The following is a 126,795-nucleotide window of genomic DNA, read 5'->3' as shown; positions in this document are numbered from 1 at the left end:
TGTCTCCTGAACAAATGAGCTTCTCCTGGCAGGAGACAGCTCCACTGCGCCTGAGGGACAATGCTGATCAATGCAGGCCATGGAATGGGAAGGAATCTTTCATTTGTCAAAGGCCCAAATGCTGAAGACTCAGATCCTCAGAGGCATTTAAACCCCCCTAATGTCCATTGATTTCAATGGAGCTTAAATACCTCTACAGATCTCGGCCTTAGTGGCTTGAAGATAAAGACTGAGACCTTCCATGAAACATGATATTCTAAGCGAAGGTTGAAATGCTTTGTTTAGATAAGGTTAGATTTGTTCACCTTTGTTTAAAGAAGGCATCTTTGTACCATTTTGACTCTTATGTTGCATGGTGCATTGTGGGTGTGGCACATTGTGGCAGTGTGTGATGGTATCCACGTGGTGGTGTGTTATGTGATTTCTTAAGAGTGTGTGGTGGTTGGATGTTGCATGTGATGGTGTGTATATTATGTGGGGGAGTGATGCATTGGAGTTGTATGTTGTTTATGTGCTGGGTGGGGTGTGAATGATGTGTGGTAAAGGATTGTGTTGGGCATGTGGATGTGACTGTGGATGTGATGTGGGGGTGCTATGATACAATTTAAAAGTCAAAAAGATAAAGTCAAAATGAAACATTTTAATAATTTTCTCTCAGAAATATTCAGGAAATCTATACTTCCTACAGAATGTTTTGATTTTGTGGAATCAGCATTTTCTGATGGAAAAATATTCCAATAGGAAAAAATGCAACTATTTGTCCTGGTTCTCTTTCTAAAAGATACGCTTTAGGTCAACCAAAACTGTGGGCTTGATGTAGGAATTCCTGTGTGAAATGTGTGTTATTCAGGAGGTCAGATGAGCTGATCATAATGGTCCCTCCTAAGCTGTGAAAGTCAAATATGAATCCCTGATGTGAGATAACATAGCCAGATCCACCCACTTCCAACAATCCAGGGAACCTTACAACACCCCTCCACCAAAATAGTCAGACAACTGTAGCAGTGTCACTAATGAAAGAGCAAGCAAATGGCAGAAGTCTGCAGGAGATTAAAACAGCCCTACTGGGTTTTGGTTACAGTATGATCACGTCCACTCCCTGAAGGTAATAGAAAGGGGATGTACTGGAAGCAAAAACATACAGAGGTAATTAAGCATCCTGGCTGATTTCTACAATATCTAGCAACTGACCCAGGACCGGATTAACTTTTTGTGGGCCCGGCCCCAAACATATTTGTGGGCCCCCTGGGGAATGAAGAGGCCAGGGGCAAGAGCACAGCTGGCAGGGTGGATTTGATTTAAATCACGAGTCAGAAAGACTCAATTTAATCATGGTTTTCCACATAAAAGTGTATTCTTGTTGTTTGTTATAACCTTAATACATATTCTTCACAACTCAGAGATAGATGTAGGTTTCATTTTTAGAAGGTACACAGTATACATTTTTAAACTGTGATTTATTTTGAAAACTTTTCAGATTAGTTTTACAGCTATATCACAAAATGAATGAGTGTTTGGTTATTTCGTTTCCCAAAGGTAACTGAAGCAGATATTTATGAAGTTATTAGGAGGTGAACTATCTCCAATTCAACAGGTTAATCATTAATATCTGGAGGATTTTCTTGCCAGGCTGTATTAGGAGGAGAACATTACCAGACAGATATTTAAATTGTTTTATTTAACTAAAACAACAACGTTAAGTACGTATTCTGGATATTTTTCTTCAACAAGAAACAGAATTGTTTAACAAAAAAGCATATGTCCCTCACTTCTCACCTTTTTCTCCAGACTTCTTTTCCTTGTCCAGATCTATTCCACCCCCAACAATCTTCTATTCATTGAACTTTTTGAAACTTTTCACTTTTAAAGACAGGTAAGGGGTTGACCCTGTGTACACAAATTTGCAGAGGGACAATAGGGTTGAGGTCTGTTATTTCTCACCTCTATATATTATTTATTTATTTAAAACATTTTTGCTGTAAATAAGCATGTTACCTCTGGAGACACAAATCCACAGTCTGAGAACTGCAAAACTCAGCATCTCTGATGGTATCTTCTAGACTGAGCACTGAGTCCGATTGAGTAGATAGAAAAATTAACCTAAATAATCTATACAGAAGCCTGTGGAACCCCACAAGATTGGATCCCTAATCCATGAACTATTAGAACTCATTTACAAAACTTTTCTTAAACATTACATGAATATATTGTGTCATACAATAGAATTAAAATTTATAATCCCAATTCCATGATGAGTTATAATGTACCTTAATTAAAACTATCTTTAGCTATCTTTTCCTCAAAAATCCAATTAAAATAAAAAAAAATCTGATTATTTGATTTTTTTTTAAAAGAAGTCATTGATTTTTATCCACCCTGACAGTTGGGCAGGGTAGGGGGAGGATTGGTCCCCAGCTGGAGCGAGGCAGGGACCAGGGGCAAGATGAGCACAGCGGGGCATGTGGGGAGGATTAGTCCCTGTTGACTGGAGCAAGGCAGGGGCTGAGGGCAAAATCACAGTGGGGTGGGAGCTAGGATTGGTCCTTGGAGCAAGAGAGGGGCTGGGGGTAAACTGCAAGGGCAGCAGGGCAAACAGGATCCCCCCCACCCCTGCTCACAGAGAGTGATCTTTGGCCCTGGTTCTAGCCCATTCTCTTTATCTCGCTCTGCAGCGAACTGAGGGTGGGGGTGCACTGAGCACAGGGCTGGGTGTGAAGGAGCAGGCTGGGGGTTGGGGTGCAGGGTCTGAACAGGAGCTAGAATGAGGGAGGGGGCTGAGGGTTGGGGCAGGAGGTTGGGGTGTGGAGCACTTACCTGGGGCAGCTCCCATTTGGTGGGAGGGGTGCAGGTGGGTATGTGGGGGAAGGGTACAGGAGCTCCAGTTTGGTGCTCAGCATGTGGGTGGGGATGTGTGGGGGGTGCAGGAGTCAGGACTGGGGACTGGGTGTGTGTGAGGGGGGTGCAGGAGTCAGGGCAGGGTATGTGTGGGGGGGTACAGGAGTCAGGGCAGGGGGATGGGGTGTGGGCTGGGGTTGTGGGGGTGCTCCCAGCCCCCTGTGCTGAGCAGCTCATGGCAGGGGGCTGGAGGGGGTATGTCCCAATTCTACCCCCTTCCCCAAGGCCCCGTTTCTGCCTCTTCTCCGCTTCCTCCCCCTCCCTGGCTCTGGCAAAGAGCTGATCGGCGGCAGGGAGAGGGACGGAAGTAGCGAGCTGGGGGAAGAGGCTGGGAAGGGGGGAGCTTGGTTGCTGGCAGAGCCTGCCATGCAGGAGAGAGCAGGGGGCGGAGAACAGTGGCTGGCCGGGGCCCCTTCGGAGCATGGACCCGGCGCCCTGGCACCAGTGGCGACATTGCTAAATTTGCTACTGAACTGAACGATCTAGGTACTCGTACGGCCCCGTCATTGTAATATCTCAGCCTCTCCCAGACATTCATCAATTTACCTCACATCATCCCGGTGAGTTACATAAGTGTCATTGTCCCCAGTGTACAGGTGGGGAGCTGAGGCACAGAGTGGTTAATAATGTAGCCACAGATAATGCTTTGGGATAACCCAGGCCAGTCAGGGATTCAGACAACATCTGCCTTGCAATGCTGGCTGCCTTAAATGCGATGTTGCTGTGGCTCACTACTGGCTGAGACCATTAATGCCTTGCTATGGAAGAGCACAGAGCCATCCTCACTCAAATGATCCGTTGTTAGGCCCATGCCCAAGAAGCCATGACGTGAAGCTCTCATTGCCCTGCTTTTACTCTCCATGTTCTGGGTAATTTCATTGAGCAAATTGTGGAGAAGCTACTCTGATGTCACCTGAGGTCTCCTGCTGTACCTGAGTTATTTTAGTCAGGAGAAATCCTGGGCATGGGATGGAAACTGCTCTGATTTCATGAGTTGATGATCTCCTAGCCGTGCTGGCTCTCTTAGATCTGCCATCAACTTTTGACATTCTTGACTCTGATTTTGTGGCTTTGCCTGCATGTCATAGCTGGGGTGCAGGGTACTGCCCTAAAATGACTCCATTCCTTCCTTCCACAGAGATCCCTGAGGGTCAAGGAAGACAGGGCAAGGAGAAACGTTAAAGTTTTCAGTTTTGTTGTTTTTTGTCAAAAATTTGAATTTCAACATAACAAAAAGGGGAAAAAATGTCCAACAAAGGTTCATCACACTCTGCCCCTGTTCTTCTCCCAGCTCTGGTGCTATGTAACTGCCCATCGACCCTGCAGGAGATCTTTTGTGCCCTTCTGCTAGGCTCTGTTCTGTAACCGCTCATGTCCAGAGTCTCTTTGGCCTCTGGGGAATAGCGTGATGCAGGAGATGTCTTGGACCGTGGCACTATCAGGATGTTTCTTTTCCATCTCACATGAATGCCGCAGTCCCATACTCTAGCATTTTTTGTGGTCTTAGCTGAGAGCCAGCTGGCTCAGAATGGTGATACTGGTAGCTCAGGGAAATGCCTGAAAAATGTGAGGTGATGCTGTTATCTCCCATCATTGAAGTGGTTTCCCAATCTGTCAGTGAGGTTTTCAATGTGCGTGACTTCTAAGTCCCCCACTGCTCCTCAACCCCACCAGTTCCCAGTGCCTGATGCCCGGTTCCTTTTGTGTTTTGATACATGAGTTGAATGATTTGTCAGTGAAGTGGACTCATTACAGGTATCCATGGCTCTGTGATCTTCTCACTGCATGACCTTCATGTGTTTTACATTGGCATATAGCAGACCTTCTTTTCACTGACTTAATTCTCTTGGTCAGAGGCAGTATACCCACAGGTCTCTGTTGTTTGTATTGGCTTCTTCTTTACAGCAGTGTGCAATTCCAGGCCTTACCCTATGATCCCCTCTGTTGTCTGGGTCCTGGATAAATACAGGACTCTCCCTCTTTCCCTTTGTGACTGCTCAGATGCTCCTGCCACACACCTCCCAATAACCGGGTCATAAATACTACGAGCTACCCAAGAAGAAAACTAAATTCTCGAGATGTAAACAATCTGGCCAGCAATCTTCCTTATCCCAGCCATCCACCTAAAAACACCAATTTTATTGTGATGGTTGAGGTGCTGGCAAACCACTCCCAACAACTGAGCATCACTATTCACCCACTTGGCCACCATCTGGCAGTGTTCTGCTGCACCTGGGAATGCCTAACATCGTACCGATGGGTCCTAGAGTTTGTTTGTTTGTTTGCCATGGGTACTCTATCCATTTGACCTCCCCCCGGTCCAACATCCTTCCCCATCACTGTTCGCGGACCCTTCTTACAAGAGTGTACTATGACAAGAGGTAGACTGTCTCCTCCAGCGAGGAGCCATAGAACTGGTACCTCAACATCTTCGAGGAAGGACGATTGCCTCCTCAGCGTTCGGTCTCTCCGAGCAGCTCACTGAGTCACCAAAACCGCTATGTGACTGTTTAGAGAGCGGGGCGTGCAGATCAATGCCCAGAAATCAACCCTTATTCCTGTGTAATGACTGGTGGAAAGACCCAGCCACCATTTGCAAAGAGATCCCCTTTGTGCAAAAACCTCCGTCATTGCTCCTCATTTCCGACACATCACTCATAGGATGGAAAGCACATCTGAACCACCTCACAACACAAAGAAAAGGGTAACCCATGGGGATATCCCTCCACATCAATCTCCTTGAGCTAATGGCAGTCAGGAATGCGTGCGCCTACTTCCTCCATCTGATCAAAGGATCACACAGAAAAGTCCTAACAGACAATGTTTTCTGCATGTTCTACATCAATTGACAAAGGGGAGCCTGGTCTCCCTCCCTCTGCGCGGAAGTGATGAGACCATGAAATTGGTGTATCTCCCAGGACATTACACTGTCAGCAGCCTACCTCCCGTCTACATAGAACTCGATGGCGGACAGTCTCAGTTGCAAATTCCCACATAACCACGAGTGAGAACTAGACGCAGTAGTACTTCATGATCTACTCAGGCAGTGGGGGACACCAACCACACACGGGGGGGAGGGATAGCTCCGTGGTTTGAGCATTGGGCTGCTAAACCCAGGGTTGTGAGTTCAATCCTGGAGGGGGCCATTTAGGGATCTGGGGCAAAAAAAAAAATTGGGCATTGTACCTGCTTTGAGCAGGGGGTTGGACTAGATGATCTCCTGAGGTCCCTCCAACTCTCATATTCTATGATTCTATGAAACCTGTTCACAACATACCGGAACAAGAAATGTCCATGCTACAGTTCCAGAGCGGAGATAGGAACACTCCCTTGGCAATGCTCTCCTCCTCCTTTGTGATGGTGCCCCCCATAAGGCTTTATGGAAATATGCTTATGCATATATATGACATAACTGGAATATGTTCCATGGTACATATGCCTTGTAACATATCTATGTAAAGGTTATGATCTATGTTAGGATATAGATATTCAGGTCTGTCTGTAAAGGCCTATACGCTAAGAATTTAGGTGTATTCTTATCACTTGGCTAGTTATAGAGATATAAAAGAAAGAATCAAAATCACTGTCTGCCAGTGTAAGGGCCTTCTCTTAACTGTGACAGTGTGAGGCCCTGTTCTTAGGCTAAGGCCTTTGGCTAAGCAACAGGCAGCCATAAACTGGGAAGCAACCAGTCACAGCCTCACATTCCAAACTAGTCACATTGAAAGAAGGTGCTATTGGGCTGTTAGGAATACAATCCTGTCCTGATAGTGCCTATCACCTCAAGAGAAAGGGAAATGCCTAGAAAATGTAAAAGGAAACTTAGTTTGATAGCATCCTGTCTGGCAAGAACTCACTTATCAATAGCTGGGATGTGAAATCCTCACTTCTGTATTGTTTTGTCATTATAGTTCCCACTTTGCTATTGTTTGTCTGTATAATCTCTGTCTGGTTCTGTGATTGTTTCTGTCTGCTGTATAATTAATTTTGTTGGGTGTAAACTAATTAAGGTGGTGGGATATAATTGTTACATAATTATGTTGCAATATGTTAGGATTGGTTAGTTAAATTTCAGGGAAATGATTGGTTAAGGTATAGGTAAGCAGAATTCAAGTTTTACTGTATAGTCTGCAGTCAATCAGGAAGTGAGATGGTGGGTGTTGGTATGGGTGTGCGGGTGGGGAGATGGGAACAGGGAATGGGGGTAAGGAAATTGGAATCATGTTTTGCTAAAGGGGGAGATGGGAACAGGGAATGGGGGTAAGGAAATTGGAATCATGTTGGTTAAGGACAGGAATGAGAACAAGGACACAGGTGTAAGGCTCTGTGGTGTCAGAGCTGGGAAGAGGGACACTAAGGAAGGAAACAGGAATCATGCTTGCTGGAAGTTCACCCCAATAAACATCAAATTGTTTGCACCTTTGGACTTTGGGTATTGTTGTTCCCTGAAGGACCAGGGAAGTAAGTGGGTAAAGAAATAAGCCCCCTAACAATCTACTGAATCTATTAATCCTATTTGTATGCATGTATCATTTTTGTATTCGAAGTTATGAATATTGGCCGTGTACGGGCTTGATTTCTAAATAACCTTAGTAGAGCTTTTGGTCAGTTCCTGGAGAAACGAATTGTCAAAATTATGTGCCCAATCAAGAAGCACTTAAGGAACAATGCATCTTGGAATGCTCCAATCCACATAAGAAGTCTTCCTGGAGACACTCAAGATACCATTTGGGCAAGTGCTTCTGCCTGTAAAAACTGTGAGTCATGCATGGGCATGTGACTTCCCCACGTGACTCCAGAACTCCATCTTGGAGCTGGATTTTGCATAGGAGAGAGGAGGGGGTCTCCACCCACAAGACAAAGTCTATTTAAGCCTTTGGGAGACCCCTCCATTTTGTCTTCAGCTGGCTAAAGAGAGAGCCTCTCCACCCCCAAGAAAGAAACTGGAACAAAGGACAATAACCACAGGGGGTATGAGTGATTGCTGGACCTGGACTAGAAAGAGATTAGTCTGTAAAAGGAACCTTACTGGAACTGGTGAGATTTTATCAGTATTCAGTTTTTATTACTGTACTAGACCCAGACTGGCATGTTTTATTTTATTTTGCTTGGTAATTCACTATGTTCTGTCTGTTACTACTTGGAACCACTTAAATCCTACCTTCTGTAGTTAATAAAATCACTTTTTACTTATTAATTAACCCACAGTATGTATTAATACTTGGGGGGGGGGGGCAAACAGCTGTGCATATCTCTCTATCAGTGTTATAGAGTACAAACAATTTATGAGTTTACCCTGTAATAGCTTTACACAGGGTAAAATAGATTTATTTAGGGTTTGGACCCCACTGGGAGTTGGGCATCTGAGTGTCAAGGACAGGAACACTTCTGTAAGCTGGTGTCAGTTAAGCCTACAGCTGTTAGGGGACGTGGTTCAGACCTGGGTCTGGGTTTGCAGCAGGCTAGCGGGTCTGGCTCAAACCAGGCAGGGTGCTGGAGTCCTAAGCTGACAGGACAGGAAAGCAGGGGCAGAAGTAGTCTTGGCACATCAGGTGGGAGCTCCCAGGGGAGTTCTGTGATCCAACCCGTCACAAGGAACACTCCCTAGGCAATGCTCTCCTCCTCCTTTGGGATGGGGACCTCCTTTACAGTATCCTTTCCTTTCCCCTGATATCAAAGATCCCACTGAAAATAAAAAAAAACAGAGCACACATCATTCTGATTGGTCCTACGTGGTTCAGACAGACCTAGTATCCTTACCTCTCACAGAGGACAATGTGCCCACCATTCCCTCTCCCACTCACTCAACGTCTTGTCCACCTAGAAACTGTAACAGACTTTCACCATCTAGTAGAGGGGTACTCAAATGTAAAATTGCAGAACTACTAACTGTGGTTTCTAACCTCATTTAAATATGCTTCTGCACCGAATGACTGGTGGATAGCTAATATGATGCCCATTTTTTAAAATGGCAACAGAGGTGATCCCGGCAATTACAGTCCGGTAAGCCTGATTTCAGTACCACACAAACTGGTTGAAACTATAGTAAAGAACAGAATTGTAACACATATAGATGAACATAATTTGTTGGGGAAGAGTCAGCATGGTTTTTGTAAAGGGAAATTGTGCCTCACCAATCTACTAGAATTCTTTGAGGGGGTTAACAAGCAGGTGGACAAGGGGGAATTTTCCACTGAATGCATCCGATGAAGTGAGCTGTAGCTCACGAAAGCTTATGCTCAAATAAATTTGTTAGTCTCTAAGGTGCCACAAGTACTCCTTTTCTTTTTGAGAATACAGACTAACACAGCTGCTATTCTGAAACTAGTGGATATAGTGTACTTATATTTTCAGAAAGCCATTGACAAGGTCCCTCACCAAAGGCTCGTAAGCTAAGTAAGCTGTCATGGGATAAGAGGGAAGGTACTTTCATGGATTGATAACTGGTTAAAAGATAGGAAACAAAGGGTAGGAATAGATGGCCAGTTTTCAGAATGAAGGGAGGTAAATAGTGCTGTCCTCCATGGGTCAGTACTGGGACCAGTCCTGTTCAAAATATTCAGAAATGAACTGGAAAAAGGGGTAAACAGTGAGGTGGCAAAATTTGCAGATAATACAAAACTACTTAAGATTGTTAAGTCCAAAGCAGACTGCGAAGAGCTACAAAGGGATCTCACAAAACTGGATGACTTAAAAACAAAATGCAGATGAAATTCAATGTTGATAAATGCAAAGTAATGCACATTGGAAAACATAATCCCAACAATACAAATAAAATGATGGGGTCTAAATGGCTGTTACCACTCAAGAAAGAGATCTTGGAGTCATTGTGGATAGTTCTCTGAAAAATACCCACTCAACATGCAGCAATAGTCAAAAAAGTGAACAGGATGTTGGGATTCAATAAGAAAGGGATAGATAATAAGAAAGAAATATCATCTTGACTCTATATAAATCCATGATATGCCTGCATCTTGAATACTGCATGCAGATGTGTTCGCCCCATTTCAAAAAAGATATATTGGAATTGGAAAAAGTTCAGAAAAGGGCAGCAAAAATTATTAGGGTTATGGAACAACTTCCGTATGAGGAGAAATTACTAAGATTGGGACTTTTCAGCTTGGAAAAGAGATGACTAAGGGAGGATATGATAGAGGGCTATAAAATCATGACTTGTGTGGAGAAAGTAAATAAGAAAGTGTTATTTACTCCTACTGATAACACAAGAGCGAGGTATCACCAAATGAAATTAACTGGCAGCAGGTTTAAAGCAAACAAAAGAAAATATTTCTTCACACAACACACAGTCAACCTGTGGAACTCTTTGCCAGAGGATGTTGTGAAGGCCAAGACTACAACAGAGTTCAAAAAAGAACTAGATACATTCATGGTGGATAGGTCCATTAATGGCTATTATCCAGGATGGGCAGGGATGGTACCCCAATCCTTTGTTTGCCAGAAGCTGTGAATAGGGTCACCTGACAGGGTGGGTAAGCACTGGAATAAAATAATTTTTCTGGAATAAATTATTTTTTGGAATTAATAACTGGAATAAATTAATTTTTCCTTAATGTCCAACCTAAACCTCCCTTGCTGCAATTTAAGCCCATTGCTTCTTGTCCTATCCTCAGAGGTTAAGAAGAACAATGTTTCTCCCTCCTCCTTGTAACAACCTTTTCTCGACTTGAAAACTATCATGTCCCCTCTCAGTCTTCTCTTTTCCAGACTAAACAAACCCAATTTTTTCAATCTTCCCTCAGATCATGTTTTCTAGACCTTTCATCATTTTTGTTGCTCTTCTCTGGACTTTCTCCAATTTGTCTACATCTTTCCTGAAATGTGGAGCCCAGAATTGGACACAGTATTCCAGTTGAGGCTTAATCAGTGTGGAGTAGAGTGGAAGAATTACTTCTCATGTCTTTCTTACAACACTCCTGCTAATACATCCCAGAATGATGTTTGCTTTTTTTGCAACAGTGTTACACTGTTGACTCATATTTAGCTTGTGGTCCACTATGACGCCCAGATCCCTTTCCATAGTACTCCTTCCTAAGCAGTCATTTCCCATGTTGTATGTGTGCAAAGGATTATTCCCTCCTAAGTGGAGTACTTTGCATTTGTCATTATTGAATGTCATCCTATTTACTTCAGACCATTTCTCCACTTTGTCGAGATCATTTTGAATTATAATCCTCTCCTCCAAAGCACTTGCAACCCCTTCCAGGTTGGTATCATCCAAAAAATTAATAAGTGTACTCTCTATGCTATTATCTAAATAATTGATAAAGATATTGAGCAGAAACCGACCCAGAACTGATCCCTGTGGGACCCCACTCGTTATGCCCTTCCAGCATGACTGTGAACCAATGATAACTACTATCTGGGAATGGTTTTCCAACAAGTTATGCACCTACCTTATAGTAGCTGCATCTAGGTTGCATTTCACTAGATTGTTTATGAGAAGGTCATGCTAGACAGTATCAAAAGCTTTACTAAAGTCAAGATATACCACATCTACCATTTCCCCCCTATTCACAAGGCTTGCTACTCTGTCACAGAAAGCAATCAGGTTGGTTTAATAAGTTTTATTCTTGACAAATGCATACTGACTGTTACTTATCAACTTACTGTCTTCTAGATGTTTTCAAACTGATTGATTAATTATTTCCTCTATTATCTTTCCGGGTACAGAAGTTAAGGTGACTGATCTGTAATTCCACAGGTTGTCCTTTTTTCCTTTTCATAGATTGGCACTTTATTTGCCCTTTTCCAGTCTTCTGGAATGTCTCCTGTCTTCCACATATTTTGGAAGATAATCGCTAATGGCTCAGATATCTCCTCAGTCAGCCCCTTGAGTAGTATAGGACGCATGTCATCAGGCCCTGGTTACTTGAAAGACATCTCATATGTCTAAGTAATTTTTAACTTGTTCTTTCCCTATTTTAGCCTCTGATCCTACCTCATTTTCACTGCCATTCACTATGTTAGATGTCCAATCACCACCAACCTTGATGAAAACCGAAACAAAGAAGTCATTAAGCACTTCTGCCATTGCCACTTTTTCTGAGATTGTTTTTTCCCCCTCATTGAGTAATGGGCCTACCCTGTCCTTGGTCATCTTCTTGCTTCTAATGTATTTGCAGTATGTTTTCTTGTTACCCTTTATGTCTCTAGCAGGTTTGATCTCATTTTTGTGCCTTGGCCTTTCTAATTTTGTCCCTACATACTTCTGTTATTTGGTTACATTCATCCTTTGTAATTTGACCTAATTTCTACTTTTTGTAGGACTCTTTTTTGATTTTTAGATCATTCAAAATGTGCTGGTTAAGTCATGGTGGGCTCTTGCCTTACTTCCTATCCTTCCTACGCAGTGGGATAGTTTGCTCTTGGGCCCTTACTAACGTCTCTTTGAAATACTGCCAACTGTCTTCAGTTGTTTTCCCCTTAGATATGTTTCCCATGGTATCTTCCCTACCAACTCCCTGAGTTTGCTAAAGTCTGGCCTTCTTGAAATCCATTGTCTTTATTTTGCTGTTCTCCCACCTACCATTCCTTAGAATCATGAACTCTACCATTTCATGATCACTTTCACCCAAGCTGCCTTCCACATTCAAATTCTCAGCCAGGTCCTCCCTATTTGTCAAAAGCAAATTTAGAACAGCCTCTCCCCTAGTAGTTTTCTCCACCTTCTGAAATAAAGAATTGTCTCCAATACATTGCAAGAACTTGTTGGATAATCTGTGCTCTGCTGGGTTTTTTTCCCAACATGTCTGAGGTGTTGAAGTCCCCATCACCACCAAGTCCTGCGCTTTGGGTGATTTTGTTCGTTGTTTAAAAAATGCCTCATCAACCTCTTCTTCCATTTTTAATGTATAAAGCAGCAGCTCCTGCCTTTTTCCCCTCTCTGTCCTTCCTGAGCCAGCTGTACCCTTCCACACCAATATTCCAGCCATGCGTGTCATAGTTGTGTTACTTTACTAGCAATTCGAGTTCTTCCTGCCTATTCCTCATAATGCTCACAATAGTATGCAGGCATCTGAGATACTGATTTGATTCCCCCCCCCCGCCCCCCGAGTTCTGTCTTGTGTCTCCCTTATCCCTGCTATAACAGCCCAAGTTTCCTCTAAATTCCGACTGTTCCCCCAGGTGTCCTTGTTTTTGACTTATCTGTGAGTTTTGGTCACCTCCCCTCTTTGAACCTAATTTAAAGCCCTCCTCACTAGGTTAGCCTGTCTGTATTCAAATATGCTCTTCCCCTCCCTCGATAGGTGGACCCCATCTCTGCTTAGCAGTCCTCCTTCCTGGAACAGCGTCCTGTTGTCAAGGAAGCCGAAGCCCTCCTGGCGACACCATCCTCGCAGCCAGGCATTCACCTCCAGGATGTATTTGTCTCTGCCTGGGGCTCTCCCCTTGACCAGAAATGTTGAAGAGAACACCACCTGCACTCCCAACTCCTTCACCCTTACTCCCAGAGCCCTGTAGTCACTTCTGATATGCTGAGAGTCATATCATTAGTGCTCACATGGATGAGTAGCATGGGGTCGTAGTCAGAGGGCTGGATGATCCTCAACAATCCCTCCATAGCAACTTGGATATGGGCCCCTGGCAGGCAGCATTCCTTCCGGGATGCCATGTCAGGGCGACAGATGGGTGCTGCTGTCCCCCTCAGAAGAGAATCACCAACCACCACTACCCTACATTTCCTCCTGGGAGTGGTGGCTGTGATCCTCCCAGCCTTGGGGGTACATGGCTTCTGCTCCTCCACCTTTGGGGGTGATTCCTCATCGCTCGTTGCCAGGGCAGCATATTGGTTTTCCATCAGCATGGTGGGTGGGTTGGGAGTAGGGGTGGAGCACTGCCTGCTGGCAGAAGTAATCAGCAGCCAGTGTCCTCCCTGTGACTGAGTCATATCCTTGTCCCCCGGTGGTGTGACAGCAGTCCTCTGTATCTGGATAGCTTCCTCAGCCGTGGATGTTTCCATGTGAATACTCTCAAGGAAATCCTCGTGGGCTCGGATGCTCCTCAGCCTAGCCGTCTCCTCTTGCAGCTCTCCCACCTGCTTCCTGAGAGATTGCACCAGCAGGCACCTTTCACACTGGATGGTCTTTCCAGCCTGGCTTTCTGTGAGTGGGAAATGCAGGCCACAGTCTCTGCAAATCCACCCCAGGATCTGGATAGAAGCTCCCATGGTTAGGTTGTCTGTCTGGATACAGGCGCAGGTGGAGGAGATAGGAGCAGCATTGGAACTGGTGATACGGCCCTTCCTAACCATAACGATGACATTACATCTCCCTCCCACTAACTCCCTCTCAAACTCCCCTGTTTGCAGTCCCCTATTCACGACCAAGTTTGCAATAGGATCCCTCTGGATACTATTCATACACACTCCACAAGGTTTATCTTCTCATCTCTCTCCTTCTTCAAGAATGTCCCTATCTTAGAGATCTGTAGAGTGGCAACAATTGGTCAAATCCACACCTTCGAAGAACTCCATGCGATCGCTGGAGTGTCTGCCTCGGATGCCATTTTTGGCTTCACAATACTATCGTCTGTAACTGACCCGACTCCGAAGTTTCAGCCCCCGACATGGGTACTGCTTGGGAGTCACCTACAGTGAAACACTCATAGGGAGACTATTGAAAGAAGAAGACGAAGTTACTCACCTTGTGCAGTAACAATGTCTCTTTGAGACGTGTGTCCATGTAACAGGACGCACGCCGTGCCCCTCCGGTTCAGCTCTTCTTCCCATCTTCTTAGAGACTCAGGGACACTTCAGGCTGGTGCAACACCCGTGCTCTTTATTTGTGATCACATCCCCATCACCAGTTTCCAACTATATACAGGGTTTTACAACAGCTTGCCCTACCACAGGCCTGGCCAGCAACAGACTAGGAGACTCCCACCTCCCTCTGAGCCTGAGCCGGAGCCTGAGCCTCCTGGTCTCCACCTCCCTTCTGCTCTCGCTTCCTCCCATCCTTATAGCTCCAGCTAATCATAGAATCATAGAATATCAGGGTTGGAAGAGACCTCGGGAGGCCATCTAGTCCAACCCCCTGCTCAAAGCAGGACCAATCCCCAATTAAATCATCCTAGCCAGGGCTTTGTCAAGCCTGACCTTAAAAACTTTTAAGGAAGGAGATTCCACCACCTCCCTAGGTAACGCATTCCAATGTTTCACCACCCTCCTAGTGAAAAAGTTTTTCCTAATATCCAACCTAAACTTCCCCCACTGCAACTTGAGACCATTACTCCTTGTTCTGTCATCTGCTATCTGTCCTTGTTCAGAACTCCTTATTCTGTCATGAGGCTGGCAGGTGTGGTCAGTTCCCAGGCAAGCATCAGGCTATCTACCCAGCCCCAATCCAATTTCCCTCATTAGGGCTGGAGTGGCAGGAGTTGATTAAGGCCTCTCTAGTAGCACCCTGCCACACACCGCCCTCCTTAAGGAACTAATGGGGGGGTTAGCCCTCCTGGGAGGCTGCTCCAGGGAGTCCCGCTGCCGCCCACTGGGTGGTCCCTAGGGTCCTCCAAGCAGGGTTAGCCCATCCCCAGGGCACAAAAGGTGCACTGGATCAGGGGGCAGTCCTCCCCATAGGTCTACTGCTACCCACAGGTCCTCACACCTGTCGCAGCCTCGCGGTCACCCTCCCTGCTGCTCCCCCTTTTTGGTCGGCAGGGGAGCCGTATGCTTCTGTACCTCACTCCGGCTGCCTGAGGCCACAGGTGCAGTTACCCGGCCCAGGAGGGTCTGGTTCTCCCTGCCTGGAGGCTCCACCTTCAGGCATTCCTTGGGGCCCTGCCTCCTCTTGGCCTTGGGTCCCTTCCCCTGGGGTTCTATAACGGGACACTCCTTCAGTCCCTCGCCCTCTACTTCTCTCCCGTCTTCACTCTAGCTCTGTTGTCTAGGGTCTTTCTCTCTTGTCCTCTGGGGACCTGGGTCCTCCCCATCCCTGGGGCCACTCGGCAAAGTGGTCTCCCCTCCCGTATCAGGGTCTCCTTCTTTCTTCCTTCTTCCTGGGGGCCCCCTCCCACAGCCTCCTTTCCACTTTGGGATGGGCCCAATCTGTCCCCAGTAACATGGGGTACGGCAACCCCTCTACCACCCCCACCAGTTGCCAGGCAAGCCAGCCACCAACCTCCAGGGGCACCTGGGCCACAGGGCAGGGCCTCCAATCCCCATGGATGCACTTGATTGTCATTCTCACCCCAGGGATAAACCACTGGGGCTTCACAAGCTCTCGCTGAATGAGGGAGCGGGCAAAGGCCAAGTCCCTCTGGGGCTTCCTCCCCACCCGCATGGGGATGGTGGCTAGTCCCTGTCCCTGCTTCCTCCCTCCACCATTCATCTAATTGCAAATCTTGGCTAGCCCACACTCCATTTCTGGGCAATCTCTGCATTTGTATCCTGGCCGCCCACGTCACCAGCAGACCAAGTGTCCCGGGTGACTGTGGCTCCCTTGTTCTCCTCCTTTCTTTTCTCCATGCTTCTCCCAGTGGGGAGGGGGGTTCTCAGGGATTCTTTCTCCAGTCCAGGTCACGGCCTGTCTGGCCCTCCTTTCGGGGAATGTCTGCCTCTGCGTATTCCTCAGTGAATTTGACAGCGGCCTCTACCGTATTTGGCTGGTGCCACCAGACCCAGACTCGCATGTTTTCCAGGAGGCCCTGCACAAATTGTTCCAGGATCACCCTGTCCATAATTTCTCCCACCGCCTGGGTGTCCGGCCTCAACCACCGAGTGGCCCAGTCCATGAGTTTCTGGGCAAAATCTCATTGCCACAAGGCTCCTGTTCACTGGGCCACCCAAAACGTCTGTCTGTATTTTTCCATGGACATTCCCATCCGGTCTAGGACAGCCACCTTCACCATGTCTTAATCTTTGGCCTGTTCATCACTTAAGGCCATGTAGGCAGCCTGCGCCTCACCAGCCAGATAGGCGGCCAGTCTTAGGGCCCAGGTTGGCTTGTCCCATCTGGCGCCCATTGCCACCTGCTCAAATGTACACAGGAAGGCATCTGATAGAGTCCCAAGCCTGGTGCACGGCTGACATCACCTCCCGGGGGACTCATCCATCAGTGCAGGAGCTGCTGCTGCACACTGGCCTGCTCCCTGATGAAGTCCTGGAGGGTTTTCTGTTGTTCAGCCTGCCAGACAAGTAAGGCCAGCTGCTCTGCCTGGTGGGACTGCTGGAAGACCTGCAGGGTTTTCTGAAGCTCCTCTTGCTGTTTAGCTAGTCACTGCATGGTTCACTCCATCCTTGGATCCCGGACAAACCTCCATGTGTCACAGGCGCATGCTGTGCCCCTCCAGTTCAGCCCTTCTCTCCCTCTTCTCAGAGACGCAGGCAGGGCTGTCCTTAGGCTTATGCACCATACGCAGCTGAGTAGGGCACCCGAAAATTTGGGGCACCCTTCGATCTTAGTGTCCACCCTTCCACCTCTTCCTATGGCTGTTCTGACCCTTCCTGCAGTATCCTACAGCCAGCTGCTGCATCCTGGCGAGTCTTCCTCAGGAGGGGATCTAGTACTTAAAGGTGAAAAAGTCTTCCAGCCTGCCAGACCTATTAACGCAATATTGAAACTGTTAAAGAGCCATTCAAGTGGTAATGAAGCCATTTAACAGGCATTTGCCAACCCCCAGGTATATACTGTCAGTTTCTGAATTTACTGACAAAAACAGCTGTGCATTACTGTAATATTTACTCAGAACATGTTAGTCTACAGGACCTTAGTTTAAAAGTTGCTTTAAAAATATTTTATTAGTGTGTTGCTGAAGATGAGAAAACCACATCTATATAAAAAAAAAAACCTTGCATAGATTTTTAGATGCACAGTCTGAGTATACATCTTTAGGCTTAAATGCTTGGATCTTCAGACACAGAGTTTTTAATATAAATTCTTCAAAAGACCACCCTTATCTAAAATATACACTTTAATTGTAATGACTGTAGTACAAAAAACCTGCTTCCCAAGTCTTCCTGTCCTTTCTGTCCATCCCTTCTCCCTTCAGCCCCCTGTTGAAGAGAGCCCTTAAAGGGACAAGACCCCTTTCCTGCCAGATAGCTGAACAACCAAGTTTCCCTTTCTTTACTTCTGATTATTTGATGAACTAGTTTTAAGAGAACCCTCTAGCAAAATCAGTACCTTAGTAAGATATAAAATCCTTTGTTATGCCTAAAATCTTTGGAAACATATTTTTTAAAGTTGGTGACATTTTATAAAGATGTCTATGGTTATGGAGATCACACAAAGTAAATTAGTGTTCCCTTTTTCTAAAAGCAATGAACATTGTTATGAACACACTAAACCTCTCTGACTGAATAATTTAAAACAATATCTTTGTTTCAGTGAGTTAAATATGTAGCAATATGGAATGGTTACTGTATGAAGGCTTAGGAGTACATTTAAATGATAAAATCAGCTTTGAAATACTGATTAAGAAAATGTAAAACAGAGAAGAGCTGCATCACGTATTCCATAATATTTAATACTGTATTCAGCAGGGCAGCTAACTTGCTCTTACTATACAGTTTTTGCAGATAAATCTCTGACAAACTGCAGGGTATATAAAAAAAACCCAGGACTGGCATTTTTTTACTCCCAAATTTAGTGCTTTTTATTAGGTACCTTCTGCATGTCCAGGCTTCACCTTCTGGCATGCAGTGGCAAACTTGCTCCTTTTTTTTTTTTTTTTTTTGAAAGAAATTGCAGAAGGTGGTTTTTTTTTTTCCAAACATCATTTGCATCATTTAGGTTCAGGGATTTGGCTGGAAGGAGGTGAGCAGGGAGGGAGAGGGAAGAGAGGCGGGAGACAGTGGGGAGAGGGTGAGGCCTGGCTGGAATGGGGGGGGCAGGGCCTCGAGCAGAGCAGGGGTGGAGTATTGGTGGGGCCACAGGCAGAAGAGGTGGGCTGGGGAGCTAACCTCCCCAAGTGGCAGCTTCACTCACTGCCCATGACAGCAGGAAAGAGCGGGTTGGCTCCCACACACCCAGCGCGCACTGTAGTCTCCTTAGGCAGGGACCGTATTCACAGAGCCGAATGCATCAGCATTCTGCAGGAGGGAGAGGGTATGGGGGTCTCTGTGAGTAACAGTGACTCTCTGCTGCTTTGAGGCGGGCCAAGTGGCTTGGTATCCTTTGCTGCCTCGTTCCTCCCCACCATGGGCTGTGAGCCCAGGCTGCCGTTGGGCATAGGGACACCAGTTTAATAATACTGCATAGGGCCCCATAAATCCTAAGGACGGCCGTGAATTCAGGGACACTTCAGGCTGGTGCAACACCCATGCTCTTTATTTGTGATCATGTCCCCACCACCCCTTTCCAACTATATACAGACTTTTTACAACAGCTTGGCCCATCACAGACCTGGCCAGCAACAGACTAGGAGACTCCCACTTCAGTCTGAGGCTGATCTTCCCCCTCCTGGTCTCGACCATTTGGCTCTCACTTCCCCCCAGCCTTATAGCTCTTGATAACGAGGCTGGCAGGTGTGGTCAGTTACCAGGTAAGCATCAAGCTATCTACCCAGCCCCAATCCATTAACCCTGATTTGGCCTGGAGTGGCAGGAGCTGATTAAGGCCTCTCTAGCAGCACCCTGCCACAGTCCCTATGGGTGCTCCACAACCCACCCTCCTCCCCTCTATTTCAGAATTCTTGTCAATGACTCTGCGGTTGAGAAGGAACTGAGGACAGTTATCCCACGTGCGCTGACTAGCCTCATGGTGCAGCCGAGGAGAGACAGCACGTGTGCGGGCCCAATGGACACTGCTGCTGATGTTCTCCGATCAGCAGCGCAGAGATGCGAGCACACCTACAGTGGAGTACGCAAAGGGACACATCTCGAAGAACCATCCTTACTGCACAAGATGAGTAACTGCTTATTGCATAGGATACAGCGATTATAAGTGCATGCATCACTTTACAAGCATTTCATAAAGTCAAAACACATTTCTATGTGGCTGAAGACTCTGTTGGATAGGCTCAAGGACATCAGCTGCAAGTGGTTGAAGCCTGAGGCCAGGACCAAGCTGGTCTAACTTGAGAGCCCTGAGCTGGGACCCAGGAAAGTGGGTGGGCCTGGGTTCCCCTACCAACCCCCTGACAGATCTGAGATCCGAGAGGGTTTTCAGGTTCCTGAGCAGCAGCAACAGACTGACAGCCCCACTGAGCTGAGGCAGCCGGTGCCACACCCTGCTTGGCCAGCTGGGGCACTGTTGGACTGACACACTGACTCCCAGTGCCCAGTTTCCATTCAGACCCTATTGTGGGCATCCCACATTTATGCCCCAAGAGCTCACAGGCATGTGATATTTCCTCTTTTACACCATTCCAGGCTAGTGAGATCATTGCTGTAACTGGTAATGAGAGCTTGGGGTGGGCACTGGTATTTGACAGCCTGCAATGCCCCCGGGGCTCTAGTGTCGATTGTCAGACTCTGGTTGCAGGCAGTGAGGCCTGTTGGTTGGAGTGGTGGTCGAAGCTGGATGTAGGGTTGGCACCGGGCTAAAGGCAGTGTCATAAATATAAAGGGAAGGGTAAACCCCTTTGAAATCCCTCCTGGCCAGGGGAAAGCTCCTCTCACCTGTAAAGGGTTAAGAAGCTAAAGGTAACCTCGCTGGCACCTGACCAAAATGACCAATGAGGAGACAAGATACTTTCAAAAGCTGGGAGGAGGGAGAGAAACAAAGGGTCTGTGTCTGTCTGTATGCTGGGTCTTTGCCGGGGATAGACCAGGAATGGAATCTTAGAACTTTTAGTAAGTAATCTAGCTAGGTATGTGTTAGATTATGATTTATTTAAATGGCTGAGAAAAGAATTGTGCTGAATAGAATAACTATTTCTGTCTGTGTGTTTCTTTTGTAACTTAAGGTTTTGCCTAGAGGGGTTCTCTATGTTTTTTAATCTAATTACCCTGTAAGATATCTACCATCCTGATTTTACAGGGGGGATTTCTTTATTTCTATTTACTTCTATTTTTTATTAAAAGTCTTCTTGTAAAAAACTGAATGCTTTTTCATTGTTCTCAGATCCAAGGGTTTGGGTCTGTGGTCACCTATGCAAATTGGTGAGGCTTTTTATCCAACATTTCCCAGGAAAGGGGGGGGGGTGCAAGTGTTGGGAGGATTGTTCATTGTTCTTAAGATCCAAGGGTCTGGTCTGTAGTCACCTAGGCAAATTGGTGAGGCTTTTTACCAAACCTTGTCCAGGAAGTGGGGTGCAAGGTTTTGGGAAGTATTTTGGGGGGAAGGACGCGTCCAAACAGCTCTTCCCCAGTAACCAGTATTAGTTTGGTGGTGGTAGCGGCCAGTCCAAGGACAACGGGTGGAATATTTTGTACCTTGGGGAAGTTTTGACCTAAGCTGGTAAAGATAAGCTTAGGAGGTTTTTCATGCAGGTCCCCACATCTGTACCCTAGAGTTCAGAGTGGGGGAGGAATCTTGACAGGCAGCGCTTTTGAAACCAGGGTCTGGGGACAGGCTGTGGGTCAGAACCCATGTCAGAGTCCATAGACAAGCCAAATCAGTGTCAGAGTCAGAGTGCAGATGCAGGCCAAGGGCTGAAGCCAGATTGGAGTCACTCCCAGGGTCTGAAGGCAGAAGCAGGGCTGGAGCAGGTCAGTAACAAGGCTGGAGCAAAAGGTCAGAATAAGGCGCAGACAAGGCTCAAGTGAGCTGGAGCAAGGCTGGGACACGACCAGGAATCAGATCAAGGGCAGGCTGGAAGCCTAGGGACCCATCTGTGACACGGTGAGGCATCAGGAGGTTCCTGGCCAGGTAGGGCTGTTTCACAGACTAACTTGCAGCTCTGGCAGGGTCAGGGAAATACTTGGGCCTGGGGATCATCTGACCCATGGCCTGCTCAGGGATAGGCTGCTGCAGCATGCCTGAGGGCTGGATCACTGACGCACTGGGGATGGGTGGGTGTAAGCCTACCCACATCTAAAGGCAGCTCCCCTCAGCCTAGACATTGAATAATTGCACCCAGTCATCGAATAATTTCAGGGGACAACAAATGAAAATCAGGGATGGGAGTGAGGGTCACAGATATGAGATCAGGGATCCAGAGGGGAACACTGAGCAGAGAACCCCAGACAGCGCCCACTGCTCCTCAAAGGCATCCAGGGAAGCAGTGGACACTTCCCAGAGGAACTCTGCCCTGAGACGTGTCTTGAGGGATGTTTGGAAATAGGCCTCACAGAAGCAGAGCACCCCCTTCTGTCCAGCTTCCTGGTGAATGGCCACCTTGGCCAGCGCCAGGCGGAGATTGACAAGGAGGTCTGACGATTTTCTTGGGCCAAGGATGGGGTGCGTAAATAACAAGGTGTGGGGGAAAATTCATCCAGAATCAGAAGAGGAAGTTCTGGAGGAGACAGAAGAGGGGCTGTGAACTGGCACACTCAATATAAATGTTAATCGGGGTCTCCCTCACGGGAAAACAAGCAGGTTTTGGGGGTAGTTGTAAATCGCACCAGGTACTCGCCCGTGTTCATGGCTCCATGAAGGAGCCACCAACTAATATACCCACCTTGCTGTGGGACCAGGGTGAAATACAGACTGACCCACCAGGGTTCCCCACCCTCCTTGGGTGATAGGAGGACCCATTGTGACACTGCACCCCACCCCATATTTTTGTAGTGATATTGCTAGGAGATGATTATGACATAATTATAATGTATTTAATGCAAAACAGGTCATGTGAGATGTCATTGGAAAAGTTATGATTTGCTAATATGATTATCCTATTTGTATGCATGTATATTGACTATGTACCTGTATTTCAAATGTAGTTACACCTTAATAACGCCCACTTGACAAGATGCTTTCAATCTAGATAGTGGGTGGGGAAGGATTAGGGATGGGCCATTAGGAAAAAACAATAGGCCTTAGGAGAAGCTTATCCCCCACCTGGTGAGCCTTCCTGTGAGTGCTACAGACAGCCTGTAAGTAATGGCTGCTATGACTCTATAAGGACCACAAGTATCTAGACTCCATCTTGAGATGTCATTATTTTTCCAAGACTGGTTTGGGAACCCAGGGTTCCTGCCATATACAAAAGCTACATAAGGCAGGGAGTGACATCATCTGGTGTTCTTCGTTCCCCACACAAGAAGACTCCTGGTAACACCTGAAGAACAAAGGCTGAACTGTGGAAAGTGCTGGACCCAGGCTAAAGGGATTTTTACCCTGTGAATGAAACACCTGGGATTCCAAGCTGTAAAGCAAGGGCAGCTTGCCCATTAAGAAACTGCAGCCTGATTGTATAATCTCTTAGGGTGGGAATCTGCTATTCATATCCAATCTATTTGGCATATAAAGCTTAGTCTGTGTTTTTTGTTTATTTGCTAGGTAATCTGCTTTAATTTATTTGCTATTGCTGATAATCACTTAAAATCTATCTTTTGTAGTTAATAAATTTGTTTTTGCATTATCAAAACCAGTGAGTTGGAGTGAAGTGTTTGGGAATCATAACTCAGGGGCAAAGGCTGTTGCATATTCCTCTCCACTTTGAGGGAGGGAGCGAATTTTATGAGCTTATGCTATACAGTTCCCAGTGCAGGGTAAGAAGGTATAATTTTGGGTTTATACTCCAGAGAGGGTGTGTGCGTGAGGAGCTTGAAGTTGCCTCAGGTGTAGCATTCCTATGCTGGGGCTGGTCAGAGAGCCTGCATGTAACTGTAGCTGTGTGTGTCTCCACCTGTATGTATGCTTGTGAAAGTGAAGGCAAGAAGGCTTTGCACCTTGTCATGGAAGTACAGTGTGAGAGGGTGCCCAGGCTGGTGGGTCAGAGGGATCAGTGATACTCCAGTTCCAGGTGGAACTCTGGGGGGAACCCGTCACACCCACCACTTGGTGTCAAGGCAGGACACAAGGGTGAGGAAATGAAGGGTGAGGAGCATGAGTGCATAGTTGTCTTCTGGGTGCTGCTCAGAGACAGATTAGTTGCATATCTCACAGCCATCTCACATGGTACATAGGGGGTGGCCTGGGATGCTCGCAGGCCAGGAGGCCAGTGGTAAGGTCCTAAGGGCCATGGGTGAGGGGCAGAAATGGAGAAACCTTCCACAGGACCCACTCAAGGAAAACACAAGAGGTGGGTGGTAGGGCTGCCGGCGCCTCATGGAGCACACAATGAGAAATGTGTGGGGTGAACCCCATGCGTGGTGGAGCACCTTAGGGGTCCACCCAGTCCATCTGGTCATAGTCCAGGGGATCCTGGTTGCACCAGCTGGGACCCTCCTCTAGTGTCCCGAGGGGCACTCTGCCACCTGCACACCTAGGTAGTGACTTTGTAGCAGCGGCGGCCATGGACCTGGTTGCAAAGAATAGCTTCTAGGTCCTGAGGAGGTCCTGGTAAAAGACAAACAGCTCAGAGAGGTCTCGCGGGAGAACCCTTAGGTGGAGATAGAAGAGCTGTCAATTGTATGGGAGATCTCAGAGGGGTCAGACAAAGGCATGCACTAGCATGCTCTATGCCAGGCTACCTGCACCAGAAGGGAATCTGTGCAGGGCCTGAGGTGGAAGAAATGGACCTGACTGTGGAGGAAGAGCAGACCCAGTCTTCCCTTCTCCAGGGAGAGGCTCAAGACACCTGGAGAGACCCAGCGCAACCCTGGCCAGAAGAACTCCAAGATTTTTTTCTGCAGACCAGCCAGGGTGCCCAGGACGGGGTCAAGGATGTTGAGCCAGTTCCAGAGCATGGACAGGATCAGCTGGTTGAGCACCAGTGACCTCTCCTGTAGGGAAATGCACCGGAAAAACTCCCCACACCTCCGCAAACTGTCAGCCCCCCTGGTTTTGAGAGCAACCCTGTTCTCAAGTGTGGAGGGATCAGTGTGGGAAAGATAAATTCCAGATAGAGCAGTGGACCTGCTCTGCACCAAATGGCCTGTGGTGAGTCAGTGCAGCTGAGTGAGAAGCCTTGGTCTGGCTGTGGGATTGCCTCACATTGATACTGAATGCTCAACTCAGAGGCGGGTCAGGCTGTTCTGGGCTTTAGGAGCAGAAGCAGTGCACCAACGGGAGTGTGTGCCCCAGGAAGCCACTGAGGCTGCTTTCCTACATTGCCCTCTCGTCATGGCCCCTGTTCCCGGAGGGGGAGGGCAGGATCATGATCATGTTCCCCTGTACTGTACTGAGGTTGATAGTTCCATTCCATCAGGAAAGATCCTGCTGCTTCAGCCTCCCAGCTGGGCTGGGGAGCACGACATAGCCAGGCCTGAGCCAAACTGAGAGCTACTGGCACCATGTGTCCCCTCCCTGCACTACACCATGATTGAGAGAGAACTGGGACTGACTCCCTGCTGACAAGTGCGAGTCCTGGAGACCAGCCCCCTCCAGATTCCTGGCCAGGTGTTTGGAACTACCAAATAAGAGATGGACTCAGAAGTTCCAGCTCGGCTCTTGTACTGAGCCCTACACCTGGTGGGAGTTTCTTATGCAGTGAAATCACTGAAGGATTACGGGGTGATGGTGACACAGGGAGAGGATCTGCCCCCTCCAGCCTCAGTTACTCCCCCATAAGCAGCAGAGACCAAAAACGAGGAGTCAAGCATTGGAACGTCTCAGGGGTCACAAAGAAGGTGGTGCTGCTGCAGTCCCTCAGCCTCCTGCACCCTGGCCCTCCTGCACTGTGAGTGTTGGGGAGATGGTCCAGTTCTCCTTTCTGTGGTCTGCACCTTCAAATGGGAGGAGATTCCCTGCCTTCCTCACAGATTGAGCAGGCTGGGAGCAAAGCACGGACCCCACACTGTGCCTGTCTCTTTGGTGTTTTCCATACTGTGAAATAAACCAAGACTAACAGGGCCTTTGGGAAAGCTTCTTCTCTATCTGGGGGGTGGGGTGGGGTGGGGTCGGGGGGCAATCAAGGCAAGTAGTAAAATATATCACAGTACAGGAGTAAATAGGAAATTGAAACAACAGGAAATGGTTACAGTACCTAGTCACAGGGACAGAAGCAAAATTTTTATTACTCCCTCCACCCCCAACATACACACATGCATTCTCTATGTGGGGCAAAGTCAATACACTTCCTGGTTTAAGTCATACCCTAAACTCCGTGTAAGTCATGAAAGCCCAGTCGCAGGACCCTATGGATATTCTGTGCTTTCTGGCAGTGGGATTTAGGAGGTCTCAGGACTTCTCCCCAGACTTCTAACCACAGATCAGTAGTGTCACAGGGTGCAGTCTGGCACAGGCCCCTGTGGTGTGGAAATGTGGCCATCCTGCCTCTGTTTCCCCTCTGTCAGTTCCCTAAGTTCTCACACCCCAGAGGGGGCAGTTAAGGTCCCCTGCCTTGGGGCAATTACACCACTTAAATGTATCCCCTTCTTCACCTTCACAGCAGAGATCTCCCACCTGCTTCATCAAGCCCCTCCCAGCTACACAGGGGCAGGACCTCACCACCCCACATGGCCCTTTCTGAGGTCTCCACAGCTACTCCTCATGTCCAGACTTCTGATCCCGTCCTCTCACCTCCCAGCCACAGGCTCGTCTGCCCCACTCCTCGGGCTTCTGCTCCAGCTTCCCTCGGGCAGGGAGCTCTGCTGGCCCCACTCCAGACACGAGACTCTGAGCAAAGATCTGCCCCAGGACTTTCCCAGCCCCTTCCCCGCCACTCACTGGGCAACAATCCCTGCCTGGCTGTTTCTGTCTTGCTCGTGGGATCAGCCACGTGACATGGTCACCCCCAGGGAGCTGCAGGACCCACCCAGGACACCTGTTCTGAAGGGGACAGCCTTGGAGCAGCTGTCACAGCGCTGCCAGCTCTGGCAAACTGCTCCGGGTGATGGGATTTTGGTGCGGTGGGGCCCAGCCTCCAGATAACAAGAGAAGCTCCAACCAGCTAATGACTTTGAGCCTTTGATTGGCTACCTGCCCCACTTGTTCACCTCCTGGGGCAGAAAAACCAACCAGAGCTGTGTCAAGGAGAGCTCACCCCCCCCCCTCCCGGTAACGTTGCCAGCACCTTCTTCCATTATCAGTCAGTTCTTCAATTCTCTGACCTGTGTTCTGGTTATTCAGGGTCAGGGGCTGCACTGTGCTCTACTGGCCCTTGCACGGCGAGCCGCTGACAAGGACTGTAGTTAAGGCAGAGCTGGGGTAGCTGCCGCATGGTTCCTGGTCTTTGCCTCTCTCTGGACAGATGAGAGAGAACTTCCTGTGCTGATTCTGAGTTCTCGCCACTCACCAAGATGGCGTCTGTCTGGGGAAACACCTTGTTGTTTGTTGCCAAGGAGCTCATACTGTGGCATTTTGGCCTTCATGAGGTAGGGGTGGCAAAGTGCCAGAGATGCCTGCGTTAGAGCTGTTTCCTACAAGGCCGCCTTTCTGTTTGGTACCACAAGTGCTGCGATGGGCTGATTTCAGATTCCATTCTAAACGCCTCTGTTAGGCCTGTTCTAACACACACCTACACACGGCTCTTTCAGGCTGGTTTTTACCTTTGATTGACCTCTCCCACCCACTTTCCACTGGACTTCAGCTATGTTGTTTTCCTGGTTAACTTGCTGCTGTCTCCTGGGAAGCTCGTGTCCTACAGCCGATGTGCTGCTCTTCACTGTAGAGAAGAGACGGGTTTCAGCTGCAGGGACTATTGTGGAGATTCTCTATTCAGATGGATAGAAATGGCCAGGACCCTGCGATTCTCTCTTGCTCCCAGACTGACTAATGCAGCCTGTGCTGCCTGGAGTTACCACACAGGGCAGGCCTAGCACTGGCCTGGGCAGAGAGTCTTGGAGTGGGTTGCTACCTACACTACGGTATGCGAGATGGTCACTCAGAACCTAGTCAGTCAGTGTTAAGAACAAGCTCTAACACGGTGAACAGGAAGCCCTCTGAGACTCTGCTGCCACTGGTGGTCACCTCTGAAGAAGGAAGCTCCATGACACACTCCTACCACTAATGTACCACTGCCATTCCCACTCCGTTCAGGAAGCCCTGAGCAGTCTGGGTCCCAGAAAGGGAGCAGGGGTTGTTCCCTTCTCCTTTGGATACAGCTGACCACAGTGGTAACATCCCAGCTCTGTGGTTTTAGTGGCCTGGCTACAACTGGACACAGACAGCTCTGTGGGGTTCAATTTTAGAGGTTTATTTTTTCCCTACATTTGTTTTCTTAATTAGTTTGTCAAATGAGCAGCATTCTAGGCTCTACAGTTATTTGACTAATCAGACAGAATCATTTTTCACAGAGTTCTGCCCTACGCCAAGGAGGGTGGTTACATTATGATCTGAGACTGAAGCGAACATGACATCAGAAGCGGACTCGTCACTCATATATGGTAACAACCAGAATTTTAGAATTGTATTGGATGTTTTAGCTGCATGAAGTTTTAGATAAACTCTCTGATAATGTCTAAAAAGGTGAATATTGTTTCTATTGGTTCCTTCTGGCAGCTGATGCCAGCATCTGAATCTACATATTTCCCTGCCACTGCTTTGTTGTCACTTGTCAGACACAGAGGAGCCCTGGCAGAGTGTTTCTGTGCTGGCTGTGCAGTGTCAGGAGGGGACGGCAGGTCCGTCTGGCAATGAAGGGACATCTCTCCACTCAGCTGCTTTGGCTTCTCCTCTTTCTTCAGGACACCATGGGTAAGTGCCTGCTTTATTTCACTGGATGAGCTGGGCAGAAGAGAAGTAGGAAGTTTCAATCCACTAGAAATAGTATTTTATTCCAGAAGTCAAGGAAGCAAATGGAAAACAGGCAGTTGGGGTTAAATAAATTTGTGTTTCTGATTTTCTCCCATTGGTTATTCTGAGAGAGGAGGTTTATATATTTGCAATAATCATAGATTTGACCCTGTCACAGTCTGTGTGCTTTATAAAATACATCAGTCTTGTAGCACTGTGAGCCCAGAGTTGCTTTTAGTGAACTAATGGCTTCAGTGCTTAGAAATTCCTGTCAACTAATCACAAGAAAAGCAAAATGGGCTTCTGTATTATGACTTCCAGCCTCATCGCCTGTCCAGCTCTGTGCTTGTGTATGGAACCTGTGAATAATTGTCCTGTGTTTGTCAAATGTGCCAGGCCAACTTCAGCAGGGTTTGAATGATGCACTTGTCAGGACACTGAACTGTTCAGTAGCAGCCTGTTTCTGTGAGTTGCTGCAGTCTGAGATGCTGCTGTTCTGTAGCTGCAGTGTGAACAGGTGAAGCTTAAGATGAAAGTCAGATTTTAGAAACCTCAAATATTTTGCTAGAGATGAACCGTGGTATCACAGCTGGTATGTAGAGATCGCAGATAGCTCTGCAATGTCTCTGTGCCTTGGAGGGTAGGTGCTGAGGATTCCAGAGCAAGGACATTTTCTGAAGTGGGGGGTTTTACCTGAACTTCCCAAAAAATTCCCACAGAAGAAGCTGGGGTTTGATCTGATGATAAAACTGAACTTTAGCACAGGGAAACCACAGAGAATTCCACTTGTATTCCTGGGTAACCAAATTGCTATGGCCTGGGTCATGTGAAACCAGGGGGACCTATTCTCCCAGCAGGGTGGAGTGACTCCCATTACTTACAATGGGTGGAACTCGCACTCTGCAGGGAGAGAAAGCAGCCATATACTCCACTGGTCAACAGTCTGGTCAGATTAATAATAGAAGCTGGTTACAACCTTCCTTTTCTTGTCTTTAAATTTGAGTCCATGTGGAACAGGAATGTTCCCCTCACACTTGTGTCCAGTTAAAATTTCATAACCCACCAGACCCTGAGCAAGTTTATCAGCTTGATTTAAATGCATCTTAGAATGGCTGCTGAGTTCTCTACCACCCTCCCTCAATAGTGGGGCACTTTACAAATCTGCAAATGGACACCTATGTACGGGCTGGATTCTGGTTCCACCAAAAAGTTTCACAGTGCTGAAACCGACACTCTTAGCAGGCACATGTTTTCCTCTTTGTCAAAAATTTAGAAAAAAAATGCAGCAGAACAGAAATGGTTTTGTGAAATTGTTGCCCATCTTTCTTCCTGCCATTGCTGAGCCCTCTGTGACAGGAACAGTCCCAGTGAATCCAGTGCAGTCTGCGAGACAAATCCTGGGAGTAAGAGTCCCACCAGTGTTACACAATCTAGACTTATATAAAAATGAGGTTAAAGGAGGGAGGGGACTCAAATACAGCCAGGGACTACAGCACAAAAGGATTTATAAACAACAGGGCCAGCTTTAAATCAACACATTACTCTATAGGAGCTAATGTGGGCTCCCTTTCAACAAGCACTTAAGCACGGGCTTAATATTAAGCATGTGAGTTAGTCCCCATGACTAAGTGCCTTTGCTGGTTCAGGGCCATAAAGAGCAAGGGGCAGGTGTAATATGATGGTGGCTGCTGAAACCAGAGAGCAAACATGCTGCAGCAGATATGCCCTACTGGGAATGGCACGAAGAACAAATCATAATAATCAGTGCCCAGTCAGTGCTGTTGTGAGGACACCATGGAATACATGAGCACACAGCCTGTGCCCCCTGTGTACTTACAGATGGCTGTATGCTGAAAGCCCTGCACTGGGAATCCGGCAATGAGAGTCCATTCTTGACTCTGACACAGATTTACTGTCTGACCTTGGGGCATCTCACATAATTTCTCAGTGCCTCAGGTTCCCTTTCTGTGAAATGGGACAATACCTACCTGTGTGATTGAAGGGGGAGGGGTGGAGAGAGAATGTGGGGATACAATTCATCAGACAGAAAAAGGCTTTAAATAAATTAAAAGAAAACTAAAGTAAACTCTTTTATCTCAAGCCCAACACGTGGGTTCCCACAGAGAGGCGAAGTGTCAGAAGAGACACTAAGGTTCTTATTCTGACTCAGTGCCAGAGAATGAATCCCCTCAAGAAGAGAGACATGGAGGTGGAGCCAGAGCTCCTGGACTCCCCATAATAGTCACTGTCCCTTGGGGAAGGGATTTTTTTTCACCATGACATAATATAGAACAGTGCTCCCCCTCCCCATCAATATATAGCTGTAATTGCAGCTACCAGGAGCTCTCTGCTCTGAGGGTTCTGATGTCCCCGACCCCTAAGAAGGAGTTACAGCCCCTGTTACTGGAGAGGGAATGTGCTGTATAAAAACTGAACATAAAATACTCATCACAGATAAATCTGCAGTTACACTTTTTGACCAGCAGGTAAATGCAGATGGGAGAAAAACATTTTCTCAAATTCCCTATGAGAAACATTTAAAGATTGTAGCGGGGGGTGGGGGAGGACCAGTGACCAGGCAGAGGAGGGAGGGAAGCAGTAGTGAATGGCAGGTGGGTCACTAACATGTAAGAGGTTGCTCCTTGCTGTCTCCTACCTTGTGCAGCTGTATACGTATTTCACAGTAGCAAATCTCTGCAGGGCTGCATGCTACCTTGGTTATGGAGCCTGACCCGCACAATGAGCTGTGCCCCCCACTCCCACAACCCACCCCCAGCTGGGACTCCTGCCCCTGCTTCAGCCATGCCCCAGTTCACCTCCCTCCAAACTGCCTCCCTCAGACCCACACAATAGTGACACATACTTCACCAATCATTTCCTGGGTTTCAGAGGTGAAACGTTCAAAGTGGAGAAGCTTCACCAGGAGACAGTGAGAGCATTCCAGCCCAGAATAGTTAATTGCCTGGGTTACTGCACTCACCTGTAGGGCAGGGATGAATTATCAGAGTTCAGGTCCCTGCTTCTGAGTGGGAATTTAACTTAGGGTCTCCCATATCCCAGGCAAGTGCCCTAATCATGGGGCTAAAGGTTATAAGGGGGAGCACACACTGTTTCTGTATGACCCTAAGTGGACTTCTCGGATTTGCTGATGAGTTCCAAACAGTTTCAGGGCTGAACCAAATATTTTTTCTGATGTTTTGGTTTGTTCTCTGAAATAAAACATTGATTCCTGGCCTAGCTGTAGCTAGGAATGGTGACACGAGAAGGATGGAGGCGGTGGTGAGATTGGGTGTGGAGGTGGACAGGGTGGGTGGGTGTGACATTCACAGCATCCCAATGCCAGAGGGCAAGGGGCTCACTGGTATCAGATCATGAGTTTCAGCTGGCCTGGGTGGTTCAATGAACCCCAATTCACTGATGTCCTAATCTGATAGGTGGTATGTAAAATATTGGAAAACTAATAACTCACTGATTATTAATATTCTTGCACTCTGCATACACTAAGTGGTTATAAGGAGATATGGGCATAGGCTGGAATCGTGACTAACATGTATTTAAACTAGGCGTGTTGCAGGGAGTTGGTAAACAAGTCTGCCCTAGACAAAGGAATGTGTTTGCTTCTCTGACCAGCCAGTCCTCAGGCAGAGATAAGGACGGTCTAGTTACAAGTTAGATAAACCAAGCTATCAAGACAACAAATGGGAGAGGAGACAGCATGGTGTATACACCCAGCAGGAGAGAGAAGCTTGGTCTGGGTTTTACTTTTCAAAGAAAACATTGCAATGGTTTACTGGGCTATAAAGACAGGGGAGCTGAACCTCAAGAGATAAACAATTAAATCAACTGATTTTATACAATATTACTGTATTATGAAAGTGTATTGAGTGAGATCTTTTATTAAAGCCTATATTATTATTATCATTATTATAATCATTTAATGTCTGTATTAACACTATTTAAGCAATTATGGATCCTCATTGATATTATGGTTTAAAGTGTTTGTCCAAACAAATGGAGAAACAGCTCTCTTCCAGACAGGAGGGAAGGCAGCTATCTACCTGTCCCCAATTAAATTAAGCAAGGTGTGATCAAAACAATGGAAGCCCCATTTACATGGAAATCAGCAGGGAGATTGAAAATCCACAGGAAGGGAAGAACAGTATGAGGTCATCCTGCCTCTGGAAACAAGGTCATTGAACCTTGGAAGATAAAAACAAGGGCAGAAGCCATCTTTGTCACCCATCACTAGAGAGACACAAGAGGCCAGAGCTCTTGCAAGCTGAGAAAGATGGGTCCTTCAACCAAGGGGGCAGGGTTGAAGTCTCTGGGCTTAGGTGGCGAGTTATATGGGCCCATGGTGCCCATGCTCCATCAATATTTAGGAATGTGGGCCTGGCCCCACCAATGTTTGGGTTTACCACGCTTTGGGGGGCCCTGTGCTTCAGGGGGATGCAGGGTGCAGGGCAGCCTGAGGGGTTAGTGGGGAGCCTGGCGCCGGCAACAGTGAGCAACCCGGCCCCAGACCACCCTGCTCTGCTCCACCCTGCCAGCTCCCGGTGTCACTATGGGAAGGGGGCAGATGCCGGAAAAAGGCGGGGCGGGAGCCTGCGGGAAGGGATGGAATGGAATGGGGACAGGGAGCGGGAGGAGCAGGGGCAGGCTGGGTCCAGGTCGCTCGCTGCTGCTAATGCCAGGCCCCCTGCTAACCCCTAGGCCGCCCTGGACCCAAAGCAGTCCTGTCCATAGGATGGATCGGGGCAACTGCTCCAGGCCCCAGACTTTGGGGAGCACCACACTTCATGGGGATGTGGGGTCCAGGGCAGCCTGAGGGGTAAGCGGGGCCTGACACCAGCAGCAGCAAGTCAACCAGCCCCAGCCCGCCCCGCTCCACTCCTGCCCCGGTCCCATTCAACCCCTTCCCCCAAACCCCCGCCCCACCTCTTTCTGGCTTCTGCCCCATCCCCTGAGCGACGCCAGGAGCCAGTGGGGCAGGGTGGGCTGGTGCCGGGTCGCTCGCTGCTGCCAGCACCAGGCCCCTGGATAACCCCTCGGCCACCCTAGACCCCGCGTCCCCCTGAAGCGCAGGGCCCCCCATAGTGCGGGGCCCAGGGCAGTTGCCCCAGTCTGTCCTATGGGCATTCAGCACCACCAAAAATTATACAAACCTGGCCACCATGTCTCTGGGAACTGACCATAAGTTCGAGAAACCATCTTGAACAAAGCCTGTACCTTACTAGATTAGGTTTTAGACTTTTAGATGTGTGTTTTCACTTTTATTTGTTTACAACCCTTTCTAACTTTATTCCTTTTACTTGGCATCACTTAAGTTATGTTGTAGTGTTAATAAATTTGTTTTATTTTTACTATAGACAGCCTCAGTGCTGTGTTTCACTTGAAGTGACTAACAGTTTAAGTGTTAAGCTGTTGTCTCCTTACAGGAGCAGTGAACCTTTATATATCTCTGAATGTTCCAGGGGAGGGTTGAACATTTCAGGGCAGACAGCTTTGTGGAAATTTGGGCCTGAGAGCATGTTGGAGTCACTTTGTTCGTTGTAACCAATTCTGGTGGAAGCCAGAGTGGGGCGGTGGGGTTATACACAGGCTTTTAGGGTCAGAACTGCTGAACCAGGGCTGTCAAGTGCACAAAAACTTGGGGTGTCAGGTTGTGGTCTGGCTATGAGACTCCCAGGTTGGGAGCTACAGCAGTAAAGCATTTTAAGGCACCCAGGGTTGCAGGGAAAGTGGTGACACAACCTCTCACTGGTTTGGATTGTACCCCCAGAACATGACAGTGGGAATAAAAGGAGGGCCAGGGTCAGGGCAAATGTCATCAGAGGTGACAACTAGTATTGTGTCTGGTTTGTTCTAGACTAACTTTAATCACAGTGACTCAGTCACTTCCCGTTGTGCCTATCCCACTCTCTACTCCTTCCACTGCTGGGGAATTATTCCTTCTCTCTTCCTGCTGCTTTTTCTTTCTAAACTCTTAGCCATTATTTTAGTATTTTCAGATTATATGAATAAGTGCCTCCCCTCCTGAATCTCACCCCTGTGGAGGCACCTGCCCTTGCTGTCCCTTGCCCCTTATTCTCCTTTATTCCCCAGGCTCATGTCCATGCCTCCAGGCCTCATCATTGAATAGTTTTCTTTCTTTGAACTTTCTCCAGTTTTTCAATATCCTTCCTATAATGAAGGGACAGAAATACAATATTCCAGCGGAGGATGTACTAAGACCATGCAAACATTCATCAGTTACATCCAGTCCCACATGCAGACACAGTCACACACTCTGCTTTGTGTCAACCTGTTCACACCTGAGAATTATGTTGTTGGCTACCCCCACGCCCCAGCAGTGTCACACTTTGCCCTTTTATTCAAACTCTCTCTCATCACTGGAACACAGGAACTGGCATACGGGGTAAAGGGCTGCTGCTTATTTAACAATGTTGTTGCTGTTGAGAGGAGAGATAACAGCATAACCAACACTCTCCGATGGATGTATTTACTCTCTAGGTCGCATTGACGTCCAGCTGGTTGGAGGGGACACTGCCTGCTCAGGACGTGTTGAAGTAAAACATGGAAATACATGGGAGACAGTCTGTGATTCACACTTGGGTTTCAACGCGGCCTCTATTATCTGCAATGAATTACAGTGTGGACAGGCTGTAGCCACCTTGGGAACAGCTCACTTTGAAGAAGGACATGATCTGATCTGGAAGGAAGAGTTCCAGTGTGTGGGGAATGAGTCTGTCCTTGAGAAATGTCCCAGGATGTCCCGTCCCAACCACACATGCTCTCACGCTAATGATATTGGCATATTCTGCTCAGGTAAGAACTCATATTGATGAACCACTAACATGGGCCCTATAGCTAGGCCCCTCAGTCTCTTTTCTCTCACATCCATGTATTCCACCTGTGAACCCACATCCCAGAAGACTTTATATGTTTCCATGTTGCTACAAAGGATTCCTGTCTGTTAGAAAGGGTGGCTCCACTCTCCCTCTACCCATAGGGAACCAAGAAGGGATCCAAGAATGGAGGGAAACCCCATTATCTCTCTCACATTCCTAACTCCATTTTTAGTGTCTTCAATAGATTGGGACAGTTCTATTAATTTTTTTCTCCAGCTACAAGGATAGGGTCCTAGCAGAGCTCTGATCCCCCTTATCCTCCACTAATAATAATGACTGTCACTCATATTCGAGTATGACTGTGACTTGAAGTCTGTTTCCACAAGTAGGGTTCAGGAAACGTGCCACGGCAAGTTGGTGTCTATGTTCCCTCCTACTATTGGGCAAGGTGGTGCGAGGATATTTTGTTATACATTCTGGTTCCCTTGTAGCAGAGTGTCAGGCTTGCCTGTCATGGGCCGTACCCTCCCAGGTCGTTGAGTCCAGCAGATTTTGTCAGATCATTTGAATCCCATTATGCTGTATATGTGGCGCTGTTGCAGGCAGTTAAGTTTTTGGATTTGGCAACGATAAAGGGGCAGGTCTCTAATGAGTATAGAAAACAAGGGAGCACAACAGCTCTGTAAACTTGGCATTTTGTGGATATTTGGCAGCTGATTTTAACATGCTGAAAGTTCTTTATCAATGCTGGTGTCGTCGGTAAGTGTACTACTTAGGTAGCAGAAGGACTTGATGTTGTTTAATTGGCAGCCATTAAATCTTATTTCAGGTGGTGACGGAGGTAATGGCTGCATGTTCTCCACTGCTAAGAAGACTCTTCCCTACTCAGATACATCTGTCAAGGGAGAGGGCAGGGTCTAGTGGTCAGAGCACAGAACCAGAAATCTCAAGACCTGGGTTTTCTTTCCAGCTCTGCTGCTGTATTAATTAATGCTCCATGCTTGAGTTTGCCCATCTGTGAAATGAAAACAACAATTAATTACCTACCTCAGTGAGTGGTTGTGCGGCTTAACTTCATTAGTGTAAAGTGCTTTCAGGCACTTGAATGCATAGTGCTATGTAGGGCCAGGTGTTGTTATTTTAAAACTTAACTGGAAGAATTGGAGTGGTTGTGGCCACTTTTACCTTATTGCCCTGCAGTGGGGGGTGGCTTTGTGCCACCCATTCATAGGGATCTAATTATTAGAGACTAGCTGAAAGCCCGTGCTATTGCATGGGTGTAATTCGTAAAGTTTCACATGGGTGTAATTCGTAAAGTCATGTGAAGAAACAGTGACTGCTGGAAGCAAATATTAAGCAAAAAAACAGAAAGAATATGAATGCAAAACATGTACACTGTCAATCTGAAATGTCCGCACGTGTGACAGCTTTGGCGCATAACACCTAGCTCATATACTCACCTCCCTCCCAGTTGTTTGGTAAATTACTTGACCATGAAACTTACTTATTACCAAGGTGCATTTCACCAATCTAAGTATACCATTGTACCAATACTGTATTTATTGCTAAAGCATGTTTCACCAAAGTTTGTCAATGGAGTTTTTCACCGCCCTCTATTCCCCTGCCAATTTTAGGTTGAAACGTCAATCTTGTAATGGACACAAAAAGCACCTCTCTCCCTGGCTGCTCAGCTGGAGTCTGCACTTGCCCTCTCCTCACCCCTGAGATGGGGGAACTGCCCTTCATTCCCTCTTACTATCTTCACCATAGCAACCCACCTCTTGCCTCCTGCATCCCTGGGACTTCTCTGTCTGGGACTCCGCTACACCACAACTTTCACAACTTCACCCTGCCCTGCCTCTTGCTGCCCCAGGACCCTCTCTCGTCTCTAGGGACATACATGAAGGCAGGGCTAAGGGACAGGGCAGGTCTGTGTCCTCAGTCCAAAAGGTCTCACACACAGGTTGGCCCAGCCCTGAAAACTGGCGTATCAGAGGAGCTTCTCGCATCTTCACACCAGCTCCTCCTATAGGAACTGAAATCCTGTGACTTGTGATCAGCTTGCAACAACTGGAAACACTGCAACAGTGCCTTCCCCTGGCTGCATGGAGGGAACCCTGTTTCCCACCACCAACCCCAGGCTGGAAAGCTGCCATCTGATCCCCTTCATCTCTCACCCCTATTGCTGTCCTCTGCAGCCCCCTCTGCCTCCTTTATGCCCCCACATTCCGCTTCAGCCACATCCTCCTGCCCCTCTCAGCCTCTCTTCTGCCCTCACATCCTCCAACACCCCATTCCCCTGAATCCCTTAGATCTGCCTCTTGCCCTCAGTGTCCTGCTCTCCTCACTCTCCCCACCCTCCTTTCATCAGGTCTCTGGGGCCACTCACACTCCCTGCATCCTCTCCAGCCCCCTGAGCCATACAGGAGCAGCCATGTTCTCTGTGGGCTTCAGTTTCATTGAAAACAGTGGGAGGCAGCAGCCAACTTTACTCAGGGCGGCCTCACTCCCACATGCTGACAGACTGTAGGGAGATGGTGGAATCTCGCTGGCTTCAGCCCCAGTGACAGCTACAGGAGATGGCGCAATTTGGAATAAGGGAAACTCCGAGAGTTGGAAGTGGCTTATAACTTAAAAGTTGGATGGCAAGTGACTGTGAATCCTAGTGATGACTGAGCCTGGTGATATTCTGAACCAGAGGAGCTCTCAGCCAGGCTTGTAGCTTGCCCCAGCATTTCGCGCTGACTCAGCACACATCCTCCGTGTCAAGTGACTCACAGAGTGACATTCCTGGGATTTTCTTATATAGGTAACAAAGGTCGCCTTCTTGTCAGGGACAGGGTCTTGTCAAGACACAGATCTAAATGGATGAGCTAAAAGAAGAGCAGGGCCACTTAGTCAAGTGCCTTTCCCAACATCACCGCTAACAGCAGAGCCTGGAAAGGATCTGCACTGCCCACTAACCTGACTGTGAAACACACCACTGGCCGAAATCCCAGTCCATGGCAGCCATCTGGCTAGCCTGTCACTGTATCCATGAGGAGCCCTTGCTGTCTGGCCATGGTCTGACTGACAGGTATGGTACTGGGATGTGCAGGTAAAAATGGAAAACGGGGATATTTGTCCTGAAAGGTGGAGTCCTGGAGAGAGGAAGCCAGGATTAGAGAAGGGGCGTACTTCTGTGTAAGGCGCAGTTGCCACCTCCAAGGCACTGTAAAACTAGCAGTCCATGGGCAGGCCCAGGGCCGAGGGGAGTGGGGCTGACCTGTGAGCTGGCCAGGTCCCAGGGCTGGGGGGTGGGGGTGGGAGAGGGAGAGGGAAGGTTCCAGGGCTGGGGGAAACCATGGGGAGGGGCCCAGGTCTTGAAAATTTATGGGAGGCTTGGTGGGATTCGGGGCTGGGAGTAGGGCACTGCTCTCACTTTCACTGGTGTCTGCCCTGGCACACTGCACACATGCAGAGCAGGATGAGGGTGCCAGCTGAAAGGCCGTTGAATGCTCCCAGCCGTGATATCTGCAACTAGGGTTCCGAGATCACTTCATGCCCAGGTGTGTTTGTGCAACACCAACCCCTCCCCCACCCCCACCCCCAGCCAATAACACCTTTGGACCAGCAACTGGCAAGGCCATAGAAAAACTGGCCAGGCCCCTCACAAACCAGTCAGGTAGTATAAGACTGTTGGCGAGGAGAGAAAGAGACCTCAGCCCCATGGTGCTCATTCCTACACATTTCTTGGTGTGAGCTTCTAGTGATAACAAAACCTTCATCTGCTCTTCCCTCCTTTTTCCCTTCAGTGGTGTGTTTGACTCACTTTGGTCCTGATCCAGCAGTGGCAGCTGAGGGCACTCAGCCCCTCACAGGATCCTCTCAGCACCTTGTGGGATTGTGTCCTGTACTTGAGGGGCTGTCCCTTGCTGAACTCCATGTTCTGTAATGTCCCAGGCTATCCGCAGGCAACCTTAACTCTGCATTAATGAAGTTTTTACCATTTAATTCTACTAAAAATCTGCGTCTACCCACAATCTCAGAACAACACTACAGCTTGAGGCAGGGAGATAGTCACCAGTGTTTGCTTTTTAATTGTCATCAGAAAGTCACATATTGAGCACTGTTGGATTGACTGAGGTAGTTCACAACTCTTAGAGCTACTGTTTCATTTACATCAATGGAAGCCCCAAGCAGCTCTTCACCAAGGGAAATGATCCCCCTGGAGATGGCAATAACCACAGGGCTTATCTGCTCTCCATCTACAGTCACTGCATTGGGTGCAGCTGTACTGAATGGTGGAAGAATATGCTGGAGCAGCTTGGGAGAGCTGTGGTTGTAATATGAGGAGATCTGGGGATTAGTTTGAGGAGCATCAGAGAGCTGTGAATGTGATACGAGGAGATCTGGGCCTGAACGCCCCATGCGTGTTATCAAAGGGAAGATGTGAATATGGACCTTGAGGTTCCAGTCGGCATCATTTGTGTAGGCTGTGTCAGGAGCAGGGCACTGGATTCATCTTGCAATGGGTATTGTCAGTAGTGAGCTGGGACATGAGAGCTGTCTGTGGATTTAATGATGGATGGGGGAAAGTAGGTTTAGGTGATATCTTGTGTGGATCAGTTACAGGGCTGTAAAAGGGTAGGAAGTGGTTGTTGAATTTGCAAGTGTGGTGTGGTCTCATGGGGTGGGCTCAGTGTTTGAGCTCAGGGAAACAACTGTTTGTCTACAGTATTATTGTACTATAACAGTGTATGGAGTAAGATATCATATAAACACTGGTGACATGTTGGTTATGGAAATCGTTGTGCAAGGAATATACAGATTGTGAGTAAAGAGTTATGTCTGTGTGATGGAAATATGTTCCTAAAATATGTTTTGGGAACAGACTTGATAAACAAGTTTTTCCTGGGGAAAAGCATGTCATTTTGCCTGTGTCTCCAATGTAAACTGGGCATGATGATGCCAGAGAGAGTGGAAGTTACATTACATATGATTCACCAGGGGGATGGGAAGTCAACAGGTAGCGTCAAAAAGTAGGGGAGAAGAAGTTTATCTGGGGATGCACTTTAGACAAGCATGTTTCAAAAATTTACTGAACTATAAAAACAAGGACAGAAAATGCCTTAGTTATCTATCATTTAAGGGGCAAAGAGGATTCTGTGAATGTTGGATCCTCCTGCTAGAAGATATGGAAATGCTGGTAGCTTGATGTAAGAGAGAATGCTGTTGAAGCAAAGATTGTAGCTTGCTAAAGTTAAGCCTTAGACACTAGAAAGTGTGCAATATTTTGTTTTGTTTGTAAGCATTTTCTGCTTCTGTTATCACTGCTTAGTATGATCTATGTTCTTTATTAATAAATGTATTCTTACTCAGCTCAGTGCTGTTTGTTAAGGTAAAGAGTGTGTCCTCTGCTGGGCAAACAGGTTAGTGTGTGTGCGTGTACTGTCTCTTTGGAGACAGTGGAGTTAATAATTTCTGTGAGTGATGAGTGAGAGGCATTGGAAACTACAGGGAGACATCTCAGGGGAACTTGGGACCTCTGGGTTCATTGACCATTACCTTCAAGGCAAGATGGTGTAGACAGGCAGAATTTCAAGGAGTTTGCTGGTGAGGCAGACAGATTGGTGGGGCAGGGAGCCGACACACAGTTTAAGCTCCAGCAAAGCTCACTCTAGCTGAGTCAGAGGGGTAACACAGAGGCTTCTGGTACTGGATGCTCCGAGAGAGCATCACAACTCAGATGAATTTCATCAGGACCTGGTTTCAGAGTGAGCTGTAGCTCACGAAAACTTATGCTTTTATAAATCTGTTAGTCTCTAAGGTACCACAAGTATTCCTTTTCTTTTTATCAGGACCTGGGACTCAAATACATCTAACTTATCTAAATATTCTTTAATATGTTCTTCCCTAGTTTTGGCTTGTGTTCCTTCCCCCATGTTGTTACTATTAATTGTGTTGAGTATCTGCTCACCATTAACCTATTTAGTGAAGACTAAAGCAAAATAGGCATTAAACACCTCAGCCTTCTTGATGTCATCCCTTATTAGCTCTTCTTTGCACTAAGCAGAGGACCTGCACTTTCCTTTGTCTTCCTCTTGCTCCCTAAAGTATTTATAAAACAACTTCTTATTCCCTTTTATGTCTCTTTCTGAGTGTAACTCATTTTGTGCCTTAGCCTCACTGATTTAGTCCCTACATGCTGGTGTTGAGGTTTTGTACTCTTCCTTAGCAAGCGGTTCACATTTCCACTTTCTGTAGGATTCCTTTTAGATTTTTGGGTCGTTAAAGAGCTCCTGATGGACACATATTAGTCTCTTACGATTCTGTCTTTCTTTTGCATCAGCATAGTTTGCAGTTGTGTCTTTAATAGTGTCTACTCCAGAAACTGCCAGGTCTTCTGATCTCCTTTTTTCCCTAAGATTTTCTTCCCTTGGCACCTTACAAACCAGTTCCCATGTTTGTTAAAGTCTGCTTTTTTTTTTTAAGTCCATTGTCTTCATTCTGCTGCTCTCACTCCTTTCTCTCCTCAGAATCATAAAAGGTATTTTTTCATGGTCCCCTTGGTTACTTCTTCCACTTTCTGGAACAAAAAGTTATCCCCAACACATTCCAAGAAATTATTGGATATTTTGCCATATTACTTTTCCAACAGATGTCTGGGTAGATAAAGTCCACTGTTACTCTCAGGTCTTGTGTTTTGAATATTTCTATTATATGTTCTAATAATGCCACCCTGATTGGGTGATCTATAGTAGACCCCTACCATGACATCACCCCTGTTTTTCCTACTTTGATCTTTGCCCAGAGGCTTTCCGCTGGTCTGCCTCTGACCCCCTTCTGGGGCTCAGAACCTCAGACTTGCCCAAGGTCAGCCAGCAGGCCAGTGGCAGAGCTGGGGATAGTCCCAGTCCAGTGGTGTTTCCACTAGGCCACAAGGTTGCTATGTGATTCCTCAGTGCTCCTTCCCATCCTATACATTTTGTTACAATGTCATGGGAATAATGGCTGTTGTATAGTTGATTCCAGGACCTGCAAAGGGGTAGGCTTCCCCTAGATTGCAGCACACACATGGAAGGGGAGAATTCATGGTTTATGTGCCCACTCTCAACCCTCCAATTTCCTCAGCTACCCCTTTCAGTCTCCAAGCCCTCCTGTCTTCTCCCCTCCTCCTCTCTCAATCCTCACTCTCTCCCCCTTGGCTCAGCCCGCCGGACACTTCTCTTCACTACCAGCCATTCCCATTTGTCTTCCTCTCCATAACAAACACTTCCCTGGCTGCAAACCGAAACCCATCTTCTCCTGTTACCACCTACTCTTGCACCCCTGATTCATCCCTCCCCTGAGCATTCACATATGGAAGTTGTTTTCTTTCCAAAAGCAGTTTCAGCATCTTCTGAGTTTTCTGTTGCACTCAGGTTATAATTCCCCCAAAACAAAATCCCCCTTGGAGACAGGCAAATTGGAGCAATTAACCTCCTTTTTTAACACCACTTTCCTTTTCTGGGCTGGAGTTGCACTCACAGTGACAGGGGTGGGGGTGCCTAACTGTAAGGACTACAATTTACCCTCAAAACCACCCACATCTCATACCTGAGTGGCACTTTTCCAGATAGCTAGCTTCTTTCACTGCACATGCTCATTGTAGTCCATCAAGTGTGCATGTAGGCGCACAAGCCTTCACAAGCACGTAACTGGAGAAGCAATCTCTTTTTGAAATAACATTTTAATTTGATTTCCTCCAAAGGGCTGGTGGGTGCCATATTCTCTGTTGGGGGTAACCCTCGAGTGTCTGAGACCCTGGTGCAATGTTCAGAGCACTGGTTTGATCTCTATCTGTGAGCAAAAATAAATTGCCAGCATCTGTCAACTTTAAGGCAACTGGATGTGTTTTTTTTTCTGGGAGCTCTAGCTCAGGAGTCCCCTGGGCAAATGGCCCCAAGTTTGGATCACTACTACAACCCAGTGCTCCTAGGTGACATGCCAATTTTCAAGGCAATCCAATCAACTATGGAACAGTTCAGCTTTAAAGAGAAACTGGTCTCAAATGTAACTATTTCAGAGCTGTCATTATGCTATAATCAGGGCTTAAATTATCATATAGTATTTCCCAGACCCCCCAATTTCTCTCCATTTGAGGCTCCAGGGTGGGGTGGGGTCTTGGGGCTTCAGTCCCACAGAGTGTGCTGCGGCTAGGAGCTTCTACCCTGCAGCATACTCCCTTCAGTTTTGAAAATATTTACCAGTGCAGAGCTCCAGGCAGCTCTGGCTAAAGTTAAGTCTTGGTTTTAATATCACTACTCTGTAGTTTTTTCCCAATCAGATCCCTCAATGCTACTGTTCTGATTCAGTGAGCTCCTAATAACCTAGGACACAACAACCATGACATGTAAAGACCCGCTTCTTGAATGCCAGCCTCTGCAGTCTCCTTTGAAACCACCAGAGAGGAGATTGCCCCTGCCCCGTGATAATCCATCCCAGGAACGACACTGACCCAAGAGCGGCACATGCTGGTGCAGAGTTTGGTGGGTGCTGTGTGACCCCTCACACAAGGCAGACATGAGCAATAGCACCTGCACTGTAAGAGCCTGATCATCATGTCTAAATATCCTGATTAAACAAAGTGCCCAGTAAACTAGGAAATAATTATTAATTAATTATCTGATGTCACTAGGGCTCCTTCGTCACGTCTTTAGATACAACTGTGCAAGAGAAATGTCCTTCTATCTCCCTTCTCCTTCTTCTCAGGGTACGGCGGGTACAGGCTGGCAAATGGCAGCACAGGGTGTTTGGGGAGAGTGGAGCTTCTCCACGGAGGCGCCTGGGGAACCCTCTGTGACTCCCAGTGGGATTTACAGGCTGCCCACGCCCTCTGCCAGCAGCTTGACTGTGGATTCGCCCTGTCGATGCCAGCAGGGCAGCTCTTTGGCACAGGAGAGGGGCCTGTCTGGAACGGCACGTTTGGCTGTGAGAGGAACGAATCCCGCCTGAGAGACTGTCCTGTTACTGCGCTGGGTACAACTGAGTGTCCCCCTGGGAGCGAAGCCAGCGTGGTGTGTTCAGGTGAGCAGCTGCAGTGGGAAAGAAAAGAATTGGGGATTGGGGAACATCCTGTCGGAGCAGTGAGGCTATGCTGATTTACACCAGGTGCGGGTCTGGCCCAACCCAGCCTGCTTCGCAAGAGGAATGGCCAGGGTTATTTGCTCAGGTAAGTTTAGTACAGACGTGTATATGTTAGTTACAGTGCAGTGTGCTGCCCAGATTAGGATCTTCATGAGTAGTCCCATTGACTACAGTCCTCAAGGTAAGTAGGGATATCGGAGTGTTGCTCTCTTTGTTTAAGTTCCCCCGATCAGAGACACTTCCAGGTGCAATGAGGGGGTGGCAAGGTGGATCCTAGCTCTACGCTAGAGTGAACCGGAGAGAATGGCTCTGTGCTATAAACCTGGGGTTTGTGATTCACAGATTCCCTCAGTCTCAGCAGGGCTGACTCAGCCCTTCATCAGGTTGAGGTTGGTGTTGCAGAAGCAACCTATACGCAGAGATCTCATCCATGCTGTGGGGCCATTACAATCCCATTTCACTCTCTGGAAAAGTAGGTGTTTGCCCTGGTGTTCCTGACCAAAATGCCTCTCCCCATTCCCCTCCCTGCCCATTGCCCACCACGGGTTGTGTGCTAGTAGGCTGAAGCCCACAGCTGCAGAGCTTGCTCAATGTGTGTATATGTTTATAGACATAAGAACAACAAAACCTACAAAACAAATATTACCAACATAGCCCCCATGGTTGTGAAAGGGTGGGAGGAAGGAGGAAGAGTGGGAGAGAAGAAAGGGGAGTAGGGCGAGGAAGACGAGGAGAGGATGTTGGGGTCTGGCCCATCAGCCCTGCAAGGAACCTTGCTATCAGACGCTCTGCTCCCCAGTGAATAAGGCCTGCCCAATACCCCTACATAATGTAAAGTCCAGGCAAGCAGTTGCAGCTTGCAATGGTCAGTGAGACAATCACCAGCCCAATTTTTTTTCCTTCTGCCCAAAGATTGTAGGAAGAGAGGGATTCTGCTTTGCTGGGAATCCCAAAAACAGATAGCCAGGCATGTACTGTGTGTTGGTCTAGCCCCAATCTTCATCACAGAGCAACAGTTCACCCTGGTGTGACATGCAGGTCAGCTTAGCCGATCCCACACTTTCCTGGTATGTACAGGAATTTTTACCAATCATGGAACACTACCTGGCAACATGGGACAAAATTCAGTCAACAAACAGAAGGAACAGAGAGACCAAAAAAGATTGAAATATTAAATAAAACCCAACAATATTTTTAAATAAAAATTAAAAAAGGACAGCAACATTTTTGTATCTGAAATTTTTGTCACAGAAAGAAAATTTCTTTCAAATTCACTTCATTCAAACCAGCAATTGTGAGTCGTATTTTTTTCATTAGAAAATTTTCAACCATCTCTCCCCTAACAGCAGCTTAACTATATGAGACTCAAACTCCCTTCAGCAGGGCCTGAGTGAGGAAGGATGGGATTATTCTCCCACTACTCTTTATCTCAGGCAATGTCATTCTTTCCTCTCCCCAGCGTAAACGCTGTTAGCTCCATCTCTTACATAAACACCATTAGAACATAAGAACAGCCATACTGGGTCAGATCAACTGTCTATGTAGCCCAGTATCCTGTCTCTGATAGTAGACAGAGCCAGATGTTTCAGAGGGAATGAACAGCACAGGGCAATTTCCAGTGATCCATCACCTGTTGTTCAATCCCAGCTTCTGGCAGTTGGAGGTTTAAGGAAACCCGGAGCATGGAATTGCATCTCTGACCATTTTGGCTAATAGCCTTTGATGGACCTGTCCTCCTTGAATATAGCTAATTCTCAGCCAGTTATACTTTTGGCCTTCTCAACAAGTTTCACGGGTTGACTGTGGACTGAGTGAAGAAATACTTCCTTTTGTTTGTTTTAAATCTGCTGCCTATTAATTTGAAATGGCAGTAGCATGATAGTTAAGGTTGCACCAGAGTTTTTCTTTAGGCAGAGAAATTAAACTTTCACCGGAATTGCCCATTTTGTATATTAGGATTGAATTTAAAATGTTATTCATATGTAACCCTTCTGCCAGGTCGAGTCAGCAGCAACATCTACGGGTTCCTCTTAATAATACAGAACAGAACCTGCTCAAGTCCCCACTCAGTAATCTGGGAAAACCGATGACCATAGATAGAAGGTGATACAGTACAGGTAGGAACAGAAGAGAAACAGTCAAATGAAAAAGAGTCCCAGTCAATTGCATCACGTAATGACAGACAGCAAAAAAGTGACACATTTTATAAGTGCTTGTATATGAATGCTTGAAGTCTGAATACTGAGATGGGTAAACTTGAGAGCCTGGTGTTAAATGGGGATATTGATGTAACAGGCATCACAGAAACTTGGTGGAACAATGATAATCATGGGACACGGTAATCCCAGGGTACAAAACATACCCAAATGACAGAGTAAATCATGATGGTGGGGGAGTGGCACTGTATGTAAAAGACAGTATAGAGTAGTACAGAAGAAAACCTTTAATGAATCAAACTGTACCATAGTATTTCTAAATACCTAGGTCTAAGTATTAGACCTATTTTTGGACAGTGTCTTTATTGCAAGAGACTGCCCAGCATGCACCAGCAGTGAGGCTCCCCACTAACAGCTGAAATCACTGAGAGCTGTGTTAAGGTTGCAGGGGGAGGAAGATGAAGACATCTTGGCAAGCTGGTGTGGCAAGAGGTGTGGCAAGCGGCTAGCAGGGCGGGTGGCAGAGAGGCTGGTGGAGAGTGCCAGAGCAGCGCTCCACAGGGGCATGGCAATTGGCCATTGAGGCAATGAGCGAGTGCCCGAGCAGTGTAGCGTGTAAGGTGCCTCCTTACCCCCACCCCTGCCTTTGACACAGGGTGGGAGGTGAACTCTGAGGATGAACCTCTGAACCCTGGGGCTGCACTGGCCAAGGACAGCAACTGTGAGTGTGGTACACAGAAGGGACGGGCACGTTAAAGGGACTTTTGGGTTGCTGGACTTAAGATCTTGAGGGGAAAAGGACACTGCCCAACTTCCTTGGGGGTGGGTCTTTTGCTTATGTTTTTTGTTTATGAACCCTAGTTGCAGTGTTTTCCCAAATTAATGCTGAGTTAATTCCCTCCTTTCATTAAAGTGTTTTTGCTACACTCAGACTCTGTGCTGGCAAGAGGGGAAGTATTGCCTCTTAGAGGTGCCCAGGGGGTGGTGTGTAATTGACCCAGGTCACTGGGTCGGGGCTCGAGCCGGTTTTGTGTTGTGTTTTTGAAAAGGAACCCCTAGATACTGAACCCAGCCCTTGTTGCTGCTGGCTCCACCTGGCAGAAAGGTTACATCTACACTATGCTCCTTGTGTTGGCAGAGTGAATCCACACTACCAGCTCTTGCAGAGACACAGAGCAGTGCACTGTGAGTAGCTATCCCACTGTGCAACTAGCTGCAGGGTGCTTTGGGAAGGGTTTGCAAAGCCTCATGGGGCAGGTACAGCATCACATGATGCAGGTTTCTCAATCCCATTGTTCCATGGGCATCCTACTAGACTTCCAATCACTTTTCAACTGAAGTGTGTCAGGGGAATAGGGGAGAGTGTTTGACAGGAGACAGAGACAGAGTCTGTGTGTGGAAGTTTGTGAGAGATTGTGTGAGGGGGATTGTATATGTGAGAGAGACAGAGTGTGTGTTGGGGGAGTGTGTGTGTTGAGGGAGAATGTGTCAGCATACTGTCTCTTTAAGTTCAGGCAGCAGCTTGAACAACCAATTCTGAGGGAGAGGGAGAGGGACACCCTGCCACACATCAGTCCCCGGGCTCTGCAAAGCACAGCTGTCTTTCCCCCTTCCTCCCCGCAACAGCAGGCCACTGTGCCGGTCTTCTCTGCCTGCCGCTGTGTTCCTAGTGCCAGGGAGAGCAGGATTCCACATTAATGGTTCCTTCTGAGTTCTCCCACAGCCTCCTCAACTGCCAGGAGCAGCATCCTCAGCAGCTCTGTGAGCTTTCCACGCTGAGGAATGTCAAAGCTTCCCAGAGCTTTGAAAGGGGAGCGGTGCATGGCCGCGTAGCGAGATGCAGGGCAGCAGACTTCAAAACTGTGAGAAGAGTGGTCAGGGCAGGCATTATGGGATACTGGGATAGGCCAGTTATGGTGACATAATGAAGGGCAGCGTCTACACTGACGCTTTGTAGCTTTAACTTTGCTGCAAAAAGCCTATAGGGCTCTGGCCTTTGTTCGGGGAAGGACAGCAAAGGGTCTAGGAGCCCAGGCCCTCAGGTAGGGCAGAGCACCCAACAGTCTTAGGGGCTCTGCCTTTTGGTTGGGGCAGATCAGAAAAGGGTCTAAGAACCCACGCCCTCAAGCAGGGTGGGACACCAAATAGTCAAAGGGGCTCTGACATCCTGGCTCTGACAGATGGCAGATAAATGCAGGCCTCCTAGCCTAAGGTGGGGAGGCTGTCACCCCAGGGGGGGGGTTGGTAGAAGTGGGGTAGGGAGACCTGGATCCACCCCACTCCACCAGGTCCCAGTCCAGGGCCCTAACAGTGGTGGATCAATCCACCACTGGGTCAGCAGGGATCCAGCCACAACATGCTGACCTGGCTTCAGGCAGCAACACAGCCAGACTACAGTCAGTTGTCCCTGGGCTTCTTCCTCCCCTCCCCTTAGGCTGTCCCTGGATCCTGTCCTTCATCTCACCGGGATATATGGCCAGTGGTAGTCCCAGCAGCTCCTCAGTCTCTGGAGTGACTGGCAGCTCTGGAAACTCAGGCAAGTCTTCAGGGTGGCAGAGGTCCTCTTTGGCATCCTGCTCTGGCAGCGCAGTGGGGAGAAGCGTCTGTCTCCCTCAGCAGCTCCAACACAAGTGAGCTGCGGGGCCCACCTCCTTTTTACACAGTGTCATTAACTCTAACATACCTTTTCACAACTCTTCCACTTTTAGCAGTAGCCCAAAAATGAGTATCTTCTTCTGTACCTGGAACTTGAGACGTAGCTTCAGAATTAGTGACAGAATGAATTTCCTTTCGCCTCTGTGTTCTCTTCTTTTGCCTTGGAATTAGGGGTTCACTTCTGAGGTGTCAGCTAGGACCTGAGGGAACATGTCTCAGAAGCCTGGCATTTTGAATCGAGATACAATCATCCTCTTAGAAATATGCATTTTTGCAATATCAGCCCTGTTCTTCACAGATTCTGTGAGCAGGGCTTGCCTCTTGCTCACAATTTAACTTTGCTTTATATCAGCAAAGCTTTGACCAGTAATTTAGCCCTGGCCTCAGGCCTCATACCAGGCTTCTGATACAAGGGCTTATGTTTCAGGCCTTCTTCCTACTACAGTACTGAATCCTTTTTATAGGCCTCAGGAGCACTGTAAGGTCCAAAATGAATTTTAAAGACTCTGTAACAAACACAGTGAATTAAAATGGTGGATTCCTGGAGTCAGGTCATTACACAACTTGCCAGACGCCTTCCCAGCATCAAGTTTAACAAAAACTTTTCAGTGGTTCATGGCATGGAGAATATTTATCTTTTGTAAGTACAGAGTGACGCTCTCTAACCACAGGTTTATTAAGTTTTCTTAAATTTGGTCTTCTCAAAGTCTGATCTCTTCATTATCATTTCTGATGCCCATTCTGTCCCCTTCCTATGGGGAGCTGCGGGGTTGCTGCCTGCAGGCAAGGGCAGTGCACAGAGTTGCCTGGCCAAACCCTGAGCCTAGGAGCCAGACATGTTGGTTGCTTCCGGGAGCCGCTCGAGGTAAGCACCGCCTGGCCGGAGCCCGCACCCCTCACCGCCTTCTGCACCACAAACCCCTCATCCCAGCCACACCCCAGAGCCCGCACCCCCAACCAGAGCCTCAACCCCTCCTGCACCCCAACCCCCTACCCCAGCCCGGTGACAGTGAGTGAGGATGCGGGAGAGCAAGGGACAGAGGGAGGGGGGGTGGAGTGAGTGGTGGTATGGCCTCAGAGAAGGAGCGGGGCAGGGGCGTTGCCTCGGGGAAAAGGCAGGGCAAGGGGTGGGGAAAGGGTGTTCAGGTTTTTGTGATTAGAAAGTTGGCAACCCTATATGTCTGTGTGTGGGCTGCTGCCAGTCAGACATGCCTTGGCTCTCACCAGCATTGGGTATATTGCCGGGTGACTCCAACATACATTTCTGGGGGAAGATCCCAGACTGAAGGTATGTCCGGTACTGCCCAGCCCTCTCCTGAACAATACAAACGGATATAAAGTCAATTTTATTAATAGAAATGATATGCACAAATCTTGTTTCCAAAACAAACTTCCATTCACATAATAAAACAAGTTAATTAACTACAAAGAGATAGATTTTAAGTAAATACAAGTAATGAGGCAGAACAGTCAGAAATGGTTACAAGACAAATAAAGATAAAACACAACTACTGCCTAACTTAACAAACTATGTTAAATTCAAAGCCAAGTTTTTCTCATCAAAGGCTCTAACAGTCTTACTGGCCAAACTTCTTAGGCCAGGACCCTTTCTTCTGTTTAATGGCTGCTTCCTTTGTTCCTTCTGGTGCAGTGAATCAGTGGGCAGAGAGAGTAAGACAGGAGGAGGCGGGGCATGGAGTGCTTGTCCCTCATTTTTATAGTATCTGTCCCCCTCTTGGAAAACATTTCCAGTCTCTACGTAAAAGAATAAATGGACACAAATCAGACGTCAAGAATTATATCATTCAAAAACCAGTTGGAGAACACTTTAATCTCTTTGGTCACTCGATCTCAGACCTAAAAGTGGCAATTCTTCAACAAAAAAACTTCAAAAACAGACTCCAACGAGAGACTGCTGAATTGGAATTAATTTGCAAACTGGATACAATTAACTTAGGCTTGAATAAAGACTGGGAGTGGATGGGTCATTACACAAAGTAAAACTATTTCCCCATGTTTATCCATCCCCCTCCCCCCACTGTTCCTGAGACGTTCTTGTCAACTGCTGGAAATGGCCCACCTTGATTATCACTACAAAAGGTTCCCCCTCCCCCCCGGCTCTCCTGCTGGTAATAGCTCACCTTACCTGATCACTCTCGTTACAGTGTGTATGGTAACACCATTGTTTCATGTTCTCTGTGTATATAAATCTCCCCACTGTATTTTCCACTGAATGCATCCGATGAAGTGAGCTGTAGCTCCCGAAAGCTTATGCTCTAATAAATTTGTTAGTCTCTAAGGTGCCACAAGTACTCCTTTTCTATTTCCAGCTGAGATTCAGGAAACAGAAAGTCTCCAGGAAAGGATGTTTCCTGCTATTTTTCCTCACCTATTTGAGGTTTCTTTGTCCACCCTTCCTGCTTGATGACTCTGTTTACTGCTTAAATGCAAATTAAGCAAAGCACATATTCCTTTGTTTGAAACAGATGTTTGCCAACCTCAGTTTGGAACATGTATTAAGATCACCATGCAGTGGAATCTTATAACTTCACTTACAATGTTGACACACCCATTTTACCAGGAAATATTGACCAACAAATTATGAATTTTCAGATGATACCATACAAGACATACTTTGTACAGAGATTATTACAACAGTGTGTAGGGTGCGGACACGGGTACATTCTGTCACACCCTCCTACATCTGAGCTCATAAAATAAGCTCCTCTGCCTGAGTCAATGCTATAAGAGAGCTCACACTTTCGCACATCAATCTGGGGACTCTTTTACTTAAGAGTTTCTTTATTTTATTCCTTTCTGCGAACTTTAGCACGGTGTCCCACTATGTTTTTTTACTGTCTGTACATTTAGCACTCCTTTTCCCACATTTATCTTGTGAATGCATAGACTGGCCACGATACTAACAAATGCCATTATCGTGTACCGTGCATTTTGTGCATATGCTGAAGATTTATTTTGTTTATTAAAACAACTGTTAGCTGTGAGCCTGCACTGTGTAAATGCTCTGATCTGCAGACACAAGAGAAAGAATTCTAGATTCTGCAGGCGCTGACTCAGACAGTCCTGCCATTGCCACTACTATTTTCTATGTTTAAACTCAACCGTTGCTAGAATTTTCCCTGTAATGTTTTGCGAGCACACTTCCCAGCGAGTTAATCTCTAATTACATCTGATTCAAATGTGTCAAAAATGACAAGACTTCGCTAATTCCCTCAATATATTTACATAGGGGTGGATGGATTTGACAGCCATTTGCATTCTCTGTCTGAATTTGCACAGTTCATATACTATGTTTTATATGGAATAGCATAACCATCTAAAGGCACCTCCTTCCAAGCAGTAGGTCCAAATTCAACAGTTACTCCCAGGCTTGACTTGGTTGGAATTCAGCCTGGTTCTGACTTCTCCTCCTGCCTTAATAGGCTACTCCCAATCCTCCTAGCCAGGTAAGTCCCTTGATATCAGGGTCTTCCCTGCAGGATTCTTTCCTCAGTCTCTGCCACAGCTTCTTGAGTTTCCCCCCACTATCTCCAGCTTCCTGCTGTACTTTACTGGGGAATCATCTGTCTTCCATCAGGCCCCATTAAGGCTGTTAAGGCAGCATGGGTGGCTCCCTCACTAATCAGGATTGGCTGGCCCCAGGCCTCCAGCCCTTAAAGGCAAGCCACCCTGTTTCAAGGAATCTCTTAATCCAGTTCCTGCTGTTATTTTGTTAATATAATGGTTAAATGAAAGGCCTGAAGCCTTAGACTTGCCGCTTGTTTGAGAATACAACTGTGAGGTCAAGAGAAAAGGATTTGTGAAGGTATTTGGGTAAATTGGGGATTGCCATCTTTCTACCACTCTTGCCTTCCAACCTGACTGCAACTGATCTGTGTGCAGAGTCTAAGTCATAGATGGATTCCTTCTTCTTTTGGGAGATTGCCAATAGACGACATTAAGCAGATCATAAGGTGAATGAGGCTTGGGGCCTGCAAGGCCAAACTTCTGCTTGAGTTGGGGAGGGGGGAATAGAGGGAGCTGAAACACTTTCCCAACTTTGGGGAAAAGGGCTGGGAACTCCCTACCTAAGTAGTGAGAGAGACTGAACTAGGGTTTAGGCCCAGAGGGCTAGTATGTAAGGACCCTAGGAGTCAAATGTTTTAATTACCTTTGGACTGAGTGAGTTATTAAAGGGATCTGAAGAGGGGAAAAGAGGCAAGGTACAGCAGACTGACCTCTGGCCATGAGGGGGCACTCAGGAGGCAGCCAATCCTTATTACAGTCCCTAAATTCTTTGGTTTTGTGTCTGTCCAAGCCACTCCCACTCCCACTCCCCCTTTACCATCTCTTGCATTTCCTATTAGCCACATACAGCATGCCATAGCCGTCTCCTGCTTGGATCACATCTGCTGGATAAGGGGATTCCCATCCTCACTGTGGGCAGCCTGGCTTCCATCCCACTGGGAACAGTCTTGTGTCTACATGCAAAGGCATTTTGGCTGAGATCAGCTGGTAGCTTCTGTCCTGCAGAGGAAAATGGGAAATAGTGGCCATTTTTTCATAAAAGCAAAAGCCATGAGAGGGCCCCAGATTTTCCTGGGAACACAGCAGCTTTAAAAAAAAAAAGCACATAGGTTTGCGAGACTCATGATAATGTTGTGTGATTGGGCTACTTTGAGACTGTCCAGTCATTGCTCTCAATGCAGATCCTCTGCTGCTGGGCACTGACTCTGCTGGTAATAGCAATGGGGGTGGAGCTCAGTGCTCTTTGTAATTCTGTTCTGTCTCTCGTAGGTGCTGATGAGCTGAGGCTGGTCAATGGAAGCAGCCCCTGTGCCGGGAGAGTGGAGGTTAAACACCAGGATCAGTGGGGGACGGTGTGTGATGATAACTGGGACATGGCAGCTGCTGGGGTTGTCTGTAAGCAGTTGGGATGTGGAGTTGCTCTCAGTGCCCATATTTATGCTCATTTTGGAGAAGGATCTGGACAGATATGGCTGGATAACACTGTCTGTCGTGGTACCGAGTCTGCTGTCTGGGAATGTGAACACAACAGTTGGGGTGAGCATGACTGCAGGCATGTAGAGGACGCTGGAGTGACCTGTTCAGGTAAGGAATTGGCCAATTCAGTCCTACAAGCAAATCCTTTGAGAGAAAAAGGCTTGAACCCAGAGGCGTCATGGGCCTGTGACCCTAATGAGAAATGAATAAAAACGAGAGTAAATTCTGTAATTATTATCCATCTTACTGGATAGTATAAAAACCTTGGGGGATTCCTATCAAATGAGAATTCCTATCTCTGAAGGGTTTTCATTATCCCAGTCTTCATAGTTTCAGTACCATGTCTTTCATTTTCCTTTTAATGGTGGCAGAGGGGTGTTTAGTCCAGCTGCAGGAGGCTGAACCATGGACCTGGGGGTCCTCACAAGGAGAAGACCCTGATCTGTCTGGCAACTTCTCTGCTCTGCAGGGCTGAACATCTTTGTGGTGCAGTTCACTTCGTCAGGTCCAGTGCTGCCTGCTCTACAGGGCACTGTGACTGATTCCTAGAAACTGAGAGCAGGGACAGGATGAAAGGCAACCACATGATCTTGGGGTGAAGGGGCAGCTAATGGCCCTCTCCCTACCCCCACATATTTATAGCTGCAGGATCAGATTTCCCCTATTTCCCATTAAGCTCCATTGATGGGAACTGGAGGAAGAATATAAGAAAGTAGGACTTCCCTCTACCCCCTTAATAGTGTCCCCCCTCTCTCCCTTCCCCTTTTATTCTCCCTCGCATTGGAATCCCCATCTTTACCTTCTTCAACAGATGCCCACCTGGTACTATACTTCCCCTCCCTGCTCTCCTTCCTTGAGCATGTCAAAACCTGGAACTCCTGCTGCAAGGGAAATTACAAAAGTAGTAGTAGTAATAATAATAAATAATAAATCTGATTTGGAACAAGAATTTAGAATTTCAGAATTTCTGTGTAACGAGAATGCTGAAATTTAATTTCAACCTTATGGAAACATATTTGTTTGGACTTTATATGTTCAACTATTCTGTATTATACATAAAATAAAAAGTTTAAGTTAAATGTTCTAAGGCTGAAATGAAATATTTTGATTTTATCAAATCTTTTTGATAACTTTTCATCTGAAGTTTGACAAAATTAGTCTATTTCTGCAGAACGTTTTGATTTTGTCAAAACCAGCTTTTTCAGATGGAAATCTGTTCCATCATAAAAATTTTGAGCAGCTCTACTCTTTCCCCTAGGTGTCCTCATTTGTGCCTCCCTATTCTGTTCTCCCTCTTCTCCTCTTCCTGTGTATGGGATATATATCTCTGTCTCTTCAAGTCCCTCCCTCTGACTGCTCTCCCTGCCCTGAAGGTCTTGTTTTCTCTTCCCCCACCCCACACATGTTCTTCATCTCTCTTCAGAGCACAGAGGAATAGAGATGAGAACTCCTTGTAGAAATTATATGGGACTACTCCCTGCCCCGAGGAGTGAGATTAATGGACACATCAGGAAGGAAGGAAGTATGAAAGAGGAGGGTACCAAGGGAGGGGGAGAGTGGAAGACAGATGAAAGAGTAGAAAGTAGGAGGAAAGTAGAAATGCAGGGAAAGAAGAATGGAGTCAAATCATTCTCCTTTATCTGGATAAGCTGTTTGTCCTACATTTCCATTTGATTGACTGAAGTTTAAGACACTTGACTCATATTGTTTGTACACAGGTAAAACAGTCCATTTGCAGGCTCCATAGGAGGCCTGGATCCTGGAGAGCTAAGCATTCCTCTGTCAGTGTGAGCAAGTAATCAAGGAAGAGCTCAGCTGCCGCTCACACAGGCAGAGATGAAGTACTGAGCAATTGCCCTTTGCTGCCCTGCTGTTCCCCTCAGGGGTTCCCTCCTTGCTAGGGCTGGATTAACCTAATACAGGAGCCTAGGCTCATCTACCTCTGAAGCAGTACCACTCCCTGTGTGTGGTGGTAGTAGAAAGAGTCAAGTATGCAAGAGCTTTCTAAAGAGACTGTGGGCCCCTGCCATTGCCACCAGGGCATCAGGCTGGCCAGAACCTCCCTCATTCCCTGCTCCCTCTCTTCAGGTAGGCTGGGGTCTGGTCCAGGACGAAGGTGGTCTCAGGTCCCCACCAATCCAGGACAGGACTCTGTGTGTGTGAACCACACACAGTCACCTGACACAGCCCTTTGCTCTGCGACATGGGAGGTGCCATACACCAGGCCCTCTGCTCCAGTAAGTGGAAGAGTAATGGCAGGCTGGAGGCTCCCTCCATTCTAATCCCTGCTCCTCCCCAAAGAGCTTTAGGGTAGCAGCATCAGAGGCAATGGGTTTGACCCAGTTGAAGAGCAAGAGTGACAGCGCTAACCCACAACCGCTGCAGCGGGATAGCATATGTGATCTCTGTGGAGAAGGGAGGTCCATTGGTCCCTTATGGTCCAACCACAGAGGACGCTTGAAAAGAAAGAGTTCTTTTAACATAGTTTGCTTGAATAAATTTCTGTCAATGGAGCAAGGATTCCTTCAGAGCCCTGCCCCATTCCAAATGCATCTATACATTGAATTAGATGGAGTTTTTAAAAAATGATTAGTACAGTTCCATGTTGTTACATATGCAGATACAGTGATGATAAAATATTGGAGATCATTATTAAAAACATCTTTATCATTATTAAAATATTAGTGCATGTCAAGGTTCCTTCCCCACTCTGAACTCTAGGGTACAGATGTGGGGACCTGCATGAAAACCTCCTAAGCTTACTTTTACCAGCTTAGGGTAAAACTTCCCCAAGGTACAAATTAATTTTACCCTTTGCCCTTGGATTTCCACTGCCACCACCAAACTTTATCTGGGTTTACTGGGAAATGTAGTTTGGACACGTCTTTCCCCCCAAAATCCTCCCAACCCTTGCACCCCACTTCCTGGGGAAGGTTTAGTAAAAATCCTCACCAATTTGCATAGTTGACCACAGACCCAAACCCTTGGATCTTAGAACAATGAAAAAGCATTCAGTTTTCTTACAAGAAGACTTTTAATAGAAGTAAAGGAATCACCTCTGTAAAATCAAGATGGTAGATTCCTTACAGGGTAATTAGATTCAAAACATAGAGAATCCCTCTAGGCAAAACCTTAAGTTACAAAAAAGACACACAGACAGGAATATTCATTCTATTCAGCACAGCTATTTTCTCAGCCATTTAAAGAAATCATAATCTAACACATACCTAGCTAGATTACTTACTAAATTCTAAGACTCCATTCCTGTTCTGTTCCCGGCCAAAGCATCATACAGACAGACACAGACCCTTTGTTTTTCTCCCTCCTCCCAGCTTTTGAAAGTATCTTGTCTCCTCATTGGTCATTTTGGTCAGGTGCCAGCGAGGTTACCTTTAGCTTCTTAACCCTTTACAGGTAAGAGGATTTTTCCTCTGGCCAGGAGGGATTTTAAAGAGGTTTACCCTTCCCTTTATATTTATGACAGTGCACATGAGCAAAATACATTTCCATAGCCTTATAACTCAGCCAAATCAGAGTGGATCATCACCCTATATAGCAAGTATCTTCTCTCCAAATTTCAAGTTTTTGTCCTATTCCACTGAGATGCTAGAACTGTTCGACACGCTCAAAAATGTACTTATTTCACTGCTGTCTTTCCCAAAAGTGGTTGAAATACCTAGCTCCATCTTTTTTTAAAGATTCACATTTGACAGAGGACAGACCTGGAAAATTTCAGGTCAAAAGTTTAACAACACTATAAGCAACAGAACAAGGGCTTTAGGATGCAAAATGCTTAGTCAACATTGGGTATAACTAGAGGCACAAGTTATACACACTGTTAAGAATGCCAATGGCTGCTACCCCAGCAGTGAACTCTACCCACCTATACAGCTGTACCTTCACAGAAAAACAGGAACTGCCATAGCAGATAAAGGTCTCCTGCCTGTTTGAAAATATCTTAGTGCTGGTACAAGAAAGTCAAATTAATTTTAGTCAAGTGCGAGGGAGATTATGGGATGTCAATGTAACTAACACTGATGGATTTACTGACGGTCTAGGACGCCTTGAGCCCCAGCTGATTGGAGGGAATACTGCCTGCTCAGGACGTGTTGAAATAAGACACGGAGACACATGGACCACAGTCTGTGATTCACACTTGGACCTTCAAGCCGCCAGTGTTATCTGTAATGAATTAGACTGTGGAACAGTTGTATCCACCCCAGGAGGATCACACTTCAGTGAAGGATATGGGTCAATCTGGTCTGAGAAAATCCATTGCTTGGGGAATGAATCACAGCTTGTGTACTGTCCCAGAACATTGCATCCTAATGAGACATGTTCACACTCAAGTGATGCCAGCATTGTATGCTCTGGTAAGGATTCAAAGTGATAACTTTAAAATATTTATAATGTGTCTTACAGCTGGGTTGCTCAGCATCTCTCTACACAGATCACCATATTCATCCACATTTTTCCTCTGTGAATCCACAAGCCTTTGCACTACTGGTTACAGTGATACTTCAACAGGTTCCTGACTGCTAGGAGAGATGACTCCACTCTCTCTTCCTCTCCCAGTGCTCTAGTTGCCAGGAGAGGATCAAGAAGAGCATTATTGTCTCGATCGCTTGTCCTTGTGTTGAAGTGGAACAGTTCTGCTCTCCAGTAGCACTCTCACTCACACTCTGTCTCTTCCTGTCCCCTCCCCCCTGCCACTATTTGCATGTTATTCAGGGCTTCTTGGATGCTAAGCATGCCCTACTCTGCCATGTTTCTAAAGGGAGTGGTATCGTGTAAAGGTCAAAACAGAAAACCAAGAATTGGGAAACCTGATTTATTTCCCTCTCTGACACTGACTCTGTCACTCAATCTTTGTTGCAGTTTACTCATATGTAAAATAGGGATAATAACACTTCCCCCTCTCTACCCCATTGTAAGTTTTAATCCATTAATGTTTATAAAGAGCTTTGAAATCCTTGGACATAAGGTGCCAGAGAAGCACAAAGTATTATTATTTTTAGAACTTGCATGATAGAGTTGCTAGTTGCAGTCACCTTTATTTGCTATAGCTCAGTGGTTTGAGCATTGGCCTGCTAAACCCAGGCTTGTGAGTTCAATCCTTGAAGGGGCCATTTAGGGATCTGGGGCAAAAATTGGGGATTGGTCCTGCTTTGAGCAGGAGGTTGGACTAGATGACCTCCTGAGGTCCCTTCCAACCCTGGTATTCTATGATTCTATGTAACTGTCTGTACTACCGATTGATACTGATGTAAATATTAGGAATAATTGTGTACAAAAAGTCTACCAAAAATTAAGATTTTTGCATCCAAAATTGCAGGAAATGCTAACAGTAGGGTTGCTCATGCAATCTCAACTCTGGCCCCTTATGCTTTATCATATAATCTTTAATTACATGATCACATGCTATTATTTCCTATGCTATCTTGCCTCATCTATTGTGCGTCTTGTTCCTTTCTCTCACACCTTTGTGCTTTATAAACTCACCTGGCTCCTATAACATTCCCATATTATTATTGTTATTTAACAGTTAGGTTTAGGGCCCTACCAAATTCACAGCCATGAAAAACATGTCACAGACCATAAAATCTGGTCTCCCCCTGTGAAATCTGGTCTTTTGTGTGCTTTTAACCTATACTATACTATACTATACTATATTGACCCAAAAGGGAGTTGCAGTGGGGGTGGCAAGGTCATTTGAGGAGTGTCATGGTATAGCCACCCTTACTTCTGTGCTGCCTTCAGAGCTGTGAGGCCAGAGAGCAGTGGCTGTTTGCCAGGCGCCCAGCTCTAAAGTCAGCACCCCGCCAGCAGTAGCATAGAAGTAAGGGTGGCAATACTATACCAAGCCAACCTTGCTTCTGCACTGCTGCCTTCAGAGCTGAGCGGCTGGAGAGTGGCGGCTGCTGACTGAGGGCGCAGCTCTGCAGGAAGCAGCGCAGAAGTAAGGGTGACAATACCACACCAGGCCATCCTTACTTCTGCGCTGCTGCTGGCAGCGGCTCTGCCTTCAGAGCTGAGATCCCAGCCAGCAGCCACCGCTCTCCAGCCGCCCAGCTCCGAAGGCAGCGCCGCCGCCAGCAGCAGCGCAGAAATAAGGGTAGCAGCACCGCTACAATAACCTTGCGACCCCCTACCCCACCCACACAACTCCTTTTTGGGTCAGGATCCCTACAATTACAACACTGTGAAACTTCAGATTTAAATAGCTGAAGTCATGACATTTATGATTTTTAAAATCCTGTGACTGTGACATTGACCAAAATGGACCGTGAGTTTGGTAGGGCCCTAGTTATGTTGCAGTAATATCTAGAAGCCACAACCAGGTCGAGGCCCCATTGTGCTAGACACTACAAAGACATAGAGAAAATAACAATCCCTGGCACAAAGAACTCACACTCCAAGACATAACAGGGGGATGAGACAAGCAAACTGGTCAAGGTAGGAGTGGGAGGAGATGCTAATAAAAATAGTGTGTGCACAATTTTTTAGCATTATTCATAGGCTGTGGAGCCAGGGGGACCACCCAGGCCATGGTCTGACCACTTTTTGGCCAGGCTAAACCTGAGTGGTGCTGTGACCCTGCGTGGCAGGTTGCAATGCCATTCACTCACATTAGGAGGGTGCGAGTATAGGGGCTCATGGGCCAGTCTGCTGGTAGGTGAGGGGCATTAGACAGTGGAAGAGAAGGGTCAGGTGGGGAAGCGGGCAAATCTGTGTTTCCTGCACACACACTTTAATGGCATTCTGCAGCCCGTGTTATAGGACAGTAATGACAACTCACCAGCTGCCTTACCATTGTCAGGTTGCCTGTTGCTCTATGAATTATGGAAGAGGTGAGTTTTGAGGAGGGACTTGAAGGAGGATTAGATGATGCTGTTATGGCTTTTGACTGGGAGTTCTTCCTACGCAAGGGAGGAACATACAGAGATGTTTAAGGGAGAAGCAAGCAATGAAGGCTGCCTTCACTGTCAGAGCAATGGTGGGAGTTAACAGCTTGATAAGTAGAGTTAAGCAGATAATTGATTTGTTCGGTTCAAAGACCAAAAATAAACACCTGAAAACTAAACAAAGTCAAATTTAAAAAAATTGGTTTTGGTCAAATGAAACATTTTGTTCGTCCACAAATAATTTTATTTCAGTTTTTGGTTTAGTTTCATTTTTCAATTTTTTCACCCTTTTGTGGGTTTTTAAAACAAATGTAGCTAAATTTCTAAGCAAAATGTCATTTTGAAATGAGAAGTCAATTTTTTTCATTTCAAAATGGATGAAATGAACCATTTGGACTTTTTCTTCTTTTTCTTTTTCTTTTTCTTTTTTTTTCTGAAACTATTGACCAAATCCAAATCAGCAAGTTCCTGTGCAGACAGGACTGTAAGGCTTTGAGCAGTGAGTGAAAGATGGCAAAAAGGTTGCTGGGATTGCAGGTGGGGGAATTAATCAAAGTGGAGAAGGAGAGTTGCATGGCTAAGAAAATGGCGGATTTGAAGGAGCAGAGCATGAATGTGTAGTGAAGGAAGTCAGACTGGCTATAGGATTTCCACCAGAGACGCTCTACTGCAGGTGAGTAGGAGTGTTTGGGGTGAGGCTGGGCTGGGGTTGGCAGGCCGGACCTTGCAGTGGGAGAGTGGGGCTAAAGAGTCAAAGGTGCAGGAAACAGCCACCATGTCGCTGCGGGAAAGAAAAGAGAGGAGAGGCTAAGCAGGTCATTGACATTGATGGACTGGAAATCAAGGAAGGACCAGACAATGTGGCAAGAGGGAGGAAACTGATGGGCAATGCTAGAAATGACCAGGTGATGGCCAGAGCGGGGGAACTCAGCAACAGCAATATGCAAAAGAGAGCTATGCTAGTTGAAGACCAGGTCGAGTGAACGTCACATTAGGGGAGTGGGAGAGCTGATCCAGGCCTGTAGGTCAATGCAGAGGGGAGGGTGAGGAGACGGGTACCTAAGAGGTTAGAAATTGAGCTTGTTTCAAATTTGTTAACATATCCTTCTTTCATTGGAAAATACTAATTTGTCAAAACTCAAACTGCGGGAAAAGTTGGTTTTGGCAAATTTTTTGAAAAAAGTTTCAAAATTCTTGAAATGTCCCATTTTGATATTTTTGAAATGGAAAATTCAAGTTTTTGTGTCAAATGATTTTTTGTTTTGAAAGTGAATTTATAGTGCCTTTTTAAATTTAAAATGTGTAAATCATAACTAAACATTTAGACATTATGAAAACTGATCCAAAAAATGTTTCAATTGACCTGATCCAAAAAAATTATGGATTTTCAGTTTGTGAAATTTTTTGAAATATCAGCGTTGCATTCCAGTTCAGTATGGGAAAATTTATCAAAATCTCAAACATTCGTGCACAACAGGAAAATTGTTTCCCTTCAAGCTCTAGTCAGATGGGCCATTAACATGGGTGATAAAGTCTCCAGGGATGAGTGTGGAAGATTGTGATATGAGGAAGAGAGAGATCCAGGAGCTGAAATCACAGAGGAAGGCTGACAGGGAGGAGCTGGGTTGGCAGTAGCTGGCAGTAACATAGAGGGGGAGAGGAGAGAAGAATAGGTTGGAGTGCTTCTCAAAGGAGGAGAAAATGTGAGAGCAGAGAAGTCCAACACACTCAGCTTGTTCCTTTGGGGATGATTCAGGGCCGGGATTGTGAGAGGAGGAGAGGCCTCTGTAAGACAGAGCAGCTGCAGCGACAATGTCAGATGAAGGGATGCAGGTCTCCGTGAGAGACAGGAGCTGGAGTGAGTGAGTGATGAAAAGGTTGTGGATGTCTGTGATCTTTTTAGTGATGCAGTGTGCATTCTAGGGACAGCAAGAGGAGGAGGGGGGCTGGACATGAGGTTAGGAATGGTGGCATGAGAGGGGATGATGGGGATGAGCGTGGAAGTTGGAGACCATGGGAATGAAGGGGGGTGCAGGTTTGGAGAAGTTGTAACCAGAAACCAAGAGGAGGAGGCAGAGGAGGATGTGGGATCTAGCTGGGAAGGGGATAGAGATCAGAATGGAAGAGAAGCGGGTAGAGCTGGTGGGACCTGTGAGGGGTGAAGGTAATAGAATGGGGAAATGGAGCCAGTGGGGGGAGTTTAGGGTTGGGGGAGGAAGAGGGAAGATCTGTGATGCACAAAAAGGTGTGATAAGAGCCATGGGCAAGAGACAGATGAACATGGTTAGTGAGCAAGTGAACAGTGAAATAATAAATGGAATCCAGTTAAATCAGTAGTAGTGAATCAATAAGCAATGAGATGAGATGTGAGGTGAGTTAGTTAGCAGTGAGTTAGTTATTCCTAGAGATGGTCAGGAATTTTTCATCAGAATTTTTGTTTAACTGAAAATGCTGTTTCCTGAAAATCAAAACTTTCCCTGGGAAACTTTCAATTTTGCTAATTTTTTTTTCAATTTTGTTTTGGGAAAATAGAAATGAAATGTTTCATTTGGGCTGGGTTCAACCCTGGTAGGAATATTTCAGATTGTAGAACTGACCCAAAATGTTTCATTTCCAGTCAGTTCAACACTAATCTTCATTTCCCTGCTGCGGCACATTGCCTTATGGGAGTTGTAGTTCAGGCTCCGGTTCTCTCCTCAGGGCTGGGCTCCCTGGCCAGACAACATCTCCCCTTATAAAGTGCAGTCTTCCCTCTAACTGGTGGCACAATTGCCTCATGATAGCCACATGTCTGTAGGTGCATGGTGGGAGATTTAGTCTGGTCACGCAATCACAGACATGAAGGTCGCTATCTTAAAACAAAAAAACTTCAAATCCAGACTCCAGCGAGAAACTGCTGAATTGGAATTCATTTGCAAATTGGATACTATTAATTTAGGCTTAAATAGAGACTGGGAGTGGCTAAGTCATTATGCAAGGTAACCTGTTTCCTCTTGTTTTTTCCTCCCCCCCCCCCCAGATGTTCTGGTTTAACTTGGATTTAAACTTGGAGAGTGGTCAGTTTAGATGAGCTATTACCAGCAGGAGAGTGAGTTTGTGTGTGTATGGGGGTGAGGGGGATGTGAGAAAACCTGGATCTATGCAGGAAATAGCCCGACTTGATTATGTAAAGAGTTGTCACTTTGGATGGGCTAGCACCAGCAGGAGAGTGAATTTGTGTGGGGGGGTGGAGGGTGAGAAAACCTGGATTTGTGCTGGAAATGGCCCACCTGTTGATCACTTTAGATAAGCTATTACCAGCAGGACAGTGGGGTGGGAGGAGGTATTGTTTCATATTCTCTGTGTTTATATAAAGTCTGCTGCAGTTTCCACGGTAAACATCTGATGAAGTGAGCTGTAGCTCACGAAAGCTCATGCTCAAATAAATTGGTTGGTCTCTAAGGTGCCACAAGTACTCCTTTTCTTTTTGCGAATACAGACTAACACGGCTGTTCCTCTGAAACCTGACTCAAAACAAAACACTTGGGGTCAGTTTGACAAACTGAAAGGAAACATTTCAGTTTGGGAACGTGGAAATTGTTTATTTAGATTGAAGATGAAGACGTAGTGAACAGTCAGGTGAGTGGGACAGTAGCAGCCAGTACACAGTCAGAGCTGTTGCCCTGAGACACTCATGTGGCTGTTGAGCAAAAGCAGGAGCTGGATGATCTTCACAGTCACAGAAGGTGTTGAAGGATTTAGCTGCAGGAGTCAGGGGAAGATGGCAGCAGCTCTGCAGGGCTTTGGAACATCAAGAGAAGGGCTGAAGTGAGGAGGGTGAGTTCAGTTACTGGGCCAGGGTAGGTAGACCAGGCTGTGAGCTCAGTCAGGTGACACAGGAGAAGGGGCATCCAATGGGAGAGAAGGCAAGTTAGATGGTGCAGATCTGGAGAAAAAACAAAAGTGAAGTGACACCAGCCAGAGAGTTAGATTGGGCAGTGAAAGTTCACTTTCAAACCCCGTGCAGCCAGGATGTGTTGCCTTGCCCTGGGAGGAAGGAGGAAGATGGTGGTCAGCCTCAAGCTCAGGCTTTTCGGAAGAATCATAGCTGGAGGGGTGCACACAGGGACCCAGTGGCTAACTGGACTTCTTGATCCACATTTATTTTTTTAACCCTTGTTGGTGTCCTGTATATTCTATTTACAAACAGCCTCTCCCCCAAAATACACTGTGTTAAAAGAAATTAACTTAGGTTACAAGTTGAGCACTTGAAAATTAGGAAATGCCAGAGTTAATGTGGCCTGGGCAATCCCTATGTGTGTGTAGATTACAATACAGTTTTCAATTATGTGCTCACTTACTATTATTTCCATAGGAAAACACTCTCTCCTCTGATCTCTCTTCTCCTTCTTCTCAGGGTACGGTGGGTACAGGCTGACAAACGGCAGCACAGCGTGTTCGGGGAGAGTGGAGCTTCTCCACGGAGGCGCCTGGGGAACCCTCTGTGACTCCCAGTGGGATTTACAGGCTGCCCACGCCCTCTGCCAGCAGCTTGACTGTGGATTTGCCCTGTCGATGCCAGCAGGGCAGCTCTTTGGCACAGGAGAGGGGCCTGTCTGGAACGGCACATTTGGCTGTGAGAGGAATGAATCCCGCCTGAGGGACTGTCCTGTTACTGCGCTGGGCACAGCTGAGTGTCCCCCTGGGAGCGAAGCCAATGTGGTGTGTTCAGGTGAGCAGCTGCAGGGGGAAAGAAAAGAATTGGGGATTGGGGAACATCCTCAGCCAGATCTTCACAGTGTGGCAATCTGCCAAGCTCCATTGGGCTCAGTGAGGCTATGCTGATTTACACCAGGTGGGGACCTGGCCCATAATTTGGCCCCCTGTCCCTGCACCAGCCAAGTCTGCTGGAACTGATCCCTCTGTGAAATGCTTGTGGTGCCTTGAGTATGGAATGTATCAAAGAAACCAAATTCTGGTCCCTGGTCCTCCCTTCGCACTAACTGACGTGGATTGAGTATCAGTTTGTGAATATGCAGGTGCAGAATAGTCCCACAGTCCCCACAGGGTAACTGCGAGCATTGAATAAGAGCAAGAATCCCTCCCTGTTCCCCACTCCCCGCCCTGCCATTGCCATTAACACTGATCACTGCGCCACCTCGACACTCACTTTCCCTTGTGCTAAGGGTGCCCGGGTGGCAGGTTAGTGAACGGCACCGAGTGCTCCGGGAGAGTGGAGATCCGACATGGAGACACATGGGGAAGCCTCTGTGCCTCCCACTGGGATTTGCAAGATGCCAACGTCCTCTGCCATCAGCTGAATTGTGGATACGCCGAGTCGATCCTGGGAGGAGCCCATTTCGGGGAAGGGAACGGAACCGTATGGAGCGACATTTTTCATTGTGAAGGGACTGAACCCTGTCTGTGGGATTGTTCTCGCATGGCCCTGGGCAACCCAGCCTGCTCCCCCAGAGACACAACCAGGGTTACTTGTTCAGGTAAGTTTAATATAGACATGTATATGTCAGTTACAGTGCAGTGTACTGCCCAGCTTAGGATCATCATGAGTAGTCCCATTGACTACAGTACTCAAGGTAAGTAGGGGTATTGGAGTGTTGCTCTCTTTGTTTAGGTTCCCCAGATCAGAGAACCTCCAGGTGCAGTGAGGGGTGGCGAGGTGGATCCTACCTCTACACTAGAGTGAACCAAAGAGAATGGCTCTGTTCTATAAACCTGGGGTTTGTGATTCACAGATTCCCTCAGTCCCAGCAGGGCTGACTCAGCCCTTCATCAGGTTGAGGTTGGTGTTGCAGAAGCAACTTATACGCAGAGATCTCATCCAAACTGTGGGGCCATTACAATCCCACTTCACTCTGGGAAAGTAGGTGTTTGCCCTCGTGTTCCTGGCCAAAATGCCCTCCATTGCCCATCCCGGGTTGTATGCTGGTGGGCTGCAGCCCTCACCTACAGAGCTTGCTCAGTGGGTGTGTAGATTGATAAATCTTTAATTCCTCACAACACTTCATAGAAATAGTCCTTTCTTTGCCAAAGATCCCAGTTTTCAGGAAAGTGTTCAGATGGCTCCAGAGCTTAGCTCCTGAACCAGCTGGGAACTTTCACAAAGATCCTGCTCTTAGTGAGAGCAGCTGGTGCTTTGATGAAGATCCTCCTCTACAATGCAACACAAACACTGCAGGGGTCCTTTTTCCTGCAGGCTTCTCCAAAGATTTTCCCTCATCCAACTTCAAAAACTTCCTCATGACACATCGGAGAACGACAGTGGCTGATAGATGGCAAGTTATCTGAGGGCTACCCAGAGTGGCATAGGCCAAGATTTTTAAAGGTATTTAGGCATTGCTGCACTGATTTAGGAGCCTAACTCTCATTTTCTAAAAGGATTTAGGCACTGACCAGCCTTAATCAATAGGATCCATAGGCTTCACATCCCTGAGCATTGTAGCTGTGTCAACCTAACCCCCAGTGTAGACAGTAATAGAAGAATTCTTCCATTGACCAAGCTAGCACCTCTCAGAGAGGCGGATTACCCACAGCAATAGTAAAACCCCTTCTGTCACTCCAAGAAGCATCCGCAGTGCGGTGATACAGCGTCACAGGTGGCATGCTGTAGCTGTGTCACTGTAGCACCTGTAGTACGGACATGGCCTTAGTAAACCAAACATTTAATGCCCACCGAAAATATTGTAAATAGTATTTGGAGTACTATGAATAACTTAAAAAAAAATCTATTAGACAGTAAGTCTACTGGTTTTCCTTGTACAGCCTTCCCCCCTTTTGTTTCTGGTACAAACCTTCAAATATAAGGTTTCAACTTATCATCATGTTCTGTACTTCAGCCCACACATCCAAACACATTCCTCACTGATCTTCTCTCAGAGGTGATTTCTCAGGCTTCGCAGTGCAGTCATAACATGGTGTGTGTGTCACCTGGATTCTTCTGAGTTTGACAAATGGCAGCACCTCCGTCGTTTCAAACACTTCAGAACTTGGTCAGCAACCAATCAGTCTAGGGATCTCAGCAGCTAGCAGAGTTCCAGCCCTTGGATTAAGAGCTCACTGGCTCTCAGTTGCTGGTGAAACAGAAATCTGTAGCCTGTATTCAATGTGGTACAGGGATTGGAAACAGCTCTCACAGCAGACAGATCTCTCAGTCCTTCATCTATCAGCTGCTGAGTCCACAGGGCTGCATTTGATACCAAAAAATAAGGTTGACCAAGCTACATCTCTCAGGGGTGTGAAAAATCTTACATAGGTTAAGCCGACCTAACCCTTGGTAAAGAGAGCACTAGGTTGACAAAAGAATTCTTCCATAAAGCTAGCTACTGTGTCTTGGGAAAGTGGATTAACTACAGCAATGGGAGAACCCCTGCTGTTGGCCTAGGTAGTGTCTACACTGAAGGACTACAGAGGTATAGTTGCAGCAGTGCAGCTGTGCCGCTGTAACCTTTCAAGTGAGGACAAGCCCTTTAATTCCGCTATTTATAACTCTTCTCCTACACTCTATTGGCTCAGCCCTCAGAGGGTGACTAGGGTGTGACCTGCCAGGTTGATTGCCCACAATGTAACAGAGGCGCAGAGTATCCAGCTACAATCCATGTCCCCTCCCCAATGCGTCTCTCCCTTCCTGATGGAGAAAAAAAGTCAAATGCTGCAGTGCAAAGCATGTGGGTCACATTGACCCAGAGATTCTGTGCTGTAAGTGAGGGGAGAGTACACTGACTGGGTCCAGTTCTCACTAACCCCAGCTACTCAGTATAAAGGAGCCTTAGTGGGAGAATCAGACCATACGTAACTTAGTCTGCAGAAGAGAAGATTTAGTCTGCAGAAGAGAAGAGTGAGACGGGATTTGATAGCAGCCTTCAACTACCTGAAGGGGGGTTCCAAAGAGGATGGAGCTCGGCTGTTCTCAGTGGAGGCAGATGACAGAACAAGAAGCAATGGTCTCAAGTTGCAGTGGGGGAGGTCTAGGTTGGATATTAGGAAACACTATTTCACTAGGAGAGTGGTGAAGCACTGGAATGGGTAACCTTGGAAGGTGGTGGAGGTTTTTAAGGCCTGGCTTGACAAAGCCTTGGATAGGATGATTTAGTTGATGTTGGCCCTGTTTTGAGCAGGGGTTTGCAGTAGGTGACCTCCTGAGGTCTCTTCCAACCCTAATATTCTATGATTCTATGTAACTTTAATAGAAAAGAGTAGTTGACTCCCTGTCTTATGTGCAACTTTAAGCCAATCCTGAGCTATGAATCACTACTGACCTGTGTGTATATATATATATATATATATATATATATATATATATATATATATATATATATATATATATATATATTTATTTAGGAAGTTTTAACTGGCTTACAAATCATGTTTTGGGAGCACATTGGCTCCTTTGAAATGCAAGGTGCCATATACACTGTATAAAAAAAATCTCCAATGGCAGTAAACACCTGAAAGGGTTTTGGCTTCTCCCACAAGGAACTTCAACAACTTTATGTGCTCACAGTGAACAAACTTTTCAAATGAAATATATATGTATACATATATGTTTAGGAAAAATGGGACATTTTTCCCCATTGCCCAGAGGTCACTCACCCCTCCAAGCATCATCTCCAGCCAAGCCAATAGCTAGAGTTGAGAGTTGCAGACCTGGCCTGCCAGGTGCAGAAAAGCCTTTATTGTGTTAGCTCCTGTCATAAATATAAAGGGAAGGGTAACCACCTTTCTGTATACAGTGCTGTAAAATCCCTCCTGGCCAGAGGCACAACCCTTTCACCTGTAAAGGGTTAAGAAGCTAAGGTAACCCTGCTGGCACCTGACCCAAAATGGCCAATGAGGGGACAAGATTTTTTCAAATCTGGAGATGGGGGGAACAAAGGGTTTGGGCTGTCTGTGTGATGCTTTTGCCAGGAACAGATCAGGAATGCAGCCTTCCAACTCCTGTAAAGTTAGTAAGTAATCTAGCTAGAAATGCATTCAATTTCCTTTTGTTTAATGGCTGATAAAATAAGCTGTGCTGGATGGAATGTATATTCCTGTTTTTGTGTCTTTTTGTAACTTAAGGTCTTGCCTAGAGGGTTTCTCTGTGTTTTTAATCTGATTACCCTGTAAGGCATTTACCATTCTGATTTTACAGAGGTGATTCTTTTACCTTTTCTTTAATTAAAATTCTTCTTTTAAGAACCTGATTGATTTTTCATTGTTCTTAAGATCCAAGGGCTTGGATCTGTGTTCACCTGTACAATTTGGTGAGGATTCTTATCAAGCCTTCCCCAGGAAAGGGGGTGTAGGGCTTGAGAGGATATTTTGGGGGAAGATGTCTCCAAGTGGGCTCTTTCCCTATTCTTTGTTTAACACACTTGGTGGTGGCGGCATACGGTTCAAGGACAAGGGAAAGTTTGTACCTTGGGGACGTTTTAACCTAAGCTGGTAAGAATAGAGTTCAGAGTGGGGAAGGAACCTTGACAGCTGCTTATGAGTTTGGAGTTGATGCAGTGATCACAGTTCACCAATGTACATTGAACAGTGAAAACAGGGCAGGGCTTTCTTTAAAGGAATCACATGTCCTGGCAGTGCTGGATCTGGGAATTGTAGCAGTGACATAGGCCAATACCCAGACTCCTGTTGTAAATCACAGCTATCTCACAGTGCTGCCGATATCAGTGCATTGTGTGGGCATGGGGGCCTTTTGCACTGGGCACTTTGATAACCAGGGACCTGATCTGCCAGGTGTTCCTGAGCACCTTCTACTCACATTAACTCCAGAGAGAAGTGAGAGCACTCTGCATTGTACAGAAGGGGCCCAGCTCCTCACAAGATATGGCCTCAGAGCTCGGGAAGCCTTTCCCACCATCACCCCCTGCATTTCTGAGTAGAGAGATAAATGGAGCCCTTGAGATAGGTTGTTCCCTGTATCACTGCATAGCAGTGAGGGTTACCTTCCACTTGCCACAGACAACTGTGTTTCACAACACACCTGTGCATTATTTATAATGCAGTACCAGCGGGGAGTTTTATTCAGTGTATTTGCTATCTCTCCGAGCCCAGGTCGTTCTGAGTCGCTCAGGCTGTTGAATGGAGAGAGCCGGTGTGATGGCAGAGTTGAGATTTCCTTCCATGGTGTGTGGGGCAGAGTGTTGGATGACCAGTGGGACATGGACGATGCCAGCGTGGTGTGCAGACAGCTCCAGTGCGGAGTTGCTGAGAAAGCTTATAACCCCGCTAAGTCTCAGCGAGGAAGGGGCCCCGTGGGGCTGAGAAGGGTGCAGTGTGCAGGAAATGAGACTCGTCTGACTCTCTGTGACATCTCCACGTCTGAGACAGCCCAGGCAGGAATTGCTGAGGATGTTGGTGTCGTTTGCTCAGGTGACTGTGTGAAAATCTTATAAATATCCTGTCCTTGTTCAATGGGAACATAACGCACCCCAGGGCCTGCCTCCACCCCACCTGTGCTGTGATCGCAGCAGTCCTTGAAGCGATGTGGATCTGAGGTTCAAACTTTCGCCGATTTATAGTAAAAATATCATATTATATACAGAAAAAGCATAGCCACATTATAGGTTTAATAAAATGCAGCGAGCTCCCCCAGTCCTGTCTCTCTGTTGTATATTTTTATGTATTGGAGCTAATAAAAAAATTTTGATGAAAAATCTTCACAATAAGATTACTGATTTTCACAGAATGTCTGATTTCATTGAAAATGTTCAGATTTTTGTTTGAAAAATCTAAATTTAGTTGCAGAAAAGAAAAAAATATTCATAGTCATCTAAATATTTTGTGGGGAATAAAGAATGAATCTCCCGAGCAGTTCTAGTGTATCTAGTGGCTTCTTTATGTTAAAGTCTTAAAAAAACATGCTGTCTTGAATCAGAAAACAATAGTAAGAAAAGGAAGTCATATGCAACCTGTTTTGACCAAGGCTGCCATGGATAGTAGCTCTGGGCTAGATCCCCAAAGGACTTGGGCGTTGCAAGGTCTGACTCCTAGGTGTCTTTCTACCCAATGAGATCCTCAGCCATGAGTCACGCGCCCAGCTTCCCGTACAATGCATGGGGAGAGTTAGACACCTCAGAAGCCAGAAAGCTGAACAGGGAGCCACCTAAATTTGCCAGCTGTGAGATGCCAAGGAAAGGAGTAGGGCCTAGATACACAGAGTTATTTAGATGCCTAACTGCCATTGATCTAAGCCTTAGGCACCTGACACACAGGTCAGAGATAGGCACCCATCTTTGCTCAGGACTCTCAACCACGAACTCACTCATGTAAGTCAGGTCAGCGCTCTCATCTCCCAATTTTATCCATAACCCAGTGGTTAAAGCACTCAACTGGTGGGAAAGCACTCAATGTGGGAAATCCATGTTCAAATCCCTGCTCTTCCTGATTTGGAGCAGGGACATGAACACAGGTGAGTGCTCTAGTTACGATAGACTATAGAGTATGCTGGGGTGGGTCTCTCCTGTTGGAAATGTTCCACTTTGTACAAATAATTGGTCACTGAATCAGAGAAAAAGCAAGAGAGTGACTCTAGCCTGGTGGCCAGGGCACTTGCCTGGAATGGGGGAGACTCAATTCCCTGCTTCAATAAATACGTAACGATTTATACATTATGTATTTATAAAGAGGCAGTTAGGTATCTATGTACCTTTGTGGATCTAAGCCTGTCACTTAGGAAGTACATCAAAGTTGCTGTTATAATGTGACATTGTTAAGTCCTAATCTTATAACTGTGCAATTTTCCTTCATTTAAAAGGGGAAAAAAGGAATCTGTGATGGGATTTTTTCATTGTTCTTGGTTGTAGATGACAATTGTACAAGAGAATTCTATTATTATTTTTGATGGTATATTATTTAAAGACTCCACAATAAAAGTAAACATAGGACCATACCACTGGTATCCCTGGTATCCTTCAAGTAACATATCCCTATATCATGTACTGTATGTTACTGCACTGAAATCATTTTTCATGCCCATTCCAACTGCAGGGTAACTATGGCACATTAAGGGTCCATTCCTGCTCCAATTGTGTCAGTGGGGACTTCACAGTTGATTTCAGCAGGGTAGATTTGGGCCCTAAGTGTCGGGGACTTTATTGTAGACTCGTGCCTCCAATTGCCTTTCTTTCCCTGTATTTCTGAAATAAATTGTTACGATGTCTGCTTTTTTTTAATCCTCTGGTGTCTCCCCAATTCTATAACAATTTAAAAGACTATTTGTTTTTTGTTAAATTTATTGCCTAATAATTCCTTGAACAACTTGATGCTTATCCTTTAAGAGCAGTTTGAAAATATTCAAACTTTCCAGTAAGGGGTGATTCTGCATACCCTTAGTTTCACTAGTACCTCTTACCCATGTGATGAGTCCCATAAGATAGGCCCTACCAAATTCACAGCTATGAAAAACGTGTCACGGATTGTGAAATCTGGTCTCCCCCTGTAAAATCTGGTCTTTTGTGTGTGTTTACCCAATACTATACAGCTTTCATGGGGGAGACCAGCGTTTTTCAAATTGGGGGTCCTGAACCAAAAGGGAGTTGCAGGGGGGTCTCAAGGTTATTTTGGGGGGGAGGGTGGTATCGCTCCCCTTATTTCTGTGCTGCCGTCAGAGCTGGGCAGCCCCAGAGCAGCAGCTGTTGGCCGTGTGCCCAGCTCTGAAGGCAGCACCCCACCAGCAGCAGTGCAGAAGTAAGACTGGCAATACCAGACCAGGCCACCATTACTTCTGTGCTGCTGCCTTCAAAGCTGGGTGGCTGGAGAGTGGCTGCTGACTGAGGGCTCAGCTCTGCAGGCAGCAGCGCAGAAATAAGGGTGGCAAAACCACACCATGCCATCCTTACTTCTGCGCTGCTGCTGGCGGCGGCTCTGCCTTCAGAGCTGGGCTCCCGGCCAGCAGCCGCCGTTCTTCAGCTGCCCAGCTCTGAAGGCAGCGCTGCCGCCAGCAGCAGTGCAAAAGTAAGGGTAGCAGTACTTGCAAACCCCCCCCCTCCCCGCCCCAACTCCTTTTTGGGTCAGGACCCCTGTAATTACAGCACTGTGAAATTTCAGATTTAAATAGCTGAAATAATGAAATTTATGATTTTTAAAATCCTATGACCATGTAATTGACCAAAATAGACCCTGAATTTGGTAAGTCCATACCTATAAGGGTTACTCAGATGAGTAAAGAGTTCAGAATTAGGCCCTTACACTCACTTGGTGTTTATCAAAACTGCTCTGTAAAAATCTTCCTCATTTCCTTACATTACAGGCTTCTTTTCTTTTCTGTGTTTCTTGCAAAGACAGATTTTTAAATGTATTTCAGTATCTCAGCCATTACACTATCATCATTAATTTGCCTGGAAGCTGTTCAGCTATTATTATATTGCATGTTAACAACTGGGATTCATCCTTGCAGGAAGCAGGCGGATCAGACTGGTGAATGGGGCAGGTCGCTGTGCTGGGAGAGTGGAGATTTATTACAGTGGCAGCTGGGGGACGGTCTGTGATGATGCCTGGGATCTGTCAGACTCCAATGTCATTTGCAAACAACTGGGATGTGGACATGCCATCAATGCAACTGTCTCTGCTCATTATGGGGAAGGATCCGGGCAGATCTGGCTGGATGATGTGAACTGCTCTGGGAATGAATCTGATCTCTGGGCATGTCCTTCCAGAGGCTGGGGCCAGCACAACTGCAGACACAAAGAGGATGCGGGAATTCTCTGTTCAGGTCTGGTCTGGGAATGCTCTTGTGAACCTGGTTACCAGGCTATTTAATGGAGGGGGAAGATATTTGAGGAGAGAGCTGAGAATGATTGAGACTCTCCCTTGCTGTCTCTCCTCCCAACCTACAGGGATCATGATTAAAAAGTCACCATTTCCCATCGGTTCCCACCCAGGGGTATTGGAAATATCAAAGCATTTCTCTAGTGGTGAGAGGGCAGTCACTGCTGTATTGCAGGCATCTGTGTGTGTAACTGCTGGGAAATGGTGCCTTTCAAGAGGGGATCATTCTATTTCTAATGGGCTTGTGGTGTCCAGAAGAGTTTCTGATTCTTGGAGTGATTGTTTCTGGCACTTGAATCTGCAAAATAATGCACAGGATTGTTAGGAATCTCTGGGATTTCACTCTTTACACCCCAGTTCTTTTCAGAAACAGATTATTTAAATTCCCTTTTTGTGCATTTCCTTCTAGAATTCACGGATTTGAGGCTGGTGAGCGACAGTGACTGTGCTGGGCGACTGGAGGTTTTCTACAATGGGACGTGGGGCAGTGTTTGCTCCAATCAGATGTCTGGAGTCACCCCAGCAATTGTCTGCAAACAGCTGAACTGTGGGGATGGAGGGCAGCTTGCAAGAGACTTGGCATATGGAGCAGGTTCTGGTCCCACGTGGCTGGACCATGTTTCATGCAGTGAGCAGCACAGGTCCCTTTGGCAGTGCCCGTCAGGCCTGTGGAAACAGCAATCCTGTGATAACCGAGCAGAAGAGACCCATATTTCTTGCAGTGGTAATTTTGAAACTGTCTGCACGCACGCACACATGCACCCTCTACGTGTTTAATTCATTGAAAGTGTGTGATTACTTTTCAGAATAGACAGTTTTACATTCTCAGCAGTGACACAGACATATTTTCATTGTCCATTCTAGGAATGAGAATGAGGCCCATGGAAAACAAACTGGGGAATTAGTTATTTATACAAGCTGTGTGGTACACAGTGTAATCACCTAGTGAGAGCTCACAAATGCCTCCTATTAGCTAGCATCATTCGGTAATCTCTGTGGTTATCCTTTGGGGCTAAAGAATCAGAGATGGGCCCAGTGTCAGTGACCAGGACATAGGCGGTTGTGGTGAGTGGTTGGAGCAGGAGTCAGGTACAATGGGTAGAGCAGGAGCTGGTAGTCGGAACTCGGAGCCAAGGGTCAGAGCCAAAGTCAGAAGTCAGGAATCAGAGGTGAGAGTCAGGACTGGGTTACCTGGAGCAAGGCAAGGCCGGGATAAGTCTGCAGTGAGAGCAAGAGCAAGGCTGGGAACAAGGCAGGAGCACAAGGTATTGCAGCTGTGGGAAATGCTTTGAGCAGTCGCTGAATGGCTACTGTGGCTGCTGGATTCAAGAGCTGCGCTGCAGACCCTTCCCACCAATCAGGCAACCCACTACAGGCCAGCTGCACTTGTTAGGCTGCCTGGAGACTGCTCTGCTTCAGGTGCTGATTCCTGAAACTCTGCCTGTGAAATCTGGGTCAGGATCAGAATTCCCCAAAAGTGTGTCTGTGTGTAGGTATGATGGGGGTGCTCTATTCACCACAATATGGTGCCTCCTCCTGGTTGTCCTGCTTGCCAGGTCAGCGCCTCTCCCCATGGTTGCAAACCATCCCTCCATCTTGTCTCTCTGTCTGCAGCTGCTCTCTTGATCCAGGAGCCGCTGTGGTCTCTTTGTGACTCAGCCCTCCAGCTAGGTCACTATTGTGGTTTGCACTTCTGGGCGAGGGGAGTCTCTTCTCCCAAACAGGCTTAGCCAGTCTTCCTATGGTGCCACTTCCCCAGTGGCTGGTTAGGGAATCTGAGCCCCGGCTCTACTCTGGGTTCTGGCTGAGGGACCCTCTAGTCAGCAGTCATTCCGTACTTTGCTGCATTTCCCTAAGCACTTGCCTAATATTCTTGCTATCTCTTTGTTCTCTGTGTCGACCAGCTTTCCCACTACCTCCTCCTGGGGATTTAGATTTAAGCTTATGAAATTGCTGTAATTTAGAGGTTTAATATACCGATAACCCTACTCTCTCCTACATCCCACACACTTCTCAGTCTGTTCATGTCATAATTTTCTATCCATAGGAATAAAAGAAAAAACACCTCAGACCCTGTTTAGCGAATGCCCGAACTCTACAAGCTGTACAGGTATCTCTGCTTCTCACTGTCTCACTCTTGGTCCCGAAGGACTTTCCCAGCTGTCCCAGTAACATGTGAGGTTTCTGCATTTCCAGATCAGGAGAAGTTACGTGTCGTGGGAGGAGAGGACAGATGCTCAGGGAGAGTGGAGGTTTGGTACCGTGGCTCCTGGGGAACAGTTTGTGATGACTCCTGGGACATGGCAGATGCTAAAGTTGTGTGTGAACAACTGGGCTGTGGATCTGCTGTATCTGCCCTGGGCGAGGCTGCATTCGGTGAGGGGACTGGTCCCATCTGGGTGGAGAAGTTGAATTGCAGAGGGACAGAGTCATCTCTCTGGGACTGTCCTGCCAAGCCCTGGGGTGAGAGTAACTGTGATCATAAGGAAGATGCTGCTGTTAATTGTTCAGGTGAGTGACAGGAGATGGTTCTGCTTCATGCTGTAATTTTCGCAGAAGGGATGGATACAACTGCCTCCCCGCCTTGGTCACAGGGCAGGCCCTCCCATCTCCTGTGTGCAGGAGCATCATGGATTCTGTGAGGTGGAATCTTTGTTGGGTAAGATTGGCTAAGGCATCAGCCCACATAGCCCTTGTATCCATCATAAGTCCCAATGTGCTGGTTTGTTACTAGTGTTCTCAGCACAGGGGACTTAAGTTGGGCCCAAAATCTCTATCATACAGGCCCTATGCTCCTGTGCAGGAGTTTCTGGGAATCAGAACAGGTCACAGCTGGAGACCCCCAGGGACTCTCAGAGGGCCCATTCTCCTGGTAACAAACACGTCACCTCCCCCTCACTCCAGACTCTAACTCTCCTCCCTTTTCCTTTACAGGTGTGACAGAGACGACAGATTCACTGACTAGAACAGGTAAAACATCTATCCCCTTCCTTATCAAGGGTTAAATTTACCTGGTGCTGGGTCACAGAGGAGGAACTGCAAGCTGCAGCCTGAGGAAAGGAGTTCCTTTCCACGGCCTGTGAAATCTATGGGTGAATGATACCCGGGTGCTGGGCAGGATTCCAGCTGACAGGGCAGAGCCCATGATTTAAACAGCAGTCTGTGAGCTGCCCCCATGGCACACAGACTGTGTCCCAGCCCGTTACCCTGGTCTCATGAGCCATGCAATGAGTGACTGGGGAGCTCCCTGGGGCCCCCCCTGACTCTCATGATAATCTCTCTCTGTTGCATGTTCATTTCCATCCAGCTCCCCCGCGCCGCCCTCCGACCGACAGTGGGAGAGTCACGGTGCCCGTGGTCATCTGCATTATCCTGGGGGCCCTGCTCTGTCTGGTCTTAATCATCCTGGGGGCGCAGGTGCGAAGTGCCAGGGCAGAGCGCAGAGGTGGGTCCTGCTTGGTGTCACGGTGTGAAATGCCTCTGCAATAGCAGGCGGAGCTATAGCTGAGGAGAGGGGCATTAGCAGTGTAATGGAAGGCTAAACTGTATTATACTGTTCGGCTACAAGGTGGCGCTGTGTGTCGCAATTTATTTAAACTAACCTCAGCCATACCATGAAGAGAATTAAAGGGATCTTATAGAGAACACATCTGGCGTGAATCTATCTAGGAAGGAAGCTCTATAGCCGGTCCATCAGTGGTACAGAAGCCTGACCAGCTAATAGCAGCCCTGCCACCTACTTGTAAAGGGTGTACATGACATGGTGTCCAAAGTTCAGCAGTTCCAGAGTAGAACAAGAACAGATGGAAAACAGCAACAGAAGTTACATGCAGAAGGAACAGCAACAAAAGTTGCAGACAGAAAAAAAAAGAACAGAGGTTGCAGGATCTCATCAATATCCCTCTCTTCATTGCCCCAGACAACTTCAGCTTAGATAAACCTTCACAGTGGACAGATGAGAAGTAGCATTTTGCAAGATTTCAAATTGCTACAAAATTCTGTAAGGAAACTGAAGGTATACAAGTATACTCTTTAATTTATGCTATGAGGAAGCAGGCAGAGCATAACTTTAAATCCTATGATTTTAATCAAGACAGCCATGAAGACAACCATGAAAGGGTTTTGGATAAGTTTAATGCATACTTTATACCTCAGAGAAATGTGGTTTATGAAAGTGCATGTTTTCACCAGAGAATTCAAGGACTAGGGGAAAATGTTGAATGGTTTATTAGAGCTCTGCATGCATTGGCTGAAAACTGTGATTTTGGAACAGCAAAATATGAAAATATCAGAGACAGGCTAGTAGTGGTTATTGGGTTAACAGATAAAAATCTTTCATAGCAGCTACAATTAAAAACAGACTTCACCCTACACACTGCTATTCAAAAAGAAAAGCAGTCTGAGTTGATTAGACAGCAAAACCCAGAGCAACTTGCCAAACTTGAAAAACAAGAAACTAGCTTAGAAGCTGTTAATAAATGCAAGTAATTACCATAAGACTGCTTAGGTAAGGAGACAGAACTCCCAGGCTAAGAAGGTTGAAATCTAAGCAATTACAAAAGCCTTATAGCCTAAATGCATGAGATAAGGACAAATTCATATCCCAAGAGATGAGGAATGTCCACCCAAAGGCTCAGGGTATAATAAATGCACAAAACATGCACATTTTGCTGTTGTTTGCTGCATCAAAGTAGTCAGGGAGTTGATTCGTATTACAATCAAGAGCCATTGTTTCTGAGATCTATAATGTGTAGGGCCCTACCAATTTCACGGCTGTGAAAAATGTGTCACAGACCGTGAAATAAACCTTTCCCCATGAAATCTGATCTCCCCCTTGCAGCTGAGAGCACCCCAGCACCCTCGCTGGGCTGGGAGGGAGACGACTTGTCCTTCCCCTGCACATCTGCTCTCTCTCTCTCAGGGGGAGATCAGACCCACCTCGGAGTGTCTCCTCCTACTGCAGGAAGCTCCAGTTCTGGAGGTTCCTGCAGCTGGAGGAGTCTTGTAGAGGTGGGTCCAATATCCCCCTGCTCCTGAAAGTGCCCCAATCGGGGGACTCCTAGCTGCAAGTCCATGCTAGGCTGGGAAGGGACAGGACTTGTCCTTCCCTTGCATGGCAGCTCTGGGGCTGGGGGGAGCAAGGGAGATCAGACCCACTTCAAGGTATCTTTTGGGTTCGGTCCCCCATGATTACAACACCATAAAATTTCAGATGTAAACAGCTGAAAATGAGAAATTGACCAATTTGAAAACCCTGTGGCCATGAAATTTATCAAAATAGACCTTGAATTTGGTAGGGCCCTAATCATGTGTGAAGATATGGAGCCTGTCTGGAGAGTGATACTGAATATTCAGAGAAAGGCTGTTGACTTTAAAATTGACTCAAGAGCAAATGCCACAGTCATCTCAGAAGGAACTTAAAATAACCTTCAGCCCATCCCAGAGCTGAAGTAACCTGACACAGCTCTGACTAGCCTTGGAGGCATTCTGATTGCATGGGACAGTTTACCACAGAAACAACTTACCAATACAAAAGCTTTGCATTCAGAGTGCATGTGATCAAAGTATCAAAGGTCAACAACCATCTCCGCCTCCGTGTGGCAGCCATGATGGGCCTAGTGAGAAAGGTGGAAGAGCTTCACAAAGGATTTGTTGATACTGGATTTTTGAAAGGCGATCCAGTAGAAATAAACTCAGGAGACAATGCTGAACTATACCGTGTACAAATATCAGACAGAACTTGGAAGAAGCTAGCTGCAGGTTTATGCAAATTCAGAGGACATCATTCCTTGATTGTAGTGGACTATTTTTCCCAGTATGTAGAAATAATGTACTTGAAAGACAAAACATTTCACAGTGTTATCGAAAAACTACAATTCACTTTTGTTTATTTCGGTATTCCAGAACAACTAGTGATAAACAATGGACCACAATTCACTTCAGGAAAATGTCATTCTAAACAAAATATGAGTATGATCATATTACTAGCAGTCCACATTACCCACAAGCAAATACAGAGGCTGAAAGAGCTGTACAGACAGCCAAAAAATCCTGCAATAGGAAGAGCCATTCCTTGCTCTTCTGAGTTATAGATCAGCATAAATAGCAGCTACTGGATGTGGTCCAGAACAACTCAGACAACTCAGAACTACTGTTTCAAGTTTAGAAAGGAATCTATCTCCAAAGTGGCCAGACGTGAACAGCATAGCCAATTGGATTAAAAAAGTAAAAAAAGAGCTTAAGAACACTTTTACAACAGTTGTCACTCAGTAAGAGAACTACTGTGTCTAGAAACTGGTGACAATTTTGTGCCATAAGAACATAAGAATGGCTATAATGGATCAACCAAAGGTCCATCTAGTCCAGTATCCTGTCTTCCAACAGTGTCCAATGCCAGGTGCCCCAGAGGGAATGAACGGAACAGGCAACCAAGTGATCAATCCCCTGATGCGCACTCCCAGCCTCTGGCAAACAGAGGCTAGGGACACCATCCCTGCCCATGGAATTTATCTAGTTCTTTTTTGAACCCTGTTATAGACTCGGCCTTCACAAAATCCTCTGGCAAAGAGTTCCACAGGTTGACTGTGAGTTGTGTGAAGAAATACTTCCCTTTGTTTGTTTTAAACCTGTTGCCTATAAACTTCATTTGATGACCCCAAGTTCTTGAGTTATGAGAAGAACTAAGTAACACTTCCTTATTTACTTTGTCCACACCAGTCATGATTTTATAGACCTCAATCATATCTCCCACTTAGTTATCTCTTTTCCAAGCTGAAAAGTCCCAGTCTTATTAATATCTCTTCATATGGCAGCTGTTCCGTAGCCATAATAATTTTTGTTACCCTTTTCTGTACCTTTTCCAATTCCAATATATCCTTTTTGAGATGGGGTGACCGCATCTGCACACCGTAGTCAAGATGTGGGGATACCATGGATTTATATAGAGGCAATATGATATTTTCTGTCTTATTATCTACCCCTTTCTTAATAATTCCTAAAATTCTGTTTGCTTTTTTGACTGCCACTGCACATTGGGTGGATGTTTTCAGAGAACTATCCACAATGAATCCAAGATCTTTCTTGTGTGCTATCAGCTAATTTAGACCCCATCATTGTATACGTATAGTGGGGAGTATGTTTTCCAATGTGCCTTACTTTGCATTTATCAACATTGAATTTCATCTGCCATTTTGTTGCCCAGTCACCCAGTTTTTTGAGCTCTTCGCAGTCTGCTTTGGACTTAACTATCTTGAGTAGTTTTGTATCCTCCTCAAATTTTGCCACCTCACCATTTACCCCTTTTTCCAAATCATTTATGAATATGTTGAATAGTACTAGTCCCAGTACAGACCCCTGGGGACAGCCCTATTTACCTCTCTCCATTCTGAAAACTGACCATTTATTCCTACCTTTTTGTTTCGTTTCTTTTAACCAGTTACCGATCCATGAGAGGACCTTCCCTCTTATGTCATGCCAGCTTACTTTGCTTATGAGCCTTTGGTGAGGGACCTTGTCAAAGGCTTTCTGAAAATCTAAGTACACTATATCCGCTGAATCCACCTTGTCCACATGCTTGTTGACGCTCTCAAAGAATTCTAGTAGATTCGTGAGGCATGATTGCCCTTTAGAAAACACATTTTGACTCTTCCCCAACAAATCATCTATGTGTCTGATAATTCTGTTCTTTACTAACATTTCAACCAGTTTGCCCAGTACTGAAGTTAGGCCTGTAATTGCCAGGATCACCTCTGGAGCCTTTCAAAAAAATTGGTCTCACATTAGCTATCCTTTAGTCATCTGGTGCAGAAGCTGGTTTAAATGATCGGTTACATAGCCCTGTTAACAGTTCACAATTTCACATTTGAGTTTCTTTAGAACTCTTGGGTGAATACTACCTGGTCCTGGTGATTTATTACTGTTTAGTTTATCAATTTGTTCCAAAACCTCCTCTAATGACACCTCAACCTGGGACAGTTCCTCAGATTTGTCACCTAAAAAGAATGGCTCAGGTTTGGGAATCTCCCTCACATCCTCAGCCATGAAGACAGACGCAAAGAATTTATTTAGTTTCTCCACAATGGCCTTATCATCCTTGAGTGTTCCTCTAGCATCTCAATTGTTCAGTGGCCCCCACTGGTTGTTCAGCAGGCTTCCTGCTTCTGATGTACTTTAAAAAAATGTTGCTGTTACTTTTTGAGTCTTTGGCTACCTGTTCTTCACATTCTTTTTTGGCCTGCCTACTTGTATTTTTACATTTCACTTGCAGAGTTTATGCTCCTTTCTATTTTTCTCACTAGAATTTAACTTCTACTTTCTCAAGGATGCCTTTTCGCCTCTCACTGCTTCTTTTACTTTGTTTAGCCATGGTGGCATTTTTTTGGTTCTCTTACTTTGTTTCTTAATTTGGGGTATGCATTTAAATTGAGCCTCTATTATGGTGTCTTTAAAAAGTTGCCATGCAGCTTGCAGGGATTTCACTTTTGGTGCCGTACCTTTTAATTTCTGCTTAACTAACTTCCTCATTTTTGTATAATCCCCCTTTCTGAAAATAAATGCTACCATGCTGGGCTGCTGTGATGTTTTCTCCACCATAGGGATATTTAATTTAATTATATTATGGTCACTATGGACCAAGCGGTCCAGCTATATTCACCTCTTGGACCAGTGCTCCACTTAGGGCTAAATAAAAAAGTGCCCCTCCCCTTGTGGGTTCCAGGACTAGCTGCTCCAAGAAGCAGTCATTTAAAGTGTTAAGAAACTTTGTCTCTGCATCCCAGCCTATGGTGGCATTTACCCAGTCAATATGGGGATAGCAGCTGTTGGATGTGGTCCAGTACAACTCATGATGGGAAGAAAACTCAGAGCTACAGTTCCAACTTTAGAAAAGAATCTATCTCCAAAGTGTTCAGCCATGAAGAGAGTAGCCAAATTGGATAAAAAGACAAAAAGAGCTTAGGAACACTCTTAAAACAGATGTTACTCAGAGAATTGTGGAGTCTAGAATCTGGTGACTGTGTTCATGCCAAATTGGGTGGAGGAAAAGAATGGACAACTCCAGCTGTCTCAAAGAAAAATAATTTGGTACCCAAATCACATGTGATTGTGACCAACAGTGGAGAGTTCAACAGAAACCATCAATACCTACAGTTTATTCCTCAGAAACAACAATCAACAAACCAAACTCTACAGATGGTGGATGCATAACAAGAAGAAGATTCAAGGATTCCAAGCCAACTGTAGCCAGTTATTGCAACTAATGTACAGCCGGATGACCATGCTGTTATGTGCTTGGGTCGGGTAATTAGAAAACAAGTACGATTGAGAGACACTTAATAGACTGATTCATACTGACCTACAATGATAGCATGACAGTTTAAATTTTGTAAATGGTAGGAATGTAGAACTTAGGGTATGTCTACACTACCCACCGGATCGGCGGGCAGCGATTGATCCAGTAGGGATCAATTTATCGGGTCTAGACTAGACGTGATAAATCAACTCCCAAGCGCTCTCCCATTAACTCCTGTACTCCACTGCCGCGAGAGGCACAGGCAGAGTCGATGGGGGAGCAGCAGCAGTTGACTCACCGCGGTGAAGACACCACGGTAAGTCAATCTGAGTATGTCGTCTTCAGCTACCTTATTTACATAGCTGAAGTTGTGTAACTTAGATCGATCCTGCCCTCTAGTGTAGACCAGGGTTTAAAGTGGAATACTTAAAGGTATGCTTAACTGTATTATACTGTTCAAACACTAGGTGGCACTGTGTGTAACATAAGTTGTTTCAGCTATCATCAGCTATATCTGTCAGAGTATTAAAAGATCTTATGATGTACACAAGCAGCGAGTATCTCTCTGGAAGGGAAGCTCTATAGCCAGTCATGCTAGTACCTGAAACCTAGGTGGCATAACAATTAGCAGTGAAAGCTGCTTGCTCAGGTGTGTTTACTCATGCAGTGCTGCAATCACACCTCCAGATTGCAGTGTGGATGAACCCTTATGTAGATAGCACTTTGCATTGTTAAAGCACTGCACAATAGTAGCTAATTATTCCCCAGATAGTCTCTAGGCAGTACATAAATATGTAAGTACTGTTTTGCCCATAGGTGTAAGCACCAGGATGGAAGAGGTATGATTTTGGGTGGTACTAGGAGTTGCAGGACAAATTTATCAAGGGACCATAAAGGCTGAATATCAAAATAAAATTAATGACAGTGAAATACCCAATGGAACAAACATCAAAGGGGCATAGTCCCTGTCATCTGGGAAGTTCAAATCTAGATTGGACAGAGCAGTGGGAATGTGCTGTAGGGACCAGTCCTGCGCTGGGCCCAGGAGGAGGGGCTGGATGATCTCATAGGGTTTCCCATCCCTAGTTTCTAACTCTGTGTGGACCCTGCCCTTTGTTTTCAGACTCCAGAAGATCCCTGGACCCTTTCTCTGAGGCCGTGTATGAAGAGATTGATTATAACCTGATGAGAAAGAAGCAGATATTCGGTCGCTCAGGTCTGTGTGTCATTCCTAACAGGGAGCAAATCTCCAATGCACTTTCCATCCTAATACTCTTGACTCAGAGATAAATATCTGCAGCCTTCCACCCTGTGAGTCCTGGATGGCTGCGGGCACTGAGTCTGTGGAGATATCTGCCAGTTACTGGACTCGAATGAGTTTCCTCCCAAGCAGACTCTTCTAGCCCCATTCTGAGGACAGTCGGTCCCATCTGTACATCCTATAGCCTTGAAGGGTAACTAGTTATGGGTCAGCAACCTGTCTGTTTACACCATTTTGACTCAATATCAATCAATTGGGAAGATTCTGCTCTTAGTTTAGCACATTGTCAGGCTCTCTGAGCATGGTCAGTGTGTCTCCTTGAGGCTACTTCTGAGATCCATATTCTTCTATTTACTAAGAGCGGGAGTAGACCACAGGCTTTGACCCTTGGAGGGACATGGTCTACTCTGGCAGCAAGGCAGGGGAGGGGAAATATCTTGCTTAACAAAGTGGGAGTCACGTCCATGGCTGTGGAGGTCTGGACCTTCCGAAGATCAGCAGCCTCAGCCATGATTTTCTGCTGGACCAGGCCATGAAGTAGCAACATTCAGGAGGAGGGAAAAAAACATTCCTCTCTAAACAGATTCTTACAGCCTGAGTGTGAATGAAAACAGGCTCCCCAGTTAATGAGAATGATTCAAATGAAACCCACAGCAGTTGAGGATCCCATGTTAAAGCGCTCACTCAGTCCCTCCCTCGCCTCATGAGGTCAATATGGCTGTTCCCAGCATCTTCCCAGTCTGATTTTATCCACCCCAAAGCCACATTTCCCACAAAAAAAATGGATATTTCTCTTGGAAAGTCAGCACCAGTTGCTGTGAATTCAACATCTTCTCTAGAAGAAGCAAAATACCAAGACCATAAATCCTGCTCCAGGACCTGGAAGCATTGCCCATCAGCCAATTTCTCTGCTGTCACTGTGATAACATCCCATTTACCATCTCTCCAGTCTCCTTTTCAGATGATTCAGTGGCGAAGCTGCGGTATTACACCGGGGATAGTGAGGGGGAAAAAGATTCTGCATCAGAAGAAGGTAACAAGGGAGGGGGGTGAATACAAAGACAGACACCCACATCTAGGTGGGGAATTTAAATTCCACATCAAAGATTTGTGTCCAAACTCTTAATGGAAATGTATGATCAAATCCTGACCCTTTCTCTGCATAGCTCATGGTGCCCTCCCCCAGGGTAGAAACTGAAGAGAATAGGGCAGAGAAATATTCACTTGGCATGTAAGAATCTGAATTTAACAGCTGGCACCTATCACTAAACAGTTCCTGATCTGTGCCCCATGATCTTAGCCCTCTGCCTCTCCAGCATGAGCATGTAGCCCATGTCATATTCTGCCCCTTATAAGGCAAGAGACTTACTCCTGAGGGAATTCTGCGCCAAAAGATTAAAAATTATGCACAAAATATTTTAAAATTCTGCAAAATTCTGCATATTTTATTTGTCAATGTAACACAATATAATCACACCATTTAAATTATATGCTGACAAATATTTCGAAATAAATTACCAAAGTAATTGAAAAGCATGTGATTATATTGTTATTGTGTTACTGTGTTATTTTGACAAATAAAATATGAACTTTACACAATTTTAAAATTTTTATTTTTTTTTTTGGTGCATAGTTCCCTCAAGAGTATCAGGGTTCTGTGTTGCGCAATCTGGGTGCAAGCAGCTTGGTGGGGGGTCTGAGTGCGATCTAGATGCACAGAGGCTTGGTGTGGGGTTCTGGGTGTAGGGGTAATGGGACTCTGCAGGGGAGTCCCAATGAAGATGGTTAGGGCTCAGTGGAGCGGGGGTCTGGGTGATGGGGGAGTGGGGCTTGGTGGGGTGGGGGGGTCCAGGTGCAACTGGTTGGGGCTCAGTGGGATGAGGGTCCGGGTGTGGATAGGACAAGAAGCAATGGGCTCCCAGTGCAGGGGATGAGGCTCAGAGGGGGTGGGGATTTGGGTGCAGAGGGGGCTCAATGGAGGATTCTGGGTGAAGGGAGGTCTGTGTGAGGGGGGGCTCTTGATGCAGGGGGTGAGGCTGGGGGGGGTGTGGATTTGCTTTCAGGGGCTTGGTTGGGGGGTTCTGGGTGCAGGGGGGAGGGGTCACTATACAGGGAGTTGCTCCCCCGTCCTCCCATCCCACTCATCTGCCCATCCCCCCTGCAACCAATACCCCAACACACACACTGAACCTCATTCCCCCCACACCTGGACCCCCCACCCCACCCAGCTTCATCTCCTACATCTAGACCCCTCCCCTCCAAGTCCCACCTCCAACCACGGTGCAGAGTTTTCTGCAGCCAGGGGAAGTTTCTGGGGGTTGATCTGACCCAGCTCCAGCTGCTCCATGTAGGGGAGAGGGAGGTAGAACTCCATCTCCGTCCTCCTCCTCCCCCCGCCACCCAGCTGGGACTAACATCCCTGGTCGGCCGTGGAATCCCCAGACACCCCCCCCCCCCCCCCGAAAGTGATTTGCCTCTCTGACAGCTGGCTGAAGAGACAAGCCTGAGCTCTGCTGCGGAGAAGTGAGTGAACACTGGTGCAGTTTCTCATTGCTTCCCCACAGAAACCATTTTCTGCAGAAAGTAAAGAGAATCTGTGGGGGTGTTTTTCTGCACGCTCACAGGAGCACAGAATTCCCCCAGGAGCAGAGACTTTAAAGCATGTCTTTTTAGAGTTCAGTTTGATTCACAACTGTTGTGTCTGGTGTGGCAGCTTCTGTCTTCCAATATGTCCAGGGTTAGTGCCTCACCAGCACAGATCTGGATCCCATTGAAGCGCATGACAAAGTTGCTATTGGATACAGTAGGACAGGGCTGGGCCCTTCTTATTTATGAGGAACTAAAGGTGGCAAAATTCCTGTTTCATACACTGTCCATGACTTTGACCCTGGCTCACCCTGTGACTTCTCCTACAAACTCCATGATAAACAGCCCAAACTCCAAGGCAACAGGTCTTTAATGGGGAACTAAAAACCTACTGGGGAAATGGGTGTGTTCAGGAGATGCTGAGTGTGCTGTTTGCTGTTCCAGAGGGAGCTTTCCCTGGTGGTTCTCAGCTGGATTACGATAATGTGGAGGAACCTGCATTAAGCGACATTCCCCGGACTCCAGACGGTCAAGGTGAGCAGTGAATCCATCTCCTGAAAACATTACTCCATGGCTACTGCTGCTCCACCCCCCTTCATTTTCTAGTCTGCCCTTTGATCCTGAGCTCAGGGCTGGGAAGAATTAACCAGACTAGCCTGGTTGGAGCCAGAGATGGGCATTCCACAATAAACAGCTCCCCTCAAATAACACAAGTATGTAGGGGCAAAATTAGAGAGCCCAAGGCACAAAATGAGATTAAATTAACTAGACACATAAAGGGTAACAAGACAATGTTATACAAATATATTAGGAACAAGAGGAAGACCAAGGACAGGGTAGGCCCATTACTCAATGGGTGGAGGGGGACAATAATAGAAAATGTGGAAATGGCTGAAGTGCTAAATGACTTTTTTGTTTCAGTTTTCACCAAAAAGTTTAGTTCCAAATGGACATCTAACATAGCAAATGCCAGTGAAAATGAGGTAGGATGAGAGGCTAAAATAGGGAAAGTACAAGTAAAAAATTACTTAGACAAGTTAGATGTCTTCCAGTCACCAGGGCCTGACGAAATAGTCCCTTGCACTCTTTTAACTCTAAGCAGTCTGGCAGGATAATATCAAACAGGTAAACTGAGGTGTATATTACATTCATAAGAAATAATATACATAAATCCCTTGTTCTCCACACCAGGCATCTAGTTTATTTCTCTATTCAGTGGAAAGCCCCTTTTCATTATGATTAATTACCATCTTTATTTCAGAGGTCCCTGCCCTGCCTGGAAGTGCCCCATGGGACGGTTATGATGAAGCCAGAGAAGTTTCTAACACTGAAGATGACCCTGCTTCTGGACCGAGTGCCCAGGAAGTCACTGGGGCCCATGAGGACAGTGACAGGAACAGAGATGATCAGACTGGTGAGTGGGAAAATGCAATGTTGCCAATTGTCACAATTTTTTTCATTAGCCCCATGATGTTTGTTTTTCTAAAAGTTTCAGTTTCTAGAGTTTAACCTAAAGACTCAGAAACCACAAGACAAAACTGAGAAATGAACCAAAAAAATGTTTAAATCTCATTATTTGTAAGCCAAACTCAAGATATTTGAGGCCTGACCACTCATTTCTGAACACTTGGGGTTGGCAATGCTGGAAAGGTCTATGTTTCCCAGTGATTGATCCACAGGAACAATCTCCAGGTGGGAATGTGCGTTATGCAGCAAGGAAGCGACCCTGGCCAAAGCGATGGTTGTGAGGAGTCTCCTCTCCCTGTCTCTGTAAGCAGACACGTTTGAGATAGAAATTCCAGATGGGATTGTTGGGCCTGTGTATTGGGATCTCTGTTGTGGTTACTCACCTGGAAGAGCCTTTACTGGCCACTAGAGGTCACTGTCACTGCACTGAAATACAGTTATTGGTAAACTCCCAGGTGTATCCCCACCCTGACCTTTACTAAGCAGAGTTAAATGGACTTAAACCAAGAAAGAGAGAAGATTTCCTAGATAAGGTCCCTGATCCTACAAATACTAGACCCCATCTGTTACTCTACTCATATGAATAGTCTCATTGACTTTAGTGGGACTGTCCAAATCAGCAGAGTTACATGTGACCACTGGGAGGATCACGGCCAAAGTTCCTTTCCCCAAACCAGGTATCAGTGCCCTGGATAGAAATGGGAAGAGCAGGGCCCTGCTGTGGGGTTGGTTACTGGCCCAGCTTCAGGTTTGAAATCAGGTTTGAAATGTGCATTTATTTGGTCTTGATGGCAATAACATGCAAACAAGCATTGTGTGGGCAGACAAGATCTATGAGGTTCAGGCATGTCCTTTGGGATAGGGCCCCCACCCTACTCCAGCCACGAAGTCTCTGCTGGCGTGTGGTCCCTTAGGGACTATATCAGCTGTCAGCAGTTACAGCAGCACCTACTGGTCTTTCAGGGAGTTGTCACCAGCTCACTGCCAACCCCACACTTCTCCTGCACCAGGGAGGTCTCAGCACAGAGAGAATCTATTCCCACATGTTTTCTTTGAAGAACAGAGAGAGAGATAATGGATTAAACTTGTCAGAGGCCCACTCAGAGGAACTGGGGGCAGGGGCTGATTCACAGCCCATACTGTATGTTGCCCACCCGTTATGTGAGTGCACAGGGGTGGAGAATGGATACATTGACTATAATGTGACCTCTTTGCTATTTTCAGGCTGGAGTCTGCACTCGCTAAGAAGTGAAGGGGCCTCTGGGGCTGAGAGGGGCACCCTGTCCCCACCTCCTCATGACCTGGGTTATGATGACGTTGATATTGGCACCTCTGGGACATCAATATAAGAATGGCTGAGTTCAGATCAAATATCCTGTGAGGATGTAAATGCTGTATGATTAGACTCTTTCTGTCCCAAATGTTCATTCACCCATGGGGGGTATCAGAGAAAATCCCTGCCTGGGAACTACTTCAATCAGCTTTTTTTATTGCAGTTGGTTTAGATGCAAGACATGTAAGTGTGACTGAGACAGGGGCTGTGATTTCCCCTGTAACTTCCCATTGATCAGTCAGTCTGGAACTTCCCTGCTTTTTTGTTCCTAACATTTCTTCATTGTGAATTTTTGCTTTTTCTTATTAAACCCTTTTTGAAGATCTGTTCCAGGGCTGATGTTTCTCTCGTGAGATCTGTTGGGTGGCTCCATGGGGACCAGCAGGGAGAGAGGATGGAGACTGAATCACCAAAACGTAATAATGTTAAAATGTCACTTCTCAGGTATCGCGGGCTCTAGGATGGGGCACTGCACTGAGAGTGAATGTTCTGTCAGGGGTGTGGTAACAGTGAGAAACCCAGCAACAAAATATTCCTAACTCCAGAGAGGGCCCTAACCCCCAATCCAGACTCCAGACTTTCCTCTGAAATCCAGGAGGATAAATGGGAGGTTATTTACAGGTACCTTAATGCACGTACACGCGCACACACACACAAGCACGCACGATTAGTGAAAAGAGCTCCTAACCTCTTCTCTGCCCTACAAATTCTGATACTATACCCATCACTGTGGCACCAGAGCGTCTTAAAGAGATGCATTAAGTGGCATAATTTTCTTCCATCACATGTGGTTCGTTCTCCATCCCTCCCCCTGGGAAAAATGTGCATATGGATTTTTATGGAGGGTTATTTGTGGTTTTATTTTATGACCTCCTATGAGCTTACATTAGTGAAGGCAGGTTTTAGAAGGTCATTTTCAAGTGGAACAGAAAGAGGGTTCAGGTGATTTTGTGATCCTGTCAGAGCTGGGTCCAGAGTCTCGGATCAACCACCGAGAAAACTGTCTCCTGAACAAATGAGCTTCCTCTGGCAGGAGACAGCTCCACTATGCCTGAGGGATAATCTTTCTTTCCTTTGTCACAGGCCCAAATCCTAAAGGCTCAGATCTTCAGAGGCATTTAGGCCTCTGAAATTCCATTGATTTCAATGACAGGTTTCAGAGGAACAGCCGTGTTAGTCTGTATTCGCAAAAAGAAAAGGAGTACTTGTGGCACCTTAGAGACTAACCAATTTATTTGAGCATGAGCTTTCGTGAGCCACAGCTGACAGACAGCCACAGACAGCTGTGGCTCACGAAAGCTCATGCTCAAATAAATTGGTTAGTCTCTAAGGTGCCACAAGTACTCCTTTTCTTTTTTATTGATTTCAATGGAACTTAAATACCTCTGCAGACCTGGGACTAAGTGCCTTGAAGTTAAGGACTGAGACGTGATATTCTAAGAGAAGTTTGAAATGCTTTGTTTTAGATAAGGTTAGATTTTCTCACCTTTGTTTAAAGAAGGCATCTTTGTACCATTTTCACTCTTATGTTGCATGGTGCATTGTGGGTGTGGCACATCGTGGTGGTGTGTGTTGGTATCTGCGTAGTGGTGGTGTGTTATGTGTTTTGTATGGGGTCTGTGATGGTGGGGTGTTGCATGTGATGGTGCATGTGTCTGATGGTGAGGTGTTTGTATGTTGTGTATGTGTTTGGTGTGATGTGGATGATGTGTGGTAAAGGATTGTGTTGGGTGTCTATGTGTGACTGTGGATATGATATGTTGTGTGGTGCAATTTAAAAGTAAAAAATGTAAAATGAAACATTTTCATAATTTCCTCTCAGAAATGTTCACAAAATCAATACTTCCTTCAAAGTGTTTCAATTTTCTGATGGGGAAACAAAACCATTCCATTGGAAAAAAATGCAACTAGCTTTCCTGGTTCTCTTTCTAAAAGATACGCTTTAGCTGGGCCAGAAATGATGGGCTTGATGTCAGAATTACTGGGTGAAATCTGTGCTATTCAGGAGGTCAGACTAGATGATCATAATCGTCCTTTCTAAGCCTTGAAAGTCAAATATGAATCTCTCTTGTGAGATAACCCATCAAGGTACACACACCCTCAACAGAAATATACACAAGTAAATAAGCATCCTGGCTACATTTTAAAATATCAAGCAACTGAACTATCTAGGTACTCTTACGGCCACCATCACTGTAATATCTGAGCACCTCCCAGACATTCATCAATTTTCCCTCAGAACAACCCTGTGAGTCACATAAATGTCACTATCCCCAGTGTACAGGTGACGAGCTGAGCCACAGAGAAATGGGTAACTTAGCCATATGTGATGCTTCAGGGTTCACCCAGGCCAGTAAGGGGTTCAATCAACACCTGCCTTGCATCTCTGGGTTCCTTAAATGCTTTGCTGCTTTGGCTCACAGCCCTGAAACCAACAGCCAGCAGACAAGCCTGAAGTTCACACCCTGCCTTGCTCCACCCAGTTACTCTTTGCAGGGTGACCTCAACAATGCTCCCAGCCCCCAGTTCTCCCCATAAAACCTTTCTCTATGTACTGCTCAGCCCCTCTTACTGGAGCACCTACAAAACCTTGTCAGGTTTGCTGTTCCTTTTAAAGAGACAGTACACAAGAGCTTATCAAGTTAACTGGGCTTGACAAACTCTCCACTTCAATCAAAGCACTGAGATGGTTTATGGGCAGAGTAAAATAACAAAACGACATAGGTTTAAGTGATACCAAGTATAAGGAATAAGGAGAGAAACAGTTACAAGCAAATGAAAGTAGAAAGACACTTCGAAGACTAAAACTTATCTTAAGAAACTTGAGTGTCTTGTTCAAAGAAGTTTTTCTCACCACACTCCTCCAGTATGACTGACTCATTCTTTAGCCAGGGCCCAACACACAGAGCTGAAAGTGCTTGGTTTCTTTGACTGTTCAGGTGAGGAATAACTTAGGGGTTCTCTCCTCTTCTCTTTATAGTCTAATAAGCCTTTGATATGTATTCATCTGAAGTATATCCCCAAATAGAGTTCATTTCCCCTGCTGGTTGTAGACGATATACTGGTTAGCTTGATAGTCTCAGGATCCTGGGCAAAGATAGACAGGACTAATGGCAGGAGCTTGGGATCTCAGAACTGAAGCCAGGGGTCAGAGCCAGTATCGGTGTCAAGAGTCAAACTGGAGTCAGAGTCAGGAATCATGCTGAGTCAATACCAGGTATCAGGGCCCATGTTGGGAACCCATGGGTCAATTAGGAGTCAGAATCCAAGTCAGAGTCAAGGTCAGTTCCACGGGTTGAGGAACAGAGAAGCAAGTTATGACAACTAGCTAAATCTCCACCTTCCTGCCTGGACACTTCCTGGTATGCCATAAGAACACAAGAACGTAAGAATGGCCATACTGGGTCAGACCAAAGGTCCATCCAGCCCAGTATTCTGTCTGCTGACAGTGGCCAATGCCAGGTGCCTCAGAGGGAGTGAACCTAACAGGTAATGATCAAGTGATCTCTCTCCTGCCATCCATCTCCATCCTCTGACAAACAGATGCTAGGGACACCATTCCTTACCTATCCTGGCTAATAGCCATTAATGGACTTAACCTCTATGAAATTATCTAGTTCTCTTTTAAACTCTGTTAAAGTTCTAGCCTTCACAACCTCCTCAGGCAAGGAGTTCCACAGGTTGACTGTGCGCTGTGTGAAGAAGAACTTCCTTTTATTTGTTTTAAACCTGCTGCCCATTAATTTCATTTGGTGGCCCCTAGTTCTTATATTATGGGAACAAGTAAATAACTTTTCCTTATTCACTTTCTCCACACCACTCATGATTTTATATACCTCTATCATATCCCCCCTTAGTCTCCTCTTTTCCAAGCTGAAAAGTCCTCGCCTCTTTAATCTCTCCTCATATGGGACCTATTCCAAACCCCTAATCATTTTAGTTGCCCATCTCTGAACCTTTTCTAATGCCAGTATATCTTTTTTTAGATGAGGAGACCACATCTATACGCAGTATTCAAGATGTGGGCGTACCATGGATTTATATAGGGCAATAAGATATTCTCCATCTTATTCTCTATCCCAGGGGTTTATATAGGATCAATGCCCTAATAAGGGATTGCTAAAACCACTGTCAGTCAGATCACTTAAGGTGGAATTTCCTGTGGTGTTCAGCCTCTGCGGATTGTGGATCACAGGAAGTAGCCCAATTACAGCTGCTGCTGCTGGGTGGGAGCGTGGGATGTTGGTTACCTGCTAGCCCTACCGCCCAGACTTCAAGTCATGCTGATCCTTACTTCTAGCTTTGTTTATCTTACATGTAAATGGATTTGGATGGATTCACCAAGGGCAAGTCATGCCTGACTAATCTAATTGCCTTCTATGACGAGATAACTGGTTCTGTCGATGAAGAGAAAGCAGTGGACGTGTTGTTCCTTGACTTTAGCAAAGCTTTTGACACAGTCTCCCACAGTATTCTTGCCAGCAAGTTAAAGAAGTATGGGCTGGATGAATGGACTCTAAGGTGGATAGAAAGCTGGCTAGATTGTCGGGCTCAACGGGTAGTGATCAATGGCTCCATGTCTAGTTGGCAGCCGGTATCAAGTGGAGTGCCCCAAGGGTCGGTCCTGGGGCCGGTTTTGTTCAATATCTTCATAAATGATCTGGAGGATGGTGTGGATTGCACCCTCAGCAAGTTTGCAGATGACACTAAACTGGGAGGAGAGGTAGATATGCTGGAGGGTAGGGATAGGATACAGAGGGACCTAGACAAATTGGAGGATTGGGCCAAAAGAAATCTGATGAGGTTCAACAAGGACAAGTGCAGAGTCCTGCACTTAGGACGGAAGAATCCCATGCACCACTACAGATTAGGGACCGAATGGCTCGGCAGCAGTTCTGCAGAAAAGGACCTAGCGGTTACAGTGGACGAGAAGCAGGATATGAGTCAACAGCGTGCCCTTGTTGCCAAGAAGGCCAATGGCATTTTGGGATGTATAAGTAGGGGCATTGCCAGCAGATCAAGGGACGTGATCATTCCCCTCTATTCGACATTGGTGAGGCCTCATCTGCAGTACTGTGTCCAGTTTTGGGCCCCACACTACAAGAAGGATGTGGATAAATTGGAGAGAGTCCAGCGGAAGGCAACAAAAATGATTAGGGGACTGGAACACATGACTTATGTGGAGAGGTTGAGGGAACTGGGGATGTTTAGTCTACGGAAGAGAAGAATGAGGGGGGATTTGATAGCTGCTTTCAACTACCTGAAAGGGGGTTCCAAAGAGGATGGATCTAGACTGTTCTCAGTGGTAGCAGATGACAGAACGACGAGTAATGGTCTCAAGTTGCAGTGGGGGAGGTTTAGGTTGGATATTAGGAAAAACTTTTTCCACTAGGAGGGTGGTGAAGCACTGGAATAGGTTACCTAGGGAGGTGGTGGAATCTCCTTCCTTAGAGGTTTTTAAGGTCAGGCTTGACAAAGCCCTGGCTGTGATGATTCAGTTGGGGATTGGTCCTGCTTTGAGCAGGGGGTTGGACTAGATGACCTCCCGAGGTCCCTTCCAACCCTGATATTCTATGATTCTATGAAATGTACCTCCATTGTCTCAGCCTGACAACCAGGCTTGTCAGACAAGCAAATACACATTCCTTTGTCTAGGGCAGACTGGGCTTATGTATTGCTTGCCAAACACGTTAAGAACAAAAGACTAGATCACTAGCACATATCCATAACTCTGTATACGCAGCCCATACATATATCACACAATGATTTTTGGAACCAGGATGTTACCAGCTTGTATATGATATCTTACATGACACCTTCAGATCCAAATTATAACAACAGTGTGTCAGGTGTAGTGAGTGTGTCAGACCTGACAAGAGTTGTTAAAACAGAGACATGAACCACCAAGGGGCCTGTGTGTCACCCCATATAACTGCAAGCACATTTCCCCAGGGGTGTCTGAGGCATTGGCACAGAATCTGTTGGGGGTGGGGAGGGCAGAAAGAGAAGACATGGCTGAAGTCCACTAGCAGACAAACACCCCAAGATTCCCCCACACAGCAGTGAGGACACCGGTAATGAACAGACACAACATATTCTTGGAACCCACCCTAGGGTTCTGTTTGCAGGAGCCCAGCAGACACACGACAGGGGCCTGCATCGTGCCTAGGATGTAACTGGGGTTCATCCCAAACACTCCTGTTCTGTCCTGCCAGGTACAATATCCCAACGTGACCCACATCACTGGAGGCACTTTCAAAAAGGCAGCTGTGGAGGTCATGTGTCTCCGTAGAATGGCTGAGACTGCTCTGACTGATCAGCTTTTACCTGGATCCTGTGCTTTGCAGATGAAATCCAGCCAAATCACTGCAGACTTGCAATAATATTCAAAGGCTTCACAAGCACATGGTTTAATGTACCTGATGCAGTTTTGTAAGCACATGGGTAATTGCATGCTTCTAGTCTAGGTATAGGCACTGCACTATAGCAAGTGAGATGTCCCAGGGTATGTATGTTGAAGGACCAATGAGACTAACACAGACTTTAGCATACGCGTGACTGTGTGAAGGATAGAAAAATCAAATAAACCAAGTATCTGTGGGTGACGACACAGCCCTATCAGCACCTTCTCCATGTGATTGACCCTAGAGCCAAAGATCTCTCCAATTCATTCCTGCTAACAACAGACAGTTTCAAAAGCAGATTGAAGCCAAGTAACCTCTCCCTGTGTGTAGGAGATCACTTGTCAATCAGTGCTGCAATAGAATCCACTGCTGCACAACAGATAATGGTAGGAAGGTAGCCACCAAACAGGATTTGCACAATCCCAATGGCCAGTGACACATACCCTCCAGACTTCAAGTGGATTTTGGGTGGAGAGAGCAAAGCTTCTGCTGTAAATGGAATCAGACCACATTTCCGTGTGATGGTTAGAAATGCTGCCCACAATGCACACCAGCTGCTGCTTTGGTAGAAAGGCTTGTTAGCACTCCCAGCCAGCCTGCTTGGTCCCAAATACCTAATATCTTAGAGCAGACCGAGTCTGACATGTACCTCATTGTGGTGGAGGGCGTGTAAAATCTGAAGTAAGGGACTGCTCGTTGGAGCTATGCCATCAGCAATGAAGGCTTGTCTGAAATATCACCTTGGGCATTATGCGAGGTGGGCAGATCCAATGATGGCTGACACAGGTGATGAAGATGCAGGGCAGCAGCTGCACCTCGCTACCCAAGGCAAAGGAAGTCGCCGAGAAAGACTCAATGGCTCAGGTCGCACAGCATGAAGCCATTACTGGTAGACCAGGGAAAGGGTCGCATTACTGCGCCTCCGTCTCGTCCCAGTGGGAAGAGGTAGTTCCTGGGATAATCATTTGCTCTTGTTTTTCCAAATGGTAAATGATCACAACTGCTGACGGTCTGGCTAAGCGTTGAGGAGGAGACTTGGTTGCCCCAAGCAAGACAAAACCAAGTGTGGCACCCACGAGCATGTCTAATCAATGACTGCACTCTACAAATTAGGCACTGACCTACATTCCCCATAGCCGTGGGAAGAAAACCTCTTATCTTTCCCAACTGAGAGTTGTACAGACTTCTGTGGCTGTAGGGAAGTGAGGAGCATTTGATACCCTGTTATGCCAAGGCTGGGACTAAGGAGACAAAATCTGTAATTTTTTCCACCACCATTTCTGAGAAGTCCTTGCCTGAGGAATTGCTCGGGGTGGTGGATCCACGTGAACCCAGACTATTTGCCCTCAGCAGCAGATTTGGATGGTTCTCATAATGAGAAACATCCACCTAGTACTTCAGAGACATGGCTGATGGGGTCCAGACTTGTTTGGCTGAATCCATGGGGATCTATGCCATGTCAGCAGGGGGCAAAAGCCCCTGACATGGCACAGATCCCCATGGGTTTTGATTACTACAGCTCATGATGGCACTGGCTGTTATGGGGATCTATAGCCTGCAACTTCCATGTTAGACCAAAACCTATTATGCAAGGGTGGGGTCATTGTGTCCACTACTGGCTGAGACCATTAACGCCTTGGTATGGAAGAGCACAGAGCCATCCTCACTCAAATGATCCATTGTTAGGTCAATGCACAAGAAGCCATGACTTCAAGTTCTCATTGCCCTGCCTTTACTCTCCATGTTCTGATAATTTCATTGAGCAGGTTGCAAGGAAGCTACTCTGATGTCACCTGAGGTCTCCTGCTGTACCTGAGTTGTCTTGGTCAGGACAAATCCTGGGCATGGCACGAAAACTGATCTGATTTCATTTGTTGATGATCTCCTCCTAGCTGTGCTGGCTCTCTTAGATCTGCCATCAGCTTCTGTCATCCTTGACATTTGTTTTGTGGCTGGTCTACATGCTATGGCTGGGGTGCAGGGTGCTGCCTTGAAATGGCTCCATTCTCTCCTTCCACAGAGATCCCCAAGTGTCAAGGAAGATAGGGCGAGGGGAAATTTTAAAGTTTTCAATTTTTGTTATTTTTGTTAAAATTTGAATTCAAGAAGGACAAATGCAAAGTACTCCATTTAGGAAGGAACAATCAACTGCACACAGCGACTCTGAGCAAGGGAGGAAATATGGCATTTCCCCACCCATTCAATATTCTTGTTTGAATCAATTTATTAAATAACTTTTTCTTTGTCTGACATGTGTCACATTCACCCAACACATTTTCTTTCCCTTTTTAATGTGATTTTTAGTCACCAGGAACAGAGGACAGTTAATAGGCCAGAGTCAAGTAATGAGAATGGACACAAAACTCAGTGACCGTGACATCCTAATCAGGGATGACCAACATTTCATGGGCAATAAACAAGCTTTAAGGCAGAGCTAAGAGCTCAGACATCCATAACTCAGCTGAAATCCTGGGCAGAGCAATAAGTGTCAGAGCACTTTCTAAGTCCCTGTCCCAACAACTTTCAATCAGGTTTCTGACCAATCTGATGTGATCTGCTGTAAACACAGGATCCCATCTGGAGGCTGAGATTCCCATGGAGCCTTGGCTCCTGACTACCACTGGATCCATGAAGAGGCCAGTGGGCCTAGGCATGTCTATCTTGTTCACATGGTATGAGCTAAATTTAGGTGTCATTTGGGGCTCCCTTGTCTAGGGAAAATTCTGGAGCCTCAGGGGCACAGTTTGGGGTGCCCTTAGCCCAGTTCAGTTTGCCCCATGGGCAGTCTGAGTTCATCTTTTCGAGCTCATGTTCAGAAGCAGCGAGACCAGGTTCTCTGAACCCAATGGGGGCTGGTTACGTTTTGCAGTCTTTGGAAGAGTGGGCACATCCAAATGGACTCCAGTAGAATCCTAGGTGCCTGTCATCAGGTGTATGTACTCCACACTCACCCAGCAACCAAAAGGTTAATACAGACACTGCCAGCCACTGCTGATTGGCAGTCTCACAGCAGCTGGTAGGATAAAAGGGCTGGCAAGCAGAGGGGTGGGCAGGCTACCAGAGGAGTGAGCAGACTGGAGAAAGTAATTCCTGTCAGCAAACTGCTAAAGAGCAGCCCAGGGACAACACCCCAGCAAGGGACAAAAGGACCAACAGACTGATGAGCCTGCAGAGGCCTTGGGGAAGGTAGGAAGGTGCTCAGGGCACTGTCAGAGTCGGCAAATCCACATCCGGCATGTCTAGCTTGAGGGTCCTGAGCTGGGACCCAGTGGAGTGAGTGGGCCTGGGTTTCCCTACCAACCCCCTTACAGACCTGAGATCAGAGAGGGTTTTTCAGATTTCTGGGTAGCAGGAATAGATTGATGGCCCTGCTGAGCTGAGGGAGCTAGTGCCATGCCCTGCTTGGCCAGGAGGGGCACTGTTGGACTGGTGCACCGACTCACATGTGATATAAGAAGTGGGATTTCTCACTGTATCCCAGCCCCACAGAACTGAAACATATATATTGAAACCCAATAGGGCCCAAGATGGAGGAGGCTGTATGGTTACTTGGCCAGCAGCAGGCCACAGTCTTAGACCAGCAACCCATTGCCCATGATCAGCTGCAGCAGATAAAAGCTGTCATAAACATACAGCTAAGGGTAGCCTAGAATTCCTCCTTACCTGTAAGGGGTTAAGTAGCTCAGATAACCGGGTTAGCACCAGACCAACAGGACCAATGGGGAAAGAAGATACTTTCAAATCTTGGCGGGGGGGAGAAAGGGTTTTTTTGTGCTTTTTATTTGTGTGTGTGTTCTCTCTTGGGACTGAGACGGGCTAGACAGAAATCCATCTTCTCCAACCCATCCTCATCCAAGTCTCAAATATCGCAACCAGTATAGGTAAGCCAGGCAAGGCGGATTAGTTTATCTTTTGTTTTGCTTGTGAATTTTCCCTGTGCTAAGAGGGAGGTTTATTCCTGTTTTCCGTAACTTCAAGGTTTTGCCCAGAGGGGAATCCTCTGTGTTTTGAATCTGATTACTCTGTAAAGTATTTACCATCCTGATTTTACAGAGGTGATTCTTTTACCTTTCCTTTAAATAAAATCCTTCTTTTAAGAAGCTGACTGATTTTTCCATTGTTCCAAGACCCAGGGGTTTGGGTCTTTGATCATTTTGTAACCAATTGGTTAGGATATTATTCTCAAGCCTCCCCAGGAAAGGGGGTGTAAGGGTTTGGGGGGATTGCTGTGGGAAAAGGAACTCCAAGTGGTCCTTTTCCATAGTTCTTTGTTAAATCACTTGGTGATGGCAGCGTTACTTAAACCCAAGGTACAAGGGAAAATTTGTTCCTGGGGAGTTTTTAACCTAAGCTGGTAAAAATAAGCTTAGGGGGTCTTTCATGCGGGTCCCGATGTTAGTACCCTAGCGTTCAGAGTGGGGAGGGAACCCTGACATAAGCCTAGACACTACAGCTGTTGCAGGCCCAGCAACAGCAAAATGATCTGCCAGCATCCGCGCAGCAGCAACAGCAGGAGGTCCAGGCCACAACTCAACAATCGGGCTAGTGAATGCTGGACATCCACCTCATGCCTGTCTTGACTGGGTAGGTGCAAGCCCATTATAGGGCCTTCAACCACCCATCTGCCCTGAACTAGCCAACGGTGAAGGCAGCCATATTCAACAGACTGCAATTAATTGAAGAGACTTACCACCACCATTTCGAGAATGATTAAGCCTGTCTATGTGGCCTCACACCCTGTTGCTGAGGCTCAAGGATGTCAGCTGCAAGTGGTTAAGGCCTGAGGCCAGGACAAGCAGGCAAGTAGCTGACCTAGTTCCTCTGCACTGCCCCCGGCGCCCTGCCCAAGCCCATGCATGAATGGGTACAGAGCACCATCCAGAGGCGCTGGAAGAAGCAGTGAGACTAGCAAAGACCTACCTCAAGCTGACACCCCACTGATTCGACCTGGGAGGGCAGAGCTTGCCTCCCCAAAGTCAAGTAGGGCAGGAGAGAGAGGGAACAGTCATTCTGAGGCCACAGGGTGGATGGCAGCCTCACCTCCAGGAGATAAGTCCTCACGCCAGAGATTGGACCCAACTTACTACCCATCCCATTCTCTGAAGGCCAAGACAAGAAAATCAGGGAAGGCCAAAACCCTGAATAATACACCATTACTGGGCCCACTGGTGAGAGTGATCTGTTTCGTATGTGGGCAAGAAGAACATATCAGGAGGGATTGTGAGACCATAAAGTGTAATTATGGGGGCAGCTTGACCTTCCTCAGACTCAATTAAAATGCCAGACAACCCAAATTGACCACCATGGTGCACATCAACGACCAGGAGGAGCCAGCCTTGGTGGACTCAGGATGCGAGCAGACCCTAGTGAGAGAAGACCTGCTGAGGGAGGCAAAGGTTCATTTGTAAGGCACCATGCCCCTGACGTGCCTCCATGGGGATGTGAAGGGCTATCCCTTTGTGAAGGTCTGTCTGACAGCAGGTGGACCAACAGACCACATCACCGTACGTCTAGCATGTAAATTGCCGTATCCAGTTCTGTTATAGCTGGCCTGTCCCCACTTTAAGACACTGCTGAAGGCCCTGTTGAAGGGCCAAATCGAGGCAACTAGAGGAGCTGAACAGACCCTAGGGGACCCGTCAAGGTTCCTTCCCCACTTTTAACTCTAGTGCACAAATGTGGGGACCTGCATGAAAACCTCCTAAGCTTACTTTTACCAGCTTAGGTTAAAATTTCCCCAAGGCACAAACTATTTTACCCTTTGCCCTTGGTTTTCCACTGCCACCACCAAACGTTTCTCTGGGTTCCTGAGAAAGCGTTGTTTGGAAACATCTTTCCCCCCCAAAATCCTCGCAACCCTTGCACCTTACTTCTTGGGGAAGGTTTGGTAAAAATCCTCACCAATTTGCATAGGTGACCACAGACCCAAGCCCTTGGATCTTAGAACAATGAAAAAAAGCGTTCAGTTCTTGAAAAGAAACATTTTAATAGAAGAAATAATAAAAAGAAAAGGATTGCCTCTGTAAGATCAGGATGGTAAATACCTTACAGGGTAATTAGATTCAAAACATAGAGAATCCCTCTAGGCAAAACCTTAGGTTACAAAAAGACACACAGACAGGAATATTCATTCTATTCAGCACAACTTATTTTCTCAGTCATTTAAATAAATCATAATCTAACGCATATCTAGCTAGATTAATCACTAAGTTCTAAGACTCCATTCCTGTTCTGTCCCTGGCAAAAGCCTCACCCAGACAGACACACACCCTTTGATGTTCTCCCTCTTCCCAGCTTTTGAAAGTATCTTGTCTCCTCATTGGTCATTTTGGTCAGGTGCCAGTGAAGTTCTCCTAGCTTCTTAACCCTTTACAGGTGAAAGGGTTTTTTTCCTCTGGCCAGGAGGGATTTAAAGGTGGTTAGCCTTCCCTTTATATTTATGACAGGACCTCTTTCTTTTTGAGGATGAAGGTCTGTTCTTATCGTAGAGAAATGAGCCACAGGACACGGGAGATGAGACTTACATAGGGGTGGGGGGAGTCAGGATTGTTGCCTATGTAAAGCGAATGCCCCTGCTGAGACATGTACCCCTAGGACTCCAAACAAGAGCTGACAGGTGTGGGGAAGCTATTGGGGGTCATCCAACTTGCAGGTCAAACAGCAAAGGGAGGATTCCTTCTGAAGTGTCTCTGAGGAGGGCATAGCCATCATAGATGGAGAAATGTTCAGACTCGAGCATGTAAGAAGTTGCTCCTTGCTGTCTCCTGCCCTATGCTGCTGCATAAATATCACTGGAGGGCTGCACCGTACCTTGGTTATGAAACTCAAGCTGCACACTGAGCTTGGCCCCTCACTCCCACTACCCACTCCCAGTTGGGACTTCTGCCCCTGCTTCAGCCAGGCTTCCCCAGCCATGCCTCAGGTCAACTCAGTCCATCCCCCTACAAACTGCTGCCCCCCACTCCCCCACCCAATAGTGGCATGTACCTTCACTAGTCATTTCCGTGATTTCAGAATTGGAACATGTAAAGTGGAACAGCTTCAACAGGGGACACTGAGAGCATTCCCACCTGGAATAGTTCACGGCCTGGTGATTAGTGCACTTGCCTGTGGCACAGGGATGGACTACCTGAATTCAAGCCCCTGCTTCTGAGCAGGGACTCAAACCAGGATCTCCCATGCCCCAGACAAGTGTCCTAATCACGGGGCTAACGGTTACAAGGGGGAGCACACACTGTTTCTGTATGACCCACAATGGACACTTCTGATTTGCTGACAAGTCTCAAACAGTTTCAGGGCTGAACCAATTTTTTTTTTTCTGATTTCTCAGTTTGTTGTCTGAACCGAAACAACAATTACTGGCCTGGCTGTAGCTAGGAGTGGTGACACGAGAGGGACAGAGGCGGTGGTGAGGATGGGTGTGGAGGTGGAGAGGGTTGTGTGACACTAAGAGAATCCCAATGCCAAAGGGCAGGAGGCTCACAATTAATGTTTCAGCTGCCCTGACCAGTTCAGTGTACCCCAATTTACAGCTGTCATAACCTTTCTCTGCTAGGTGGTATGCACAATATTGGAAAACTAATAATTCACTGATCATTGATATTCTTGCACGTGTGAAGTGTGTACATACAGTATAGGCTGGAATTATGACTAAAATGTGTTTAAACCAGGCATGAAATAGAGAGTTAAAGTTAGAGTCTACCCCACACAAAGGAATTTGTTTGCCTCTCTGACTAGCCAGGTCCTGAGGCAGAGACAACAAAAGTCCATTTACATATTAGGTAAACAAAACTATTAATCTAACAAGTGAAGGAGGAGATAGAATGGCATTTACACCCAGCAGGTGAGAGAAGCTTGGTTTGGGTTTTACTTCTTAAAGAGTACATTGAAAAGGTTTACTGAACTATAAATATAGGGGAGCTGTATCTCAAGCAATAAGCAATTGAATGAACTGAGTCTACACAATATTACTATATTCTGAAAGTGTATTGAGTGAAATATTTTATGAAAGTCTATGACATGCTGGTGATTAATATAATAATGAAATGTCTGTATTAACACTATAAGGAATTGTAGATTCTCATTGGTAACATGGTTTAAAGTGTTTGTCCAAACACACGGAGAAACAGCTCTCTTCCAGACAGGAGGGAAGGCAGCTATCTACCTGTCCCCAATTAAATTAAGCAAGTTGTGATCAAAACAATGGAAGCCCCATTTACATGAAAATCAGCAGAGGGATTGAAAATCCACAGGAAGGGAAGAACAGCATAAGGTCATCCTGCCTCTGGAAACAAGGTCATTGAACTTTGGAACTTATAAGCAAGGGCAGAAGCCATCTTTGGCATTCATCACTAGAGAGACACAAGAGGCCAGAGCTCTTGCAAGCTGATAAAGACGGGTCCTTCAAACCAAGGGGGAGTTGAAGTCTCTGGGAACTGAATATAAGTTCAAGAAACCATCTTGAACAAAGCCTGTACCTTGCTAAATTAAGGTTTAGACTTTTAGGTGTGTGTTTTCACATTTATTTGCATGTAACCTTTTCTAACATTATTCCTTTTACTTGGCATCACTTATGTCCTGTTAATAAATGTGCTTTATTTTTACTATAAACCAACTCAGTGCTGTGTTTGACTTGAAGTGACTGCTGACTCCACTCTTTATGGGAGCAACAAACCTTTATACATCTCTGAATGTTCCAGGGGAGAGCTGGACATTTCAGGGGAGACAGTTTTGTAGACATCTGAGCCTGGGAGTGTGTTGGGGTCACCTTGCTGGTTGTAACCAATTCTGGTGGAAGCTAGAGTGGGGTGGTGGGGTTGTACACAGAACTGCTAGGGTCAGAGCTGCTGAACCAGGGCTGTCAAGTGCACAGACACTCAGGATGTGACCTATATGCTTGTGGGCTGGCAGGAGAGTCCCAGGCTGGGAGCTACAGCAGCAAAGCATTGTAAGTCACCCAGGGTTGCAGGGCAAACAGAGACACAACCTCTCACTGGTTTGGATTGCACCCCCAAATCATCACAGTGGGGATGAAGGGAGGGTCAGGGTTGGGACAAATGTCATCAGAGGTGACAACAGTTGAAATTTGACCCAGATGAAAACTTGACAATGGTTAGGTTGCTGATGTGCTGAGACCACAATCTGCCATGCTGACCATGTACTCCTCTGTCTGTTTGTATCCATCTGTTGTTTCTTGTCTTCTACTTAGCTCTGGTCTACACTTGGGTGGGGAGGGTCGACCTAAGATATGCATAGCTGAAGTCGGCATATCTTAGGTCAACTTACCTGGCCATGAGGACGGCAGCAAGTTGACCACTGCTGGTCCCCCATCGACTCCGCTTCTGCCTCTCGCGAGCTGGAGTTCCAGAGTCGACGGGGAGTGCGTTCAGGGATCAATTTTATCGCGTCTAGATGAGATGCAATAAATCGATCCCTGATAGATCGATCACTACCTGCTGATCCGGTGGGTAGTGAAGACCTACCCTTAGATTGTAAGTTCCTTGGGGCAGTAACTGTCTTTCTCTTCTGTGTTTATACAGCGCCTAGCACAATGGAGTCCTGGACCATAAGAAGGGCTCCCAGGTGCTTTTGCAGCAAAAGGTGCTTTATCATAGCTGTTTGTCTCTGCATTGTCTGCATAAAGCCCCTCCCAAGGGCCTTTCACTCCATTTCGACCTTTTATGCATTCAGGAAAACTTCCCTCCACATGCTCACAAACCGGGTAGAATTAGTGGGGGAAGCAAAAGTGGACGGGAATCTGGGAGGCAGTGACCATGAGTTGGTTGAGTTCAGGATCCTGACACAGGGAAGAAAGGTAAGCAGCACAATACGGACCCTGGACTTCAGGAAAGCAGGCTTCGACTCCCTCAGGGAACGGATGGCCAGGATCCCCTGGGGGACTAACTTGAAGGGGAAAGGAGTCCAGGAGAGCTGGCTGTATGTCAAGGAATCCCTGTTGAGGTTACAGGGAAAAACCATCCCAATGAGTCGAAAGAATAGTAAATATGGCAGGCGACCAGCTTGGCTTAATGGTGAAATCTTAGCGGATCTTAAACATAAAAAAGAAGCTTACAAGAAGTGGAAGGTTGGACATATGACCAGGGAAGAGTATAAAAATATTGCTCGGGCATGTAGGAATGTTATCAGGAGGGCCAAATCGCACCTGGAGCTGCAGCTAGCCAGAGATGTCAAGAGTAACAAGAAGGGTTTCTTCAGGTATGTTGGCAACAAGAAGAAAGCCAAGGAATGTGTGGGCCCCTTACTCAATGAGGGAGGCAAACTAGTGACAGAGGATGTGGAAAAAGCTAATGTACTCAATGCTTTTTTTGCCTCTGTTTTCACTAACAAGGTCAGCTCCCAGACTGCTACGCTGGGCATCACAAAATGGGGAAGAGATGGACATCCCTCTGTGGAGATAGAGGTGGTTAGGGACTATTTAGAAAAGCTGGACGTGCACAAGTCCATGGGGCCGGACGAGTTGCATCCGAGAGTGCTGAAGGAACTGGCGGCTGTGATTGCAGAGCCATTGGCCATTATCTTTGAAAACTCGTGGCGAACCGGGGAAGTCCCGGATGACTGGAAAAAGGCTAATGTAGTGCCAATCTTTAAAAAAGGGAAGAAGGAGGATCCTGGGAACTACAGGCCAGTCAGCCTCACTTCAGTCCCTGGAAAAATCATGGAGCAGGTCCTCAAAGAATCAATCCTGAAGCACTTGCATGAGAGGAAAGTGATCAGGAACAGCCAGCATGGATTCACCAAGGGAAGGTCATGCCTGACTAATCTAATCACCTTCTATGATGAGATTACTGGTTCTGTGGATGAAGGGAAAGCAGTGGATGTATTGTTTCTTGACTTTAGCAAAGCTTTTGACACGGTCTCCCACAGTATTCTTGTCAGCAAGTTAAGGAAGTATGGGCTGGATGAATGCACTACAAGGTGGGTAGAAAGCTGGCTAGATTGTCGGGCTCAACGGGTAGTTATCAATGGCTCCATGTCTAGTTGGCAGCCGGTATCAAGTGGAGTGCCCCAAGGGTCGGTCCTGGGGCCGGTTTTGTTCAATATCTTCATAAATGATCTGGAGGATGGTGTGGATTGCACTCTCAGCAAATTTGCGGATGATACTAAACTGGGAGGAGTGGTAGATACGCTGGAGGGGAGGGATAGGATACAGAAGGACCTAGACAAATTGGAGGATTGGGCCAAAAGAAATCTGATGAGGTTCAATAAGGATAAGTGCAGGATCCTGCACTTAGGACGGAAGAACCCAATGCACAGCTACAGACTAGGGACCGAATGGCTAGGCAGCAGTTCTGCGGAAAAGGACCTAGGGGTGACAGTGGACGAGAAGCTGGATATGAGTCAGCAGTGTGCCCTTGTTGCCAAGAAGGCCAATGGCATTTTGGGATGTATAAGTAGGGGCATAGCGAGCAGATCGAGGGACGTGATCGTTCCCCTCTATTCGACATTGGTGAGGCCTCATCTGGAGTACTGTGTCCAGTTTTGGGCCCCACACTTCAAGAAGGATGTGGACAAATTGGAGAGAGTCCAGCGAAGGGCAACGAAAATGATTAGGGGTCTGGAACACATGACTTATGAGGAGAGGCTGAGGGAGCTGGGATTGTTTAGCCTGCAGAAGAGAAGAATGAGGGGGGATTTGATAGCTGCTTTCAACTACCTGAAAGGGGGTTCCAAAGAGGATGGCTCTAGACTGTTCTCAATGGTAGCAGATGACAGAACGAGGAGTAATGGTCTCAAGCTGCAGTGGGGGAGGTTTAGATTGGATATTAGGAAAAACTTTTTCACTAAGAGGGTGGTGAAACACTGGAATGCGTTACCTAGGGAGGTGGTAGAATCTCCTTCCTTAGAGGTTTTTAAGGTCAGGCTTGACAAAGCCCTGGCTGGGATGATTTAACTGGGAATTGGTCCTGCTTCGAGCAGGGGGTTGGACTAGATGACCTTCTGGGGTCCCTTCCAACCCTGATATTCTATGATTCTATGATTCTATGTCTGCCTTCAGGGCCCTCTCTGGGGATTAACTGTGTACTCCATGAAACAGATCATCTTTAGCTTTTCTTTTTGGCTTGAGATCTGACAGCCTCTCAGCAGGCTAAAACTCCCTTCTTCACACAGTTACACATGTGCAGGGAAATAAAAAAAAGAAATAATTTATTGTCCCACTCCTCGTAGTATCCATGCCAACAATGATAAAATGTTCCTTTTCCCACAATTTCAGAATGTCATTCCCATCTTCTCTTACCACTCTGTGGTTTCCTTTGTGACAGTAATATGTTACACAGTTCATTTTCCCATTGTAATGGACCAAGGCATAGGCAGTCTTGCCTACCAGTCACACCTAGGCTGAGGTCTGCCCAGCAGGGAAAGGTGGTCACTGGGCAGGAATGAAGGAATTGCAAGAATCAGGTTCTAGAACCAAGAGTCAGAGTCAAGCCAGGGTCAAAGACCAGCGGTCAGAGGCAATACCAGGTTAGAATCAAAGGCAGGAATCAGGGTCAGAATCAGGGGCTGGCAATCAAGTAGAGTCTAGCACTGCAGCAGGCAGGAGTCCGCATGGCTGCCCAGACAACTTCCTGAGGAAACCCTGGGGGATTAAATAGGGGACTTTGACAATCAGAGGCCCACAGGGTACTGTTACTCTTGGTCTCTTGGGCTGCAGTTCCTATGGTGCCTGCTCTCCATAGTACTCCCTGGATGTCCCAGTGAATGGCCTCCTTACAGTACTGTAGGAATATCAACTGTCCTGGTATGATGTTGCATCCCATCATGCCTTGTGGAAATATGCTTATGACTGTATATATGACATAACTGGAATGTGTTTTATGCTACATGTGCCATGTAACATATCTCTGTAAAGGTTATGATCTACTGAATTTATTCATCCTATTTGTACGCATATGCCATTTTTGTACTCAAAATTAGGAATATTGGCTGTGTACTTTCTTGATTTTAAGTAACCTTAGTAAAGCATTTGGTCAGCTTCTTGAGAAAGGAATGTGCAAATTAAGTGCCCAGTCAAGAAACACTTAACAGACAATGGATCTTGGAAGGCTCCAGTCCATATAAGAAGTCTACTTGAGGACATTCAAGGTAGCATGTGAACCATGGCTGCTACCTGTAAGTTCTGAGTCATGCATGGACATGTGACTTGCCCATGTGACTCCAAAACTCCATCTTGTAGCTGGGATTCTACACAGGGGGAGGGAGGGGTATCCACCCACAAGAGAAAGTCTATTTAACCCCCTGGCAGACCCCTCCATTTTGTCTTCAGCTGGCTCAAGAGATAGCCTCTCCACCCCCAAAGGATACCTGAAAGAAACTGGGACAAAGGACCGTTACTACAGGGGGTGTGAGTGATTGCTAGACCCAGACTAGAAGGAGACTAGTCTGTAAAAGGAAGCTTACTGGAACACCTCTGAGGGTGAGGTTTTATCTGTATTCAGTTTTCTTACTGTATTAGGCATAGACTTGCATGTTCTATTTTATTTTGCTTGGTAATTCACTTTGTTCTGTCTGTTACTACTTGGAACCACTTAAATCCTACTTTCTGCATTTAATAAAATCACTTTTTACTTATTATTTAACCCAGAGTATGCATTAATATCTGCGGGGGGGAACCAGCTGTGCATATCTCTCTATCAGTGTTATAGAGGGCCAACGATTTATGAGTTTACCCTGTATAAACTTTATACAGGGTAAAATGGATTTATTTGGGGTTTGGACCCCATTGGGAGTTGGGCATCTGAGTGTTAAAGACAGGAACACTTCTTAAGCTGCTTTCAGTTAAGCTTGCAGTTTGTGGGACATGGTTCAGGCCTGGGTCTGTGTTTGTGGCCGGCAAGTGTGTCTGGCACAATCAGGCAGGGTGCTGGAGTCCCAAGCTGGCAAGGAAGGCAGGGGCAGAAGTAGTCTTGCCACATCAGTTGGCAGCCCCAAGGGGGTTTCTGTGATCCAACCCGTCACACCCAGGTTCTGCAGACCTGGGTCCTAGATCTCAACTCCTTACACCTATGCTACAGATCCTCTGTATTTTATTCCCTTGGTGTGGGTTTTATGGGTGTCTGAGTGTTTTTAAAATTTGTCTGGTTTGGAGCTGTAGGAGGGTGGATGGATGACTCTTTTCTTTTCTAGGGTGGGTGGAGGAGTGGCAGGAGCAGGTTAGTGACTACATGTGCCCTTCTGCAGGCTTTTCTGACTACAGCTCAGTGAATACTTGATTTTTCAGTTCAGTGGCCAAACCAACAAAATCTGAAAAAGAACTGATTCATTTAGGGCCAGAACTGCATGTTTTTGTTTCTTGCAGAAACAAAATATTTAAAAAATTCTTTGTCCTCTAATGAAGGATTTGAAATGTGATTTTTGAAAAGACATTTCAGAAAGAACCAATTTGGGGCAGGGCCGGGAGAAATTTTAGTAATAAACTCAGCTGTACTTGGGAGAGCTTGCAGACATGCACGTGCAGTTACTAACCTGCTGGAGCGCCTTCGCTGACTTGGCACTGGGTCCAGCGCCCCCTCACCTTCATTTTCTCTGACAGTGCCCTGTAGATGTCTGCATTCTGGCGACTCTTATCTAGAGGGAACTGGACATGCTTGTCTCCAGACAGGCCAATCAAGTCCAGGGCCTCTACATGGGTCCAGGTGGAAGCAGAGGGGCCATGTTTGCTATGGGTATGTGAACTCACCACTACCTGGTAATGAGAAGACCACTCTTGGCTGCCTGCCAGCATTTAACCAGAAAGGGTACCTCTGGTCAAGATGACCTCAGAGCAGTAGAGCACACACAAGCAGATTCATGCAGGTATGGAGCAATGCAGGGTGGGACACTAGCTGGAGGACTGTCAGCAGCATTAGCATTAGGAATTATTTCACAGGAATCTTACAGTGAGCAAACTCATTGTGAAGTGGAGCTATTCCTTCTCCAATGAAGGTTAGTTATGGTTACGGCAACCTAAGACACCAAATAAATTGCTCTGAGAACAGGGTTCATGTGACACAAAGAATTTAAGGCGAGCTAATTACAGTTAATGTGATGTAACAACCCCTTTAGACAAGCCATAAGGGTAATTGAGAAGGGCTTCACACTGGAACTGGTGTTCCAGGTATCAGGCTCTGTTGTCATGAGGCCAACACACGAGATCCTAATTCCAAGCAGTCAGAGCAGCTCTGGTCTCTGGCACTGTACAGCACATTCCCCTGCTTCATTCCCACTAGTATTGTATCTGGTCTGTTCTAGACTATCTTCAATCACAGTGACTCGGTTACTTCCCATTTGTGTCTATCCCACGCTCTACTCTTTCCACTGCTGGGGAATTATTCCTCCTCTCTGCCATTTGCTTTTCCCTTCTGAACTCTCAGCCATTATTTTTGTATTTTCAGATTATATGAATAAGCACCTACCCTCCTGGTTCTCACCCCTGTGGAGACACCTGCCTTTGCCGTCCCTTGCCCCTTATTCTCCTTTACTCCCCAGTCTCATATTCAAGCCTCCAGGCCTCATCATTGAATAGTTTCCTTTCTTTGACCTTTCTCCAGTTTTTCAATAGTCTTCCTATACTAAAGGGACAGAAATACAATATTCCAGCGGAGGATGTACTAAGACCATGTAAACACTCATCAGTCCTATTCAGTCCCACTTGCAGACACAGTCACACACTCTGCTTTGTGTCAACCTGTTCACTCCTGAGAATTATGTTGTTGGCCACCCCCACGCCCCAGCAGTGTCACACTTTGCCCTTTTATTCAAACTTTCTCTCACCACTGGAACACAGGAACTGGCATACGGGGTAAAGGGCTGCTGCTTATTTAACAGTCTTTACTGTTAGGAGCACAACCAACACTCTCTGATGGATGTATTGACTCTCTCGGTCTCATTGATCTGGTTGGAGGGGACACTGCCTGATCAGGATGTATTGAAGTTAAACATGGAAATACATGGGAGACTGTCTGTGATTCACACTTGGATTTCAACACCGCTTCTGTTATCTGCAATGAATTAGGGTGTGGACAGGCTGTAGCCACCTTGGGAACAGCTCACTTTGGAAAAGGACATGATCTCATCTGGAAGGAAGAGCTCCACTGTGTGGGGAATGAGTCTCTCCTTCAGAAATGTCCCAGGATGTCCCGTCCCAACGACACATGCTCCCACGCTAATGATTGGCGTATTGTGGTCAGGTAAGAATTCAAACTGATGAACCACTACCATAGACCCTACAGCTGGGCCCCTCAGTCTCTTTTCTCCCACATCCACATATCCCTCACGTGAACCCATGTCCCAGAAAACTTTACACGTTTCCAAGTTGCTCCAAAGGATTCCTGTCTGCTGCAAAGGGTGGCTCCACTTTCCTACCACCCAGGGGGAACCAAGAAGAGATGGTGTGAATTCCATTATCTGTCTCATATTCCTTACTCTATTTCAAGTATCTCCAATAAATGGGGATAGTTCTATTTACCTTTCTCCTGCTATAAGGATAGGGTCGCAGCAGAGCTCTGATTTCCCTTATCCTCCACTAGGGATCCATGTTCTCCAGTGCTGAGCACTCTCCTCCCCACTCAGATACATGTGTAAGGGGAAGAGGCAGGGTTTAGTGATCAGAGCACAGAACCATAAACCAATAGGCATGGGTTTTATTTCCAGGTCTGGTTCTGTATTCAATAATGCCTTGTGCCTCAGTTTCCCCATTTGTAAAATGGAGATAACAATAAACTACTACCTCAGCGAGTGGGTGTGAGGCTTAACTTCATTAGTGTAAAGTGCTTTCAGGCACTTAAATGCACAGTGCTTTGTAGGGGCCAGGTGGTGTTATTTTAAAACATACTTGAAAGAATTGGAGCAGTTGTGGCTACTTTTACATTATTGCCCTGCAATGGGGGTTGGCTTTGTGCCACCCATTATGGTGGCATGCTTGTCTGAGCACTCTCCTCCCCACTCAGATACATGTGTAAGGGGAAGAGGCAGGGTTTAGTGATCAGAGCACAGAACCATAAACCAATAGGCATGGGTTTTATTTCCAGGTCTGGTTCTGTATTCAATAATGCCTTGTGCCTCAGTTTCCCCATTTGTAAAATGGAGATAACAATAAACTACTACCTCAGCGAGTGGGTGTGAGGCTTAACTTCATTAGTGTAAAGTGCTTTCAGGCACTTAAATGCACAGTGCTTTGTAGGGGCCAGGTGGTGTTATTTTAAAACATACTTGAAAGAATTGGAGCAGTTGTGGCTACTTTTACATTATTGCCCTGCAATGGGGGTTGGCTTTGTGCCACCCATTATTAGGGATCTGATTATTACAGACTAGCTGGAAGCTCATGCTATTGCACGGGTGTAATTTGTAAAGTCCTGTGAAGCAATAGTGACTGCTGGAAGAAAATATTAAGCAAAAGAACCAGAAAGAATATGAATGCAAAACATGTACATTGTCAAAGTCTAGTGTATGTATATGACAGCTTTGGCTCATATCATCTAACTCAGATATACCCACCTCCCTCCCAGTTGTTTTTTGAATTACTTTGTCGATGTTTTCACAAAATTTGGAACCACACGTTTCATTAATGTTGAAAGACAAATGGTTGACAACTTGTTTTATTTGAATGTGAAACTTACTTATTATGAAGGTGCCTTTAATCATGCTGAGGCTATCACTGTACCAATACTGTATTTATTGCTAAAGTATGTTTTCACCCTACTCTGTCTTGGAATTTTTAACTGCCCTCTATTCCCCTGCCAGTGTGAGTGTGTGATAATTGCAGGTTGGAAAGTCAACCCTGTAATGCACACACAAAACACCCCTCTCCCTGGCTGCTCAGCTGGAGACTGCACTTGCCCTCCTCTCACCCTTGAGATGGGGGAACTGCCCTTCATTCCCTCTTCACCCATCGCAAGACTTCCCTGCCTCCTGCTGCCCTGGGACACCACCTAGAACCCAGCTACATCACTTCCCTGACTCCCCACTCCCTGCCTCCTGGAGCCAGCGGCTTGTCCTCTGCCTGGTTCCCAGCAGGAACACTTTCCCAACTTCATCCTCCCCTGCCTCTTGCTGCCCTGGGACCCTCTCTCTGCTCTAGGGACATACATGAAGGCAGGGCTCAGTGTCAGGGAAGGTCTGTGTCCCCAGTCCCAAGGATCCTGCACAGAGCTCAGTCCAGCCCTGAAAACTGGAGGATCAGAGGAGCTTCTCGTGTCATCACACCTGCTCTTCCAAAATCTACCAAAATCCCATGACATGTGATCAGCTTGCAACAACTGGAAACACTGGAACACTGACTTTTTGTGCTGCTTGGAGGGGACCTCCATCTCCCACCATCACTTCCAGGTTGGGGAGATGCCACCTAATCCCATATCTCGCCCACCCACATCACTGTGTTCTGCACCCCCTTCAGCCTCCTGTTTGGACCCTATATCCTCCTACACCTCATTCCCCTGTAATTCCTAAATCTGCCTCTTGCCCCCAGTATCCTGCTCACCGCACTCTCCCCATCATCCTTTCACAGGGACTCTGCTGCCACTCAGACTCCCTGGGTCCTCTCCAGCCCCCTGAGCCATACAGGAACAGCCATGTTCCCTGTGGGCTTCAGTCTCCTTGAAAACAGTGGGGCAGCCAACTTTACTCAGGGCGGCCTCACTCCCACATGCCGACAGACTGTAGGGAGATGGCAGCATCTCACTGGCTTCAGCCCCAGTGACAGCTACAGGAGATGGCGCAATTTGGAATAAGGGAAACTCTAAGAGTTGGAAGTGGCTTATAACTTAAAAGTTGGGTGGTAAGTGTCCACAAATCCCAGTGATGACTGAACCTAGTGATATTTTGAACCAGAGGAGCTCTCAGCCAGGCTTGTAGCTTGTCACAGCATTTCACGCTGACTCAGCACACATCCTAGGCTTCAGAGTGACTCACAGAGTGACATTCCTGGGATCTTCTTATTTGGGTAACAAAGGTTGCCTTCTTTTCAAGGCCAGGGTCTTGTCAGGACACAAATCTAAATGGAGGAGATAAAATGAGGGCGGGGCCAGCTAGCGAGGTGCCTTTCCCAACATCACCACTAACGACAGAGCTTGCAAAGGATCTGCACTGCCCACTGAGGAACTCACCCATAATGGGGGTCCTTGGAGGGCAAAGCTTCCTAGTGGTTAATGTCTGTTCACTCTTGGGGCAATGGTAGGGGAGCCCGAGCCCACCCACTCCATCAGGCTCTGACCTAGGGTGATCACATAAAAACGTAAGGACAGCCATACTGGGTCAGATCAAAGGTCCATCTAGCCCGGTATCCTGTATTCTGACAGTGGCCAATGCCAGGTGATTCAGAGGGAATGAACATAACAGGTAATCATCAAGTGATCCTTCCCCTGTCGCTCATTCCCAGCTGCTGGTAAATAGAGACTAGGAACATTTCAGAGCATGGTTTTGCACCACCTTTTCAAAATGCAAAAACAGGACATTTTCAGGAGCCCCACCCACTCTGTGGAGCTGCTTCCTCCTCTTTCTCCCAAGACCCTGACCCCTGGTCAAGCTGGAAGCTAGAGCTGGGTTATTGTAAAGTGCCACCCAGGGAGCCTGAGCCAGTGTGGAGGCCCTGAACGCTCCACCTACCCTGGGCGGGGTGCCAGGTTGCCCAAGAGCAGCCCCAGCCCATGTCCCCACCCCGCCGGGACAATTGCTGTCCCAGAGTCATTCAGCCTAGGACTGGAAATGTACATTTCAGGGCTGTCTTGCCCAATTAGGGACAGGGGTAAACTTTCCCCAACTGAGGGCCTTACAAAGGTCAGCAGCATTTGGCCTCTAGGGGGTGGCGAGGTCCTCTGAGCTACTTTCTCTGGGTCACTTCCTATCACTTCTTCTGGATTCACATATGAAAAAAAAATTAAAGAAGGTAACCCCAACCTGCTGGCCCCGTCTGGACTCTGCATACAATTTTGTCCCCTCTGGGAGGCTTCTCCAGCTCCTTTTGGTGCTAGATGCACTCCTCCCCAGTCTCGACCTTCTGAGCTGGGTTGCTCCCTTTTTAACTCTGTCTCCATTTTGAGCATGTTGTGCAGAATTGGAGGGGTGGGCCTAGCTGGGCCCAGTATAGTCCTTTCACCCCTTCCGTACCAGTATGGGTTTGTACCCCATCACAAAAGCTCAATCCATTGCAGCCAGCTAGTTAGCCTGTTGCTTTGTGAATTAGGATCCGGACTGGCTAGCCATGGTTATGCTGCCAGGTTGGTATGAGGATGAGCAGGGGAAATTGGAAAAAGAAGGGTCTTCTTCCTAAAAGGTAAAGTCCTGAAGAGAGGAGGCCAAGACTGGAGAAAGGGCACACTTCTGGCGAGGCCATGCGCAGGGCCAAGTCCTAGGGGAAGTGCAGCTGGTGTGTTTGACTCATTTTGGTCCCAATCTAGCAGTGGCAGTTGAGGGCGCTCAGGCCCTCACAGGCTCCTCTCAATGCTTTGGGGGATTGTGCCCTTTATTTGGCAGACCCTCCCTTGCTGAACTCAATGTTCTGGAAAGGCCCAGACTATTTGCAGGCAACCTGAACTCTTTATTAATGATGGGGTTTTTTGCCATTTAATTCTACTGAAAGTCTGCTCTGATGAAGCCTTGGCTGGGATGATTTAGTTGGCACTGGTCCTGCTTTGAGCAGGGAGTTGGACTAGATGACCTCCTGAGGTCCCTTCCAACCCTGATATTCTGATTTTACCCAAAATCTCAGAACAGTGCTACAACTTGGGGCAGGGAAATAGTCATCAGCATTTGCTTTTTAATTGTCATCAGAAAGCCCCAGATTAAGCACTGTTGGATTGACTGAGGCAGTTCACAACTCTTGGAGCTACTGTTCCACTGACATCTACTGAAGCCTGAAGCAGCTCTTCACTAAAGGAAATGATCCCCCTGGAGCTTCCAATAACCACTAGGGCTTATCTGCTCACCAGCTACATTCACTGAATTAAGTATAGCTGTACTGAATGGTGAAGGCATATACTGGAGCAGCTTGGGAGAGCTGTGGTTGTAATATGAGGAGATCTGGGGATTAGTTTGAGGAGCATCTGAGAGCTGTGATATGAGATCTGGGCCTGAATGCCCCCATGTGTGTTATCAAAGGAAAGATGAGCATATGGACCTTGACGTTGCAGTTGGCATCATTTGTGTAGGCTGTGTCAGTAGCAGGGCACTGGGTTCATCTTGCCATGGGTATTGTCAGTAGTGAGTTGGGACATGAGAGCTGTCTGTGGATTTAATGATGGGTAGGGGAAAGTATATGTTTAGGTGGTATCTTGTGTTGATGAGTTAAGGGGCTATAAAACGTATGAAGTGGTTGTTAAATTTTGCAAGTGTGGTGTGCTCTCAGGGCATAGGCTCACTGTTTGAGCACAGGGCAAGTGCAGGTAGTGCCCAGGATGGATAAAAATCAATGATTTTTTTAATTTAAATTAGATTATTTTGATAAAATGTTTTTTGTGGAAAAAACCTATCTAAAGATAGTTTTAATTAAGATGCATTATAGCTCAAAGATATCTCATCATGGAATAGAGATTACACATTCTAATTCTATAGTATTAGACAATATATTCATGTAATGCTTAAGAAAAGTTTTGTAAATGAGTTCCAATAGTTCATGGATTAGGGACCCAATCTGATGGGGTTCCAGGAGCTTCTGTATAGATTATTTAGGTTAATCTTTCTATCTACCCAATGGGACTCAGTGCTCAGTCTACAAAATACCATCAGAGATCCTTAATTTTGCAGTTCTCAAACTGTAGATTTGTGTCTCCAGAGATAACATACTTATTAACAGCAAAAATGTTTTTAAATGAATAATATAGAGAGGTGAGAAATAACAGACCTCAACTCTATTGTCCCTCTGCAAATTTGTGTACACAGAGTCAATCCCTTACCTCTCTCTAAAAGTGCGAAGTTTCAAAAAGTTCAATGAACAGAAGTTTGTTGGGGGTGGAATAGATCTGGACAAGGAGAAGAAATCTGGAGATAAATATGAGAAAGGAGGGACAGGCAGTAGAAACAAAACTGAAACTGTTTGAGCAGCATATTCCAGAAGTCTTGAGGTCTTTCTGAGTGTAGCCCTCATTGATTTGAGATCTACCATACCATTCTCTCACTAGAAGGGAAAACCTATAATGGCAGGAGGCCGTAAAAGAGACACAGTTTAGGAATATTTTAATGAAGTTCCTCTACCTGTCGGTAAGACAGGCATGTGTGCAAAATCCAAACAGTGCAACAAAGAAATGCAAGGCCTGGTTCCCCAAATGAAACAACATCATGAGAAGTGTTCCTTCTCAGGAGGAAGCTGCATTGAAGATGATGAAAGGAACATGTCTGAACATGCAGGATCTTCAGGTTGGTAAACTTTTTTATTTCATATTTTTTTCTTAAGGACTGCCTGTCTTCCTTCTGGACTATTGTTGAATTCTCATGTTTGAGCAAAAAATATCGTTGTTACTCTATGGTACTATCATTTTAGATGCAGTTGTGATAAAAAATAAATAGCTGAAATAGGCAGATCTTCCTTTTACAATTTCACCTTTAAAGTTCTACTGTCTGTCAGTGAATGTAATGAGTGATACTAAATGAGCAGTATGGTAATAATAATTAAATAACTGCATTGACTTATTTTGTTTAGGAGAATCCATCCTCAACATACAGGATTCTGAAGACTATCCACCTTCAAGATCACCATCATTTTCTATAGTTTCAGAGTTATCTGCCAATGATAGTGTTTCAGTTACATCATGTATGTCACATAGCCACAGTATATCACTTGTAGCAAAAAAAAAATAAAAATCTCCATTATCCAGAAACAACCATAGATAAGTTTGTGATAAGAACCAGCAGATTACAAAACGAGGTAATTGATGAAAAAATTGCCCGGTTTGTTTATGCAACAAACTCTCCTTTCCGTATGATTGAGAACCCACACTTCATTAACATTAAGACCAGGGTACAGTCCACCCAACAGAGCAGATGTCACAGGCAAATTGCTGGATACAGTGTATGAAAGAGAAATTGCTCAATGTGCAAACGGTCTAGAGGGTGAAATTGTTAACCTGAGTCTTGATGGGTGGATCAATGTCCACAATGATCCTGTTGTATGTGCTTGTGTGACGACAGAAGAAGAGAATGTCTTCCTTACAGAAACAATTGATACATCCGGAAATGCAAAAACAGTGGAATACTTACAAGAAGTAGCAGTAAAAGTTATGACAAAAGGTGAAAAAAAAATCAAATGTCTAGTACGCAGCTTGGTCACAGACAATGCTGCAAATGTATCCAAGATGAGAAGAAATTTAGAAGAGAGTGAAGAGCATCCCAAGCTAATAACATACAGTTGCAGTGCTCATTTGATGCACCTCCTAGCCAAAGATTTCAGTGTTCCAGAAATAAAGGCTAATGTTGTTGAAATTGCAAAATACTTCCGTAACAACCACTTTGCAGCAGCTGCTCTGAAAAAAGTGGGAGGAACCAAGCTAACTCTCCCACAAGATGTGTGGGACTGTTTTGTTTTGGACTGTTTTGAGCACTATATCAAGAACTGGCCTAATATGATGACAGTTTGTGAACAAAATCGTGAAAAAATAGATAGCACTGTCATAGCCAAAGTTCTCAACATTGGGCTTAAGAGAAATGTTGAACACATGCTGAGTAACCTGAAGTCTATTTCTGTAGCCTTGAACAAAATGCAGGGAAATAGCTGTTTTATTGCTGATGCTATTGAAATTTGGAAGGAACTGAGTGAGATCTTAAAAAGAGAAATATTCAATGACAGAGTTAAATTACAAAGACTAAAAAAACGAATGGGACAAGCACTATCTCCAGCTCTTTTTCTTGCAAATATTTTCAATACTTGGTACCAGGGTCAAACCTTAACTGCTGAAGAAGAGGAGCTGGCTACAGCATGGACATCCAGCAATCATTCCTCCATAATACCAACTATAATAAACTTCAGAGCTAAGGGTGACGTTTTCAAGAAAGTCACACCAGTGAACTTGGAGTAAGCACTTGGATTCAGAGACTGTTGAAGTGATAATCTCACTTTTAACAGCAGTAGTTTCTTCTGCCGGAGTAGAAAGAATATTTTCTTCCTTTGGACTAATTCATTCCAAACTGAGAAATCGTTTGGGACCTGAAAAAGCAGGAAAGCTTGTTTTTCTTTTCCAGATTATGAACAAACAGGAAAATGAAGGTGAAGATGACTGTAGTTAGCTACTTTAAGTTTCTCATGTTGAACTGGCTGACACAGTCTATTTATTATTTTTTTTTAATATTTCATTTAACTATTGTCGTTAAAAACAATTTTAACAAAAACAAACCTGATTTTAAAAAAAACTTGAACGTTTAACTAAATTAAAAAATGTATATGCTTGTTTTGTTAAAATATTATATGTTTGCTATTGAAGAAAAAAAATCCAGAATACATAACGTTGTTTTTTTAGTTAAATCAAACAATTTAAATGTCTGTCTGGTGATGTTCTCCTCCTAATACAGCCTGGCAAGAAAATTCTCCAGATATTAATGATTAACCTGTTGAATTGCAGATAGTTCATCTCCCAATGACTTTATGAATATCTGCTTCAGTTACCTTTGGGAAATGAAATAACCAAACACTCATTCATTTTGTGATATAGCTGTAAAACTAATCTGAAAAGTTTTCAAAATAAATCAAGGTTTAAAAATGTATCGTGTGTACCTTCTAAAAATGAAACAGACATCTATCTCTGAGTTGTGAGTCTTCCTGACTAGTGATTTAAATCAAATTCACCTGGTAGTGCCTGTCCATAACATTGAAAAGCAAAGTGGGAATGTGTGTGTTATGGGTTTTGTGAGGCATTGCTTGAAGAGGGCAGAGTTAACATTGCATGGGCATTTATCTGAACTCTGTATTTTCTAGCTTTCAGAAGTTTGAGTTTTGCTGAAGTCAAAGTTCTGGAAGCGCATGAGGTATCAACAGGCAACCTTAACTCTGCATTAACAAAGATCATTGCCATTTAATTTACCAGTTTTTTTAAATGGAAAGAGAAATGTTTGTTGGTAGGAGTTAATGTTTATATAAACAGTTGTAGTTCTCACCTAGGCTTGCAGCTAGTATGCTACTGTGACAAGGTAATAACAAAAAGAACTAGCTTTTATTTAGTGCTTTTCATCAGTAGCTCTCGAAGAATGTACCTCATTATCCCCAATTTACAGATGGGAAACTGAGGCAGAGAATGGTGAAGTAGCTGAAAAGAATCATAGAAATGTGGGGCTGGAAAAGTCCTCATGCGGTTATCAAGTCCAGCCCCCTGCACTGTGGCAAGACCAGTTAAACCTAGACAGATATTTGCCTAACCTGTTCTTAAAAACCTCCAGTGATGTGAATTCCCCAATCTCCCTTGGCAGCCTATTCCAGAATTTATCTACACTTATAATTATAATGTTTTCCCTAATATCTAACCTAAATCTCCCTTGCTGCAGAGTAAGCCCATTACTTTGTGTCCTACCTTCAGTGGACAGGGAGAACAATTCATCCTGGTCCTCTTTAGAACAGCCCTTAATGTATTTGAAGACTGTTATCACATACCCCACCCCCATCTTCTTTTCTCTAGACTTAACATACCTAGTTTTGTTTAACTTCTCCTCATAGGTCAGGTTTTCTGAACCTTTTATCAGTTTTGTTGCTCTCCTCTGGACTCTCTCCAATTTGTCCACATCTTTTCTAAAGTATGTCACCCACAACTAAACATAGTACTTCAGCTGAGGCCTCACCAGTGCCAAGTTAAGCAGGACAATTATGTTCCATGTCTTACATATCACACTCATGTTAATACACCTCAGAATGATATTAGCCTTTTCTACAATTGCATAACTCTATTGACTCATGTTCAATTTGTGATTCACTGTTACCCCTAGATCCTTTTCAGCAGTTATTCCCCATTGTGTAGATGTGTATTGGATTTTTCGTTCCTAAGTGTAGTACTTTGCACTTGTCTTTATTGAATTTCATCTTGTTTTCAAACCAGTTCTCCAACTTGGCAAGGTCATTTTGAACTCTAATCATGTCCTCCAAGTGCTTGCAACCCTTACCAGCTGGGTGTCATCTACAAATCTAATAAAAATATTCTCTACCCCATTATCCAAATCATTAATGAAAATATTGAATAGTACCATACCCAGGACTGACCCCTTTGGGACCATACTAGATACATATTCCCAGTTTGACAGCAAACCATTGATGACTGCTCTTAGACTATGGTCTTTCAACCAATTATACACTCACCTTATAGTAATTTAATCTAGAGCACATTTCTCCAGTTTGCTTACGAGAATGTCATGTGGAACTATATCAAAAGCCTAACTAAAATAAAGATATCTCAGGTCTATTACTTCCCCCCATCCACTAGGACAGTAACACTGTCAAAGAAATAAATTAGGTTTGTAAGGCATGATTTGTCTTTGAAAAATCCATGCTGGCTTTTCCTTATAACACTATTATCCTCAGAGTGCTTACAAATTGATTGTTTAATCTTTCTTCCATTGTCTTTCTAGGTATTGAAGTTAAGCTGACTGATACCTCTTTATTTCAGTGTTTATAGATAGTGGTCCAGTCCTCTGGGACCTCACATGTCCTTCATGAGTTCTCAAAGATAATTGCTAATGGTTCCAAGATGACTTCAGCTAGTACCTTAAGTAGCTGAGGGCTTGTCGACACTACCGCTGAAGTAAGTGTAATTTATGTTGGGGTGTGAAAAAACCATTTCCCTGAATGATGTAAGTTACATCGACTTAAAGCGATGTCTACACCATGCTATGTCAGCGGGAGATGCTCTTCTGTCAACATAGCATGATACAGCTGCGCTGATGTAGCATGGTAGTGAAGATAAGCCCTTAGTGTGACAATCAGAGTCCAGAGGCTCCAAGGGAAGCCCAGTGGGTCTGAAACCCAAAGAATAAATAATTGGAACAACTGTTAGTATACAGTATTATTGTACTATAAGAGTATATTGGGTAAGACTTCATATAAAAACTGGCAACATGCTGGTTATGGATATCGTTGTGTGAGGTATATGCAGATGGCGAGTAGAGTTATGTATGTGTGATGGAAAGATGTTCCTAAAATATGTTTTGGGGACAGACTTGATAAACAAGTTTGTCCTAGACAAAGGAATGTTGTTTTTCCTGTTTGCTTGTGTCTCCAATGTAAACTGAGAAAGGTGAGGTCAGAGACAGTGGAAGCTACATTACATATGTGTCAAAAGGGGGTGGGGAAGGGAGCTGTGGAAAAAATAGTTTGTGATAATGTAATTAATGACTGTATCATAATGCATACATACAAGGGACCACATTAAGATTCCACAGGCACCCATAAGTCTGCCATTTCCTATCTGCCAAGTGTTTGACTGTTCAATGTTAATGTTCTTTTAACTTGGTGTGTGCGTGTGTGTGTGTGTGTAATATATATGTAGGGACTGTGTTTGTATGCATCACAAATGGGCTATTGTATACAAACAATAACCTAATTGTGCTATTGAGGAATACAACTCCATTACAGGTGTGTTAGTGAAAGGTAGTATTGCTAAAATGTGCTTAATGTAGCAATTTATCAGAAAAATCCCCAACTTCCTAACTTTGAATAGTAAAGTGTGATCTAGTGTGACACTCTGTACCTCAAAGTAGCACCATGCCCCCCTCTAGATCACCAATGTGATATCATTATGATATATTTTGTACACGGTATGTCTTGTGAGGTATCATTTTAAAAGTCTTGATCTGGAGAACATTAACATCCTCTTGGATGTATGTGCTTTCATCATATGCAAAGTTATAAAGTATTGTTATGTGTGTGTTACTGAAATATGTTGTGAGGTTGGAAACACCCACAACCAGCCTTTTAGGTACAACAATGGAGTAGCCATCAATAGGCAGACAGTATTAATGGCTCATCAACACCCATTAACGAAAGAATTCTCTGTCTCAGAGATTGTATACAATGGAGATTGCCTGACCAATGGGGACTGCCTGATCCCCACATCACAGTAAAGATATTTCCAGCAAGCTGAAATAAAATATAAAAGAGGGGAAGTGACATCATCACTTGGCCTCTTTCTCCACCCCCCACACCCTTCCCCCTGACAACTCAATATCTGGAGGAATGTCAGGAGGACGAAGACTTTGAACTGGGGGAGGGTGGTCCCAGGCTGGAAAAGAATCCCAGCCTGTGTATTGAGGATCTATAACCTGCTTGTACTGTCAGGGTGAGACACTGCTTGATTCAAATCCTGTTTAGTTTGTAGAATTTGGACTGTAAATTTATTTTTATGTCTTAAGTAACCAACTTTAATCTCTAAGCTTGCTACTTATAATCAATTAAAATCTTTCTAAAGTTAATAAAACCTCTTTTATATTTTACTTAAAACAGTGTGTTTTGGTTGAAGTGGTTGGGAAATCTCAGCTCAGTTTACAAAGGCTAGTGAATGCCCTCTCCATATCGAGGGAGCAGTGCTGGGGAAGGGCAGAGGGAGCTAGGGAGCTCCAGCCTAGCAAAACCCCAGGCTGCAGGCCAAGTTAAGGGCCCACAAAGGGTACTGGGGCTGCAGAAGGGCAGCCCAGAGACAGGCAGAGGCAGCAGGTCCAAACCCCCTTTGCCAATGATGAGTGGCCTTTACGGACTGCAGTCTGCCCCAGTGAGCGGGGACTAGAAGGTGACGGGCAGTAGCCACTGAGGCGAGGTGGGAATAGGGGGTTGGAGGTTCCCCTGAGTGGGGAGACCAAGATTGTGGGTTGCTGTGGTGGGCAGAACCCCTGGGTAAAGGGCACCGGGGTCCAGGAGGGACATGGGGGCCAGCAGCAGGCAGGACATCAGCCGGCAGACGGCGCTCTGGGGCTGGAAAGAGCTAATTCCCTGGACAACCAGCCAGAGGCACTGTGCCAGTGACTCGTCATCCCGCCACACCTGGGGAATGGCACCGTGGCACAGTCAGCACAACTTCTTCTGAGTGAGGTTTATACCTCAAATACTAGTGTAGTGATTTTAAGTGATAAATTAAAGGGTGGTGGCTGGAAACAGTAAAGAACAGGTTAAAAGTTTTTTTTTATTTTCTGTTTGCTTATTTGGGGAAAGGGAAATAGAAACAGAAAGGCATAAAACTGAGCACCAGCAGTGAAGCAATTGCAAAGTTAGACACGTTCAGGTTAGAGGCAGAGGAAAAAAGAGAAAGTGTCAATTAAAGGACACAGAGATAAAAATGAACATGAAAGAGCTGAAGTTGAAGGAGAAGGAAATGACCGCTGCCTTAGAAGCAGCAGCATACTAGCGAGCCTTGGAACTAAAGCAACTGGAAGCTAAGACCCAGAAACAAGGCAAAGAGGCTGCAGAGGTGGAGGCTGCCAGAGAGGAAGCCACACGCAGAAGGGTCATGGAGCTACAAGCCAAAGAGGCTGAGGAGAAAGAAAAGGAATGGAACACCAATTGGAACTGTTAGAAAAGCAGAAAGAGATCCCTGTGTCACCAACAGATCCCATCATTCTGA

At 46.1% G+C, this 126,795-nt stretch overlaps 1 protein-coding gene across 1 annotated transcript; it reads left to right on the top strand.

Moving 5' to 3' along the window:
• The first annotated feature begins 28,351 nt into the window (after positions 1-28,351).
• LOC125623278 (scavenger receptor cysteine-rich type 1 protein M130) lies at positions 28,352-91,211 on the top strand. The gene is made up of 19 exons (XM_048822320.2): positions 28,352-28,478; positions 35,031-35,345; positions 44,102-44,416; positions 54,085-54,399; positions 58,350-58,664; positions 65,593-65,907; positions 66,362-66,673; positions 71,235-71,552; positions 74,578-74,892; positions 75,358-75,672; positions 76,996-77,058; positions 77,145-77,459; positions 77,883-77,918; positions 78,256-78,393; positions 85,361-85,453; positions 86,448-86,531; positions 88,529-88,618; positions 89,346-89,498; positions 90,776-91,211. The coding sequence occupies exons 1-19, from the start codon at positions 28,418-28,420 to the stop codon at positions 90,898-90,900; spliced, it is 3,993 nt and encodes a 1,330-aa protein (XP_048678277.2). The 5' UTR covers positions 28,352-28,417; the 3' UTR covers positions 90,901-91,211.
• Positions 91,212-126,795: the final 35,584 nt, after the last annotated feature.

This window comes from Caretta caretta, chromosome 1 (assembly GCF_965140235.1).
Source record: "Caretta caretta isolate rCarCar2 chromosome 1, rCarCar1.hap1, whole genome shotgun sequence".
Lineage (NCBI taxonomy): Eukaryota > Metazoa > Chordata > Testudines > Cheloniidae > Caretta > Caretta caretta.
This window is presented reverse-complemented; position numbering and strand designations above follow the sequence as displayed.

What these genes read in the sequence shown, in the direction of transcription:
- LOC125623278 (XM_048822320.2), top strand. Translation starts at nt 28,418, where the DNA reads ATGAAGGGACATCTCTCCACTCAGCTGCTTTGGCTTCTCCTCTTTCTT. An exon ending in GCAGATATTCGGTCGCTCAG is followed by an intron (nt 85,454 to 86,447) that starts GTCTGTGTGTCA and finishes CCATCTCTCCAG; the next exon opens with TCTCCTTTTCAGATGATTCA. An exon ending in GAACAGAGATGATCAGACTG is followed by an intron (nt 89,499 to 90,775) that starts GTGAGTGGGAAA and finishes TGCTATTTTCAG; the next exon opens with GCTGGAGTCTGCACTCGCTA.